Here is a 143543-nt window from a genome sequence, read left to right as displayed (position 1 = left end):
AGATCTACGTATAAATGAGATCATATAATATTTGTCTTTCTCTGCCTGATTTGTCTCATTAACATAATGCTCTCAATGTCCATCCATGTGGTCACAAATGGCAGGGTATCCTTCTTTTTGGGGGCTCTATATATATATATATATATATATATATATATATATATATATATATATATTTTTTTTTTTTTTTTTTTTTTTTTTTGGGAAAATTTGGTAGAGAACGGATATGGGTGCTAATTTTTGTCATGTAAGTAGGATTAGGCCTGATGACAGGGGGATGCCTTGTGTTACTTCTGGAACTCAGAAATGGAATGGGGCTATTCCTAGTTTTATAGTGAGAGCCATTGTTATGAATATAGATGCTACTGGGTTAAATAGTTTTATTACAGTTCATTGGCCTGAGAATATTAGGTTAATAATAACGGCTATCATTAGCAGTATTGAGGCTGTTGATTGGGTTAAGAAATATTTGGTTGCTGCCTCTGTGGCTCGTGGATTATGCTTTTTCATTAATGTGTATAATATACACACATGTATACCCCCAGATTTTCTTTATCCATTCATAAACTGACAGACACCACTTAGGCTGTTTCCATATCTTGGCTGTTGTGGAGAATGCTGCCCTCAATTGACTTTCATCTCCTAAGCTAGCATGGTTAATTTTGAAGCCAGGAGTTCAGAGAAGGAAGACAACTTGCTGGAACTGAAGTCGAGGCCTCTTGGCTCTTGGTGGTCTTTTTCTTTGGTTTGGTTGGCCATGTGCCTCTGCCATGAAAGCCCAGGCTGATGGCCTGGAAGGGGAGGCGGGACCCTGGGCGACTGGCAGGCAGACATGGCCCGAAGCAGTGAGAGGTCCACAGAGAGGTTGCAATAAGAAGCCTGGCTGAGGGAGCATCTGCTTTGTTCGCTTGGCTTGGTGTGTTTGCATTACACAGATCTGGAATCCGACCCTGCCCGGGAGGCTCTGAGGCTCCCTTTATTCTCCTGTTGGGCAGAGGAGACTGGGGTGGAGCAGCTTAGCCCAGAAGTGCTGACAGGGAGGCAAAGCCGGTCAAGTCCAGGGTCGAGACACTCCCCGTGAAAGCCCAGACAAAGGGGAGTGCTAGACAGGGACCTGGGGGAGACGGGCTAGCTGTCAGGCCCTGTCGCGCAGAGGGGCGATCATGTCACGGTGAGTCAGACCTCTCCAAGCCAACCAACACAGTGCCTTGCCTGGAGGTCACATTCTCAGACCCCGAAGAGGAGGCTTACTACGGATGGCTTCAGGCAAGGAAAAGGCAGCTGTTAATGAGCCCTGCAAGGAGCCTGCTGCCCTCTCTTCAGCTCACAAAGTTCTCACAAGGAAGTGGGGAAAGGGCAGGAGAGAGGTTCCAGTTGGGTCAAGGGAATATTCTGGCAACTTTGATAAAACCATTAGTAAGGTGCTATTTTGCTATTCATTGTGGAAGGTCTCCTATGAGGAACCACTGAATGAATGCCTTTTCAAATTAAGTGTTAAGGGACAAAAAAGTTGACTCTTCAACACAACTGGGACACTTTGTCAGATAATAGCAGCCCTGGGTCTGGATTGAAAGAAGCATGAAAGGTCCTCAACCAGCCTCATGCCTGACTTTACTGCTAGAACACCCTTTTCCAACCAGTCAGCCATGTTGCAGGCACCGTGGGAGGGGTTGTGGTATAGTAAGAGTAAGGTGTTTGAAAAATCAAATTTCTGGTGGAGAGGGAGGTGGGGGGGCGGATCGGGATGGAGAATACGTGTAACTCTATGGCTGATTCATATCAATGTATGACAAAACCCACTGAAATGTTGTGAAGTAATTAGCCTCCAACTAATTTTAAAAAAAAAAAATGAACAGAGGGAAAAAAAAAAAGAAAAATCAAATGCATTTGTACGAATAAAGATGTTAAAGAACATGGCTTAGTTGTGCAGGCAAATGGGTTTCCAGAATTAGACAGGCTTGCCCATCAAATGCACACATTGCTGGGCTGCCTCAGGCTTCCCTGTGTTGGGCCTGACTCAGAAAACTTACGATCTGAGAAGCAGAGCGGACTAGTGCTGTTTGTGGGCAGACAGCTCCCAGAGACAAAGGAGAGGAGAATGGACGGGTCTTCTCCATTTGCCCATTTCTCCTTCAGACCCTCTGCTCTGAATCTGTCACTTCTGAGGAGGAGGAGTGGGGGGTGGGGAGTGTGGAGTGCAGATGGGCCAGCAATGTCGCTCCCTCCACGTAGAAAGAAACTGCAGGAGTTTGGAAATAAGAGACTCCCCTAATAGCTTTCTTCCAACCTAAAGGTACCCTGCTGCTGAAGACAAGGACTGAGAGCCCCAGGGAGGGAGGGAAAACGTCTGTCTCCAACAAGAGCCTCAGCAAGAACACCTACCTGCAGACAGCCTCATGGCCCGCAGAGCAGGCTTAGACAGCCAGTAGCCAGTAAATGCGTCGACCCTGCAAGAAACGGAAAATTCCACCTCAAACTGGCTCAAACACTCTGAAAGCCCAAGGATTAGTGTTTCAGTGTCACTGAGGTCCTAGGCGCATTCTGTCTCTGCCGGCTGGCCCCAGTCCCAGCTTCACTCTTGGGCAGCTTCCTTGGTCTTACCCCTGCTGCTAGTGGCATTCTGGGATGTTCTCTTCCGTCTCATTGAGCTGATCTATTCAGGAGTCCAGCCCTGGGCCACTGAGAGAAGAGTGCCGTGTTCTGGTTAACTGAATATAGTCTGGATTCACCTCTTGTGTGGGGAATAACTTCACTTCCCCCTGAAGCCCATGGTCAGGTGGAGGTGGGTAGACGCCTAAACAAAACTGGAGTTCTGTTAGGATGGAGGAAGTGGGGAATAAGTTTTGAGTAGACCCTGAGATGGGGACTTGCTTCAGGAGGCACACTGGGGTCTGAGCTTGGAAGCACTGCCTTGGGAAGTGAGGGAAGCAGGATTAGGCGGGGGAGAAGTTGAACTGCAGTGCAGTTACAGTAGGGACCTCAGCTGACTCCATAAGGAGTTCCAGGGCTGAGGTGGCCCTTCAGAATCGTCCCAAATCATGGCAAGGGGCTGTGCCATTGAACTCCTGCCCCAGTCCATCATCAGGTGTGGGCTGCCCTAGGAGTGTGGTGTAGGCTTGGGCAAGGAATCTCCCCTACCTAATATGTCACACATGTATTTGTTTACTAACTCCTCACCCAACCCCATCAGTGTATTCCCTGGTGCCCACAACAGCACCTGGCTTACAGTAGGGGCTCAGTATTTATCAAATGAATGGCTGGATTTGGGAGCCAGACAGACTTTAGCTGGAATCTCAGCACTTCCATATGCGAGCTCTAGGTCCTGCAGCCAGTTAGATAACCTTGCCGGGCCAGAGTCTTTTCATGTGTGAAATGGGGAAGTCACAGTACTTACTGTGTAGGATTGTCATAAAGGCCGTGTGAATTAACACACAGCTGTCACAGTAGCGCATTAAGAGTAGCCGCCGTGGCCCATCGTTATTGTTGTTACAGTCATTATGATTGTTTATTCACCAGATGAGTCAATCAGTCCCCACCCAGTGGGCCCCTCAGCCCCCAGCCTCTTCTTTCCACCCAGAGGTAGAGGGGTGACTCAGGTGGTGGCAGCCTGCCCAGTGAGTAACTCTGAGCCTCAGCCATGCCAGGGTCCCTGGCACAGGCTACCCTGCCCAAGAGGCCCTGGGCTTGAGTCATCTGGACCACAACTCCAGCTGGGGGACACCTCGGCTGTGGAGTTTGGCTGGCAGAGTTTGTCCTCCCCGAGACCTTCCAGGAAGAGACTGGGCACCTGCCCCATTGTACTCCCAGGGGCTACCCTTTGCCAGCTCCAGTCTATCTGTCAGGACAGTTTGCAAAAGAGCCAAGTGAGGATGCGGGGTCGGGGTGGGAAGGAAAAAGATCAAAGGAAAAGAGTTGCCTCCATCCTTTGCTTTCAAAGCAGGGCAGTGTCGTGAACAGATCACGGGGTTATGATCTCAGCGGACCAGTTTCGAGTCTCCATCCCTCCACTTACTGGCTGGGGCACCTTGGACAAGTCCGTTGCTTCTCTGAGTCTCACTGGTGAACTGGGAGGTTACAGGGAGGCTTGACTGCGTGGTCATGTTGTCTGCAAGTCCCACATCATCCGTGAAGAGTTCTCAGATCTGCTCTCTGTCGTCTCTGCGCTTCAGTAACTCTTATAAAAGGGGAGGAGGAATTCTCCGTCTTCACATTTCCCCCACCTCCCACAGGGAAGAGGTAGGGCCAATCTGATACATCGTCCCTTCCTTTATTCATTCAGCAGCTCTCTATTGAGTACCTACAGCATGCCAGGTGCCATGCTAGCGTGGGGTATAGGAATCTCGGGCTAGTGGAGAGGCAGATAGGGTATAAGTGAGCAAATAAATACACTTATAAACTTTACTCAGTACAGGCAGAAGAACAACAGGTTGTTAAGAGAGAAAAACATGGTAGAACTGTTGGAGAAACTTCTGAGGTGGTGGCCCGTGAGCACAGACTTGAGGAAAGAGAATGAGCCAGCCTTGCAAGAGCAAGAGTGAAGACACTTCCAGAGAGAAGCGCATATGCAAAAGCCCAAAGGCAGGAAAGAGCTGGGGCGGTTGAAGAAGTGCCAGGGGACCAGTGTGTGGGAGCCTTGCGGACACGTGCAGAGAGCCTGAGAGGGGGCGAGGAAAGGGGCTGGGTACACAGGGGGCCCACCTCCTGCTGCCCCTCATCTCAGGGATCAGCCTTGCATGGCCTGTTCCCACTGCCCCAACACAGTGGCCTTGTTATTTTTTTCCAGTTTTATAGTTGTTTACAGAGACACGGCTCATGAGGGTACACCATGGCTGGATTCCCCAAGGGCTGTTTGTGAAGAGTAAGTGAGATGCTGTAGATAAACGGTGTAGTACAGTTCCTGGCACAGTTAGTGCTCAAGGAAAAATAGGTGTCTTGAAAGAATACGTGTAAAAATAATGAGAATATTTATAGCCCCATGCCAACACGGACTTCGAACTGTTTCTCTGAGATTTAAAAGAGAAGAGAAGCCTAGGGTTTCAAGTCATCCTCTTCTCCATAATCACAGCGAAGAAAGTCGGAGTAGAATCCATCACCTCATCTGGGAAACCCATCCTGGCTCCCACCGCAGGGTGCATCAGGGTCCCTGTGTCCAGCATCTGTCACCCGCTATTGAATTGTCTGGTTACCGGTCTTTCCCATGGACTGTGAACTCCTCAATGACAGGGACTGTTCCTTGATGCTCCATTTAATATAGTAGTTAAACAACATTTTATTTCAGATAGGTTTAAGGACTAGTCCAAATTGCTTACTCTCATTAACTAGCCCACCTTTAAGCTAAGAGACTGGTCTTGATGAATCAATCTAGAATAGAGTTAATGTCATTTAAAAAGCACAGTATCCTTGTAACTTTCCTAAGGTGGGGACTGGTTTAAAGTACAGACCGGTTTATTGGCTATCCCACCCCCAGCGGGCTTCTCAAACCCACGTTTCACAGAAGGAGCAGACAGGCTCTTCTCCAGGGACATTGCACCAGAGGCTTGCGTTATCCGCTGCTGGGGGAGGGTGCCAGAAGTAATAACATTAGGCCCACAGTTCCCAAACTCTGTGCCCAAGGCCTAGGGCAGCAGAGTGTATTTTAAGTTCTCAGGGGGAAACGCAGCAGTTCTCGGCATCAGTCAATCGCCATGCCAATTACTAGCCGAGGTGGTTCACAGTTTCAGCATTAGATCACAGCGTGTTCCTTTCAGTGACGTCACATCTTTGCAAAACTGGGATTTTGGTGGTGGTTGTGCTATATGAGAATCGGTGTGGAACAGGAAATGGGGGTGAAGTGTCGACTCTGACTCGAAGGTCCGGGAATGTGTGCGGTGCCCAGCAAGCACACGCGGCTCGTTTGTAAGTGCTTGTAGTTACTTATGAATGGAATAAAAATATTATGTACATTGTTTATTTCAGTGACTAAGCTGGTAGGACATAAATAGTTGGCACTTCTTTGGGCCTTGGAATGCCGTGAAGTCATTCTTTAGATGGGCATCATACATCCAGAAAGTGGGGACTTGTGCATTAGGTTCTTTGTAACTCCCATTTAACTCTTTTAAGCTTTTGATGCTGAGCTCAGGAATGATTTTGAGCTAAACTCTGTGAGCGTGGCTTAATGATGTACACATGGAACCTACCCTTGAGAGTCAAGGAGCTACAAGGCTGGGAAATATTTACTGGGAGGGAAAACAGATATTTAGCTCATCTCTCTCACTCCATCTAACTAGCTTCTTAATGAGCGTAGACCACTTTGGAATGAGCTGGAAGCACGCCTTCCTGTTATAAAAACAGAAAAACAAGCATGCATTTGTGTGCCAGGGTTATGGTTTTATTATCTCAAACTAGGAGTGGCCTGAATATCCAGCTGGCTCGACCAGCTAATTATTGCCGGAAAGAGAGACTACAGAGCAAGTGTTCTGAAGCTACAGTTATTATTTTTGGTAGATCCTCCTGCTTAGCTTTTAGCTTATTCATAAATAAATCAGCCAGTTCAGTAAATTGGCTCATATAGTTAGTTATCTTTGAAAAAAACAAGCTTGCCCCGGTCATCACAGCAGATGGAGCCTGCTCCAAACTGGGCCTTCGACAGAAACCTGATGGAGATGGATTTCGCTGGGGTGAGCTGCTGGTCATACTCACCTGAAACATTTTCTAGGCTATTGAAATAGGGCGATGGGCTTCAATGGCTCATGTGTTTTTCTATCAATGTTGATTCTGAACCATCTTCTAGGAAGGATCTTGGCCCCATTCCCAGCATTCACCACTGAGGGCAAGTGGGATTGCCCTTCCTCCAAGCATGAATCCCTCTTAGCCCTCAGCTTCCACGAAAAAACTTCAAGGCTCTGTTTTCTGCTGATACTTGTGAGTCTCTTTTCAACAGGCAGCATCAGCTCCAGGGCCACTGTACCACCTTTTCCCTTTGCCTGGATTCTCTTCATCCAGCTGTTCCCATGACTGGCCCCTTCATTCATTCTTTCAGCAAACATTGAGCCATCTGCTGTGTGCCAAACACTATGATGGGTTTCAAGGTATAAAAAGGAATGATAATAATAGTTAACATTTGTTGAAGGCCTGTAATGAATGAAGAGTTCTTCTAAACCATTTACATGTATGGTTTTTTTGATGCTCATTTGATGCTCAGCAGCAATCAAGTGATCCACATTGGATATTAACAAGTTACCCACATTTTGCTAATAAGGAAAGTAAGACACAGAGAAGCTAAGTACCTTCCCCAAGGTCACACAGCTAACAAGTGAGGGAGCTGGGCTTTGAGCTTGCATTCTTCAACATTTTGTTGTATTGTCTCCCTAGAAAGACACAGAAGGCTCTGGTTTTATTCAGTATTTGGCTTACATTTTAATGAAGGAGAGAGACAATAATCACATTAGCAAATAAGTCATTTCAGCTAGTCAAGGATGGTAAGAAAAAAAATAGTAATAATTCAGTAGAGACTTCTCAGAGTGGGCAGGAAGGAGTAGCTACTTGATATCAAGTAGCTGGAAAAGCCTCTGAGAAAAACAGCCATGGGAAGGTGCCCAGGAAAATGATTTCAAGCAGAGAGAATAGCAAGTGCAAAAGCAGTGAGGCAGGGACAAGTTAGGCTGAGTGCAAAAGAAAGAGATGACCAGGAACCAGATTATAGAAGCTTTTTTACCTGGGCTGCACACATTTTCCTGGGGAGCTTCCAAAAATACTGATGCCTTGGCCCGTGCCCAGAGATTCTGAGGAAATCAGTCTGAGGTTTTGGCTCAGGCAAGAGGAATTCTAAATGAGATGACTGCAGCTGTCCAGGGCAGGACGGTGGTGGCTTAGACCAGGGCAGTGGTGGTGGAAAGGCAGCATCTGTCCTTCAGCCCTGCTCCCTCCACACCGCCCACCTGTGGTCCATGGGAGGCGTACACATCCTTAGCCTGGATAAACCAAAGGCAGGATGCTCCCCTGCAGATAGCCTGGGAAGGATTCAGCACCAGAGACATATCAGTCTTGGTGGGTGTCCCACTGAAGCCCCTACTGGACGTAGCACAAGGGAGAGTGGTAGGTTGACATAACCTTTTCCTAAGAAATCACCATCTCACAATCTCTAATCTCTGACAGCCCAACCTTATTATATCAACGTGGGTGAAACTATCAGCGCTTGGCCATAGTGGTGTCTGTCACAGCTCACTCTGGGAGGTGGCTTCTTTGTCTTCTTGCTACGGCACTAGCTGAGACAGAGTGTTCATCGGGGTTGTCCAAAGAAATGGAAACCATGAGAAGGCTATACATAGATCTATTTTAAGACATTGGCTTATGTGATTAATTTGGTGGTGCTAGTGGTAAAGAATCCACCTGCCAATGCAGGAGACATAAGAGATGCAGGTTCAGTCCCTGGGTTGGGAAGATTCCCTGGAGGATGGCATGGCAACCCACTCTGGAATTCTTGCCTGGAGAATCCCCTGGATAGAGGAGCCTGGTGGGATACAGCCCATGGGGTCCAAAGAGTTAGACATAACAGAGATTTTGCTCGCATGTTGGGATGGGTTAAGAAGAGAGTGACTTGGGCATACGTGGATGGCTTGCATCCAGTGGATGAAAACCGGACTCAAGGCAAAGAGCCAAGACTTACCCTGTATGATCAGTCATTGGAACCATTCGAACACTCTTGGTCTAATATATACTAGGACAAGTTCCCTGAGATGGTATGAGCTTCCTTGCCCAGCAGTAAGCTCCCTGTTATTGCTTGAGGTGTTCAAGCAAATAGCACACAGTCTGCTGAGGCTGTAAGGATGACTTTCCCATCCCAGGCCTGGATGAAGCCCACCGAGGAGATTCGGAATTGTCTCTCAACTCCTCTCTCCCTCTGCACATGTCTGCGAACGTGCAAGCACACACACTCACACTCACATGAGGGAGGTGAAGCAGTTCAAAAAGCTGGCGAGGAGGAGAGTGTGAGAAACCACACAGGGATCCAGCGAGGAAAACAAGGAGGAGAGATGGGAAGGCAGGGGGACGGAGACCGCACTGAGATGGGTGGGGAAAGTGGGGAAGGGGAGGAGGAGGGAAAGGAAGGGATGGAGAAAGATGGGAGGAGTGGGAGGTGGGCAGGGGGCAGAGAGGAGACAGGTGATACTAGACGTAGGAGGGAAAGTATGGGAGAAGGCAGGGGCCAGGAGGAGGGGAGGTGGGAAAGGTGGAGGAAGGAGGATGCAAGAGACAGTGCGGGGCCGTAGAGTGGGTAGGGAGGTGGGTGAGGATGTGAGTCTTCAGAGTCAAGGAATTCGCTGGGCACAGGTCCCCAGCGCAGCACATGGGTAATCTTGAGTCACAGCTCATTTAGAGCTTCCTGTTTTCAGCTTGTCTCTGTGGACAGTTGGAGGGGTTTCCAGCTAGTAAATACATCGGTGTGCCAAGACTCCCTCCCCTGGCTGTGACTGTTCCATGGCTGCCCGTCCCCAACACCTTCTCACGCCACCTCCCTTTATGCCCTGAGCACCAGCCCAGCAGCTCCTCCAGCACCCCCCAAAAGGCCACCTGCTCCCCTCTGCAAGGCCCCCGACTTCACCAGGTTCTCAAGACTCATGAAGGAAGCCGTAAGCCTCTTCCAAGTACTGCACCCAGGCTCACCGATTGCGCCACAGGCGCTCCACTAGGAAGCTGTAAACCTTTTAAGTGTGGAATCCAGCCCAAGCATTTACAGAAAATTTTTCTTTATAAAACGAGTTTCCCTGAAGCACAGTTTCTTTGCCTTTTTCCAAGACCCCATATTTTTCCTTCCATCCCCTTGCACCCTTCCCAGTTACAAGCACATCTTTATCCATCCTTCTTCAACTCAGCCCAGCAGACGTGTCTGGGCCTTCCACAGCATTCCAGACAGCAGGGTTACAACTGGGAACAAGATGCCTTGTCTGCCCTCAGGAAGCTCATGTCTAATGGGGAAACAGACATGGGTAGAGCCAGGGGTAGAGTCAGGTTTTATGGGGCTCAGACAGCACCCAACTTGAGAATAAAATTACCAGCCCATGTATAAGAAACCTGGGTTACGTGTTTAGTCCTAGAGAGGACAGGATGAGTGCCCCACCCAAACACCCGACTCTAGGAGAGAAGGGTTCACAAAGGAAGGTTGAGATGACCATTAATTAAACCACTGCATCTATACTTTCTCTCTTTGCTCTCTTTTGTCTATCCTGTGAATAAATGAATGCATACATGATGCATTCTACGGATATTTACTTAAGGATGAAGTTTAGTTTCTGTAACAAAAACCTAAGATGGCTTAAACAAGCGAGGACCTTCCCTCTCACATAACCAGCTCCTTCCATCCTTCCTTCCTGGGGTGTTGCCTTTCAGATACAAAGTCTATGATGGTGCCCCTCCAGCCAGCCAGATGAGGAAAGAAAGAATTATAAAGCATTCCCCCTTCCCGCCTCACACACACACACTTACCTTTCAAGGCAGACCTGGAAGTTCAAACCCAACTTCTGCTCAAGTCCCATTGACCAAAATGTGATCACCCAGCCTTGAGTACATGAGCACACACAGGTGCCAGGGAGATGAGGAAGTGTAATGTTTATTCTGGATGGTCATGCACCCCCAGATTAAGGCGTTTCACAGCTATAGAAAAAGAGAATGTTTGCTGTGGACAACTAGAGATCTCTCAGACAGCCTGTGGTGTATGATGTGCTTACTAGGAAACAGGTGCAGAAGTAGCTCTGGCCCTTTCCAGGCCCATCCACTGACAAATCGGAATTAAACGAGCTGTCCCTGCAAGCTCCCAGCCCCATTCTTTAATTTCAGTAACTCTGACGCTCTTTACCAGATCCCAAATGTTGGTCAAGAATGAAATACTGTGACCACCCAAGGGGTAGTTGAAGGAAGAGGAAGCAATATATAGATTGTGAAGAAGTTGCCAGGGGAAAAAAAGGAAGAGAACCAGAAGAGAATAGTGAAACCAAATTTCAAAAAGTTTAGCCATTTCACATACCATGGAGTGTCAAAGCAGCAAGAGGACCAAAAGAAACTCCATTGGATTCACCAATGAGGAGGTCAGAAGTGACCTTTGCGAAATCAGTTTGGGTGGAACGGTGGGGAATGGCATCCAAAGAGAGTTGGTTTGGGAGTGAGTGGGGAGATGAAGATGCTAAGATAGAGAGAGTAGTGGTACCTGAGGTACTGAAAAGCAGGAACAACTTGAGACTAGTGGATCCATGATCATGTTGATTCAAAAGATAGAGAATCAATGAAGAGCAAGAGCTGAAAAATGCATGGCACAAATACAGTTTGGCTGCTTTAACAAAGACCAAAATCACAGTGGCTTAAAGATGATTAAGGCTTACTTCGCTCTCATCTAGGAGTCTAAGCGTACACAATCAAGGGCAGACTCGGGATACCATGGTGTGGGAAATCCAGGTTCCTTCCACCTTATTAGTCAGGCCTGCTCAACATGCAGCTTCCATCTTGTGGCCCATGAAGGCTGCACCAGCTCCCACCGTCATGAAAACATCCCAGCCAGGTAGAAGAGGGAAGAGGGAAAGGGAAGTTTTCTTTGATCTTAAAGGCACCACCCAGAGGCTGCTCACATCACATCTCCTCACATTTTCACTAGCTGGACTTGGACCCTTGGATACATCTACCGAGATAAGGGGGACTAAGACAAAGTCATCTTTAGCTGAGAGGCCAAGTCCCCAGAGAAAACTTAAGGGTCCTGTTACTGAGGAAGGAGGGAACAGCAAGGAGTCAGAGCCTTAGAGGACCTAGGACAAGGGGTGGTTTCGGCCTTCGGTGGGAGGAGGCTCGCTGTCTCAGAGGCGGGGACCCACGGAGGGCTGAGAGGAGGGGAGGCCTGCCGAGCTGTCTACAGCCTGCTGGGTGGAGAGCAGGCGTGAGCCGTAGGTGCCCCTGAGGTGGTTCGGAGAGCTGTGCTTTTGCGGTCCTGGGTTTCATGCTCAGCTCTCTGCTTAGCTGCTCTCTGGCCTTGGACAAGGAGAGAAACCTCCGTTTCCACCTCTGTTAAATGGTCATAATAACACCCACATCCTGCCTGCCCCGCAAGCCTGTTTCAAGTCCCAGAAGAGAACTGAGGAGATGTTCTGTAAGTGTGAGGCCGGGGCAGATGTGGGCGGCCGTGTTCCGGGGGGATGGAGTGGTCTAGGCACTGCTGAGTCCGAAGGACAGGTGGGGAGGGGCTAGGAGAGGCTGTGAGGACAGCACCGTCCCGCACACGAGTGCCACACGCCCATCCCCGCGGATCTGGCCTCTGCCCACTGCTGGCCAAGGAACCCCTCTGTTGTCCGAGTGAGGATGACAGGGGAGGGGGCACGCGGCCATGCACAGGGGCTGGAGCCAGCCTCTGGTGTGTCTTGAGATCGTCCTCCCAGAGCCTTGGCCTCGTCCCCTGCCCTTGGCCTCGGCAGCTCTCCTGAGACCTCTCGCCAACCCCAGGGCACACCCCATGTCCCTGGCCTCAGCCCCAGTAAACAGTATGACTGAGTTTCTCCCCCAGGCCTCTGGCCTAGCAGAGCTAGCTGTGTCCAGAGAGTGCACACTCCCAACACACTCCGTCCACACACATGCAAACACCACACACATATGCCACGAACTACACCTTCCATACACACTCTACACGTCCCCCACAAACTTCACACACATAGCCCACGTGCACACACCTGCCCGTGCACACCACACGTGGACACACACTTACACTGGTCTTTGTCTATCCCATATCACATCCCCTACCCGGCTCCCCACACTGCTGCAGGAGCACTTTTTCTGAATCACAAACATGGCTGCTTTCTTGTTTAAACTCCTCTCCTTCAAGTGGCTGTCCAGAACCTTCATGCCTGCATTCCAGCCCCTGTCAAAGCTGTTGAGGCCCACTGTGGTCTATTCCCTGAAGACCCTCTTCAGGTATCTCCACTCTCCTGCCCCCTCGGCCAGTCTGGACCACTGGCCCATCCCCCTCCCCCAGCTCCTCCTGCCGCGCGCTTGTCCATCCTCTGTCCTCTCCAGAGAACATACCTGCTTCATAGTCCATGTGAGAATCACATTCCCTCCCCTGACCCCTGTTCAGAGCCCACTCCTCCTATGAAGACTCCCTTGACTTCCCCAGGTGGAATGCTGCCTTTGGGGAGCAACTTGGCGTCCTGTGTCTGCCTCCCCTGCCAGGCAGATGACCTTCTCACAGTCACTATATATGCAGCCCTGGGTCCCAGTGCGGGGTAGGTGCTCAATGAACACCAGGTACGTGGTACTTATACCCTCATCCTCCCAACAGATCAAAGTAGAAAACCAGCATGACTACCAGGACATCACCAGCATGGTGGCTATGGCCAAAACCTATGCCACCACTGAGGCCTTCATTGACTCCAAGTATGACATCCGCATCCAGAAAATTGGATCCAACTACAAAGCTTACATGTGAGTCCCTGGGCAGGGGCAGGGGCTGGGAGGCTGGGATGAAGGGTAGGAGCAGAGTGTGAGAGGAACCGAGACTAAAGGAGGCATACATGGGAGGGACACCTGGGGACACATCAAGGACGGCCTTGAGTGCCTTGCTGAGGATTTTGGATTTTCTTCTCTTCCCTTCTGAGCAGAGAAGTGTCATGACCTGACCTGTAACCATGAAAGGAAGGCTCTGGGGCTATGGGCGGCAAAAGGGTTTCTCTGGAACTAATAAGATCAGGTAGATTATACCAGATTTCTTCACCTGCAAGCAGTAAAAACCACATCTGACTAATATGGTGGAATGTTTTTAAAGGGAATTTATAGAAACCCATGGATGATCAGAAACTTAAAAAAAATAACTAACCCCAAATTACCAATTTCAGAAATATTGGGATTCAGGGCCGCCCCAGGAATCTGGGTAGCCAGAAGTAATAGACAATCTTCGTGGCACCCCATTAGGAAGGGAATCTACCATAATCATTTTCAGGGCTTAACTCAAGATTCCGATTCCACGGAAACAGTGCTGATTGGTCCAACAGTGGTCACATGATTATCAGAAGAAGGCAGACGATCTGTATAGAGAGACCCACCAAGACAGCATGCAACACAGGCAGGGTCATTGTCCTGTGGAGATAGAGGTTATGTGACTAAAAGAAAAGGGGAGAATGCCAGAAAATTCATCACACATTCAATCCAGGGGTGGTTCAGGCAAATAATGACTCATGCTGGAGCTGTGGTTACGAGGATGAGTGGGAGCTCCTGACTGAATGGAGGGCTTGGTCTTTTCTGCTCCAAGGCCTCGCTGTCTTACTTTGGAATAGTGCTGGTTCCACTTGAAATGATGAGACTCCAGAGAGGCAATAAGTGTCTGGTCTCCAAGTCTGGATGGAGTGCTGATTGCATGGTTCCACCTTTGAGGACTGCAACAGATGGTTCTGGACAGTTGGGAAATCTCTCTATGTGCTTCTGTGTGGTGGAGCTGTGCTCTAGGTCAGGGTCAGCAAACCACAGCCCACAGGCCAAATCTAGCTTCCACCTGTCTCAGTAAGTAAGGTTGCGTTGATCACAGCCATGCAGCTCCATTTCTGTATTATCTAGGGTTACTTTTGCTCTACCTGGATTGCTTAGACTGGAGGTTGGCAATTTTTTTTTCTGGAAGTGGCCAGATGGTCATTTTAGGCTCTGCAGGCCTCACAGTTTGAGTTGCAACCACTCCACTCTGCCACTGCCTGGAAAACTGGAGAACATGCAATCCATTGACCTACAAGGAAATATGCCCAGGAAAGGGATGGAGCCAAGGAATACTTCGGCCTGTCTTGCCAACCATTCTCCCAACCAGGAGCCAGGCCAAACCTGTCACTGCTCTCAGATGCCTTCAGGGCGATAAAGTCACCTCCCCACACCCATAACCCCTCTGAGTCGGAGAACATTCTAGTGTATGGTCCAACACATTCCTGAGGCCTCCACCATCCCTCATGATATCATTTCCCTCCTCTCCTCATTGTTAGCGTTTCCACTTGACATTGACGACACCTTGCCCCAGTTTCTCTCCTTGAGGATTACCTCATTGCCGCATTCTTTACGCTGAGCCTCTCTGTCCCGACAGCTCCAATTTGTCATTAGTTACGGCGTTTCCTGGAGCCTGCGTTGGCCCACGTCCGAGGGAAGGGGTTCGTGTCAGACCTCAGTGTAGAACGCCCTCTCCACCCATGACCGTCAGCGTCCTTTCTGGCCCACTTCCTGCCCTGCTCTCAGGCCTTTGTGCTTGTTGCTACTGAAGGTCATTGTGTCTAAGTCCTCTCAGCAGACCCAGCTGGGAAATAAATGTGTGTATCTCAACCCGTGTATACACACATCTGTAATTATTTCTCTCTGTATATACCCATCTATAGCTAAAGCTAAACAGTTCATATTGATGTGTCAGACTTTCAACTAGTGCTCGGTTTTCAACATGATTCACTTTAGCCTTCCCAAGTTGCTTATCTGTAACTTTCCACTCCCAGCAGGGAGAAAACCTGGCTTCCCCTATCCTCCATCCACATACTTCTTTGTTCAATCCCAGCACATGCGTATAGTTGCAGAACTGTCAAGCTGTAGCCCCTTGAGAAACAACTTTGCCAACTATGGTACAGGACTTACATGTGGTTTCTTCTGTACTTAGGCACCCAGTCTCCACTAATTTCCAAAGTTAGTGAGGTCAGCACCTTTCCACTCACTCCTGCCCTCTTCAACAAGGGGGTCAGCATCAAACCTGTGTCATAAACATAGATGCCATTGTCACAGCCTACATTCCATCCTACTTTCAAGCAGCTGCATCATGTTTGGGCCAATCGACCTTTTTCCCCAAACCTGTGACTGGCTCTGCCATGGAGATTCATGGTAAGAGCACAGAGTTTCTCACATATGGTTTAGTGGCTTCTGTCACTCAGTGGGACTGATAATAATGTCCATTATTAGGTTTTGTGAGACTGAAGCCTGTGTTTACAAAGCTTTTAGACCCATGTCTCAGACATAGAAAGCGCTCACTAAATATCAGCTCTATCATTAGCTTCTTGGAACGAGACCAATCTAGCTTGTGCTCCTGCTGTTTCTGGCATTAGAATGCTTTTTTTCCTCATCTACACTTACTGAAAAATAATAGTAGCACCCACTGTACTAAGAGATTTATGAGAATCTTTCCTTTAATCCATATGATGCCCTATAAGCATGGTACTAAAATGGTTCCTATTTACTAATGAGAAAATACTCAGAAGTGTTGTCCTTGGTTATACTAGGAAACACTACAATCAAGATTCAAACTTGCACCTGTCAGACTCAAGTCAGTTCTTACCTTCCCTTGTCACTATACAGATCCCACTCTACCATATCCTACTCATCCTTCCAGGTACATCTCAGTCACCACCTTCTGGGGTCACATAAAGTATCTAAAAAGTTGTTTCCACAGAATGCCTCACACCTTATGTGTACTGCTAACCCTACCGTGCCTATGTTCTGGTTTTAGCTAGTCTACCCTTTAAGGTAGTGAACAGCTGGAGGAGGCAGGTCATCTCTGCACACTCAGATTAGTCCTGTAGTCAGGACATAGGGTGGCCTGATGATTGTTTGCCAAATTGAATTTAATTGCATTGAGTTGAACTGAACTGAACTGAACCAACTGAAGCTTATCAATGTCACTAAAACACTTTAACCATTATGGCTCTTGTTGGCCACCTGTTCTCAGCATCTGCTATCCTCAGATACATTGTATTTTCTCTTTTAAAGAGACATTTGATAGCACTGGTTCACCCTTGAAGCTCAATCACATGCCTTTCCTTGGTCATGAAACAGATCACTTTATCACTTCCATTTTGCTTAAAGCCATTCAGTCTTTGCTGAATCCAAATATGCCACTGGATTTTCTCTTCAGCATACACAGCCCCTTACCTAGTGAGTTGTTACCTGGCACCTACTACCTGCCAGGAACCCTTGGACACTAGAGGTACAGAAGGATGAGCCAAACATGCTCCCTGCCCTCAGGGAAGTCAGCACACTAAAGCGGTCATTGCAACTGAAACGAGCATTTCTAAACATTGGTAGAGTGTAGTACCAGTTCAGTTCAGTTCAGTTCAGTCGCTCAGTCGTGTCCGACTCTTTGCGACCCCATGAATCGCAGCACACCAGGCCTCCCTGTCCATTACCAACTCCCGGAGTTTACTCAAACCCATGTCCATCGAGTCAGTGATGCCATCCAGCCATCTCACCCTCTGTCGTCCCCTTCTCCTCCTGCCCCCAATCCCTCCCAGCATCAGGGTCTTTTCCGATGAGTCAGCTCTTTGCATGAGGTGGCCAGAGTATTGGAGTTTCAGCTTCAGCATCAGTCCTTCCAATGAACACCAGGACTGATCTCCTTTAGGATGGACTGGTTGGATCTCATTGCAGTCCAAGGGACTCTCAAGAGTCTTCTCCAACACCACACTTCAAAAGCATCAATTTTTCAGCACTCAGCTTTCTTCACAGTCCAACTCTCACGGTTCTTACTGGGGAAGTGTCAGGTCAGAAAGTCACATTTTCAGATGAAACTTGAAAGATGAGTAGGACTTAGGGAGACAAGGATGGAGATGAAGACTGTATCAGGCAAAGGGGAAAAGTGTATGGAGGCCTATATGCAGGAAAAAACCCATGGGCTTTGGAGCACCTGAAGGGAGGTCAGTTGTTGCTGGAGCAGAAAGGCAAGGGAACTGAGAGGGTGATGAGGCAGACAGAGGCAGAAGGCCTTCCTGCTGTTCACCATGAAAAGGCAGTCACTTCTCCCCATTTGTTATTTTTCCTACATTTTAGTGCTCAAAAAAGATTCCAGAGTCACCAGGGGCTATACTACCCTAGTTCTTCTAAAAAAAAAAAAACAGGAGGCCATTTGAAGGATTTAATCTGATAGTGTAGGCATTCATTAAATTCAATTTTACATTTCAAAGGTAGCTTAGGGAACGATACATAAGACCCAACAAATAAGACAATCAACATAAAGGGAAATGAAAACACAAAAAATAAATCTGAAGACAGGATGTGTATCTAAGAATGCACATCACAGTGGGCTTCCCAGGTGACGACGCTCATGGTAAGGAACCCGCCTGCCAATGCAGGAGGCATAAGAGACTTGGGTTCGATCCCTGGGTCAGGAAGATCCTCTGGAGGAGGGCATGGCAACCCACTCCAGTATTCTTGCCTGAAGAATCCCATGGACAGAGGAGCCTGGCAGGCTACAGTCCATAGAATAGCAAAGAGTCCAACATGACTGAAGAACAATGTAAGCTAGATATTTGAATCAGAGCCACCAAACAGCCAAAGCAAAAAAGGGAAGCAGATCAGTGACAAGCATCCCTACTGCCCTCACCGTGTCATCTGTTCTGGTACAGGAGAACCTCCATCTCTGGAAACTGGAAGGCCAACACAGGCTCTGCCATGCTGGAGCAGGTGGCCATGACAGAGAGGTAAGAGGTAACGGAAGTGCTTAGGGAGGCGTACCAGCCACAGGGGGAGGTAGACAGGGATACAGCAAGGATCCTGTAAGGAATGCCGTCTCGCACTTTGGCCAGCGTCTCGCCACCCACAGAGCACTTTCCCAGGCATGATCCGCTTTACTGCCCATAATAGCCTTCAGGGCATGTTTTACAATAACCCCATTTTACACATGGGGAAGATGGCTCAGAGGGGGAGCATGGCTTGTCCAAGTCACAGAACTGATCAATGGCAGAGATAAAACTAAAACCTTGACATCTTGACTCCAAGTCCAGGGGTCTTTGTGGCCCTGCCAGTTGCTGCAGGAAGTCCTCACCAATCTCTTCTGCTCTTGACAGCTGTATGGAAGCATCCCGTTAGGGTACCAGGGCTCCCACCCAGAGTGTCAACTCCTCTCTCAGATGTACTCCTGTCTCAGCATGAGGAGGGAGAAGTCAGTTTCCTGTGAATCATGAATGCAGCAGAGAGGCACACTGGCTGAAAGTCCCTCCCTTTAAACAACACCTGTGAGCCATCTTCACCTGAAGAAGGACCAGCCACCTGCTCTTGAGGCCAGCAGCACACATACATCCCTTGCTGAGTGCCCAGTGATCTCTGCTTGTAAGCCTTCAGTGACAGTGGGCAAGGCATGGGCTTTGGGTCAGAAAGGTCTGTTCAGTGGACATGTATTGAGTACCGACTTCATGCCATGTATGCTGAGCACAGACAAAAAGACCCAACCCTTCCCTTTAAGAACTCTGTATCAGTTGCAAGTTTCAGAAAATGGATTAGTTGGAGCCAAAGGGGATTTACTGGCTTGTGGCAATGAAAACTTCAGAGGTGCAGCACCAGGTAGGACTTTAGAACTTATTCTACCCACCCACTCCAGTATTCTTGCCTAGAGAATTCCATGGACAGAGGAGCCTGGTGGGCTACAGTCCATGGGGTCGCAAAGAGTCAGACACGACTGAGCGACTTTCACTTTCACTGCCAACTTCAGTTCAGCTTTCTTCTATGTTGGCTTCATTCCGGTCAGCTCACTCATATAGTGGTCCAAAGTGGCTCCAGGCTTACGTCTTAACTGTGTCAAGTCCAGCAGAAAGAAGATGTCTTTCCTAACCATTTCAATCAAAGCCTGGCATTGAGCCTTCTTCACTGATAGGCCTGACTTAAGTCACATGACTATCATGGCTCCCATCTCTATGACCCAGAAAGCAGCAGCACTGTAATTAGATACTCCTGTGTCCCGTCTCTGCCCCGAGGAGTGAAGCAGGACCAGTGCTACAGTCACACGGACTGAGGCTTAGGGGAGGGATGTAACACGGTTCCTGCCCTTGTGGAACTCCTCGTTCAGGGCTCTAAGCTGAGGAGACAGCATGAACTAAAGCGGGTGGTCCTGCCCCCTTCCAAGCTGTGTTACACAGGTTAACTACCCTTTCTGAACTTCTGCAGCTGTAGATTGGAGGCAATGCACCCAAGCCAGAGGGCTGATGAGAACGGGATCTTCAGTGGCAGGGAGTGCCCTGGAAATGTTGGTCTCCTTCCCTTCCTGCCAGTCCCAGGTGCCGCCCCCAAGGTGGGCGCCCACCTGTGCTCTCCAGCCTCCGCGGTTGGGCTCGTTCCCTGGCACAGCTGCAGCACCTGGTCTGGGGGAGTGACAGCCATCCCCCAGCGGGCATTCAGGGGACAGCCGTGGCCCTTTTCCCCACCACCTTTCCAGAAGGGAAGCCCCACCTTTCCCCCCGGCTGCGCAGGCTGCTGCCAGGTGTCTCCAGCAGGTCACCGTCTCCCTGGCTCTGCTCAGTCCCAGGCCCCATGGGCCATTCCTGGAGGAGCCTGCCATGGGAGTGGGGCGGCTCAGGCCTGGAATCCGCTTTCCCTTCTGCACATTCATGGTCAGTAGCCTCAGTGCCTCCAGGGGACTTAGCAGAGGAGATGAGAGAGCCAGCTCTGAGAGCACTTCAGCTCATTCCAGGCCTTATGGCTCAGAGACACAAATAGATCTCCGAGCAGGCGTGCCCCGTGTGACCCTGGAGAGTGGGGAGAAAAGCAAGAACATTGACACAAAGTCCCCTGTGACTCCAAATCCAGCCACCACGAGGGAAGCCAAGCGCAAGGCCGGGAAGATACAACCATCCCCTTGTTGCAGGGTCAGAGTCCAGCACTGAGATCTTCTCCTGCAAAGCAAACGGGCCCTGCAGCCATCAAGTGGCTGGAAAGGGAACAAAAGCAGCGGGTCCAGAGGGCCAGGCCCCCGGGCCAGGCTGGAAAAGCCTGCCAGGCTCCTCTGCCTGCGTGCCCCAGGCCAGGGAGAGAATACACCCTTTGTCCCCGCAGGCTGGGCCTGGGAGGGATTTCTGGGGCCCTTCAAGCAGTTTTCCCAAGGGAAAAGGACTTCAGGGGCAGCTGGGGTCCAGGACAGCTCCAACTGGGGGCAGGATAAGCTCCCCAGTACTGGGGGGCCAGCAAAGTCCTGGGGAAGGGAAGGAGGTCAGGTCTCTGAGATCCCCCGCCCGCCCCCCTCACTCCTCCCTCTCATCCTGCTTGTCGCCTCCCTTCCTGGCTCCCTCTCCAATCTCTCTCCCTCTGTGTATCTCTCTCACTGTCCATCTATGTCTCTGCCTTTCTTTTTACCCATTCTGTCTCTCCCACTGCCTCTGTTTCTCTCTGTCTCCATTTCTCTGCCTTTCTGTCTCTCTCGCTGCATCTCTGTCTCTTATGTCTTCCTGTCTCTCTCCATCTCCTAGTGGATGTGTTTGTGTGTATGTCACTGTCTGTCTCCTAGCCTGTTTTTTCTGTGGGTGTCTCTCTGTGTCTCTCCTTCCCCTGTCTCTGCATCTCTCGCCATCTGCTTCCCGCCCCTGCCTCCTGTCCCTCATACTCACTGTCTGTCCATCCCTGCAGGTACAGGCTGTGGGTGGACAGCTGCTCGGAGATGTTTGGTGGCCTGGACATCTGTGCTGTCAAGGCTGTCCACAGCAAAGATGGCAGAGATTACATCATAGAGGTGAGCGGTGGAGCGGGAGTTCCTCCTGGCCTGAACCAGGCCCCTGGGCAGGCATTCCAGAGGGAAGGAGTCCAAGTGTGACCTCCAGTGTGGTCCGCTGTGTCTTAGGTCATGGCTGGGGCATGAGCAGCCTAGGCCTCAGTGAGCGGCCCCCAGGGGCTTCTCACCCACTGCCCGCACGTACCCCCATCCACCCCCTCGGCTGCATCTAAAGCCTTCGTGCCCTTGGTCCTGCCCTGGACGTCAATGACGTTGGGCATGAGGTTTGACAACCTTCCAACACCTGTGGCCCTAACGGTAGGGGAAGGGCCCTGGGCCAAGAGTTGGCAAGATTCTGTCCCCTCCAGTCTCTCAAATTTTCTTAGTGTCCAAGCGGGTAAAGAGGACCCACTTCCACAGTCACCGTGCAGAGAGTTCATCATCTGTTCAATCAACAAACACATATTAGGGGTTCCCATGGGCCTAGTGGGGGGCAGTTCTGGAGACAGAGCCCTGAACAAGACACATACGGGGTGTGCCGGCCGGGAGGATGGTACACTAGTAACTGCAGGGCGCTGATGGTTAGGAGCGGGGTGAGAACGGAGGGAAATGTAATTGTATGAGAGGGGCTCAGAGGGGCTGGAGTCCTAGAACCGCTCCCTCAACCTTCCTGCTTCTCACAGGCCAACGACCCCCTGCTGCCCTGCAGAGCTGGCGCCTATGGGTCCCTGTGGGCCTCCCATCCCCCCGCCCACCCCCATGACTCCCTCCCCAGGCCTCCCCCGATCCCACCGTCCCCCTCCCGCGCCATGGCTCCGCCGTGTCTCTCCTGACCTCACAGCCCCGCTCTCCGCTCCTAACCCTTTCCCGGCCCCCACCAGAGCCCATGGCTCTCCATGGCTTCCCCTGAAAAGGCTGCGCTGGCTCCGAGGTCCCTCCCCACCGTCACGGCTCTACGCTCACACACCACCCCCACCCGTCCCTCCAGGACTGCGCTCCTGTGGCCTCCTGCTCACACCACAGCGGAGAGGGCGGTGCTGACACACGGCCAAGACACGTGAGGGAGCGCCCTGCGGCTGCCCCCTCCCCGGGCGTGGGCAGTTAATGGGAAGCACATGGCTGGGATGACCGCGAGAGCCGGCTGGTGCTCCAGCCCCGTGTCTGCGCCACTCCCAGGACCCGCAGCGAGCCAGGACCAGTGCCTGCAGGGGTGGGAGCCCTGCTGGTCTCCTGCTGCCCTGCCAGGAAGGCATTTCTCCCTCCCCGAGCCTCTAGACTGGCCAACTCGGAGGTGGAGGGGAGGGAGTCCAGGGCGGGCACAGCCCCTCTGCCCACTCTCACCCCCAGGAAAGCCCGGTAACTTCCAAGGATGAGTTACCATCTATATTAGCAAGTTCAGTCCTGCTCTAGAAAACAACTCTCAGGAGTTCCCGCAGTCCAGTGGTTAAGACTCCATACTTCCAATGCAGGGGATGTGGGTTTGATCCCTAGTCAGAGAACTAAGATCGAACATGCCGTGCGGCACAGTCAAGGAAAAAACTCTCCCCTTGAGTCCAGTGGCCACCATACCTGAAATCCCCGCAGCAGCCCCTTCTCGGGGGATACTGCAGGAGCCAGGAGCGGAACCACCATCCTGCACACTTGCTTCCGAGTCAGACCCAGGCTGCTCCCTGGAGGAAGGAGGTGCCCACCTTCCTGAGGACACCTGGGCACTTCAGATCCATGCCCAGGGCATTGCATCTCCTGAAGCCCTCCCTGGCCCTCCTGCCTCTGCATCTCCTCATGGGACCATCAGACATGAACTCAGCTTTGACACACACGTGGTCACTGATTCATTCACCCATTCATTCATCCACTGTTGAGCTCCTCCTCTGGGCACCAGCCCCCCAGTCAGGTGATGGGGATACGACCGTGAGCAGGGTAGCAGGGACTCTGCTCTGGAGCTTCCATTCAGAGAGGGGCCTGCAGCCAGCAGATGAAGGACTCCTGAGCTGCCTCCCTCTCCCTTCTGTGAGTTTAGTTCCTTCTCTCTCGCTTTAGCATTATCTCTGCCCCTGAGAGCTCCTGCCTCTCTGAGTTTCCTCAACTTTCACTCTTAGGAAACAAAAGTTTGTACCCGTGGGCCCAGGCTCCCTGCCTCCAGACATTCAGAGGGTCAGGGATGAAAGACCTTCCACATCTGAGAAAAAAAATCGTGGGTTTGGACTTTTAAGAAACAAGAAAACAACTTCTCAAAAATGTTTCAGGGTGGGGAGGGGGGGCAGGAAAGAATGGCTTTTCAGCCTTTCTTTTCCCTCAGAAACATTACAGAGTTGTTTCCCTTGCTTTTTGGTTTACAGTGGGGTCAAGGGAGATAGGGAGCTTTTTACCAGGCAGATAAAAGGTATTTTAAAAAACAAAGACAGGATCCAAAAATACTGATTTCTTTAGCCACCTCTGTGGTGAGAACATAAAATTTGTGGGACATGTTTTGTGAAGATCCTCACAGTGAAATACTCAGGGGAAAGACCCTTGAACTTGTCCTCCATGACTTGTCCAGGGAATGACATTGCTCACTGGAAAAATGCTTCCCTGGGGAGACCAGAGCGTCCACTTCCTTTAGCTGTGTCCACCGTGGGGACTCCAAAATGCTCTGACCTCAGGTTCTTTGTGGCGGCTGTTTTCCACTGTAGGGAATGTAGGAAAAAGAAACCAGAACAAAAAAGTGTGGGCAGGCAGGGTCAGGAAGAAAAAGGACAGAGCTGTGTACACTCAGACGCCACAGTTACAACTCAGCTCAGCCCACATTGACTGAGACTGTCCATGTGCCGGGCAATGGGATCCAGGATGCCAAGGACCCAGGCTCAACCCACAGGGAGCTCAATTTGCTCACAGAATCTGCATTCACATCCTTGAGTTTGCTTTTCAGCTTCCCGATCATAATAGGGTTTCCCTGGTGGCTCAGTGGTAAAGGATCCACCTGTAATGCAGGAGACAGGTATGATCCCTGGATCGGGAAAATCCCCTGGAGAAGGAAATGGCTTCCCACTCTAATATTCTTGCTTGGCAAATCCCAGGGACAGAGAAGCCCAGCAGGCTACAGTCCATGGGGTCGAAAAGAATTGGACACAACTTAGCGACTAAACAGCAACAACTATAGTAGGTGCTTTAGATTAATGGGCTCCTAAAAGTCCCAGATGCAGGGGTCTTCGCAGCTGGCCAACCCCCTCAGGTTATAGTTGAGGAAAACAACAGGCCCACAGACGAGAAGTGAGCTGCCAAGATCACACCGCGAGTCCCTAGGAGAACCAGAGCCTGGAAGCCAGGTCTCCTGTTCCCAGCTCTCACCTCAGAGAGCTGGTCAGTGATTGTTGAGATGTAGAAGGAGTGCTCGTCATCTGTCCTGGAACTTGCTACTTCTTTCACCCTCAGCTTTCCCATTGTGATAAGAACAATATGGTACCTATCTCAAAGAGATACTCTGAGATTTATGTGAGATCTCCACCCAGTGCTTCGAACAGCACCTGGCACCTAGCAAAGCAATGCAGCACTTACTAGTATCCTTATCGATGTGAGCAGGACTTGTCCTTCCATTCAGCAGGTACTGATCAAGGGCACACCTGTCTGGGTACAGGGCCCATCCCCAAGCCAGGGGCTCACAGTCTGTTTGGGGAGACACACAGAAACAGGAGATGGTGAGACAACCAAAGCAAGAATGGCAGGAGTGCCAAGAAGGCTTCACAGAGGAAGGACCAGCTAGATGTTCCTGACAGATGAGAAGGGCTAGCCAGATAGAGAGTGGGCAGAGTCAATGACCTGCCCAAGGGATGGGAGACAGAACCCAGTGAGTCCAGAGCTTGGGAAAGGGGGAAACCAGACAGAGAATCAGATGGCCGTGAACTGGGTGAACAGGCTGGCTTCCTATAGCTAGGGAGGAGACAGAGAGCCCACCAAGGCCCCACCCTCCACCAACCCACCCAAGACCTTCTACCTCTGTCCATGCCTAGGGAACCACCTGGATCATTGGCCTATATGACTGTGGGCAAGCCCCTTCCCATCTCTGGGCCTTGGTTTCTGCATCTGCCAAAAGAGTGGATGCACAAATATGATCGCTCAGCATGCATGCATGCCAAGTCACTTCAGTCGTGTCTGACTCTTTGCGACCCGGTGGACTGTAACCCACCAAGCTCTTCTGTCCATGGGATTCTCCAGGCAAGAATACTGGAGTGGGTTGCCATGCCCTCCTCCAGGGGATCTTCCCCACCCAGGGACTGAACTCGCATCTCTTACATCCCCTGCATTGGCAGACAGGTTCTTTACCACCAGCACCACCTGGGAAGCCCCTGATCTCTCAGGGCCCCTCCCATTAGAAGTGTGCCTGCTTTGAGAAGCAGCCTTCTCCCTGTGGAAGAAATTTCTCTGCAGTTTATTCTGCTAGAGTCCAGGAAAACAGGCCTCGCCTTTTCCCTCTTCTCTCAGAACCTTGAGTTGACTCCAACCCGTGTCAGTTTTTTATCATAATTGAGCCCCTTCCTTCACTGCTTCCGGCTTTGTGGAAAACCTTGACCTTGGGCCAAAGTTCAGAAAGCTGGCTCCAATCCTGGGTAGGGGCCGAGGTGGGAAAGGAGGGGGCGGAGACTGGCTCCCCAAAGAAAAGAGCAGAAAAGGTCAGCAAAGGCTCCCCGCCCTTGGTCGCATGTCTGAGGCCCAGCAAATACAGACTGAATTGAACAGAGTCCAGGGAGTTGATTTAGACTGAACTGCGGGAAATCGGCTGTCTCCACGGGGGTCATTTCCAGCTGAGGCGCTGGGCTGGGGATTTGCATGGAGAACACTGCCATCTAGTGTTCGCTTCTGTCCTGAGGTCTGAGCCCACCCTCCTGGGACGCGCTGCTCAGCTGCCAGGCTCCCCTGGCACGAGGCTCCTTCAGGACTCCTTTCTCTCCCGCAGGTGATGGACAGCTCAATGCCCCTGATTGGGGAGCACGTAGAAGAGGACAAACAGCTGATGGCCGACCTTGTCGTCTCCAAAATGAGCCAACTCCTGATGCCAGGGGGCACGGTACCCTCGCCCCTGAGGCCTTGGGTAAGAGAGTGTATAGTCATGTGAGATACTTGGCTGTCTGGGAGTGGGTGCCCTGATCCAGAGGAGATGCATTCAGGGAGGAACCAACTTGGGAAGAAAGGAATGGGGTGTGGGTGGGGCTGGGCTTGGGGGAGAGTGTGTACCCCTGCTCCTGACAGGGACATTTGGGAGGCTCTGAGGGGCCCTTCCTCTCTCTGCCACCCTGGAGAGAAAAACGTGGTTTCAACTGGGCTTTGAGTGTCTGCAGGCAGAGATTATTAACATAGGAAACCAGGTGTCCCCTCTGTGCCCTCCATCCCGGGCCTGAGTGGTGAGCAGGGTGTGTGTGTGTGTGTGTGTGTGCGCACACACGTGCACACTCATGCCCACATGTACACACATGCCCTTTGTGGGCTTCCAGGGCACCGGTCAATAGGGACTCTTGTGTCTTCCATTTCCTCATCTTCCAACCTCTTCACGCTAACACAGAGCTCCTGTCTTTCCTGATCCTCACCATGGGTTACCAGATGATTCTCCAAAGAACTTGCTAGATCTCCAGCTTTCTGGAAAAGCAAGTCTCCAAACCTGATCCCCCTTTTCCCCCTCAAAACAAATCTGTGATAACAGATGTCAGAAAGATGCTCGTTCTCAAGAAGGCCACTGGCTTGGAGAAGGCATGGGGCAGCCTTCTCCACTGGAAATGTTCTGTCTTGACCTGCTTGGTGATTACACAGGTGTCTCCACATGTAGAAACTATTTGTGTTGTGCACATTAGGTAAGTTTCACCTCAGTAACAATGGAGAAGGAAATGGCAACCCACTCCAATATTCTTGCCTGGAGAATCCAATAGACAGAGGAGCCTGGCGGGCTACAGTCCATTATACAACTAAGCAACTGAGCACCTCAGTAACAAACAGATGTTTACAAATCCTGCCCTCCCACCGAGGAAGTGAATGGTTGTAGTGGCCACAAGTCTTCTTTTCTCTTCTGCTTTAGGCGCCTCAGACTAAACCAGCAAAATCCCCTGGGCAAGCCCAACTGGGTCCTCCACTTGGACAACCCCAGCCACGGCCACCCACACAAGGTAGGACCCGTGACGAGCCACCCGCCAAGAGAGGCCATCCAGCAAGGATGCCGGAATGCAGTGAGGGATCCACATGTGACTTCCCAAAAGGCACTCTGGAAAGCTCCACATTAATACTTAATCACCAGACTTACTCCCTTGCTCTGTGTGCAGAATGAATGAGACCATGAGGTTGTCACTCCCTTAAAGTCAGGAAAGGAGGGAAGAAAGACAGAAAGTAAATGTATTAAGTACCTAGTATGTGCCAGGCCCTGTGCTAGGGGCTTTCCCATTTATGGTCTCATTTTCAGCTTCCTAATGTGTCAACAATGAAAACAGGGGTGTTTCCTTTTTACAGAGGTAGGTGTTAAGGCTTTGTGCAAGGAAGCACAAGAAAATGGCATGTTTACAAGTCTGGTCTTTCAGATCTTCTAGAAAGTGCCTGTTTCCTAGCCACTGGCAGTGCCTGATTATAGATTTATGAGCTAGCCAGCAAGAGTGAGAAAGAAAAACGGAACATTATATAGAACCTTGTCAATTCGAATCATTCCTCAAAAATATCCCAGTGTTACTAAATAAATGCCACCATTTATCAGAGAATGGATGAACTGTTGATGACAAGATGAAAGGAGATTGTGGCGGTAACTAACCCCTTCTCTCGGGCTGCCAGCTGCTCGTGTGTTCTCACGCTCAGGCCTGGGGCAAGAGTCACCCGTGTCCTCTCTCGATGTCAGAACCTTCCAGGCACCCTCATGGCTCTAGTGCCAGCTTGGGGCCTCGGGACAGCTTCACCCCAAGATGCCAGGCCAGGCATTTTCATGGTGGTCTTTTAATAATCTGCTTTAAGACCCATCAGAAAGAAAGTACTACCATCACACTGTGACCTTCCCAGGCGGTTTTATCAAAGTAATAGATTCATTTCTTCTTGAGAAAATCAGCCTTGGGCAGCAAACAGCTTCCTCTTCCACAGGTCTTATATAAAACATCCATTCATCTTTCTCTTCTGTGTGTCTCCTCCTGGAAACGCAGAAAGCGTTTAAGAAGAGGGAAGTTGCAGGACTGACACAACCATGTACCAGTGAACACTGAGTCCTTCTTCAGGCAGATGCACACGTTTGAATCTACTTACAATGTCTCAGTCCTCTGGCAGACTTAGGCAAGTTACCTCACTTCTCAGAGGCTCAGATTCCACAGTGAGGAAGGAGGAGATGACATGCGCCTGTTTAGTAATGGGGAGCTGCCTGTGAGATAATGCAAGAGAAGCAGTTATAAATAGCAAGGTGTCCCAGTGTGGAGGTAGTGCTCAGTAGGTGCTAGTAATTTACTGCTGATAACCATCACTCAGTCGTGTCCGACTCTTTGGGACCCCATGGACTGTAACCCACTGGGCTGCTCTGTCCGTGGAATTCTCCAGGCAAGAATACCGGAAGGGGTTACCATTCCCTCCTCGAGGGGATCTTCCCTAGCTCAAGGGTGAAACCCAGGTCTCTTGCATTGCAGGCAGATTCTTTACTGGCTGAGCCACCGGGGACTTTGACTGTTAAAAGCTCACTATTCGAGACTTCCTTGGCAATCCAGAGGTTAGGACTCTGCGCTTCCAGCTCAGGGAGTGCAGTGGGACCAAGATCCCACATGCCACACAGTATGCCAAAAAAAAGAAAATCTGGGTCCAAAGAGATGTCAAGTAGATGGAGAAACAGGATAGGGATCTCAAAAGGAGACAAAAGGGATTATCAAAACCTTTGAGGCCAGCAAGGATGCCAAGAACTTATTCTTACTGGATTTTTCTGTAAGGAAAGCAGTTATGCTGATAGAGACACTGCCAGAATAAACTCCTATATCTTTTAAAACTCACTATTAATAATTTGTGTCTTACTAAGCTTCCCTGCTGATTCAGTGGTAAAGAATCCAACTGTCAATACAGGAAACACAAGTTCAATCCCTGGATCAGGAAGATCCCCTGGAGAAGGAAATGGCAACCCACTCCAGGACTCTTGCCTGGGAAAATCCCATGGACAGAGGAGCCTGGTGGGCTGCAGTCCATGAGGGTCACAAAGAGTTGACCACAACGACTAAACAACAACAAAAAACACAGCAATGATAATACACATGTTGTTCTTAATGAGTGTCACCATTAAGAATACTTACAACTACTGCAGCCCCACTGCCCTCCTGCCAGGTGATAACTCTGATTATAGAATGTTCAAAAACAACTTATTCATCACCCTGCCAGGCTCTGGCTGTGTCTCTGCCCTACCCTCTCCTTTCCCACTCTGCCCCAAGACTTACTTTTTCAACCACATTTGCACAGAGCACTTCTAAAACAGAGAGCTACTGTATTCTTGTTTCCTTTCCGGCTCAGAGTAGAGACACACTGGATAAATAAAGAGATATTATTTTAACGGACAGGAGGCGAAACATACTTTTAGTGAGTTGAAAAACAATCAATTAAAAACCAATTAGGATAATTAAAGAAGATGCTCATTGAATTAACATTTAGAGTAAAAATAACAAGGCTAATTAAAACACAATGCTTTCATTGATTTCCCAAATTAACAAGATCACATTATTAACTTGTTTTTTGAACTCACTACTCATTTTCAACTCAGTGAAAGTGAAATTCTCTTTTAAGGAACCTCATCATCTTTTAGCACTGATCCTGTGCTAAAGCAAATACTAAGCAAATACTATCTATATATAAGTTAACTTTTTTCTATGTGCTCAAACAAAAAGTATTATTTTTTTTTTTTTTGCTTTGCCAAGAAGCTGAAAGAAAATAACTTTGAAAAATAACTATGAAAAGACATAACTGAAGTGACTTAGCATGCAAGCCTGCTCCCTTGGACAGAGCAAGGACTCCTTCCTTTGCCTCAGGCATGTATTTTTATACATGCCAAAATGAAATTAACCCACAAATACTGTTTTATAAGCTGCTTTCTGTCTAGCAGTATATATTCATATTTAGCTTATATTATCAACAACATCCCATGTCATTTAATATTGTTCTGCCACATCATACATGATGACCATAGCACATTCCATTACATGAATGTATCTTAATGTTCCAGTCAGTTCCCCTATGGTTGAGTGTTTGTATTGTTTGCAGTTTTTCACTGGTAGGGAGAACCCTGTAATGAACATCCTCGAAGTGACACTTGTGCACAGCCTTATTTATCTTAAAAGAATTTGAACGGAATCATTTTTTCTCCCTGCAGGGGGCCCTCGCCCAGTTCAGTCTCCTCAACCCCCAAGATCTGGGAGCCCCTCCCAGCAGAGGCTCTCCCCACAAGGCCAGCAGCCCCTGAGCCCTCAGTCTGGATCGCCACAGCAGAGATCGCCAGGGTCTCCCCAGCTCTCCCGTGCATCTGGAGGCAGCTCTCCAAACCAGGCCCCCAAGCCGAGCACACCCCTTACCTCGCAGCCCCGGCCCCCCGTGCAGGGCCGCAGCGCCTCCCAACAGGGCGAAGAGGCCAAGAAGCCAGCATCACCCCATCCCCATCTCAAGTAAGTGCTGTGGGACCCGGGAGGGCTGAGAGTGGACTTGGGGTGTGGGCAGAGCTGGGCTGGCTCAGGGTCAGGGACTCAGAGCAAGACCCACCAAGGCCTCACCCCAACTTTAAATGGGTAAAAGGAGGCCTAGAGGATGGAACCTGGGTGGCAGGTAGGACCTAGCAAGGCCAGAGCATAGGTTAGGCCCCACTGTGATCCTCCATGTATACCTGCATCAGTTACTTCCTGCTGCATAACAAACCACCCTGAAACTTAGTGGCTTAAGAAAGCAACCATTTTCTTTGTTCATAGTTTTTTTTTTCATTTAGTCACTTGTACTGAGTTTGGTTCAGCTGGGAGGATCTCCCAATGGTCTCTCCTGGAGAGTTACCAGATAAAATGCAGGATGCCCAATTAGATTTGAATTTCAGCAATGAATAATTTGGAGTGTATACCCTCAAATATTGCCTGTGCTTAGTCGTTCAGTCATGTCCAACTCTTTGCAACCCCATGGACCATAGCCCGCCTGGCTCCTCTGTTCATGGGATTCTCTAGGCAAGAATACTGGAGTGGGTCGCCATGCCCTCCTCCAGGGGATCTTCCCAACCCAGGGATCAAACCCAGATCTCCCGCATTGCAGGTGGATTCTGTACTGTCTGAGCCACCAGGGGAAGCCAAATATCGCACAGGTTAGACTTATGCTCAAAAAGTATTTATTTTTAATCTCAATTTCAAACTTAACTGGGTGTCGTGTATGCTTGCTTACTAAAATCTAGCAACCCTGCTCTCCTGGGATTGCTCATACGGCTGTAGTTATCCAGCAACTTATCTATGGCCGGACAGTCCAAGAGGGCTTCCTGCACACATCTGGTTGTTGGTGTCACCTGTCAGCCGAGCTTCTCTCTCTCTCTCCTGGGCCTCATCCTCCAGCAGGCTGGACCCAGCTTCCTCATGTGGTAGAATTACATTCCAAAGGGCAAAAGTAGAAGCTTTGAGGCCTCTAAAGGTCCAGGCTTAGAAGTTGCATGATGTCATTTCATCCCATCATAGGCTTTTGATAAAAACAAGTCGCATGGTCAAGCCCAGATTAAAAAGGTGGGAAAATAGACTCCTTTTTAAAACCTTATTTATTTGTCGGGCCGTGTTGGGTCTTAGTTGCAGCGTGTGGGATCTTTCTTGTGTCCCGCAGGCTCAGTAGTTGTGGCGCACAGGCTTAAGTTGCTCCTCGGCATGTGGGATCTTAGTTCCCTGACCAGGGATCGAACCCATGTCCCCTGCATTGCAGGACGGATTCTTAACCACTGGACACCAGAGAAGTCCCGGAAATAGACTCCTGATACAAGGACCTGCAGAGTCACCCTGTGAAAGGCTAGATGACCGGGGCGGAAGTGAAGGTTCCATCCCCGGGCACACATCTGTTGTCTCTCTCATTCCCTCTCAAGCCTGTCTCTTGGTTTGAGGTCAGAGAGAGAGACCCCAAATGTATTTTCTTTGGAAAGTTTTTCCTTTCCTTCAACTCCAAACAAGCTAGCCATAATTTTTCAGAAGAGTTAATATATTCACCTGGTTCAAAGATCTAAAAGATGTTGATGTTTTTATTGAAAACCCTTACCTCATTCTCATCCAATGCTTTCCTGCCCCCTGCTCCCCAGAGGTAACCACTTTTGTTAGTTCTAGTGTGTTCCTCCAGTATTTCCTTATGCATATACGGAAATATATGTTCTGGTTCCCTCCTCCCACTTATTTACATAATCAGCAGTGTTCACTATCCACACCACTCGCTGCTTGCTTTTACATTTAGCAATACATTCTGGAGCTCTTCCACACAGTTCATTGACGTTTTCTCCTTTTCACAGCTGTATAATTATTCCACTGTATAATTATACTACAATTTATCTAACTAATCCACTGTAAGTGGAAATTTGGTTTTCTCTTACAAAGAAGGCAGCAGTGAATAGCCTTGAAAACACGCCTTTTCTTATATGTGCAGGACCAACTGTATAGAAAATACCTGAAATGGTATTGTTGGATCAAAGGATAAATGCAGTTTTAGCTTAGTAATATTACCGAGTGGTCCTCTAGCAGTAGGCTTAGAGGTTGACAGCACAGACTCTAGTCAGACCCGCTTTGGGTTCAGTTTGAAGTCTGCCACTTAAAAGCTGCCTGACCTCAGAAAGAAGTTACTTAACCTCTCTGTGCCTAAACTTCTTCACATGCAAAATGGGGACAATAGTGTTTACCCCACAGGGCTATTATAAGAATTAAGATGAGTGTTTGCACAGTTGGTGCTCAGAATGCTGCTGGCTCCATATGTGTGTATCTGTGGCTGCCTCTCACATGTGGAAAGATGCAGCCCAGCTAATCATGGGACAGACAAGAGCTCTGGATCTTAAGCCAGGTTTGAGCACTAATCTTGTAGTAACCTAGCTGTGTGTGTGTGTTAGTCACTCAGTCGTGTCTGACTCTTTGGGATCCCATGAACTGTAGCCGCACCCCCTCCAGGCCCCTCTGTCCGTGGAATTCTCCAGGCAAGAATACTGGAGTGGGTTGCCTTGCCTTCCTCCAATGGATCTTCCTGACCAGGGAGCAAACTTGAGTCTCCTGCATTGCAGGCAGATTCTTTACTGTCTGAGCAATCAGGGAAGCCCAGTAATCTAGCTAACAACACTTGAATCTCCTGGTTGATGCTGTAAAGTATGATTTAGTTCAATTCAGGTCAGCAAACGCCTACTCTGAACTAGTCTTGAATAACACCCTGAGTGGAAAAAGCAAGGGGTAAAAGATAGCCCTGCTCTGAAGAAGATTTCAGTTATTTAATGTGATGACAAGAGCCTGCGTGCATCTCTTCCTATCTTTCACCCCCACTAGACTGTGAGCCCCTTGAGGGCAGGGCCTGAATCTCATTCACGTCTGGAGCCCTGTCACCTGGCATTAGGCTTGCACAAAGAGTCAAACACCGCCTTTCAGACAGTAGGCACTGTGAGAATTCCAAAGCGCACTGGAATTGGCCATGAGAGCTTCGGGCAGACTTGGAGTGGAAGCCCATGGTGTCGGAGCTGCACGAGGCCTGAGGGTGGGCTGAACCAACCCTCCATCTCACAGATGGGGAAGGAGGCCCCACTCAGTGCCTTTCCTGCCCACGGCTGGAGGAACAGATGGCAGGAAGGGCCTGGAACACAGACCCTCTGATCCCCAAGCTGGTGCTGGAAAGTCTAGGAGGAGCAAGCCTAACCTGTCGATACCACACCTTTGAGTTTGCCAAGCGGGTCTGTGCACCGAGGCCGGAGAGTGGACGAGCTGCTCTCCACTTGTGCCTGCAGTCTGAGCAGCCTGTTTTTGTGGGGAGAATTTGAGCCTTGGATGTTCCCTTGTTCCTTGCTATGAGCCCCAATTCCTGCACCTAAAAGAGGAGGCTCCCAGGAGCCACCTGGCGGGTTAACTGTGTGTGTGGTGTAAGTGTGGGGATGCCTGGCTGTGGGGCTCAGTATCCTTGGGGTGATGGGGTTCATCCAGCTGGCTCCCAGACAAGCCCCAGGACTCATTTCCTGGGGAGTCCAGCCATGTCACCCCCAACTTCCTTTGCCTTTCTCTTTCAGCAAATCCCAGTCCCTGACTAACAGCCTCAGCACATCTGACACCTCCCAGCGTGGGACCCCCAGTGAAGACGAGGCCAAGGCCGAGACCATCCGCAACCTGAGGAAGTCTTTCGCCAGCCTGTTCTCTGACTAACCCTGGTCAGGCCTCTCCTGCCCCACCCTCCATCTCAGCCTTGGTTCCTGCTGGGAACAGAATGGAGGGCCTGAGAATATCCTTTCCAAATGCCTTTGATCCAGGAACTGAGTCCATGTGTTCCCATTTCCCTTTGCCGTGGCATTCCAGCATCATCCAGCCAAGTGGTGGGCATTTGAGAGCCTCCAGATTCCTCAAAATGGGCCTTAAAGATGGGTGTCACATCCACCTTCCTGCCCAGATGCTTGCTCCCCTGCCTCAGATATCCAAGTGAGACATCAGTGTGACTGGTTTTGACATTGCTTGTTAGTGTTTCGCTTGCCTTTGGGAAGGGCCCCCTCTGAGCCTTGCCCCCATCTCCATCAAATGCAGATGCTGAAGTCAGACCTCAGCAATGTAGGAGGCAATAACCTTTTGACAGTGTTCTACAAACAAAAGGAGAAAAGCCCAGCCAAGGGAACTTAGCACCTACCCTTGTCCGTTCCATCCAAGCTCAAGAGACAGGCCTGCCGACCAGGCAGACCCAGGCCCCATCACACGCGCCACCAGTGGATCTTGAGGACCGCAGAATGAATTCAGACCATGGGACACGCTGAGCCTTTCAGAACACAACAGAAACAGAGGGGAGGCTTTGCAAGACCACTCACAGCCAGCAAGCTATCCTAAGTTGGACAGCCAAGAGCAGACCCCGGGTTCTTTTAGGAATCACGACTAGTTCCCAGAGGGAGAAGATGTCCTCAACTAGTCAAGGCCCCCCCGCCCATTCTGTGTTACACCACCGTTCAGTCTCTCTGAATTCCCACCAGGAATGCTGTTTCCCCCTCAAGGACACACAAGGAACCAGAGACAGCGAGCAGGCAGATGACACAGGATCAGAAAGTGCGACGACAGTGACTTCTAGCTCGGTGCTTCAGACTGAGCAGCAAGGCGTTGGTAGGTTACTCAGTTACACAAGGGCTCCCTGGTCAAACGTGCTTAGGAGATACTGTTTTGGGTTTGCTTTCTGAGCTCGATAGTACCTATATCACAGGCTCTTGGAAGTCCTGTAGTAAAGAAATTAGCTTTAACTTTGTTTAAGCCAAACTTATTTGACTAAAAAAGTTAACTGCAGAGCTGGAAAATGTAGCCCTGACTCTCTTCCCAATGCTTTTTCTCCTGCATCAGACTCTTCTGGGGCGGGGCAGGGGTGGTGGGGGGGTGTCCTGATCACCAAGCACCTGGTGCTAGAAACATCGTTGGTGCCAGAAGCAGCCTCTGGCTCTAGAAAGCACTGAGGGTATTAGAACATAGCCGCTGTCCCCTTACATCCCACTTAGCAACTTGAGGGGCTTCCCTGATAGCTCAATTGGTAAAGAATCCACCTGCAATGCGGGAGACCTGGGTTCAATCCCTGGGTTGGGAAGATCCCCTGGAGAAGGGAAAGGCTACCCACTCCAGTATTCTGGCCTGGAAAATTCCATGGACTGTAGTCCATGGGGTCGCAAAGAGCTGGACACAACTGAGAGACTTTCACTTTCACTTGCAACTTGAGACACGTCTTCCCCTTACTGCTCACAGGGAAGGGAGAGAGGGAGGTGGAAATGAAAGCGTCCTTGGCCTGGAGCTGCACTCTGAATAAAAGAATGCAGAGAACTTGTCGGGCAGGTGTAACACCACAGAGCCATGTGTTTTAGGAGATTAAGAAGACAGGAAATACACGAGGCAGTCATTGCTCTCCCACTCTGGAAATAAGACAGGAAGAAGAAATCAATCTCACCCAATTCTCACTTAGCAATAAAATACAGCCCAAAATACACAACGAAGTGGTGACAGGCTAGACAAGGTTCCTCAAAGCATAGGACATGGCCATGGGCATAAGTCACTTCATTTAAGGCTAGAGGAGTCAGAACTTCTGCTCATCAGGCCTTGAACCTGTGTCTCTGTCAACCTCGCTAAGTGTTTGGAATGCCCCTTGAAGTCAGACCTGCCCTGAGCTGTGTGGGAACTCTGTTGAGCGAATGGTGCTGGGGTGGAAGCACCACACCCAGGGTGGCCCCATAAACAATGGTGACATGGCTTACATTGTCCCACTTTCCTGTATTCTGTCCCCCTCCCTGAGAACATCGGAACAAACACCAGATATTCCAGTACAGTTGCACACACTCACTTCTCAGGCTAGGCATCCTTGTTTTTATAGCCATGCCGGGACAGCTCCAGAACATGAGACAAGGTTATAACCAACACATTGAAACAAATTCTCCCATTGGTCTGTGTGTGGATGCAAAGACCAGGTATGGTCCTTTGTGACAATTAGTCCCCAAAATGGACTGGTTTCTCATGTAAACTAGCACATGTTCCCTCCAAACATTTAACCTTTAACAATTGTGATATTTTTAAATGAGAAGGAACAAAACAAAAGGGGCAGAAGAGTCACTCTGGAGAGATTCTGAAAGGTCGTGTTTGTTCGTTTTTGCTTGGTTTCACAACTCTGATCCAAAGAAAAGCCAGCATTTCCTATCCACACTGACTTAGGCCGAACCAGGACAAAGATCCATTTGGTTTGTGCTGACCTGTAGCACAGTGAATAGAGAGTTTAAAATGCAGCCCCACTGGACACCTCCACCAGCTGCAGGAAATACCTTCTTCCAGATTTTCCTCCTAACAGCCTGACTAAAGGGCACTGTCACTTAACTGTCACATCAGCTTTCGAGGGATACTGGAATCTACATGTCCTTTCTCTTCCATTCATCCTCTGTCCTCTTTGTCACGCCCCCTCTGTCCCCTGGTTCAGTCCCTGCTGATGGGGCAGTTAGTTCTACCTTTCCAGAATTTCAGGGTGATAGGCCTTCACGCCCATGGTAACAAACACAGTAGTAAATCCCATGAGCCTGGACATCAGTGACCTTCTGGAAGTTCTCATCTGAATTTGCAATGAAAGGAGCTTGAGGGGAAAGCAAGCTGGTGCCGGCAACTCGTGAACAAGCTGTGTGGGCGCGGCACACAGCACCGGCCGTCAGCACACGGTCGGTGTGCAGGACGTGTGTTAGACTGGCCCTTCTAGAAAACTGTGCAATCAACAAAATGCAAACCAAGTGTTAAAAGTAAAGAAAAAGTTTGTCTTTCCTGAGAGTATCAATGTGAGGAAGTCACTTGCCCAGGAAAAGAATTAAACCAATAGAGAGATTAATGAGATAAGAAGCTGAAGAACACCTGTGGTCCACGGGAACAAGCCACGGGTGAACTGACTGCAGGGCCTCCACAGCTGGGAGCAGAAGGGACGCGGTGCCACTGTCAGCGTCAGTCAGGAGGCGTGGTGAGCAGACCAGGGCAGTACCAAAGCTTGTCCAACTTCAGACCCAGGACCCAGGGGTCCCTCCAGAGCACCCAATACACAGCAGAGCCCAACTCTGGCCATCCCGCCCCCCACCCTGGCTCCGTGCTTCATGTTCAACTGCGTAGAACAGGTCGGTGGCTCATTCGCTTTTGTGTGTTCAGAATGGGTGAAAGGATGCAGGTTAGGGTACAGTGTAAGCATGTGAAGTCAGCCTTGCAGATACAAGCTGTAATTCAATTATGCTGGAGGATTAAATAGCTCTGAGAGCACTTGCATATGCGTGGTTTTCTTTATCCAAGCAAGCATGGGGACTGGTTACTAATTATCCCCACCAAGTGTCAAAAGTTGTCCTGGACTCCAGGGCAGTCACGGATTAAATCCTGTTTGAGTCCACCATGCAGACTTTGATAGAAGGTGGCACTTTGGGTTTGCTTGCAGACAAACTGGAAGGTTGCACGATAAGCAAGTCAAACCAGCCCATTAACCAAACACAATGCAGAAAGGGCACAGAGGCTCCTTTGTGTTTCCACAAATGAAACATGCAGCCACAAGAGAGGAGACTCGTAGATTCTGTTCAGAACCCTCTCAACTGGCAGGCCAGGAGGAAAAGAAGAAAAAATTTTTTGAAATTTTAGTGTGTCATAAAAACCAATCTAAACATTCCTTCTACAGTTGTATGAGAAAAGAGAGAGAGAAAATTCTTTAAAATCCTAAGTATCTTTCATTATTTCTATTCTGATTGGTCCTGCTGCTGCTAAGTCGCTTCAGTGGTGTCCGACTCTGTGCGACCCCATAGACGGCAGCCCACCAGGCTCCCCCGTCCCTGGGATTCTCCAGGCAAGAATACTGGAGTGGGTTGCCATTTCCTTCTCCAAGGCATGAAAGTGAAAAGTGAAAGTGAAGTCGCTCAGTCGTGTCCGACTCTTCGAGACCCCATGGCCTGTAGCCCACCAGGCTCCTCTGTCCAGGGGATTTTCCAGACAAGAGTACTGGATGGGGTGCCATTGCCTTCTCCACTGATTGGTCCTACTACTTGTAATTTCAATTTCCAACCTATCATATTTAAGTATCTGTTCTCTCTGGTCTTTTGTTGAGTCTGGAGCAGAAGCAAATTAACATCTCCTTCCCTCTTAATTAACATTTCACCTGCTTTGCTCTGGGATAGCAGAAACTTCCAGTGCTATAACCTGTTAGGGAATCCCGAAGAGGGCCATTTAATTAAGATGAAACCTTGTCATGTGACCTAACTAATGCTTCCATGTTTTATCCACTCCACATTTTCTGCAGTTAACTGGAGGCTGTCCAAAGGAGTGTTAACCCTGCCTGGCTCCTCCCGAGGCTCTGTAATTTGGCAGGGTAGGAGAAAGACAAACCTTGGTTCAGGCTCCCAAGTATAGAGAGCAAAGGGGAGTGTCAGAATCACAGAGATATTAAGCTAGGCAGTGATCTCAGGAATTGGAGAGGCAAGCTACAGTGAGAGAAGACAGATATCAGTTTTTTGTACCTAGGGAATCACAAAATCTACATTGTTGAGAGGCTACCTGCCATGATTGATTCCAACCATGCCAAACCAGAGCTTTCATTAATAAATGGGGGGTGAGGGGGGTTGGGGGTGTGGCAAACTTCTGTTAATAAAAATAAAGGGAAAAATGAGGGCCAGAGAAAGTCCTTAAGGCTACAAGTCAGCAATATGGAGCTGCATCTACCACGGCGCTCATCCATCACAACACATCACAGTGACATCAGAAAGTCATGCAGCAAACAGGCTACAACCACACCATGACTTCATTCTCATCATTCACCAGCAACACATACAGCTTAACAGTCTCAGTTTAATGAGAAGAAAGTGGATTTTATAAGCTTCTAACTATGAGCTAGTTAAGAGGAAAAGCTTTGATGGTGGTTTTAAGAACTCAAAACAAACTATTATGGGAGAGGACTAAATTTTCGAGAGGACTGCAAATTTAGGTGTGTGACACCCCGCTGGTATCCTAAACTGAGAGGGATCTGTCCCATGGGCTAGTAAGTCTGAGATAAGGTTGGGAAGTAGCATCTGTTTCCTCGGGACACCAGCACCTCTCACGAACCTCTCCAGGACCACTCCACTTCAAAAGGACCGCATTTTGACAACTCCTGTTTTATAGTACACGGTGCTTCTGGTTATCACTACATCCTTCCATCCCCACTACACACACACACACACACACACACACACAGCGCATCCAAACAATGCACACACATACCACACACAGCGCATCCTAACATTATAAGACCATGAAGAGGTGTGCTGGAGAACCAGTTTTGGACCCATCAAAATTTCAGGGTGACTCTTCCAACCTAGACCCAATTAAAGCCATATGGCCTCTGGTGGACACTTTGTTAAAAGTTAAGCTATAGCTCAGATACTACAAAATACCACAGGAAAAAGAAACTGTCAACAGCCCTAATCCTTTACCTGTATATTAAGCTACTAAAGGTAACATGGCCTCTGGAAAATCATATTATTGGCTGAACTTTCTTCACTGTGATGGGAAAAAAACACAGTACACACGTGTAGCGAAAAAAAAGAAAAAATTCACGTGTACATAGGACTCTGACATTCTTGCAGCACACAGCATTCCAAGCCATTTCCTTATATGCAAAACCGATTTTTAAAAAAGCAGGAAGACGGTGGCAATATTCCTATTTTCTATAGATACTAACAGTGTTTTATTCCTGTTTTGTGATTCAGACTTTAATCTGTCACTGTAGCATGTTTCTATAGTTGTTTGTATGCTATTTGTGTTTGACCTTTTTCTTGTTGTAGGCAAAATAAAACTTGAATTTTGTGTATTTTAAGTCTTAAAAGCAAAATATTCTACAAATGATGAGGCTTTCTTTGCAGAACAAGTACCTGAGCAGCACTCAAAGCACTGTACTTTGTTGTTAGAAACGTTGTCTACTTACAGCTTAGGCGCCAAGTATTCAAAACACAAGGAAAAAGAACCCAAACTCCGCTCCAGAAGAAGCCAGAAACAGGAGTCCCTAACAACCCAATGGTGGCCAAAAAGCAGAGTTTTGGAGCCCAGAGCCTGAGGAGCAGCTGCAGAGACGGGGGAGGGGACTGAGCTGGCGGGGGTCCATTCACCTCACATCCAGTCCAACCAAACTGGCTCTGCTTGTGTTCATTCCATAAATCAGGCTTTTGCAAATGATTTCATGTGAAGAAAGGGTGCCACTACAAAACAAAAATAATCCCCTGCAACAATCTGATGACAGTGAATAGCTTCTCTGATCATTTTCAAATGTCCAAGTAATATTGTAATATTACATATCTTTCTGTAATAAAAGTCAAGACTGCCATGTAATTTACACTTAATATTTTATTCTGGTGTGGAACATTATCAATGTGTAACCTTCATTCTAGATGGTAACTGAGAGAGGGGATGTCAGGAACCATATTCCCAAGGCCAACCCTGTCGAGAAAGTAACCTGTGAGCCATACCACCCCTGGAGCTTTAACAATTAGGTTGGTGCAAAAGTAATTACAGTTTTGCATTGTTTAACATTGCTGTTTGATATTGCAATATTCTTAAATAAATGTGGTTATGTAGTATACCATTTTAATGTGCATTTCTCGCTTTATGTTTTTTTGCTAATGACTTGCTTATTTTATATTTTAAGACTAGGGAAATGATGTTAGATGAAAAGCTAATTTGAGTGATTTTCTTATTCAAGATGGGTCGAAAATGGGTCATCAAGCAGCAAGAACAACTTGCAACATCGACAACACATTTGGCCTAGTAACTGCTAACACAGAGCGCTGGGGGCTCAAGAAGTTCTGCAAAGGAGACGAAAGCCCTGAAGGTGAGCAGCACAGTGGCCAGTCATGGGACGCTGACAACCACCAACTGAGACGATCATCGAAGCTCATCCTCCTACAACTACAGGAGAAGTTGCTGAAGAACTCAACATCAACCATTCTATGGTCATTCAGCATTTGAAACAAACTAGAAAGGTGAAAAAGCTCGATAAGTGGGTGCCTCATGAGCTGACCAAAAATCAAAAACATCGCCATTTTGAAGTGTCATCTTCTCTCATTGTAGCAACAACAAACTATTTCTTGATCAGACTGTGATGTGATGAGCAGTGTGTTTTACACAGCAACTGGCAACAACTAGCTCAGTGGCTGGACCGAGAAGAAGCTCCAAAGCACTTCTCAAAGCCAAACTTGAACCAAAAAGATGATCATGGTCGCTGTTAGGTGGTCTGCTGCCCATTTGATCCACTACCAAATTTCTGAATCCTGACGAAACCATTACATCTGAGATGTATGCTCAGCAAGTCGATGAGATGTACTGAAAACTGCAACACCTGCAGCTGGTACTGGTCAACAGCAAGGGCCCAAGTCTCTATGACAACATCTGACCACATGTAGCACAACCAACACTTCAAAAGTTGAAGGAATTGGGCTATGAAGTGAAGTTTTGCCTCATCTGCCACGTTCACCTGACTTCTTGCCAACTACCACTTCCTTCAAGCATCTGAACAACTATCAGCAGGGCAAACGCTTCTACAACCAGCAAGTGGCAGAAAATGGTTTCCATGAGTTCACTGAATCCCGAAGCATGGGTTTTTATGCTACAAGACTTCTCATCTGCAAAAATTTGTTGATTGTAATGGTCCTATTTTGATTAATAAAGATGTGTTTGAGCCTAGTTATGATTTAGAATTCATGGTCCAAAACCGCAATTATGTTTGCACCAACCTAATATGTCTATAAAAGGTTTCTGTAAGTCCATGTCCCACCATCGCAATCAGAAAACAGCAGAGGTAGCACCCCAGCAAGATGACATCTGTAGTTTTAAAGAAACAAAACCAAAACAAGCTCCAGAGTGAGGTAACAAATCAGTCACATGAATGGTAGCCGGCTGTCAGTTGGCCAACCCCTGCTGGGTCTTAGGGGAAATCTGTCATTGGGGCCACCTCGCCCTGGCAAGATGGGGTTAGGACCTGGAAGTGGGCCCATTGGGTCAAAACGTGGTCTGAGTGGAGGGAACTGGCTGGGTGTCTCCCCAGGCCCAGGGATGAGTGAATTGATTGGGTCCCCAACATAGGGAAGGGTTAGTCTTTGATCATATTCACCACCAATAATTCCTGGAGGGAGGAGAGAACTGGGAGGGAAAGGCCTGGGGTGCAAGGGGCTGGGGTAGAATGGAATGGGGTGGGGTGATGATGGCAAGAACATCACATGCCGCCCTCTCTGGGCTTCTTTTCTCTGTTTGTACCTCTTCTTGTACAGCTGCAGACAGATAAGAACAAACATAATGAGTGAGTTGGACACTTCCCCAAAGTTCCAGTTGGCTTTCATTGAACAGATGCATATACTTTTCTTTTCCCACAGTACGGAGGCAGACAAAGAACTTCTACCAGTTTCTATCTGCATGAATAAGGTAGTAGCTGTGAACACAATGCCAAAGGAACTCTAGTCTTTAACCACACTGCAGCTCAGCAATTGTGCCAATCTGGAGTAACAACACATCCAGAGAAGGGATAAATGAGTGACATGTACTCTCAAGACTGCAATCTAGCACTCTCAAGCTGATATGAATTGCACGTCAGCCTTTCCTGAAAATGGAAAATTTAAATATTTGTTGAAAATATCATGCCATAGAATATAAAAAGTTACGGTATTGGCGGGGAAGGAGGGGAGCAGTCAGTACTTAAGTTCACTTTCTCACCTAAATTATGTCCCTAGTAGACCTTAATTTAAATAACAAAATAGATGACTATTTCAGAGGGTGGAACATAGTCCTATCTGCAAATAAAACAATATAACTTATTTTTTTCATAACTTACTATTCTAACTAGCCGAACAGCTGAAGACTACTCCAGCACAAAAACAACTCAGTTTTGTTTTGTTTTGTTTTTACTACAAACAGGGAGACTATATTACGTAAAGGTGAAAACAGTCATCATGCTAAGATTTTTTTCCTGTGTAATTACAAGACACTAAGGACAAAGTCTAAGGTAAAAGTTGAAAACATTTTCATTTACTAAAAATTAGCAATAGACTCAAAACAGATTGTATTATAATAAAAGTGGAAAATATGCCCTTAACATGTTAAATTCACTAGTTATTTCCATGCAACAGACATCAGCCTTGGTATTTACAAATACCTACTTCTTTCCAATCTGTGTCTCGACCTCTGACGCTACCATCTACAAAGAAAACAGAAAACGTAAGGATTTTAAAATGTTTCATTCATCCAGCATTAAACCTGTCTTACCTCAATTTTCTATACTAAAAGAATCTACTTGGTCTAAAAGACTGTACTTGCAGAGAACACAAACATGAATGAGGAGAGCTTTGGCGGCACAGGCAGTGGTACATGAGGCTTAGAATCTCTTTATAATAAGGCTATGCTATGACTATTTCCTACTCTTAAAAAAAAGCCCACAACTTAAAACTTCTGGCCAGCTGAGTAATTAAGACCTCGGTAACAAAGAACACTTTTCTTGTTAACATGCCATCACGGAAATCACCTCGAAAATCCCGCAGATACAAACACCTCCACAGAAGTTGATCATTTGAAGTAATATAGAGGTCACGACAAACTGCAGACAGAGACAGAACAGAACGAACATCCAAAAGTCGGAAGATCCGCAGTTTCAGCTCCAATGGGAGGACTACCAACCCAAATACATCTGGTAGGTTCAGTGCTAAAAGGAAAAAGAGAATAGATCTCACTGAGTAAAGAAGATCCAGTTTTCCTCACATCAACCAAAGTGGCCAGCTTTGTAGAGATGATAAATTAGATGGTATTTTCCAGTTATCCAGGCATAAGTCATCTATAACAAACTTTTATCCCCTGGTTGACTATATTACTACTACTAACTCTAAGCCCCTTATTCTCTTTATGTTTTACTAGAGAGACAAAGTACTTTGTAATACAGATCAAATGAATAACTATGACAATTTTTAAATACTAGTCAATGGCCTCCTTTGTTTCAAGATAGATTCAATACAACAAAAAATTCTCTACTCAACTACAGAAAATGGATAATTCATTGGCTTTTACAATTGGTTCCCAATGCTGCCACTTACTGTATGCCTTTGGACAAGTTATTTAAGCTCCAACTCAATTTCTCATCTGTAAAATGGGTTAATACTACCTCCCTGAGTTGAGAATTAAATGTGTAAATACATACAGAGTGCTCAGAACAATATCTGGCAAGCAATAAGCACTTGAGTGTTAGATTACTATTATTTGATATCTAGCAGGCTGAAAAAGAAGGGAGGAAGACAAATTCAGAAGCAAAACCAAGAAAGGAAAAGAATAATATATTCCAAAGTCAAGTGACAATTATTTTATTATTATTAGTTACTTTGAATATAGGGATACTATTCTCCATTAGCAAAGATAACCAAAATCCAATACAAGGTTTTAAAATTCACATTATTCTTTTCCCTCACCATCAACTGAAGAAAACTATGGTTGTAACAGCCTTGGCACCATGCCACTTGAGACCTAAAATACTATTTTTCTACATACAGAGAGCAGATAAAAGTCACATATCTGGGGGGGAGGGAAAGAAAAAAAAAAAAAAAAAGTCACATATCTATCTCTAAAAACCTGAAATTATTTATCAGCCAAAGACTGTGGTAGATTATGACTCCACCATATTATTTTCCACCCTGTATTTCCCCATCCCACTATCACGAGGTTTGGCCATTTTCACTTGTTTTGTCCACTGAAATGAGAGTACAAGTGGCATACTATTTCTGAATTAAAGCTTTAAGAACCAACACAAGGTCACTGGTCCTCTTTCCCCTGTGCTACAGAAGAGCAAGTCCTACATAAGGAACTCTCACCACTTTTTCAGCTAAACCTAACCCACACACACATGTACCTGAGTGAGAAATAAATGTTCAATTTAAGTCACTAAGATTTTAAAATATTTTTTACTACTGATAAAACACAAAAAGAAAGCTTATTAATACAAGTATTTTGAGTGTATTATAAACCTTGCTGAATTACAGTTTCATCACCTATAAAATGAGAATAAAATCCACTTCAAAGTTGTTAGCATTAAGAATGCACGTCAAATATCCAAAGTACCTAGGCACAGAGCCCCAATAAACAGCTTTTTAAAAAGCAGACCTAATTTACAGGCTATAGATTATTTATATATGTATTTATTGAACACCAATTATGGGCCAGACCCTGCGCTAGGCCATGAGAATACATAAGTGAGTAAGACATATTTCCCTGCTTTCCGGGTAATTCATAACCTTAGGTGAAAAGAAATCATGTGAAAAATTATGATACAGTGGAAGAAGGGCTATAATAAAGATATGTATAAAATGCAGTGAAGAAACAAAGAGGACGTGAATAGCAATTAAGGAATTAGCATTTAAGCTTAAAAGAGCAGAATTTCACTAGGAGCAGAAAAGAGGGAAGAGTCACATGTCATCCTTAAACATATGTGAACTTCAGATTCTTTCCAGCCCTTCAGCCTGTGATGATTTATCATTTCTCACCTTGCCGGGTAAAAGCCAGAAGAGGATACACCAGCTGGTCTTTGAAGAGGCGAGAGAGTTTCTGAAGATCTTTGTATATCATGGCTACATTTTCCCCTAGAATATTTTTTAAATGAAAAGTCAAAACACAATAGCAAATGGAAAACTTGAAATGGTGTCCTCTGCTTCTGCCAAACCAAATCAAAGTGCTAAGTAAGTTTTCACAAATAATTCCTACATAAAGAGAAATGAACTAAAGTCTTCAGTAGAAGAGGAAGTATACACTGTAACTCTGAAGGCTGAATCCTCTTTAAACAAAATCTTTAATGGACCTACTAAAGATGTGATTAGCAATTTATAAATAAAAGAATAAGTAATAGTGCAGAGCATATACTAGGTACTATACTATAAACCATAGTAAAAATGATTTAAATTACTTATCAAATGAGCAGCATACTCCTACCCAACATACAAAGTACATACTGAAAATACTAAATTAACATAATCCACAAACTGGTGGCTTCCCTGATGCCTCAGGCAATAAAGAACCCGCCTACAATGCAGGAGACGCAGGAGCCGTGGGTTCAATACCTGGGTCAGGAAGATCCCCTGGAGGAGGGAAATGGCAACCCACTCCAGTATTCTTGCCTGAAAAATGCCATGGACAGAGGAGCCTGGTGGGCTACAGTCCAAAGGGTCACAAAGAGTCGGACGCAACTGAAGTGACTTAACACACGTTCACATAAACTTGTAATCTAACGGTATTAACTTTCTTCCTCCTTTTTTACTTCCTTATTCCTTACTTAACATAAATCAAATAATTTGAGTGACATTCCTATAAACACTATTCTTAAAAAATAGGCTCAGGAGCCAAATCTACTCCAATCCTAAATTCTACTATTTATTAACTCTGTGTCCTTGAAGTAATTTAACCTCCTCTAGACCTGTTTCCTGATCTAGAAAATGGGCATAAAAACCTCTACTGCTCTAATGTAGAGTATTTATACTCCCCACAGTAAGGACCTCCATAGTACAGAGATGAACATATACTGTTGTAGCCAAGGACTCTCAAGTTTTTCTGGTCTTAATGGTAAGACCATCTATACAGATTCATCAGTCTAGTTCATGCATTCTCAAAAGAAACAATACTGCCTCCAACCAAGCAAAAATCCTAGCTATTATAGTGGTTTGTGACCCTCCAAAGGGCCACAGTATACAAACAAATATATAGTGTATCTATGAAATTAAAATTTCATGAAGGAGAATGATTTGGGAGTTGGGGTGGGGGATTGTGTACAAAGCCTCCTTAGGGGATTGATAATGAAAAAATGGTTGAGAAACACTGACTTGGTATGACATGAATTGTTCACAGACCGTTAAAAATACATATTCTGAGGTCTCCCTTTCCTATCAACTTCAGTTCATATAAGTTAGTCTCTCAGAGTCTGATCTCCCCTGGGAACTGACAAAAATAAGTCTCAAGGCCTTCAAAGCGAAAATCTAGATCTAGGTAGCCAACCCTAAAAGACAGTGCTGTAAATGCCATCTCCCTGCTATAATGTATCACACCAGTCCCCACCCCCCACCCCCCACCCCCGATTTTAAAACCCGCCTGAATTCACTATGAAGACAAAATGAAAAATACATCCATAAAGGCACATGTCCAACAAAAAACAAGTACTCCAAAAGATTTTAATTCCCTTCCCACCTCATCTCTTCTCCTTCAACTGCCTACCTGTCTGTTACACTTTGGGTTTAACTGACAAAAGAAAAACTATCTTCTTTGCATCTATTAGTATTATAGAATACAAGCAAAATCACGCCTAGAATAAAAACTTTTGAAGTTACACTCTGTATAAAACAGTAACCAAATTTATGTTAAGTTTAAGCAAACATTTTGAGTACAGTTTTTCTTTTAATGATCTTCCATAATGAAGTTGTATTGTATGGTTTCCACAAAACACAGTTCCTCTCCATACTGGTTAAATACAATGCTAGAAAAATCCAAAGATTTAATTCAGAAATTATGAAGTATCAATCCTGTGTAATGATTATATAATAGCATCATTCCATAATGATGCTAAATATAGTTTGGCAGTATACTTATATTTTATACAGCGTAATGGCAGTATAACTATAATTTAGCATCCAAGACCCTAAGAGAAACAGGAAAGAAACTGAAACTCTGTAACATTGTCGTCAATTTGCTTTAGGCTCATCCAGAAATTTTAAGTCTTTGAACATTATCTTTCCCTTGTTTTGTTTTTTTTCTTTTCTTTTTGCATGAACCTCTTAAACCTTTATCCCAAAAGCTAAATCATGGTTACAATACCTGATTCTTCTTTGCAAATAAAAGATTCTGGCAGCAGCTGCAGTCTTTTCACACTTCTAACCTCACTGTTGATTTTTAGGGTAGCTGAAATAGCAAAAGAAAGATGATGAAAAAGTTTTGTCATTTCACCAACTGCTTCACTTTTTCATATGGACTTGCATTCATTCCCTTGCCCCCAATTACAGACACATTGTACAAACAAACTGCTCTCTGCGTGTTTCCTTGCCTCACAGCGAAGCCCAAAGTGCAAACCTGCAGTCACGTTAAGTAAAACACCATTTTAAAAACTACAGTAGACACCTTTATATGAAACCCACTAAGTACTACCAACAGCAGCTTATTAATAATTGAAAGATATGCAACAAGGTTAATAGTTAAACACAATACAATCATTATTTGTAACGAGGTCACTAAAAACTCCATTTATTTTTTATTTAACCCTTGGCAAGGAGTCTTCCCTTGTTTATTAAAAGCATCCTGCTAGCTTTCACAGTGTCATCTCTCTCTAGACCCAGAGGACCAATACTCTTGACGTCATCAGAAGGTTCACTTTTTAATCCTGTACACAAAGGTGCACTTCATTTCATTCTGTGAAGGAGCCAATGATGTGCTTCGGCACATGTGCACTAAGCAGGATGTCTCGGGCAAAGGAAAGATTTAAGGACACACTGCTCCTTTCAAAGACCCAGGCCTGGAATGCTCCTGGAATGGCTGTCAGCCGTGAAGTCCACAAGCAGCTCATTTGTCAAGAATCAGTAAAGGAACAAACATCAGAAACTAACACATTTAGCAGCTACTCTCTATATTAAGTACCTTAAGACCAGTAAATAAAGGTTAATATATTGTTGAAGTGTTGCTGAGCTGTTTTTATAAGAAACTGAAGCAAAACTGACCACCTCACATTCACTCTTTGATAGCTGTGACCTTGCAAGTTAGGCTGTGACGTAGTAGTATGATTAGCCCTGTATTCTGTAACCTTTTGGCCCCCGTGTGATTAGTGGCCTGGGGATCAAACAAATTTGAGAAAGATTCCTAGCCATACTGTGACAGCCAATCACTGAAGTGGCTGTAAAGTGTTCGGAGCGAAACCTGTAAAGATCCATAAGCTAACGAGCATGACTCCTCCAGCTAGTTACCATTTATGACGACGAGGTTTCCCAAAGGCACACAGGTGAGCGCAGCAGAGCCGCCCTCGCAGAGAGGGTGCATGTACTGCAGCTTATACACGCCCCCCAACCTCCAGTTCTCCGGCATGGACACAGCTTTGGCTTCAGTCCCCTGGGCAATGACATGAAATAGAGGGAAACAGGTAATGAAGGACAGTGCGCTACTCTCAAAAAAATGAAAAACCCAAGAGGTCCCTAACCTGTCTGCAAATAAGCATTCCATACAGTCCCTTTAATAAAGTTTGTCAAATCATTAATAAAACTGTGAAAGAAAGAAAATGTTACATTATCCACCATCAAAAGTTTGGTCCAAATAGATAAAATATCAGAGATAGAGACTGAATTCTCACTTGAAAATTTCACTTCCATGCCTAGCAGAGCCATATCATTATTCAAGAGCCCAGCTCAAATGCCATTTCTTTTGTGAAGCCTTTTTCAAAACAAATCCTTGCTGTCATTCCCACCCTCTCACCCCCTAACATTCTGTTCATATTTCTATTGCAATGCTTCTATTATCATAATACATTGTAATTTGCTTTTTACTTGTTTCTTTCCCCCACTTACAGACTCCTTGAGGATAAAGACTGTCCCAGTATCTGTACATTCTAAACCCTGACTCAGTGCATGGCATGGTCCCCATGTTCGCCGATCACTGAATTACTCTACATTCTGGTTACTCATAACATGGCCCAGAATGCTCACTACTATCTCAGGCTCCACCCTAGACTTATTCAATCAGAATCAGCATTTAATAAGATCCCTTAGGTATTCTTATGCACATTAAAGTTTGAAAAACTTCTGAACGCTCTCCTTCGTGAATCTCTGGCATGGCATCCTCCGTACATACACGTTTCTCCTACCATTTGTCCAATACAGTGAGGCAGTCTGCCACCTGTCTTTCTGCTCCATGGGACGGTAAGCACTGCGCCCGACACTGGCAGGTACTTGTCTAGCAGATGAGGGTGAATGAATGTAAGCAACAACAGCTTAAGGTCAGTGTCCCTCTTCCTAACTGAATCGTGTTAAGGTTAGTGGCAATTCACAGAACCACTAACATAAAAAATAACGCGGTGAGCCATCTATCTAGTCATACACAATCCACACGCACTGACCACATTTTATACATATCATCATATAAAATCTTTTGGGTTTTTTCAAACCATAGATGTCATCAATTCTGTAACACTAACTAAAAGCTGACAAGGAAATAAAGGAGGAAAAAAGGAAGGAGGGAAGGGAACATTTACTGACTGCCTACTGGTATGCTCAGCATTGTCTTCAACAGTTTACATTAATACCCAGACACATTTAAGAAAGAAACCTAGAACACGACCCCTTTTCTAGCAGGAAACTTCTGTTCTCGGCCGTAATCTCACCTGAGGTATGTAACCCGACTCCAACATGAGAAGATGTATGGATACTATCAGGGCATCGCAGGGGTTCCAACAGTCAGCTGACTGATACAGGATCTCCAGTGAATGTGGCACTTGCCCTTCCACTGATTCGCTGCAGAGCATTGGCTCTGTGGGATAGAAACCTGCGCCCTCCTCCACATCCACAACATCTGGAACTGGCTCAGCTTCCAAATGCTGACCAGGCCCCAACTGAAAAGGATAACAAAAACAATGAATTCATTAAACAGACTTTCATTTATTCACAGTATATTTTGTATCCTAAGTGAACTGAGATTAGAGCTCAGAGCTCAAGCACATTACTGAGCTCAGAAATGGTGCACATTTTCTGTGAGGGCTCCTAAACCATGAATAAGCCTGCAATCTGCTCCTCCCTCCTGAGTATCTTGTGTGCAGGCTCAGACAGTCGTGTCCAGCTCTTTGTGACCTCAGAGACTGTAGCCCACCTGGTTCCTCCGTCCATGGGATTTTCTTTGATCTCCATTAATTTTGGAAGGCAAGTTATGACCAACCTAGACAGCATATTAAAAAGCAGAGACATTACTTTGCCAACAAAGGTCCGTCTAGTCAAGGCTATGGTTTTTCCAGTAGTCATATATGGATGTGACAGTTGGACTATAAAGAAAGCTGAGCAACAAAGAATTGATGCTTTTGAAGTGTGGTGTTGGAGAAGACTCTTGAGAGTCCCTTGGACTGCAAGGAGATCCAACCAGTCCATCCTAAACGAAGTCAATCCTGGGTGTTCATTGGAAGGACTGATGCTGAAGCTGAAACTCCAATACTTTGGCCACCTGATGCAAAGAGCGGACTCATTTGAAAAGACCCTGATGCTGGGAAAGATTGAGGGCAGGAGGAGAAGGTGATGATAAGAGGATGAGATGGTTGGATGGCATCACCAACTCAATGGACGTGAGTTTGGGTAGGTTCTGGGAGTTGGTGATGGACAGGGAGGCCTGACGTGCTGCAGTCCATGGGGTAAAAAGAGTTGGACACGACTGAGCAACTGAACTGAACTGAACTGAATTTTGGCTGATATGCCAAAAACCTGAAAATCATCCTAGACTTCCCCCTCAACCTTATAAGCCCCACTTCAACATGAGTAGTCGTCCAAGTTCCACTGAATCTATCTCCTAAGTCTCGCTAAAATCTGCCCCTTTCTACCCTAGTGGTACTTCAGACTCATTTATCTCCTAACCTCCAGGAACAGCCTCCCCAGGTATCCCTGGACTCCACTTTCTTGTCTCCCAAGACACTCCACCCACTACTGCCAGAGTTTTCTGACAACCGAGAATCCAATTATGTCCTACGTCCCAGCTTAAATTCTTGCCAGTACTTCCCCTATGCAGACAGCACCACCAGGCGTATATTGTGCCTTGGAACGTGACCCTAAATACTCTTAGGAAAAGAGGTCTACAGTCAAATGAGTATGGAAAATGCTACATGTCACAGCCACCTAACCTCACCCTCCATATCCACAAAATACATTCTGGCATTATAAAGCTCTGAGAAGTCCAGGGAATAATAGAAAGCATGCCTAACATTTAACCAAGAAACACTATCCTCCTTCCTCCACACTCAACATCCCCGTAACACTTTTAAACTCACGAGACAAGTTTTCCACAGAAGACATGCTGAGAAATGCAAGTCTACAAAATAAAGTCCAAACTCCTAAACCCCTTAGCGTACAAGGCCCTTCATCACCTAACCCTTGACTCTGTATCAAGTTCACATTCTGCAGTCCCTCCCTCTCCAGTCTGGTATTCCTCCACCTCTTCAAGTATTACAGTAGACTATCTTTCTGCCTTGCAAAGGCCTTAATTACTGCACTTCACCACACTGTACTGCTATTTTCTGATTTCATGTCTATATCCTACCATGACAACAAGCTTAGAAAGGAAAAGACATGTCACCCACTTTTGTAACACAAGAACAGTACCTGGCACACAGTAGGTACCCAATAAATGCTTGCTGAATAAATGATGAAGGACAATATCCTACAATTTCATGTTTTTCAGTGTTTTCTAATTTACCCCAAACACAAAATAGGCAAGACAGATGAGGTCGCCTTTTTATACATGCTGTAATTTTGATTCAGATTAAATAATATAACCAAGGTTACCAGCTAACAAAAATTTGAAACAATCCAAGATCTCCAGACTCATAGTTCGGGGCTTTTTGATATAATACACTGCTTCAGTAAGACTGAGTTACCTACATTAATTTTACTCAGAAAGACTACTTCCTAGGTATGTGCTCAACTCTTAATGCAAAGCACATGTTTCTTCTTTTTAAGTTTATTTCCATTAGAAAAGGAGCAGAAGAAAGTAAAGTTACATTTTATGAGTAAAATAGTGGAAGAATGTAAGGGAGGGAGCCTGCCGGCAAACGAACTGGTCAAGAACGCAATTACCAGAGTACCTAGGAAAAAGAAGACTCAGAAAGAAGAGCAACAGGCTGTTCTTTCAAAATCCTTGAGGATCTGAGCCCTGATGGCTTGTAGAGTTCTACATTCACCTGTTAAAACCCAGGGGCCAATGACAATCCACACTACTTAAAAATGAGGCTCCTCAAAGGCTCCTTCCTTTGAGGAAGGAGAAAATGCTCATTAAAACCACTTACCTGACGAAATTATGAATTACAGGCATACCTGGAAATGTTGCAGGCTGGGTTCCAGACCATTGCAAGAAAGCAAATATTGCAATAAAGTAGGTCACAAAACTTTTTTGGTTCCCCAGTGCATATAAGAGCTATGTTTACACTATATGGCACTTATTATGTGTGCAACAGCATTATGTCTAAACAATGTAGACACCCTTAATTAAAAAACACTTTATTGCTAAAAAATGCTAACCATCATGTGAGTCTTCACTGAGTCATAACCTTTTTGCAATAGTAACATCAAAGATCACAGATCACAAATAATAAAAAAATATAAATGTCAAAATATTTTTAAAAATGACAAAAATATAACTAAAAAGGTATAAAAATATAATGACAAAAATGTTTAAACTATTGTGAGAATTACCAAACATGACACAGAGACAGAAGCGAGCAAATGCTGTTGGAAAAATGACACCAACAGACTTGCTTGATAGTTTCCACAGACCTTCAGTTTGTAAAAATCACAGTGTCTGCAAAGCACAATAACACAGGTATGTCTGTATATACGCTCTTTGCTTCTTATGCCTAACTTCTGGCCATTTATTATTTACTGACAGACGTGTGGGAGAGAATATATGTGAGAAGAATGTTTTTAAAGGTTACCCCAGGCTAATATGCAGATGACACCACCCTTATAGCAGAAAGTGAAGAGGAACTAAAAAGCCTCTTGATGAAAGTGAAAGAAAAGAGTGAAAAAGCTGGCTTAAAGCTCAATATTCAGAAAACTAAGATCATGGCATCTGGTCCCATCACTTCTTGGGATAGATGGGGAAACAGTGGAAGCAGTGTCAGATTTTATTTTTGGCTGCAGATGGTGATTGCAGCCATGAAATTAAAAGACGCTTATTCCTCGGAAGGAAAGTTATGACAAACCTAGATAGCACATTAAAAGGCAGAGACATTGCTTTGCCAACAAAGGTCTAGTCAAGGCTATGGTTTTTCCAGTGGTCATGTATGGATGTGAGAGTTGGACTGTGAAGAAAGCTGAGCACCGAAGAATTGATGCTTTTGAACTGTGGTGTTGGAGAAGACTCTTGAGAGTCCCTTGGACTGCAAGGAGATCCAACCAGTCCATCCTAAAGGAGATCAGTCCTGGGTGTTCATTGGAAGGACTGATGCTGAAGCTGAAACACCAATACTTTGGCCACCTCATGTGAAGAGTTGACTCATTTGAAAAGACCCTGATGCTGGGAGGGATTGAGGGCAGGAAGAGAAGGGGATGACAGAGGATGAGATGGCTGGATGGCATCACCGACTCGATGGGCATGAGTTTGAATAAACTCTGGGAGTTGGTGATGGACAGGTGGCCTGGCGTGCTGCAATTCATGGGGTCGCAAAGAGTAGGACACAACTGAGCAACTGAACTGAACTGAACTGCAGCTAATAATGACATGGGAGGAAGATATCAAAACCCTCTGGTGAGCTTATCAAACTTTACACCCACTCCATGAGAACCACAGGCACTCTCTGAGCCATCCTGATATAAATACTTATCGTATTCTTCATGCATGTGGAAACGGGAAAAAATGTTTAGCACCACCTCTCTAAACAGATCATTTGTCACGTCATTGACAAGTGAGTGGACAAGTGACTGTAATGCAATTTAGAGCTAATATTAGCATCTGAAACCATACTCTCCCTGTTTCTCTTTAAAAAATTCAATCAGTACTAGATGAATTCCCAAATACAATGAAATAAGGAATGTATAAATCAACTATACTTAATAAATAAAATAAAGTAATTAAAATTTTAAAAAATTTCTATAAGAATATAATCTTCAGCCTACTGATGGTAATCACCCTGACTGGTACAGAATTCAGCTGAGCTATTCCGTATGGTTTATCAACCACTCTATTTCTTGTTTTGATATTAATACCCACCATACTGTCCTCATTCCAGACTTCAGATTGGGCTGCCTGTCCTTGGAGTGAGTCACGCAGTCGTGCATCCTGCATGCTGGACTGACTGCAGCTGGCGGCCAAAGAGGGTTGGTCATTATTCTGGAGTGAGGAATGCTCTGAAACTGTGGATGAAGGTAAGTTAGCTGCTGCAATGTCATCTTCAAGAATCAAACATATCAAGTCCCCAGAAACAATCCCATATGAAGCCAAGGTCTCTTCATCTCCAGTGAGGGCATCCTTGTTGTTCAGTGTAATTGCAAACCGGGTATCGGAACTGCCAAGAAAGATGAATAAGGACAGTAAGAGCTACCTATTGCCATCAGCCCCGGTATAATACATTTGAAACATACACAGAGTACACGGTATGACCCCAGCAATACTAAGAAAAACAAAACAAAACAGAGATAAAGAGAAAGCCAAAGTCTAGGAAAACTATCAAAATTATTTGTTCTTCTCACTAAATGCCTATGTTACAGATTCCGGCCTGAGGGATAGGATCAGTAATTCTCTATCATTAATCCATGTTTTCATCAATTCTAAGATATATGCTTTTTTTATACTTTGTCATCTTTGAAAAAAGGATGCATCTTAAAATTGATGACATATCACAGCTTAATGGACAGCATTTTTTCATTTAGTGTGACTTAAGAATGTGCATCTCAGGGCTGATGCAACTGAGAGTCAATGAAATATATTCTTCTCAAAATACAAATTATATCACATCATTCCTCTGCTGAGAACCCTTCAATGGCTTCTATTTGACCTTGGAATTGGCCTTAACATGGCCTCTAAAGCCCAGCATCTGACCTACCCCACTCATCCTCTCACCCACTATTCTCCATCTACATGAGCTTTCCACTCCTTCCTCTAAGACAGATCAATCTCACTGCAGCCTCTAGGCCTATGCATCTGCTCTTCCAGTTCTTCAAATGACTGATTCTTTCTCACCACCCAGGTCTCAACCCAAATGTCACCTCTTGAGAGATGCCTTCTACCCAACCTCCATCACTCTATTCCATTCTTGTGCTTTACTTTTATTGTAACATCACTAATTGAAACTATCATTTATTTGCTTATCATCTCTCTTCTACACCCATACCACTAGAATTTAAGTTTCATGAGATTGAGGACCTTGTCTATCTAGTTCAAAATTTCATCTCCAGCACTTGGCAAATAAAAAGTATTTATGGAACAGATGTAACCAACAAACATTAGGTGAAAAGATCAAGATGAGGCTGAAATCAGAGCTAACTATCCAATATCCTTCCATGATAGTTAGCTTATGAAGGTTCCAAAATACTAGACCCATGTCCTAATGAATATGCATAATCACAAACAGTTAGATGAGTGCACACAGATGACTGAGTATAAATTCATCCCTCTTGACTCAGTAAGAGGTCCACCCTTCTCTCTGAGGTCTTATTTAAAGTCCTTTATGTGGAAAAAGTGAACTCTCTCAGTCATGTCCGACTCTTTGTGACCACATGGACTGTAGCCTACCAGGGTCCTCCGTCCATGGGGTTTTCCAGGTAAGAATACTAGGGTGGGTTGCCATTTTCTTCTCCATGGGATCTTCCCAACCCAGGGATCAAACCCAGGTCTCCCGTATTGTAGGCAGACGCTTTACCGGCTGAGCCACCAGGGAAGTCCCTATTATGTGGAAGACTACACAAATCCAAAAACCCAGTGCTAAGCAAGCTAAGAGTTCAAATTAGGCTGAAGTAATGAACTCCCATCCTTTCTGCATCACAGATTATCTGATCTTCAGAGAATAATCATTTCATTACACACTGGTGAGGAATAATTAACAAACCATTGTAGAACATTTTATGAGACATTTATACTCAGCAATGCTAACTTCATTAAGTTTTTGAGAGGTTAACAAAGGATGAAGTCCTTTGAAAACTGTTCTGTTTATTTTTAAAAGTGCTCCCAGTAATTCATTTATGTTTTTCTTTCACATGTAAATACACATTTTCTTACCAATTAAAGTGTCTTTGGTACAGAAATTACTGAAGCTTTAGAAACAACTGCTGCTTATGAGAAAATAAGTAGCTATGCCTCTGCTTTCAAATGTTTTGATAAATGTTGAAAATCAGCCAAGTGCCCAGAAAAACAACATCCCATTTTTAGCAGGAAAAAAAGAAACACCTCAAATGAATTGTGTTTATGGATGATTTGTCACAGCATAAGGTTGGTTTTTTAAAATGATAATCTAGCACAATGTTCGTTCAAATATCGATTCATTAAAAAAAGTAAAGAATTGTCTGCTTAATAAAATGTCGGCCTCCCCTCCCCTTTAGTAAAGGACCTACTTCTAAAGTAACATATGGTTTTCGAGGAGAATGGTTAACAAACAATCCTGTTTTCTGACACTGTGGGGGGGTAAAATGAACTTCATCAGGAAATGCCATCCTAGAAACTCCAGGCCTTTGAGAATTATTTTATGGCAATCTCAGATCCACTTGCTCAGCAAGGACACTTTAAAAGTAATAAGGTCTTATGGACACATTTTTAAACTGCCCATTTATTATAAAATGAACATACTGTCAGAAGAATGAATTCACTTTCACAAGCTGAAGCTTACATTCCTTCCGGTTAACCAGCCTCAACTGTAAAAACAAACTTGAAAGAGAAACTAACTTGGGCTCTTAAGTAAACAAAGCTAGTCATATTGGGTTTCACATCCTTTCCAGATTGTCCCACCTAATTAAAAAGTAATATGTATACATGTATACAAGCTATTTTTAAAAGAGAAGTTAATTTTGATAATTTGTGGTGCGGTAATGATACCAGCATGCAAAACACTTAGGCTTAACATCAAGAAAAAACAATAGACGTGTCGGACAATTACTATAACACTTAAAAGGAATTTTGTCAGTATCCCGTTTTCTGTATTTATGTTTTTAATTTGGAGGGAAAAAAGGCTTACTTTGGATGTAATGTCCTAAACTGAAAAATGAAAGGGTGAGTTCATAATAAAACCTCATTTTACTGAATTTCCTAAAAATAAAATGGAAGTTTATGAAAGTCTTACGAAAGGAATCAGTTAGCAGGTTTTCTTTTGAAGAATTCACCTAAAAAGCCCCAATGAACACCTTTGTATTTTTTCTCAGCACACTGAAATTCCAAATTCACTAGCTCAGTATTTGAAGAGGACCACCCTCACTTTTGTCCCTCTACTTCCATGTTATGGTCTCCAGGATACCCAGGATAGCCTCATCTGCAACCCCATAAATAAGAGAATTCGATCCGTTATTTCTCAAAGTCACTGTCCCCAAACTGCAAGCTCTCCGGGGTCATCATAAAGCCAACGTTTACCATAGTTTGCCTTTAAAAAAAAAAAAAAGGCAACATCTTGCCCAGGAAAATAATATTATTTGAAACAGACCGACACGCTGCACTTTGCAAAACTTTCCAGCGGGGAAGTCAAAGTGCCCACAGCGGCGTCTGGCAGGTAAACACTTAAAACAGAGTTTTAAGCGGACTGCAGGCTGGTAGTCTGAAAGCAGCGGTACAGGTTACAGGTGGCCTCGTATCTCCAGACGAGATACGAAGCAGGTTTTTAACTTCCAGCACTTTACAAACTTTTTCACTGAAATATTCCGACAGCTGGAGATGGTGAACTTAAATCCCTGGGAGCCTGAAGAGGTTTAACCTAAGCCAAACCAGTAATTTCCCAGCTCACATCTCAAAAGACTCGGGAATTTTGCACCTTAGCCTCTCCCTGGGTTCGTTTACTGCAAACACGGAAGCGAAGGCTCACCCTCGGGACGCCGGGCCATGACCTCCGGGAGCCGGGACCCCGCGAGCTGCAGCCCTCGTTCCCGCTCCCCGCCTGGCCCACGCGCGTCACAGTCCTGGGGTGCGGGCCCCGCCAGGCCCGCTAGCCGCCCCGCCTCACGTGACCGCCCGGGGCGGGCCCGCGCCACTGGGCGCGCCTCCCCGCCCCGCCGCGTCCCCACCCCCCACCCCGCCTCTCCGCGGCGCCTACCTGTACCCCCAGGTGGGCAGCAGGGCCTGGCTCAGGTGCGCGCGCAGCTGCCCCAGAGTCGGCTCGGCTTCTGGCATCTCCAGCGGCCAGGTCCGCTTCTGAAGCCGGACCCGCAGCTTCATGGCGGCCGCGAGAGGACTCAGCGGCCCGGACCCCCCGGGCGGCGACGGTAACTACGGAGCGGCCGGGGAGCTCCCGCCTACTGCGGCCACTACCGTAGCTATGGAGGTGTAACCAACCGACCGCGGACCCCGCCGAGCTGGTCTCTGGAACAGGAGCGCTCCGCCCCTTCTCTTGAGGGCGCCCCCTGGAGCCCACCGGCGAGCAGACCTCTGGCGGCCCACACGGGTCCAGGCCGCTCGGGAACTCACGATCGATGACTCGGCGCGCAACGGCGCCACCTGAGAGCGCGCGATGAATTCTGCGCAGGCGTGGAGGCCGCCGCGGAGAGCCGCGCTCTCGGCACTGATTCAGCGGTGTCACTTGTCTCCGCCTTTCCTAGAGAACGTTAATGCGGAAAGGGCTGCTGCAGATCAAACTACTCGCCGCTCCGCAAGGCCAGGTGTCCTGGTTCTTACTCCATTTCCTCCGTGGCTCCAGCACCATTCACACCCATCAGCACCTTAGGTTGTTTCCCACGTTACAGCAAACTTAAACCAGTTTGTAGGGACTTCCTGGTGGCCAGTGGCTAAGATTCCGCGCTCCCAAAACGGGGCGCCCGGTTCAGTCCATGGTAAGGGAACTAGATTCCACACGCGGCCCAGACCCAGCGCGGCCAAATAAATAGTTATTAAAAAACAAACAAACAAACAAACAACAACAACAAAAAAAAGACCATTGTAGCCGGTGATCTATGTCGGAGAGTATATTGGCAACCTGTCGCTGCCTAATAATCGCCCCAAAGCTTAACCGCTTAGGACAACAAACATTTTTCACACAGGTTCTGTAGATCGAAAATTTGACTGTTTGGTTCTGTCTTGGTCTCTCGTGAGATTACAGTCAGGATGTATAGGTCAAGCAGCCTTGACCTGCAGTTATCTGAAATTTTGACTCGGGCTGGAGGATCTCGATCGCATGACTGTTGACCTTGGTTTTTTTCTGTTGAGACCTTAGTTTTTCACGCCATGGTCCTCCCCATTGGGCCGCTTGAGTGTCCCAAGGGCATGGTGACTTCCCTCAGAGCCAGTGATCCCAGAGAGACCAAGGCAGAAGCCACAGTGTCTTTTATGATCTCATCTCAGAAGTCACATACCATCACTTCACTCGTTCAACCAAGACTTCATTGTGGGAGAATCAACCCGAAGGCGTGAATACCAATAGACACGGATAACTGGGGTCCATTTGGGAGTCTGGGTACCACAGAGGGTCTGGCAATAATGACGATGAGGAAAAGAGTATTGTCACGTTCATCCTTGTATAGATAGCCATTTTCCAAATCATAAAAAAGTTGAATAACGTTTCTTCCAATAGGTGGCAGCACTTGTCCACATTCTGACCTTCATTCACTCGATAAATACCTACTGATCACCTCCGTTGTGCCAGAGTATCCTAGGGGCTGAGAAGACAAGTTCCTACCCATGCAGAGCTTACAGAGAAGTGAATCAACTTTTGTGGTAGAGCGTAAAAAGTGTCTTGTTTATGATAGAGATAAGAACAATCCTGGGGACTGGGGTACATAGGGAAGGGTGGTTGGCCCAGAAGATTCTTGAGTGGCAAGCGATGGAATTGAGAAAGGAAGGATGACAGAACCAGGCTTGATGTGGCCAGAATGGACACAGTAGCTCAGTGTGGACAGAGTGGGTATATCCCAGATAAAGAAGAGCCTAAAGCTAAGCAAAGGATTTGGGACACATCCTAGAATGCATAGGAAGCCATTGAAGAGTTTTAAGCAAGGGAGGCTTCATCTATCAGAGTTCTTAGCTCTGAGCAATAGAGACTGACTCTGACCAAACAGAAAAGCAGCAAATGAAAAGGATAATGGATAGTTTTGGGATTCTGGGATGGCCTGAAGAAGTGACTCCAGGTTAAGCTTCTAGGAGGATGCTCAGAACCACACTGAAGAACTGGCCTGATGAGGAAACTATTTTGACTGGCAGTCGCCCCACCCCATCCTGGATGGAAGCTGCCATCACCGCTGCCAGAAACCGCTGGGGAATGGCTGCCACCTCCAAATGCCGCATGATTTTACACCAACGAAATGCCAAGCTTCCAGAAGAACCTATATCCTCACCTCACTCACTTTGAAATTGAAACTTCAATGCATCTGGGATGCATCTGCTTGAGGGAGACTGAGGCATGGAAACAGGGAAACTCCTGGCCTGAGGAGACTGGAATTTAGAGTCTGATCTCTTTCCTTGGGGAAGCAGACTTACAATATTTTAATTTCCCAAACGGAGGAAGGCAGTTCCAAAGATGACAGGAGGCTGTGAGTCTGACAGGTGGGTCAGATCTAGATATGAATCTGTCCCTGGTAGAATACGGGCGAGATCAGGGTTTCTCAAATTCTGCACTGCTGATACTTGGGCCTCACAAGTCTTTGTTGTGCAGAACTGTATATCTTGTACCTTGTAGATACTGCTATTTAGCAGTATCCCTGATCCCTATCCGCAAAACACCAAGAGAACCCCCCTCCCTCAGCTGTGAGAACCAAAGATGTCTCCAAATGCTGCCAAATATCCACTAGGAGGAAACCACTGGATTAGAGACCAGCCCAGTTAGACCAGCCCATTCCAATGGGCTGGAGTGACAGTGGGAATGGAAACTGGGATGGTCTGGGAAGATGTGTCAGAGGTAGAAATTATAGAACCTGAGAAATGGCTATGTTTAGAGACTGTGGATATGATTTGAGCAAACTCCAGGAGGTAGTGAAGGACAGGAAAGCCTGAAGTGCTGCAGTCCATGGGGTTGCAAAGAGTCAGACACAACTTAGCGACTGAACAACAACAAATCAGGGTATAGCTTCAGCTACTCGAACAGAGGTCTGAAATTGTAGTGACCTAAGCAGGATATGGACTTCCGTGGTGGCTCAGACAGTAAAGTGTCTGCCTATGATGTGGGAGACCTGGGTTTGATCCCTGGGTTAGGAAGATCTCCTGGAGAAGGAAATGGCAACCCACTCCAGTACTTTATGATTTGCCTGGAAAATCCCATGGACAGAGGATCCTGGTAGGCTACAGTCCATGGGGTCGCAGAGTCGGACACAACTGAGTGACTTCACTTTCTAAGCAGGATATAAGTTTATTTCTCTCTGAAATAATGTTCTTGAAGAAAGAAGTGTGAGGCTAATATGGTGTCCATCTTTGGAGATTACATACCACAGTCTGCCTCTTACTATTGCATAAACCTAGGTAAGTTACTGTCTGTAAAAATGAAAATAGTAACAAAAATATATCAAATGAGTATGCTGTAAAGATTCAGTGAGATGATACCTTTTGGTTTTTGTTCTCATCTATGAAGCTCATGGTAATTTCTTAAGACAACAACAGAAAACTAATCCATGTGAGATCTTTGCCTCAATCCTTTGCACAATAGAGTGTAACCACTGGAGTGGAGGAAGTAATCCAACCACAGGAGTGTAGGAGGGGCCTGGAACAGAACCAGAGCATCTCCAAGGGACAACCAAGGTGTAAGGTACTCTAGAGGACAATCCTCCAAAACCTCAAAGGTCCATGAGAATATTATATACCCCTTCTCTCAACTATCTTCCTCATTGAGAATTTGTTTTTCTCTTTTGCAGGACATCACCTTAATGTCTGGAAGCAACAGTCACTGCAGTTTTCAAAGAGTTCTGAAATTTACATTTTTTAAAATAGGCCATTTTATAGAATATTACAAAAGGACGATGTCACTAGTCCATGGAAATTCATTCATTGGCTCCCCCTGTAAGCTTTTTTTTTTTTTTTTGGAGTATAGTTGATTTATAATACTGTGTCATCTCTGCTGTACAGAAAAGTGATTTAGTTATGCACATATAAACATTCTTTTTCTTACACTCTAGGCTTTTTTAAAATAAATTTTTTATTTCCGAACAGTTTTAGATTTATAGAATTATTGTGAAGACTTATCCAATTTTCCTTTTATTAACATCTTCAATTAGCATAATAGATTTGTCACAATTAATGGACCAATATAGATATTTCTATTAACTAAAATTCATACTTTATTCAGATTTCTCATTTTTTTCCTGTTCTATTTTTTTCTCATTCTTTCTGTTCCAAGATCCTGTCCAGGGTGTCACCTTACATTTAGTGGTCATGCCTCCTAAGCTCCTTTCATTTGTGATGGTTTCATAGACTCTCCTTGTTTTTTATGACCTTGACAGTTTTGAGGATTACTAATCAGGTATCTGGCAGAGGGTCCATCAATGACAATTTGTCTGGTATCTTCTTATGAAAATATCATGACTGAGGTAATGTGTTTCTAGGAAGAAGGCCATTGAGGTAAAGCACTATCATCATCACATCATATCAAGATGACATTTGGTGTTAAATTCTGACCACAGGACTTCTCCACCATAGAGTCATTTCTTTTTTCTCCTAGGTTAAGTTTTGTAAGTGCCAAACTTTTCCAAAGTGGAAAACATTTTTCATTCCCATCGGCAATGAATGAGACTTCCTTTTGCTTTGTATTCTCACCATCAGTTTGTATTGTCAGTTGTTTGTTTTTTTCATCTTAGCCACCCTAAAAGGTGCATAGTTGTATCTCACTGTTTTAATATGCAGTTTTCAATGACAATGCTGAGCATCTTTTTATATGCTTATATGCCTTCTATATATCTTCTCTAGTGAGGGTATCTGTTCAGATCTTCTGCCCACTTCTAATTGGGCTGTTTGTTTTCTTGAGTTTCCTTTAGTTTTCTGGACATAACTCAAATTTCTGTGCATGACAAAAACCCTTTATAATCTAGGTAGAAACCCCTTTCTTCAATCTGCCCAGTGACCCCTAAAGAATGCCCACACTGCCCTGTTCCAGAAAGTCTCCCCCTGTTCCCTTGACCCCGTCTCCCACGAAGTCGGTTTGCCTCTGAGCTTTTACACATGCTGATCCTGGTACCTACAATACCTTTCCTATCCTCCTTTTAAGCAGAGTGTGTTGCCCCTTTCTTTTGCTCCAAAAACACTTGGAACGTCCTTTTTAATGTTTTCCATCCCATTGTAGTGCAATTATTTGTGTACCAGGCTTTCTCTAGTCTGAGGCTGTGAGTTTCTCAGGGGGAAAAGGCAGGTCTTATCCATCTTTGACAACACTCAAACCCCACCTCCAATGTGAGGGCTGGTTAAGCAAGATTCAAAATATGACATAAGGATATCCCTGCTTATCTCAGATGTCTTGATATATTTATTTGGAAAAGTAAGATCTGCATTCTGTCTCTACAAGAAAAAGTCAGGTTGGCTTTAGTTTCGATATTTCCCTACAAATCTAATCCATTTTCCTGAATCTTGAGCTTTAATCTACATATTGATAATTCTCACCCTTTAGAGTATCTCATAAAATGTACATGAATTACAGGACTTTCCTGGCAGACCAGTTGTCAAGACCTTGCATAATGCAGGGTGCGCAGGTCCAATCCCTGGTCAGGGAGCTAAAATCTCACATGCTGTGCAGTGTGACTGAAAAAGAATAAATATTTTAAAGAGTTATATGAATGTACACTTAAATTTTAGCATGAAGTTAAATTCATTTTGAACTGCAAAAATAAAATGTAACTCCCTTTCAAATAAACAGTAAGTAAGGGTTATTGGGTGAGTGGGTTTGTTTATTTTTCAAAACCAGCAGGAAGTCACTGCCATAAACCAATCCAAAGTGTGATTGGTGGGAGAGACTGTGTTCTGAGTCAATCATCGGTGTCCACCCAGAAATGTTATCACATGGACAATGGGGGAGTGTGGCCTGGGACTGAGCTGCGAAGGGAGGGAGAAGTGCTGTCAGACAATTGGGTGACTCTGCTAGATGTCTCCCTCGCCCTTCCAGAGCCACACTAATTCCAGGCAGCTTCCTCTGGTTAGAGGTAAAGTAGCAATTTCAAACAAACACATATATCTATGTTACTCACACAGATTCAATTAGCAGCTCGAAGAACCAGATGTGCTGCCTAGCAACAGCATCCTTCTCTCCTCACCTTCCACATCCACTAGACTATGGCTTGTCCTCTTGTGACCTTCCTAAAAAAGGCAGCTTAGCACAGGGGTTAAGAGCCTCCCAGATGCAACTTAACCACAGAAGTAAACTTAACCATAGTGGTTCAGAGACTCCCAAAAGCAGAACACCTGGGTCCTGAATCCTGGCTCCAGAAACTAGCTGTGATGCCTAAGACTAGGCAAAATTACTTAACCTCTCAGTCTCCTCGTCTATAAAATGGAGATAGTATTATGCCCTCAAATAGCTTTGGTGGGGATTTAGTGAGTTCATATATAAATGGTGCCTGTATGTGCATGCTTATTTGCTTCAGTCGTATCCAACTCTGTGTGACCCTATGGGCTGTAGCCCGCCAGGCTCCTCTGTCCATGGGGTTCTCCAGGCAAGAACACGGGAGTGGGTTGCCATTCCCTCCTCCAAGGGATTGTCCCAACCCAGGAATAGAACTCATGTCTCTTATGTCTCTTGCATTAGCAGGCAGGTTCTTTACCACTGTCACCACCTGGGAAGCCCCATAGAGTACCAAGCATTCAATAAATGTTAACTCTCATTTTTCTCTACCTCTTATGTCACTCTTCAGGGTTTCCTTTAAACCAGATTTTACCAACACGAAATGCTGGGGAATGGGGAAGTCAAAGTGTCCTTTGTCCTGCCGCTGCTGCTGCTGCTAAGTCACTTCAGTCGTGTCCGACTCTGCGCGACCCCATAGACGGCAGCCCACCAGGCTCCCCCGTCCCTGGGATTCTCCAGGCAAGAACACTGGAGTGGGTTGCCATTTCCTTCTCCAATGCATAAAAGTGAAAAGTGAAAGTGAAGTCGCTCAGTCATGTCCAACTCCCAGCGACCCCATGGACTGCAGCCCACCAGGCTGCTCCGTCCATGGGAGTTTCCAGGCCCGAGGACTGGAGTGGGGTGCCATGGCCTTTGCCCTAAAACTGCTTTATCTGGTTCATCACACACACACATACGCACACACACACACACACACACACACACACACAAAGAATCCCTGTTTCCTCCCACTTTTGTCTCCTAAAAAAAAAAATTTGTTTCTAAGCTTTATAACAGTCTCACATTCAAATAACTTCTTTTTATATGGGAATAGCCCAGACATTCTAGAAACCAAGAACTAGCATGGTCCGTTCTTGTATCTTGACACCTTTCTCTTTTTTTGACATCTTTCTTTAGTAAAGATGCTAGCTAGTTGATTTTTACTTTTCTTTTGGAGTGTTAATTAAAGGTGTCTCTTGATCTGCAGAGACTAATATACTGTCAGCCATTAATAAGTGAAATAACAATAGGCAGTGACCAAAACCATCCCAAAGAAAAAGAAATAGAAGAAGGCAAAGTGGTTGTCTGAGGAGGCTTTACAAATAGCTGAGGAAAGAGAGAAACAAAAGGCCAGGGAGAAAGGAAAACATACACCCAACTGAATGCAGAGTTCCAGCAAAGAGCAAAGGAGAGATAAGAAGGTCTCCTTAAATGAATAATGCAGAGAAATAGAAGAATGGAAAAGACTAGAAATCTCTTCAAGAAAATTGGACATGTCAGGGGAAGATTTCATGCAAGGATGGGCACAATAGACAACAGAAACAGTAAAGACCTAACAGAAACAGAAGAGATTAAGAAGATGTGGCAAGAATACACAGAAGAGCTATGCAAGAAAGGTCCCAGATAACATGAGACCTTACATGACCCAGATAACCACAATGGTGTGCTCATTCACCTAGAGCCACACATCCTAGAGTGTGAAGTCAAGTGGGCCTCAGGAAGCATTACTATGAACAAAGCTAGTGGAGGTGACAGAATTCCAGAATTCTTGCACTATTAAAAATCCTAAAAGATGTTGTTAAAGTGCTGAACTCAATATGCCAGCAAGTTAAAAAACTCATCAGTAGTCACAGGACTGGAAAAGTTCAGTTTTCAGTCCAATCCCAAAGAAAAGTGAAAAGTGAAAGTGAAGTTGCTCAGTCGTGTCTCTTTTCGACCCCATGGACTATAGCCCACCAGGCTCCTCCATCCATGGAATTTTCCAGGCAAGAGTACTGGAGTGGGTTGCCATTTCCTTCTCCAAATCCTAAAGAAGGGCAATGCCAAAGAATGTCAAACTACCACACAATTGCACTCATTTCACACGCTAACAAGGTTATGCTCAAAATCCTTCAAGCTAGGCTTCAGTAGTATGTGACCTGAGGACTTTCAGATGTGTAAACAGGGTTTAGAAAAGACACAGGAACCAGAGATCAAATTCCCAACATTTGCTGGATCATAGAAAGAGCAAGGGAATTCCAGAAAAGCATCTGCTTCTGTTTCATTGACTACATTAAAGCTTTTAACTGTGTGGATCAAAACAACTGTGGAACATTCTTATAGAGATGGGAATACCAGACCACCTTACCTGTCTCCTGAGAAACCTGTATGCAGGTCAAGAAGCAACAATTAGAACTGGACATAGAACAATGGACTGGTTCAAAATTGGGAAAAGAGTACGCCAAGGCTGTATATTGTCACCTTTCTTATTTAACTTCCATGCAGAGTACATCATGCCAAATGCCAAGCCAGATGAATCACAAGCTGGAATGAAGATTGCCAGAAGAAATATCAACAACCTCAGATATGCAGATGATACCACTCTAATGGAAGAAGGTGAAGAGGAACTAAAGAGCCTGTTGATGAAAGTGAAAGAGGAGAGTGAAAAAGCTGGCTCGAAACTCAGTATTCAAAAAACTAAGATATGGCATCTGGTCCCATCACTTCATGACAAATAGAAGGATAAAAAGTGGAAGAAGTGACAGTTTTTATTTTCTTGGGCTGTAAAATCACTGTGGATGGTAACTGCAGCCATGAAATTAAAGGACTCTTGCTCCTTGGAAGGAAAGCTATGACAAATCTAGACAGCATATTTAAAAGCAAAGACATCACTTTGCCAACAAAAGTCCATATTGTAAAAGCTATGGTTTTTCCAGTAGTCATGTACAAATGTGAGAGCTGGACCATAAAGAGAGCTGAGCACCGAAGAACTGATGCTTTTGAACTGTGGGGTTGGAGAAAACTCTTGAGAGTCCCTTGAACTGCAAGAAGATCAAACCAGTCAATCCTAAAGGAAATCAATCCTGCATATTCATTGGAAGGACTGATATTGAAGCTGAAGCGCCAATACTTTGGCCACCTGATGCAAAGAGCCTGAGTATCTGCAGGTGGCAGGAGACGTCTATAAGGCCACCCCTTTTGCCCCCCCTTTCCCGCCTCCTCCTCCTTCTTCTTTCAACCTGGCTTCCTTTCCTCCCTTTGGAATCTTTGAAGACCTGAGCTCTGTTAGTACTTGGATCTGAAGTTCTGTGTCTCTATAGGAAGTTTTCTGAGAGACGGTATTCTTGTACTTAAGGGAGTGTCTGATGAGGACTGCCAGGTTTATATGTGTGTGTTTTAACTCTGTGTTCTGTGTTGTGATTTTTGATGGCCATTTTGCTTTGGCCACCATTTGGTTTAGACCTGCCGCCATTTTGTTAGAACTTGATATTCTTTCCCTGTGCCTTGAGACCTGGGCCCTCAGGAACACTTATCTAGACCATCTCTAACTCCTGAGACTGAGGGAAAAGGGGGAAAAGCTTTTAAAATTATTATTTATTTCAACTTTTTTATAAACTGGTAAATTTTATATTGTAAAATTGAATTCATGACTAAACTTAGAAAACAAAGCTAGATCTTGCACTGTGTCTGTCTAAATATGTCTTGGTATGTCTTTGTCTCTGGGTAATATTTTTGAGGTTAATTTGTAAATGAGCTCTATTTAATTGGCTTAAAGAAAGGTTCAGTTCAGTTCAGTTCAGTTCAGTCACTCAGTCACGTCCGACTCTTTGCGACTCCATGAATGGCAGCATGCCAGGCCTCCCTGTCTATCACTAACTCCCAGAGTCTACCCAAACCCATGCCCATCGAGTTGGTGATGCCATCCAACCATCTCATCCTCTGTCATCCCCTTCTCTTCCTGCCCCCAATCCCTCCCAGTATCGGGGTCTTTTCCAGTGAGTCAACTCTTCGCATGAGGTGGCCAAAGTATTGGAGTTTCACCTTCAGCATCAGTCCTTCCAATAAACACCCAGGACTGATCTCCTTTAGGATGGACTGGTTGGATCTCCTTGCAGTCCAAGGGACTCTCAAGAGTCTTCTCCAACACCACATTTCAAAAGCATCAGTTCTTCGGTGCTCAGCTTTCTTCACAGTCCAACTCTCACATCCACACATGACCACTGGAAAGACCATAGCCTTGACCAGACAGACCTTTGTTGGCAGAGTAATGTCTCTGCTTTTTAATATGCTGTCTAGGTTGGTCATAACTTTCCTTCCAAGGAATAAGCATCTTTTAATTTCATGGCTGCAGTCACCATCTGCAGTAATTTTGGAGCCCCAAAAAATAAAGTCTGACACTGTTTCCACTGTCTCCCCATCTGTTTCCCATGAGGTGATGGGACCAGATGCCATGATCTTAGTTTTCTGAATGTTAAGCTTTAAGCCAACTTTTACACTCTCATCTTTCACTTTCATCAAGAGGCAGGTAAGCACTTACAAATCAAATATTTCTAAATTAAACAATAAATTCCAGGTTCAGGTGAACTGGAAAATATTTGGTATTAAATACCTGATATTAATGTTTGTTGACCTATCTAATATAGACATGTCTTAGAGTAATTAACATTAAGTAGAATATTTTCATTGTACCTAGGTTTAATATAAGTTAAATATTATATCTGTTACAAGTTTGTCAACAAGGAAATTACCTCGAGTGAAGAAACTTCTAAAAAATGTAAATGAGATATGAGCTTTTATATAAACTCTATTAAGAATAATTATTCTTTAGGAATATCTGTCTAAAATATTCTCTCCAGATTGGCAGAACTTGAATTTCTAAAGGTTGTGCTAAGTGTTGGAAGTCTATTGAATAGTTAGATCATTTCCAAATAAAATAAGATTTTGAAACTTTTACTACAAACACTGATTTCCTTTTACAGAAAAACTAAAGAGATTTGGGACTATAAAGAATAATGTTTGATGCCATCCTAAAATGTTTTGAGAAAGCAAGGGTTTTAGAAATTATCACTGGTATTTATGCTCACCAATCTATAAAATGCTAATATAAAAGTTAGCTCTTGGTTGCTAAAAGAAAGCAGGAAGTGTACTTTCAGTTAAAAAAAAAAAGTATAAAAAAATACTAAAAAGAGTTATGCATGATCAGGATTTTCTAAAATTGGATTACAATTAGTTAGATAAATGGATTTTGTTAGGAATGACACAGCCATAGGAAAACTGGTTAGAGCCAACTAGGTCCGAGATGGTGGAGTTGACTTTCACTAGACCTTGAGCCTTGGTATTTACGCCCATTGTGACATATCACAAGCTAAATGATACACCCATCAACACTGACTAAATCTGACCAAATGTTCTAAACGCTTTTAATTGATCTTTTCAATAAAACTTCCTAAATCGAACTCTTTTGAAGTTCCCTTGACCTCTAGCTAACTTTGGGGTGCTTCAGAGGGCCCCTGAAACATCCCAAAGAGAGATATTAAACTGTATTTATTCGGTTGGTTAAATTACATGAAAAAGATTATCAAATGAGTAACAAATTTGCTCATGTTATAATGTATGGTAAAATTACTAATACAGATATCCTATAAATTATCTTGAGTTCTTAACATTTTGATATGTCCTGGTATTCTAATGAAAAACCTGATGACTTCACAAAAGTTAACAAAGGACTGAATAAACCAGCAAATATGCTTATAACTTTTATGGTTTCTATCTGAAAAATTACAGATTTGAATCTTGTGTTTTCCGGGAGTGGGGAAAACCTTCCTCTCAAGCTAATTATGAAAATAATTTGGCAAAATTATATGTTATAAGCAAAACAATTATACTTTCTCTCTATCTGACTCCTCCAGAAATTTGAAACTCTTAGGTTTCCAGTAAGTTTATCAAATGAGCTAGGAAGGTTATCTCACTAACAGGTATAAAAATCTCAAGGAATTTTTGAGACCTTAAAAAGGGAAGAGTTCACCTAGATTTGTTAGGCAAAATCTGTGATAAGCCTTTGGTCTGAGTTTCCCAGCCCTGTTTTATCTTGGAAAGTTCAGTCTGAGATTCTATAAATGTTTCAGAAAAATAAAAATTCTATGATCAATTATGGTTATATAAATCATCAGACCGAAATTAGTGAGAACAGACCTATTTTGCAAACAAATGAGTCTTAATTTGGTGATATTTGATAAAAATGAGGGTAATTTTAGGGGGGGAAAAAGATATTTCAAAAAATGTTAAATCCCAGTTTGTTAATGGAGGTCTGCATGTAGTAAGACTCATTTCTTGGATAGTTCTTTGCTGTTATGTGATATTAATGTAAAATTTAATTGAATTCTTAAAGAACACCCTAAGTTTGTTTCTGAAGCTTATCTCAGTAATCTATCTTTAGATGAAGATCAGATGCCTCATGACCTGCAACCAGGACTGGAAAAAGACATAATTTAAGGGACTGTCTCCAATCTGGATGGAAGGACTTTTTTATCAGAAGAAACTACACTACACCAGGATGAGAAGACGATGACATCAGAGGTAGACAGCTTGCCCAAGATGCTGGACCTGATTCGTATGATCATTTATAATGTTTTCTTGACTTCTTAGACCTTGGCATATAAATCGAATGCTTTTCTATCATAGGCCTGATCCTATGTTAGTTTTAGAAATCAATCCAGTTGTTGGGTTTGTGGCCAATGACCTGTGTCTAGTTCTGGGTTACCTTGGTAAATTTCTCTACTACAAGACTTAACTGGTTGGCCCTGAGGAAATTTACTTTAAAAAAATTTATAGTCATATTCAGGTCACTGTGACATTACTAGATGGGATCCCCTCACCGGGCCAATTAATAATGCCTGCTCTGACTCTGGCCATAAATTTGAGCCTTTTTCTATTGCTCCAGCTCAATCAGAGCAACAAGAAAAGTTTCAACAAAGGAGGAAAAATCTCCCACAATTATGGGATAGATTTATATAGATAACAGCAGGCTATGGTAATTTAGGTTTAAAGTCTCCTCTGTGTTGGAAACAATTAAATCATACTAAGGATAATCAGTCTAGTAACACTAGAAAACTGAGCTACGTGCCTTATAGATGGTGACAATATATAATTTCCCTGAAAGATAAAGATTCTACAGAGTAGACTAAGTCAGATGACCTGAGAATACTGGGCTACATCTAATGGAAGCTCTTAAGTCTTACTTGTGACTTTACTAATAGTGCTGGCTATGTTATTTGTATTTCACCTGTTTTACAAAATTGCTGTTTCTTACACTGCCAAATGTGTGTCTGAGGCCTCTGATAGGATAATATATAGTTCCACAAGAGATCAATGATGGTAACAGTGTAACTCTAGATATGGGAAGGAGCAACAAGAGGGAATATTTTCCTGGACAAAGAGGCTAGTAAGACAGGTGGTCCAGAGAATTTTGGATACTGTTTTATGGCATAGTCCAGTAACAGCACATTGAGTGGCCCGTCAACAAAATCTTTGCCAAACCTGAGAATGGACATTCTCAGCACCATGGCATAAAGTGGTCATGAAATGCCCCCCTCAAAATCATGGTCAAGTTTATGAGCAAAAGTGGGCTCTGCCAACTGAAAACTGACACTTGCCATCTACGTCTACAGAGATTAAATCATGGCCACTGCAACTGCTGACTTTCAATGGCCCTGAAAGGAGTTCAGGGTGAAAATCAGGAATGAGGCGCTCCGTGCTCTGAGAAAAACTGGCAGAACAGGCCTTCAGATAGTTAGATCTTTTCAGGAGAAGATTTTATGAGTCCCAATTCTTGCATCTTCTCATACCTAGAGAAACACTGACATCATTAATGGTGACATCTGCTCTGGCTATTAAGGAAAATTTTACAGTTAAAAGTCAAAATAGAGTACTCAGCTATGGTTCAGACATCCTGGGAAATAACCAGGTGTTACTATGGGTGTGATTTCAGATTAGACATTGTACTGCTAAACACTTGAGTTTTCTGAGTCGTGTCAGGCTTAGATGCCACCATTCTCAAAACAATGTCTGCTGGAAGCTAGTAACTTCTACCTTACTTTTTATAAAACTAGGCAACTGGCCAGCTGGCTAAAAGTCTCCTGGAAGTGCCAGGTCCAGACTGGGTTTCAGGCCTATTCTTCTAAAAAGAAATGAGATTTATTTTGTCTATTAACATTCCAGTTATCCCTCCTCCAGCTACTTCTAATTGGGTCTGTTACAACAAAATGGCAGACCAAGGGATTGAGATTTTAGTCATACAAGGTTCAGATCTAGGACTTGGAACTCAGGAATACTTCCAATTCAGTGTCTATTCTCCAAGCTGAGGCAGTCCTATACCCCATTTTGACAGGAAGTTATCACAGTCATAGTTGCCCAGATCCCTAAATTAAAACTGAGCAAGACGCTGTGGGGCTCTGGAGTACAGATCTGCTGTGTGTTCTCCATTTCTTATCTGTAGGATATAGACTTCATTCAGCCTCCTTGACTTTCCCTGAGTTCCAAAGGGTGGATTCAAGCAATTGGTAATCAGGGAAGGGAGAGGATACAGAAACAGAGGAGAAACAATCAAATGGTGGTACAGCCTTGAGACAGGGTCCTTGTTCCTACCTCAAAGAAATATGCATAACAATGTCTTTGAGTTCTTGTACAGAACTGGAGCCCCCACCCAGGTGGAGGATGGTAACTCAGACTAAACACAAGATTCCTGGAGCACAGCTCTGTTGCTTCACCACCAACCAATCAAAAAAAAAAAAAAAAAGTCACAAACCCTGCAGCCCTCACCCCAAATGTTGCCTCCCGTTTCTGGGGACCGGTGATGACCATCCTGTTAGGTTTCCTGTTTGGCCCCTGTCTATTTCATCTCTGAGAGGAGCCAACAGTTTCCAACTAAATTGCTGTTATTACAAGGGTGAATGCTGGTTTCAGACAAAAAATACATTGACTTAGATCAGGTAGAGAGAGACTTCTGCTCTGCTAGGCAGGCCTATGCCCATGCACAGTAGGAAGAAGTTACAGAACAGTGCTTGCTTCGGCAGCACATATACTAAAATTAGAAGTTACAGAAGAAAGAGACCTCCACCCCAATTCCCAAGAAATATCTTGAGTATGAAGTCTCTCAGGGGGGAGTTGTTAGGGGAAGCACACTGACTGAAACCACCCACCCTGGCCAGGCACCACAGTAACCATTTTCATGAGTTGTTTTATGACAGGAGATCCTGATAAGGAATACAGAACTAGTAAGCTACCACCAACCAGAAGATTTCAGGAAAGGTCAAAAGGAGACATTGCGTGTCCGTCCACTTCCCAGAATCCCTCTCACTAGCATCCATCTTGGCTGAGTGATGCTGCGCCACCAGGAAACACTCTGAATTAGAATGATTGGCCAAAGACCACCCGGAAACTAATCCCGTCACCATAAAACCCAAGACTGCGGGAGAGCAGTTCTCCTGGGTTCCCTCACCCTCCTACTTTCCACCCGGGTGCCCTTCCCCAATAAAATCTTTTGCTTTGTCAGCACATGTGTCTCCTCGGACAATTCATTTCCGAGTGGTAGACAAGAGTCCAGTTTCCGGCCCTGGAAGGGGTCCCCCTTCCTACAACAGTTGGAAAAGACCCTGATGCTAGGAGATTTAGAAGGCAGGAGGAGAAAGGCACAACAGAATGAGATGGGTAGATAGCATCACTGACTCAGTGGACTATCTGGGAGATAGTGGAGGATGGAGGAACCTGACATGATGCAGTCCATGTGATCGCAAAGAGTTGGACATTACTTATTGACTGAAAACAAACCAAATTAATCTTGCATTCTCAATTGTCATCATAGGTAGGCTGGATAAGTAGGAATTCCCAGCAAATCCTTAGTTAAATCTGGAAGACTAAAATAAATAATGAAACTGGATATCTGGATATCATGTTGCTGGCTTTGTTGTTTTTAACGATGAATTTTGCTAATTACCAGAAAATGATTCTTCCAACAGCAAGGAAGGCTTGAGGTAATGTCTAAGGCCCCTTACAAATAAAATAAACACAGACCAGCTGTACTCTCTTTTATCTTCGTGTCTTAAACTCCAAGTATCTGAGACTGTTTTTCCAAAATTATTCCACATCACACATGAGCTGTACTATTATTAACTTTGTAAATCAACCCAATTCTTAAAGTGTATATAAATTTGTTTAAAAGGGAAAACTATCTAAAGGGGAAATTTTATTAATTTCCTAATAGAGGATAAATGTAAAAAATAAATATAAATATGAACATTAACCTCTGTACACTACTTCAAAGTAAAAGTTGTTTAAAACATCTTTTAAATTATTAATTGAAAATAATAGAGAAAATACAAGTAATAGGGCATCTAAATTATCGACAGTGAAGGAAAAACTTAACATATGTTATCTCACTTAGTTTAATTCTCATAATGACTTTTCAAAGTAAATGTGATAACCACTTTTATAGAAGATTCTCTGAGACCCAAAGGAAATAGGTAAATTGCTCAAGTTCCCAGAGTGGGCAATTGGGGTGGGCAGGGCAGGTCTGTGTGAGTCCAGAACCACAAGGACTACAGGATAGGCTTCCCCCTCGCCCCATTTCACATCCTGTCTCCTCTCCTTCATCCAGGCCATGCTTCCCAAGACTTCTGTCCAAATCCTATGCCAAAAATCCCAGGATTCACAACACTGACTTGAGTTAGATTTTCAGTACTTTGTGCCAAAAATAAAAATTAATATTTACATCAGAAAAAATACAATTATTAGTATTTTACAATCTTCAGCATGCTTTTAAGTGGAGCAGATTCTTATGCAGCTGGTTAATGGGTCTGACATGCAAACAGGAGGCTAATCAAGGTCTAAGTCTTCCTGACAGAAACAAGGAATGAGGATGGGAAAGACGGGGTTGGGGGAAGCAGGAGATGAAGGTAGAAGCAAGAAGTTGCTGGGGAGGTGGGGGAATGAGGGACAGAAAGAGAAGGGGGACAGGAGAGAAGAGACAGCAATGCTGCCTCCGAGGGAAGATTCAGAGGGAAGGAAAGGAATGTTCACAGATACTTGATAAGTTTTTTTCCCATATAATGTATTATGTCATTCATCTTCTTCCATGTCTGATTCTTGGTTTTTTTACAGTACACTAAAATAAATAAAATACAGTACAATTCCACGTGTTTATCTGTGTAGCACCTGAAATGACCCCATAGTCCTCCTGTAGAACATGTACCATGGGAAACTGCCTCGGATGACCTCACCACTTCTACAGATTTAATTCCATCTCGTGGATGATGACTCGGAAATTCTTATTTCTCATCGACCTCTCCTGGGAACTCCAACTACCCACCTGATGCAGCCATTTACATGTCTAATATCATCGTTTCTGCCCTTACTGCATTCCAGACACACCGGCCCACCTTGGCTACTCCCTCCACCCAATCCCTTCAGGGCTTTTTCCGTCTGGCTTCTTATGCTCAGATCTGAACTCAGATACACCTCCTCGGAGAAGCCTTCCTGAGCCGTCCTAACAGAGGAAGCACTTCTCCGCTCAGCTGCATCACCCTACCAATTATAAGACCACCTCCTCCACCACTACATTCCTTTATTTCCTCCCTAGCACATCACAGTCTACACGTTTGGTTTGTCTTGTTGTTTGCCTGTTTATTTTACATCTCCATCCGCTGGAATATAAACTCCATGTGGACATGAATTCTGTCTGTTTTACTGAAAGGAACTTGTACATAGTAGGTGCCCAATATTTGTGGATTTAATGAGTGAACTAGTCTATGATGACTGGCAACAACTGATTCTATGAGGAGAGTATCTTCAGGCTCCTATCACCGTATATGACCACATACCTATGAATAAAGATTTTATAGCGCTTTACAATTCAAAAGCACGTTCTCCTAGGTTACTGCTATGGTCTGAATGTTTGTGTCCCTCCAAAATTCATATGTTGAAATCTTAACCCCATAGGTGATGTTATTAGTAGGTAGCACTTGGGGAATTCATTTCTTCTAAAAGAGGCTCCAAAACTATTCTTAAGTCCTTCCACCCTGTGAGAACACAGCCAAAAGAATCTAGCTGTGAACCAGATCTTAAACCACAACAGTGACCTGGATCCTGCTGAGCAACAGAGTCCTAACCAAGACACATGCTGGCCCCTTGATTGTGAACTTCCCATTTCCAGAACAGTGAGCAACAAATTTCTTGTTTATAAGCTATGTCTTAGCTTATACATTTAGCTGAGCTTAGACTGGCTTGTGAAACTTTTTATAGCAGCCTGAACAGACTAAGACAGTTATCAACGTCTTTTTTTCACAAGCACCTATTAAGGTAGATGCTATTTTTGTTTCCACTTTATCCCTAGGAAAACTGAAGTTAAACAGGTACCTTTAACTGGAGCTGTGCTAGATGAGAAACTTAAAAGCTGTCAGAAGTACAGACAATGCCAAGCAAACACACGCGTTGTTCTTCCTAGTTTTCCTGGACTGTCCTGGTTTTAGTACTGAAAATCCTGTGTCCTGGGTAAACCAGAACAGTGGATCACCCCATCTTAAATTGTAAATTTAAGACCTTGGATGCTTCATGTAATCAGATATCTGGCCATCTAAAGTGCAATGACTAAAACGTGGGGGGTGGGAGTGGGGAATGGGGTTTAGAGACTATAGATACCAAGTTCCAAAATAGTTGGTAAGCCCACCTAAACTGACTTTGAAGGAATGCTGGGAGTGAAAGTCATTAATAATCTGAAAAAGGAGCCGATAATTAGAGATACTTTCTGTGATCCTACCCTGAAAGATAAAGACGGTAACTAGGTTGGCCTGGTTATCAAGCCTCATGCTTTCAGAGTGAATCTGATCCACTGAAAGTCCAGAAGGTATCCCTGGCAGTAGTGGCACCATTCAGGGCAGGCAGCCTGAGCAAGGGAAACCGGCTTACTCTCCCAGAAAGAAGTCTTCCTCTTCCAATTCAATACAACTTAGCACCTTTTTGTAATATACTGGAATTCTGAAGCTTTCTGGTAAAGTAGCCATAATAATTTCTCAAGATGGGTGTGTGTGTGTGCACGTGCATGTATGTGTGTGTGTGTGTGTGTGTTAGGGAGATAATTGTTGCATAGGTGGCATTGTCTGCTCATCTAGGTAGAGACTGAAGTGTTCATTCATGTCTTCGTGTCATTGGGTAACTGAAGTGAAGCAATTATGTATCACATTTTGAAAGAGGCTTTTTAAAAAGATTCACCACTAGATGATTCAGACTTAATTATCATCTTTGCAGCAGATGAGTTCAAGGCTCCAGTGGAGAACACATCGACTTCAAAGGCAGAAGGAACTGAAGCTGCTCCCTGGCTTTGGATACTTCCTCTTCTTGAGGTAAGAATCTTGAACCAAGATTTAACCAACTTGAATCTTGAACCACCTTAAAGTCTCTGCCAGTACACAGTGTCCCAGCGGGAGCTACTCTCTTGCTGGAGATGACCCAGATCTGGTAGGACCCCTTGAGTAGCCAGCCGTCACATATCCTGAATTAGTTTGGTCTGCCTCGCTTTTCTTATGCTTTATTTCTTTACGTCACTCAGCCCACCCAGAAAACTGTGAACAGCTCTGAGATAGAAATGAGAGTTGGTTTAGACTACATGCTTAGTTCTGCATCCTTCAAAAGTGGGGCTCAATAGTTTGGACTTTTATTTTTGCCTCCATTCCAGTGGGGAACCCAGCACAGTGGCAGGAAATTCTAACTTGTCTCTCTACTGGTGTGGTTAAGACGGGAACTTCAGTGATCTCTGTGCTTTGGGATCAGGTCTTAAACCACAACAGTGACCTGGATCCTGCTGAGCAAAACAGCCTTCCCATCTACCTGAATTTTGTAACTCCTCTGTGTAAAGTATGGAGTTTGGGGGGACAGGGGTGGGGAGACTTGGGGTAAATTTTCAAGGCCCTTGTCATTAGAGATCTTGGTATAAAATCAAATGTGTGGGCTGAATCCCTTGAAATATTCTTCAAGTCTGCCTATATTCCATACCTGTTGATTTAAACTTCTTACCAATTTTATTATCTGTCTTAACCATTAAGTTGGAATATTCTTATAGACTAGGCTTCTTTAAACCAATTGAACTTAATTCTCAAACTTTGCCTTTATTTTAAAGGCTACACATTTCATTCACTCAACACACCTTTTAATTTTTCCAGAGTCTGCCAAAGCTCTCCTTCAAGAGCAGTAATGGTAAATTGATATTTCTCAGGACTTTCCTAAATCGTATGTGAGTTTTCTTATTTCTAGTCATCAGAATGGCTCAGGCAAAAGTCATTTAATTTAGAAATGTTATTCTGTGTGGACACTGGTATGGAAATGTAATGCCTTCTGAGGTTTTGAGTATTGGAAAGAAGAATTCCTCAGAAGCAACAAAACAGGGAACTTGCTGGCAGGTTTTTAAATCATCCTGGATCCCTTCTTTTAACAGGCAACTCACCCTGTCCTTACTTGTCAGCCAAATTACCTAACCTTTTAGGAGTCATCTCCTTGTTTGACAAGGTTCCGTTCCTCCCCTGCCCATAAATCATCATCCTAACCAAACAATTCAACTGAAAGTTACATACAATCTATTCCCTTATAGCCCAGTAATTTTACTCACTCATAAAATTTCGAGAGGAAAAACATGTGTTTTCTCTATGCAGCTTTGAGTTCCTGAATCTCCGTCAAAGTAGACCACTTCAGAAACTTCCTTGAACCGAGAAGTGAAAACAAGTTTTTTGGCTGCTGGGAGGAAATTTAAAACTCCATTTGTGCCCAAGAAATTACAAATGGATTTGCACTTTGATACTTGAAAATTTCCAGACACTTAATGAATCTTTCCACATAAAAGATGGCATCAAGCAACCCCTATTTAAAATTCCCAGATGAAAATGAAAAGTGTATTACTATCAAGTCATTAAATGAAGAGACAAATCATAAACACTAGGATTAGGAGCCAGAAGAACAGGTTTGATTCCCAAGAGTCTGACTTGCTCTGGGATCTTGGACAGGTCATTTGAACTCTCTAAGCCTCTGTGTCCACATGTCTAAAATGGCAGAAGTATACTAGTGTTGTGAGTTTTGTGAATAGTGAAGAAATATAAATTTATCATTTTAATTGCTCTTCCATTCACAAGTAATATCTCTGCTTTGGTTTATTGTGGTTTTTCACTGTAGAAATAGAGAACTATTTATTTGATGGTTTGGTTTTCTCATTGTTTTCAACCTTTTCTAGAACTTTCCTTAGCTAACAAGAGTCTTGTAACCAGTTGAATAGTAAGTTAGCAAATATTTATTGAGGTCCTACTATATACCAGGCAGAGATAATTTCTGCCTTACTTTGCATACATCTAATGCGTATAGACTTTTTGGTCTAACATTCATTTCTCTCCACTATTATGAAATCTTTTCCTCCTTTTAAAAAATCCCTCTCTGGGAGGGGACATACGTATACCTAAGGCTGCTTCATGTTGATGTTTGGCAGAAAACAACAAAATTTTGTGAAGCAATTATCATCCTTCAATTAAAAAATAAATTAACTTTAAAAATCCCTCTCTTATGATAACCTATAATGGAAAATAACCATATACATATACGCTCATGCTCAGGCGCTAAGTCGTGTCTGACTTTTCGTGACCCCATGAACTGTAGTCTGCCAGGCTCCTCTGTCCATGGGATTTTCCTGGCAAGAATACTGGAGGGGGTAGTCATGCCCTCCTCCAGAGGATCTTCCTGACCCAGAGATCGAACCTGCGTCTCCTGCATTGGCACAGCACATATATATGTGTGTGCATCTGTGTGTGTGTGCGTGTCTGTGTGTGATATATATATATATCATAAATATATACACACATATATACAGCCCATGGGGTTGCAAAGCGTCGGACACAACTGAAGCGACTGAGCAGACATATATATATATATATACATACACACACACATATATATGCACATATATATATATAACTGAATTGCTTTGCACACATATTGTAAATCAACTATACTTCAATTAAAAAAACTCTCTTATGCCTGCCTAGGCATGACTCATCCATTTACAATTCTTTGCCTACAGTGATATTAACATAACTACACATCAGTTTGGCCTCATCCTTTGTTAAAATGTAGAAATACTTCTATACCAGTTGGTAAATAGCCACTAATCTAAGCCCCAGGGGTGTTCCTCTTACTCCCATTGTCCCATCCATCTCTACCTATCCCTCTCTCAAGGACCCCTGGACCGCTCCCAGGATAGCTAAAGGATCAAGGAAGGCCTAGGATAGATGGCGTGCTATGCGTGTTCAGTCGCTCAGTAGTGTCCAGCTGGACCTAACTCCTGCATCCTCCCTGAGTATAAGATGCTGTTGATGTCATCCTGTCTCCCAGAACATGGAGAGCCTCACACTCATTTATCCCACCCCTCATTTCCCCCAACCCTCGGATCACTCATTGCTTGAGCAGAGAGACCCTCTTCGAGCAGAATTCCTTCTCCTCGGCTCTCACTCTCGTTCCTCTGTGCTTTCCTGAGTGTTGTCTTCACCCTCATCTTCCTCACGCTGCACCCCTGGCCCTGCCCCCCACACTGTCCAGTTTCTTTCTGTAGCTTGTCCTTTACTACTAAGGCCAATTCCATACGGCTGAGACACCATACTGAATGCATGAGGTCATAGCAGTTTTAAAATATTGCAATACCTCAGTATCTAATAGCACATAGTCACTACTCTGGGTCCCCCACCCCACCCCCCAGTATACCCACACTGGCCACTCCTCCAAGACTTCCTCTGTCCCACCCATGATCCAGGACCTAACCTCCCCAGCCCCACTCTAGAACTGTGGCCAGCATCTGTTCTAATGAATGAATATGCTCTGCTAGTGTATAAATGCTTTAATCACCTCTGCAAAGAGCTATAATAAAATGTAGAGTGAAATAAATCCTATTCCTTTTATTTGGTTGTGGCTAGACGTATCTATCTTCACTGCTATATAATATTCCACTGTGTGAATAAACTTCAATGTATGTGCATTCTTCTGGGAACATCTATGTTGTGTTCAACTCTCTGCTGGGATCACTTTGCTCCTTTGGACATTTTGGCACCTGGCTCAGGTGGGCAGGGGGTTCTCTTGAGTGTGTTCCTAGAAAAATAAGGTATGTCATATTCAAGGAAAAAATAAAGGCTATTTCTTTGCTTATGATTCACTGATTCCCTCTATCAGTACTTATCAGTCACTCACTATGTCCAAGACACTGAGGGAGCCAGGCTCTGAAACCTCCAAACCAGACAAGGCCTTTGCCCTCACAGCACTTATATTCTGGTAGAGGAGACAGACAATAAGTAAAAAACAGGAAATATAGGCACATGAATAAACATGTATTTTCACTGAGGGTTCAGAAGGAAATGAGATTTGCTTACTGCTGCTGCTGCTAAGTTGTTTCAGTCGTGTCCGACTCTGTGCGACCCCATAGACGGCAGCCCACCAGGCTCCCCTGTCCCTGGGATTCTCCAGGCAAGAACACTGGAGTGGTTTGCCATTTCATTCTCCAGAGATTAGCTTAGGGAAGTCATAAATGGCTTCAAAAGGAAGGTTGTGTTTACAATGAACCTTAAGGATGCACAGACTTTTTGTAGGCTAAGTAAAGGGCAACAGCCTAAGTGTGGGTATTAATCAGGAAACATGGGGTGAGTTTGGGGCTTCCTAAGTGGCTCAATGGTAAAGAATCCACCTGCAATGAGGGAGACGCAGGTTTGATCCCTGGGTTGGGAAGATCCCCTGGAGAAGGAAACGGCAACCCAGTCCAGTGTTCTTGCCCAGAGAATCCCATTCACAGAGGAGCCTGGCAGGCTACAATCCACGGGGTTACAAAGAGTCGGACATGACTTGGTGACTAAACAACAACAACAGTGGGGTGAGTTTGGGGACTTCTCTGGACAAGGGATATACAGATCAGCTGACAAATGTAAGCAGGTTGACTGAACCAGCCTCTTCTCATCCCTGAAGGTGGATCTATGCACTACAGAACAGACAAATCAAGGCTCTAATTCTCGATCTCATGGCCCTCTAGCAAAATGCCCCCTATTGGTATTCACCAATCTGAGCATAAGCCCATTGCATGAGTGGGGCAGCTTGCGCACTGGACGGAATGCCAGCCCCAGGGGTGAGAGGAGCACTGGGGTGAGAAGTGTGTCCAGCTTCTCTGCCGCCAAGCTGGATACACTAGTGTGGGGATTACCTGGATCATTCTCTGCTGATCCCACAGAGGCGGGTGTATCTCCGGAGGGCACCCTTTCTCGTTTCACACAAAAGCCCAACATAAGCCAGCAGTAGCCCTACTCGGACACTCCCTCCCCTGGTCAGACCGCTGTGCTCCTTTCAGATAAATTCTCTGCAACGCGCCTTTGTCTGCTTCATCGCATTCCCACTTCTATGGCCAAACCCAAGGGCACACACAAATGTTTGTTTTCTTTGTTGTTGTTCAGTCACCAGGTCATATCCGGCTCTTTGCAACCCCATAAACTGTAGCCCGCCAGGCTTCTCTGTCCGTGGAATTCTCCAGGCAAGAATACTGGACTGGATTGCCATTCCCTTCTCCAGAGGATCTTCCCGACCCAAGTCTTGAACCCCGGTCTCCTGCATCAGAGGCAGATTCTTTACCACTTGAGCTATAGGGAAGTCCTTTGTTTATCTCGGCCAAGCACAGATACTCTCTCTCTCTCTAATGCACACACACACACACACACACACACACACACCTCTTACAGTGACCTTCCCTTTCATCTGGACTGCTCCTGAATCCCAGCCCCTCTGGGGTCCTTCCCTGCCCCAACTGGCCTGATTCCTCCCTCTGTCTAAATACACAGCTCCTATAACTTCCTCTTCCCTGACCACCCCCTCAAGTGCTTCCCTGACTAGTTTCATGTTTGTGTGTTAACTCCGTGGGTATCTGTGTGAATACAGGAATGACAGGTCCCCCAGCTTGTAAACTCCCAGAACTAGAAATGCCTGTAAATGCATTACTCACTCTACTGTCATTAGGAGAAACCTGTATCCCTGATGTTGTTGCTACCTCTGTTTCATTCATCAAGAAAATGGAGTGACCTTATTCATTGAATCCATTAACTCAGTAAGTGTACATTGAACATTAGGTCTCTGTCAACCACTAGCAAGGTAATAGTGAATAAGATGTGGTCTTTCTCTCTGGAGAAGATGTTTAGTAAGTTTTTTCATGTCTTCCATGTGCCAGGTATTGTACTAGACTCTGGAATTATAGAAGTAAGACAGACAAGACAATCACAATGCAGGACTGTACATGTGAAAATCAAGGCCTGTACCGAGTACTGTGGGGCCTCCAAAGGCACGCCTGGCCCACTGCATGGTCTCAAGGAAGAGACAAGCCATTCATTCATTCAATCAATATTTGCCTATAGATGCCAGTCACTGTTCAAGGTGCTGAAGTGATGAAGCCCTTCTGGGTGAAGCCTTAAAATTCTAGTAGGAGAGACAGAAAATAAACAAGTAACTGGAAACTATGCTAGGTGATAACTAGTGCTTTGGAGAAAAATGCAACAAGGGAGGCATGGGGAATATGGAGATCGTGGGGGAGTGTGTTTCATTTAGACAGATTAGGAAAGGCTTCACTGAGATAACACTCGAAATACCTGAAGAAAGTGAAAGGCCCAGCCACGTGGGCTCTGGAAGGTGACTCTGCTGGGCAGAGGGAACAACAAGTGTAAAGACCTGAGATCCAGGCTACTTAGAGTGATCAAGATAGATGAAGTCAGCCGGTGGGGCTGGGTCCAGATGAGCCAGGTGTGTCTGCAAAGGAAAGTAAAGGAGGAGGTAGAGGTGTGGGCCGGGCAGGGCCTTGCAGTCGGTAGAAGGGCTTTGGATTTTATGCTGAGTAAGATGAGGAACCCCTGGAGGGCTTTAACAGGATGGGGACAGAGGTGACAAGACCCGACTTTATTTTATTTATTTACTTTTTCATTTATTTTTATTAGTTGAAGGCTAATTACTTTACAATATTGTAGTGGTTTTTGCCATACATTGACATGAATCAGCCATGGATTTACATGTGTTCCCCATCCCGATCTGACTTTATTTTAAAAGGCCCACTCTGGTGTGAAGAATAGCCAGAAGGGGACAAGGGAAGCAGAGAGACCAGTGAGGAGACAGTTGTAATTGTCTGTGTGAAGTGAGTGTGAAGTGATAATGGCTGGTGCAGTAGTTGGAGGTATAGTGGTGGAAGACATGAGCCTGCCTGCAAGTTCATCTTGTGTCAAATGCCTAGATGGACGCTTGTGTGTTGTACAAAGTGGGGTGGAAGCACAGAGGAGAGAGCAAAGAGCCCAAAATGGCCTGGTGAGGGAAGTTTTCCCAGAGGGAACCGTGGAGCTGGCCCTGGAGGATGCATTCACCACACAGATGTGGGTATGTGACCCAAAGGTAGAGAGACAGAAAGAGATGCATGTGCATGTATTTTTATATTGAGAGGGTTAAAGACAAAGCCCTCAATTGTGAAAGAACTGGCAAACTGAAGAATAGCAAATAGCTCGGTGTGGACAGCTCAGAGCACTACCCTCACTTAGACAGGAGAGGAGGGTCGGGAGCACGGAAGAAGTCCAGAGCCAGTTATGAAAAGCCTTGATTGCCATGCTAAGAGCTTAAACCTGTTTGTCCTGTGGGCAAAGGAGAGTCAACAAGGATCTTAAAGCAGATAAGTGTTGGTCTCACATCCACTGAGGCCACCTTTCCAAACTCCTGACTCATTTTTTCTAGAACTCAAGAATTCCTCCATCCCACTGCCATATCCAAAGCATATCCTTCCCAAGACATCTCCAAGTTGTTACATTTATTGTAAGACTCTTGTATTGCATTGCATTATATCTTACTGTGTTACAATCATCTGTATGTTTATCTGATTCATCCACTATTTTGTGGGAAGCAGAGGTCAGACTCACACATGGGTCATCTCTACATCTTTAGCACCTGGAACATATTCTGGTGTGTTCAATAAGTGATCACTGGATGGATGGTTAGATGGATGGATGGATGGAGTGAGCGAGTGAGTTCTGGAAGTAAGCAATGAAATAAGAAAACCTAGAAATGCTAAGTTGGATTGGCCAGTAAGAAAGCATAATAAAGGAACTCTAAATGTTGGCTAATTGCAGATGTGCACAAAGATGGCCCAAGTCCAAGTCCAAGTCCTCTGGGGATGTTTCATCCTATGGAATCTCTACATCTCATCTGCTCAGGCCATTTACCCTGGAATCAAGGCGAGGGCTACTCAGCGGGCCCTGGACTACGGTGAGTTGAATGCTTTCATAAGCCAGGCTGCACTCACCACCCAAGTGGAGTCTTTGACCCAAATCCAGAAGCTCATATTGGGGTATCTCATGACTGAGACAAGCTCGACAGTGGGCTGATCCAGAGATGTTAAGAAGGCTGAGGGGAAAGTGTTGCTTGAAAAATAATCATCTTGACAATAGGCATGTGTAAATACAGCCACAGACTCGTATTCCACCCCCCACCTCTCTTTCCCTTGCACATGCATACACAGTGAACATCTTAGGGCGTATAAAGCACTTGGAACAGAATCTTACAATAGCAAATTCCCAATGAAGATTACCAACTTTATTTTCACATATGTGAACAGATGGCTCCACAGTTGCTAACACCCCCATGTAATAGATGAGGAAAGTGAAGGACAGGGAGATTTTGTAACGTGCAGAGCCACACAAGCTATTGAGCCAAAGTGCTGAGATTCAAACCTAAGCTGTCTGCGAGTGCTTTTGTTTCCATCTTTCTATCCTTTACCTCTGTCTTTATATCTCCATATTATAATGCTATTCACAGTGTTACAGAGGATAAATCTGCTCTTCTTAATTTCCAACAAGAATGGAAAAGCTAAAATGAAAGGAGTAAAAACAAAGCTTCCTCCTTGAGAAGGTTAAAATGAAAAGATCATTCTTTGTCATTGTGTGGCTTACTTTTCTCAAGCATTCTGATGGGCAGGAAGGCTCTATTTCTCCACAAGCTCAGAGAAGCGTGTTCTGTGGTGCTATTATATAAAGATGGGCTTATTCCAGAATTAAACGAAAGCAGTCGTTACTCAATTTTGGGGGGTGCTGGTATCCTTTGAGAATAAGATGAAAATGTGAACCCTCTCCCCTGAAAAATTACATGGACACACACACACACACTTCACAATATTTTATTAGAATTTTAGGAGGTTGAAGAGTTGCTAATCGTCCAAGGATCTCAGATCCAAAATTCCTGAATTTAAAGAATCTGGGCGAGAAAGAGGACAGTGTAATATCATTTTCTGGAACTGGCCATCAGGCACAAACTCTGGAGTCAAATTGCCCAGATTTGACCATGGTTTCCCCTGGTTCTCAGCTGTGTGACTCAGGCAAGAATTAACCTTTCTGAGGCTCAGTCTCTTCATCTGCAAAACAAGATAATAATGATACTTTACATTTTTCCTAACACTGTCCTGTGTTAACATATTCTCATGCTGTTAGCTCTGCGGTCTCGGACAATTTCATTAGCCTCTCTGAGGACTAGTGTTTTCTTCTACAAAGTGGGAACAATAATATCCACCTTGTAAGAATCTTGTTTTCTAAGTATCTAGAGGCATGATTTTACTTAATAAATTTCACTTATGTGTTTAATGATATTATGCCATCAGCATCTTTTTTATCAATAAACATTTTCTGGGGCTTCCCTGGCAATCCAGTGGTTAAGGCTCTGTACTTCCAATGCAGAGGACTTAGGTTTGATCCCTAGTTGGGGAACTAAGATCCCACATGCCACATGGCATGACCAAAAAAACCAAATAAACAGTTTAAAAAGTCCAATTAAAATTTTTAATTAAAAAATAATCATTTTCTTTGGTTGCTTCACAGCTGTTCAAGCTGGAATGGAGATGATCGAACAAATGGCCAAGGAAAGAAAGCTGCCAGATTTAAAAGGTTCTGAGTCTCTTGAATTTCTGAAAATCGATTATGTGAACTACAATTTTACCAAGTAAGTAAAAGAGAAGAGCATTTTTAGCAGTGAAATTAATCTTTAAAATCTCAGGTTGTGGTTATGCCACCATGAGTCCTGGTGTAACACCAAGACAGAGGAGAAGTTAACCAACCTTTGGTGACAGGCTTATCAGATGACTCACCCAAGCGAGAGGAGTCATAGAGTTGACTGAGCATGTGGTATTTGGGTCAGAACACGTGGGGCCAAGTCACATCTCTGCGGCATGCTCATTGTGTGCCCCTGACACATCTGCTCAGAGTCTCAATGTCCTCTCCTCATCCCTAAAATGAGAATTGTAACTGAATGTAGATGCCAGCTGTGGCCACCTTGTCCCCAGGATTCTAAATGAAATTCTTGTTCGTTCCATTGCTTACCCCCATAAACCTGGATGCAGGCTTCAATCTCAGTTTCCTAATCTACTCTCATCAAGTCTTATCTTACTTTAGTAAAGTTTAGTCAAGACATCAGAGGTCATAGGAATGGGTTACAAGGCACGTGGCCTTCTGCCCTCTTGCTCTCTATACCTCCCCTCCTTCTCTGCTTCTCTGGAGCAATGTACGTTTCTTCCCCTGCTTTCATGCGTAGCAGTTCCACCCACTCCTGAGTACCAAAGAATCTTCCTAAATGCTTTTCCAAGTAACTTTCTCTCCAATAAACTGCTTTTCCTAAGAAGAATTCTGGAGGCAGTTACAATCTTTTCTACCATATTAAAGCAATTAAATCAAATGTCAAAATCAGTAAACAGTAAAAGTCAGATGTTGTAACAAATGTGAAGATACTTCATAGAATCTGAAGCTGCTGAACATGGATTAGTTTAATAGACTTAATGATAGTGTAAAACCATCAATGTAAGAACAACAGAATTGCCACATTGATCCAGATCCTTGTTTCACCCAGCATAGTTTTGAGGTTATACTGTTATCCTCCCTCTTCCATTGAGGGGACCCCAACTGGGTCCTTCTCTTGCCCAATGCTGCTTATGTCAGCTGAGACCAGGTTCAGCAAAGCAGAGCAGAAATTTTATTCATCAAGCAAGGAATGGCGGAGGAGAGCCCACGCTCTAAGACACATGCTCCCCATGGGAGGAAAGTGGGGGACTCTTCAGGGGTAGGTAGAAGGCAGGTGCAACATCAGAAACTGGGGCAAAGGGCAGAGATTTTCAGGAATAGTGCTGCACGCACAGTGCCTATTTGTGCACCCAGTACACCCAGCACTATTTGTGCCCAGCGAGGTGCCAGTCCACCTGCTGTGGGCAGAGATCTCAACGTGGCAATGAGGTAGAGGCAACTTCCGGACACGTCTAGATTTCCTTGACACAGACACTGCTCTTGCACTTAGGCCACAACCAGTTCAAGGCATTAACTGGCGCATTTCCTGTGAGGTATAACTGATAATCTACAACAATCATCAGGTGTTTTGGAACGAGAAGAGAAATAGTTTAAAGCAGAGGTCTTTCAGTTCCCTGGGGTATCTATGTGTGATAGCACGAATCAGAAGTAAGGTTTGGCTGTATATAACAGAAAATGAGAATGACTTAGATGAACTAGGGGTTCAGTTTTGTCTCACAAATAATAAGCTCTAATGAAGCTGTGGAAGAATCCTGTTGAAGCCCCACAGTTTCATCAGAATACAACTGTCTTATATTTTTCTCCTCCCCCATCCTTAACTCTGCCTCTGGCCTCAGTTGCCTCACGGTCTAATATGGCAGATGCTCTACAGTTGGACATTCAACGGCAACTCACTCCAGTATTCTTGCCTGGAGAATCCCATGGACAAAGAAGCTTGGCCAGCTACAGTCCATGGGGTCGCAAGAGTCAGACACTACTTAGTGACTAAACCACCACCACAGCATCCCAGCCATCCAACCAGGGTTTGTTGGGCACCTACAGTGTACTAAGTCTTTGTTCTAGTCATAGGCTATACCGTAGAGAATGACACAGACATGCTCTTTGTGTCCAGTGAGAGAGATGAGCAGTAAATATATATTTACAAAATTAGTGATTTAATTACACTGATGATAATGCCACAGCAGAAAAATCCAGGGCGAATCCCATAATATAAAGTGAAGTTAAAGATGAGGAGAAACAGGTATTCTCATGCATTGCTAATGGGAGCAGATAAATTGGGACAATAATTTCAGATCTGGCTATCAAGCAGGAGCTGCTGGCCTCATTTGACTATTGAGCCCTTGAGATATGACTGGTACAACTGAGAACTGTATTTTTTAATTTTTTCAGCTGAAAAGTTTATCAACCCTAAATACAGTCAAGTAGTTTTGATGAAGGGCTTCCCTGGTGGCTCAAACAATAAAGAATCCACTTGCAATGCATGAGACCCAGGTCCAATTCCTGGGTCAGGAAGATCCCCTGGAGAAGGGAATGGCAACCCACTCCAGTATTGTCGCCTGGAGAATTCCATGGACAGAGGAGCCTGATGGGCTACAGTCCATGGGGTTGCAAAGAGTTGACATGACTTAGCGACTAAACAACAACAAAAAAAAACTTATGATGAAAATTCAATATCTAGATTGAAGTATATCATGAGTATAAAGCATGTCATATTTTGAAGGCTTATTTTCAAAAAAGGAAAATAAGGTATCTCATATATTGGTTACATGTTGAAATGATAGTATTTCCCTTTTAATACTACTGCTGCTGCTGCTGCTGCTAAGTTGCTAGATAATGTTAAACTATATATATGGCTCACATTGTATTTCTTTCAGGCAGTGCTATTTTAGGAGATGATTTGCAAGGATATTTTTAGGTGTTCTCTTTGACCCAACAATTCCAACTCTCCTCCCTAAAGAAGCATATACACAAACAGCATGAATGAGGATGTTCACTGTGGCATTGTCTATAATACAGAGATACACAAACATCCTAGATGTCCAAACACAAAGCAAAGATTTTTTTTTAATCCACAACTTGGATTACTCTGTAGCAATTACAAAGAATGAGTTAGACCTATATGTATCAAAATGAAAATATTTCCAAGATACAATAATCTCTACCATTGTCTTCCCACAGTGATACTCAGGACATTTGACAGAGAATAGATAGGAAAAGATGCCCAAAAGAGGAAATAGTAATAATCATGTCTTTTCGACTGTCACATTTTAAAATTTTCCCTAATCTTAGTTCATAACAATGCTTTCTCCTGTGCAACAGTTATATACAGATGATCTCATTTGTCTTCCCAACCTTCCCATGAGGCACTCTTCTTTTAAGTGATGGACTGGAAGAGTTTAAGTGTCTTTGCTAAAGCCTACAGCTAGCAGAAAACTTGGCTCCAAGCTGAGTGTCCTTTGCATGATATCTGTAGTGCGATAGCTTAGTGGTTAAGAGGCCTCACGACAGATGGAGGCTTCCATGTCTGGTTCTACCACTTATATATGACTTCAGCCAAGTTTCTCGTCTTTTCATCACTAAATGGCAGATTACAAAATCAGCAGTGGCCTCCTAGGATTATGGGGAGGGTTAAGATGAGCTAATGCATGTAAAGTGCTTACTCCAGTACCTAAGCAGGTAGCAATTGCTCAATCAATGGTCATAATCATAACTTATCATAAGGCACATGGCCATCGAACTATGTCTGTTGCTTGCCACCTACTGCTTCTAATTACCTGTGTGGCCAGTGACCACTCGGAGAATCCTTAGAGGGAGTTCATACTCTAAAGTAAGTTTCTCAACTAGGGAAGACACGTCCACATAAGAGGGCATTTGGAGGGAAGGCAGGCTGTTTACTGTCCTGATGATTGTGAGGGAGGGGGAACTATTGGCATTTAGTTGGAATATATGCCAAATATCCTGCCAACAGTCCTCTACAAAAAATAGTTGTCCCATCCAAAATATGAATGTTCCCTCCATTGAGAAACACTGGGACAGCTGAGGGGAAAGATCCTGATGCCAGTGTTCTGTCTTTAGAGAAACTGAAGAAGGAGACTGATTACTTGCAAATTTGCTTCTAAACAGGCTCATTTCTCCCCTCCACTAGATACAAGGGGCTTCCTGCCAAGGGTCCAAAGGGAATTAGGAAGCAGTACCCTGAGGCTGCAGTGCAAACCTGAGGGTCCTTCCTATACCTACAAGCAAGCGTTAGTCACTCAGTCATGTCCAACTCTTTGTGATCCCATAGACTGTAGCCCACCAGGCTCCTCAGTCCATGGGATTGTCCAGGCAAGAGTACTGGAGTGTGTTGCCAGTCACTTCTCCAGGGGACTCTTCCAGACCCAGGGATTGAACTGGGGTCTCCTGCATTATAAGTGGATTCTTTCCATCTGAGCCACCAAGGAAGCCCCCTTCCTCTATGCTGCTGCTGCTGCTAAGTCACTTCAGTTGTGTCTGACTCTGTGAGACCCCATAGACGGCAGCCCTGGAGTGGGTTGCCAGTCACTTCTCCAGGGGCTCTTCCAGACCCAGGGATTGAACAGGGGTCTCCTGCATTGCAAGTGGATTCTTTACCATCTGAGCCACCAAGAAAGCCCCCTTCCTCTATAGGAATTCATAATTACCTGTTCCTCTCAGGAGTTCTACAACTACATTTTGAGTTTGCCTTACTGAAATATGTGCTACAAGAGTTGCACTAATTCTTCTGTTTCTTGTTTTACAGCATAAAAATCAATGCCTTTTCATTTCCAAATACTTCACTCGCCTTTGTTCCTGGCGTCGGAATCAGGGCCCTGACCAACCATGGAACTACCAACATCAGCACAGACTGGGAAGTCAAGTCCCCGCTTTTGTGAGTATTCCACTGAAAAGTCTGCTGCTATTTTGGGGGGAAATGGAGCAAAAAATCAAAACTGTGCATGTTTGCCAATGTATTTGACATTAGGCTTCTTTCCCTCAATTGCTAACTGTTGAGGGAGTGTGCAATTTCCTTGGTTCTGTCTCGTCATAGCAAAAATTTGAAGCGACGGATGGACCAGTGTCACAGGTCGGTTACAGCTCAGTTTTATTTGGCAAGCAAAGGAAAATACATCCTTGAGTGTAGGGCGGGCCAACCCAAAAGAAGCGAAGAGAAAAGAAGAGAGAGGCTCAACTTTGGCTCCTCTTTTTATGTTTTTTCTCCTCCCCCTGAGCCTGCCCTATGTAAACTGAGCTAACCAGGAGGGCTGTTTGTTTCACTTGATGTTTTCACTCCAGTCCTCAGACCTTACTCTGTTCTATTTTTGCTGGCTTTTCCCTTTCTTTGTCTTTTAACCACCGCTATCTTGGACTCCTTTTTCCTATTCTAACTACCTAACATTAGCCATCTTTCTCAAGCACATTCTTCAAGGAGAGATTTAAAACAGAATATCTTTTCTGGGGACAAGGGAGAGGGGCCTGAAAAGCATGAGTGGCAGAGTCACTGATCAATGTGCCATTTAAGATTTCCTAAGAGCTAGAAGTCCCTGATTGTTAGAGGCATGGACATGAGCTTAACATTTCAGAGTCCCAGTGAATCACCATCTGACCTTGAGCTAGTCTTTGAACATGCTTCCTTAACTGTAAGGGCAACTGCTGAGAAACAAGTCTTCCTACCTCACAAGGAGGTTGGAGGAGGGTAGTCAGCGTCAGCCCAATTCTGCCTCTACCAAAAGGCCTTTGCACTCTTCTATACAAAGAAAGGATCAAATTCAAGGTGCACTTACAAACTGCCTACTATGTGCAAGTCACTATCCTGGGTGTAATGTTTAGGTCTGCCTAGGTTGATGCCCCAGGATAACACATTCATTCACCCATTTGGTTGTTCAACATCCATTGATTGAGTGCCTACTGCATCCATTTACAAATGGTACTGAATACCACTCATCTCCCTCTCAAGAACTCCAGTCTTGCAGAGAGTAGAAAAATGACATTTTTCCTGATAAGAAGCAGAGATTCATGTGTTATTCTTTTCTTTGCTGACTTATCAACCATAGATTGAGTGCTTATTCTGTGTCAGGCCACAAGGTAAATCCTGGGGCCTGGAGATGAACTCCATCAAGGAGTTCACAGACGACATCTAAGTGTCGCCTGCCCATCTAGATGCCCCTCCTAAATAAGCTGTGGCCACTTTACCCTTGTGTTCTCCCTCTAAACAAGCTTCGTATATGAATTGTGGTTAATATTAAAACATCCCAACCACGATGGGGGCCAGAGCACTCAGGATGAAATACCTACAAGGTCCCTAGAACTGTCACTATTCACATATTTGTTACTTCATTTGTTCAATAAGTAGCCATTCAGCTCCACTCCTATGTGTTGTAAGTGCCAGGAATCCAGAGGTGATGATGTTCTTGCCCTCGTGGGACTTAGAGCCTATGGGTAAGCCCTCCTCTGGCATAGATTCAGAGGAACAAGATCCACCTCCACCCCTGCCCAGGCATGGGTAACCTTGCACTTTTTCTCTCAATAGCCAAGACACAGGAGCAGCTGACCTGTTTCTCTCTGGGGTCTATTTCACCGGTATAGTTGTCTTGTCCCGAAATGACTTTGGTCACCCGATCCTGAAGCTCCAAGACTGCTATGCTCAAGTGAGCCATGCCGACGTCTCGTTTTCTGGAGAGCTCAGGTGAGCGAGGGCTTCTGGTGGGCAGTGGCTGAGCTGTGGCTGGATTCTCAGGCAGCTCCAAGGGGTGGTTATTAACTAGATATGACTCTGTATAAGCCTTTAAAAAAAGTTTTTTTTTCCTAGTGTCCTGTATAACTCCTTTGTTGAGCCCATGGAGAAACCCATTTTAAAGAAATTAAATGAAATGGTAAGTCCTTAAAGATTATCCAGCCACAGTGACATGCTGTCAGCAGCAGTTCTACCATGCTTTGATGAACTCTAAGTCAATAAACCTTGCCTGAGCACCAACTGTGTGCTAAGCACTCCCCAAGGCACTTTCACAAACATTACCCTTTGCAGCTTAATAGTTTCTCAAATGCCTGCTTTGTGCCAAATACTATGATTGGTGCTAGAGATATAGAGATAAATAAAACAGCACTCCCTCCCTCAAATCCTCACCTCAGGGTGGGCAAACAATCAAAAAGATTTGGTTTATTGTGTGCCTACTGCATGCCCAGCACTAGGCTAGAGTCTGTTGAGGATATGAAAAAGGAATAAGCTCATCTGTTTAGGAAAACCCAGTTCAGACTTGTGAAACTAACTGAATAAGTACTTGAATCTTGTACACACCTATGTGGTCTTTAGATTGAACTGAAGGGGTTCAGAGAAATGGAAAAATTAAATAAATATATCCTGGAAGTATCCTGGGAGATATATTTGGAGGGTGCAGGACTTGAACTTGGCCTTGAATTACAGGTAGGATTTGAATAGGTAAGGAATAGGAGAAAAGAATGGATATTTCCAGCCAAGTGAAACAGTATAAGTTAGGTGACTTCCTGATTCCAGAAGTCAGTGTTTGAAGAAGGAAAAGATGGAGTTGGTGGTGAGCCCTCTTTCCAATTCTGACAGTATCTTCCCTGAACACTTCACATGTTCCTGAAGAGACAAGGAGAGGGGTGAGGAGGACAGGGAAAAGAAAGGAGATTCATCTCTGGAAAAGAGGGGCAAGGATGGTCTCTGGTTGTCTCCATCCTCCTTGTGTTGAATTCAGTGCTCAGAAGGCAGGAGGTGCATAATGAACGTTGATGAGGAAGTCAACACACAGAAACATTAAGCAGCTTGTCCAACAAGGTTGCCCGGCTGGTCCAAGGATGCTGAAGCTTTCCTATCTTTCTCCATCCTGACCTGAAAGGTGCTGACTGCCAGCAAACCTGCATGTTAGAGTGGCTGGGAAAGAGTGCTGTCACCTTCAGAGACCCCACCCTTGCTCATCCATCTTTCAAAACAAGCCATGGTCCTTTGGCCTCCAACAAGAAGTCAATAGTTAAGCTTGCCTGGAATTTGTATATGACATAGAGCTCATAGATGCTTTGCTTCTAGGGTTCCCTCTGTGTCACTGGAAAAGGACACAGTGGTCTAGCCATGTCAGACCTGATTTCAAATCCTGCTGATCTACTTGCTCACCTTCTCTAAGCTTCAATTTTCCCATCTGTAAATAAGGGACAGTAGTGCCTGCCTCTCAGGACTGTAGTGAAGACAAAATGAGGTTAACAATTGCTAACATTCATTGAATGCTTATAACATAGCAGATGCAGTTATCATCCACACGTTGCAGATGAGGGGACTGAGGCCAAAGAGTCCAAGGAACTTGCCAAGGCATCCAACCCCAGGCAGCCAGTCTCCTGAGCTATGCGCGTAACCCCCACACTGAGTGTTCAACACACGCCTAGCACACGGCACCCGCCTTGGTCCTTTTCCTCCTTCCTACAGATGTGCTTGGGAGAGATTCAAGATTGCTTTTCTGATTCCAAAAGGGGCTCTGATCTAAGATGTCTGATCAAATGAGCTCTCAAAGCAGGCCAGCGAGGAAGTCAAGTCCCTGCTCTAACTCTCCCGGGGCAGGGCCTAGCATGCTGACGGTGGAGGGGAGAGGCAGGGGCGTCCCTGCCATCAGGAGAGGCTCAGCAGGTTCCCCAGGTGTCATAGCACATGGACTGGGCACACATCCTGTCATGCCACAGGAAGGAAGGCCAAGAGCTCATTCTTTGATGGGGCAAGCTGGGTGTAGTCCCAGTTGCTCTGAAGATGAGCCAGCATTCAATGGCACACCACCCACTCATTAGGAACTTGAGGCCCATGGACATCAACTCATTTAAGGGAAAGTCCAAAGGGAGAAGGTCTTCTCACTGAAAGGCCTTTGTGGGCAGGGTCTAGGCCCTGAAACAGAGATGTCCAGTACAATGTGATAACCTGCATTTTTTTTTTCCTCTTATGGCCAGCTCTGTCCCATCATCACAGGTGAGGTGGAGGCACTGAATGCCAATCTCAGCAAGCTGGAGGGTGAGTCCTAGAGCCGTCTCTTCCGGGTGCTTCTTCGCCCACCCCACACTCAGGTGCTCTCCAGGCGGGCTTTGCTCCGGCTCTCCTGTCTGCTTTCCCCTCTGCAAACTAGTGCCACTGCAGAAAGGGGCATGCGGGGACTGACCTGTGTGTGTAGGGCCTGCTCTTTTCTGCTGGTTAGCTAGCTTCACTGCAGGAGGAGATGGCTTCAGGAGACAAGATGCAAGGCAGAGGATTAAATGCTCGTGAGCTTGAATCCCAGCTCTGGTACTAAATCCATCCTCTTCAGAATGATGGATGCTCATCCTGACCAGTTACCCCTGGTCTAATCCCTTTGGTGGCTCCTATAGCTGCCTTCAGGATCAAGTCCAAATCCCTTAACAAGGACTATAAGACCCGCCTGTCATGGTCCAGCTCCTTCTCACCTCTCTGGACTTCATCTTCCACCTCTAGCTGCTCCAGCCATCAAACTGCTTCTCCTGCCTCACACCCTTGCCTCCCATCCTGCTGTCCTCTCTGCCTAGAAAAGCCTTCTCTCCTCTTCATCCATTTATTCACTTAAGAGATGTTTGCTGAGTACCTGTCTCTCTGCCAGCACTGTGCTAAGCACAGCTCTGCTTCCTGTCCCTCAGCCACTCCTTGCCCTGTTCCCTCCTCTTTATCTTTTAAGGCTCAGCTCAGGCATAGTTCCAGCTCCTCAATGCTCACATGATACTTTGGGTGTTTCTATCTCTTTGCACTCCATCCACTCATCCCCCAATGATATGCTGAGCCCCTGGAATAGGCTGGGTGCTATTCTTGGTGCTGGAGATACAGCAGTAAGCCTAGGAGAGAGAAATACCTGCCCTCATGGGGCTAGTGAGAGGAGACAGCCAGCCAGCAAGATAATTAGTAACATCTACAGTATCATTGCAATAAATGGTAAGAAGAAAACTAAAGTAGGGAAGGAACTGGCTGGTGGCAGGGCAAGGAGGGAGGGTTGTTTAAAATACCCTGGCCGGGAAAGTCACCCCTGAACAAGTGGTGTTAGAGTAAGGACCTGAATGAAGTAGGGAGCAACTGCTCCTAAATCTGGATGAAGGACTTTCCAGTCAGAGGAAAACTCAAGCTCAAAGGCCCCTGTGGGAGCATGCTGAGTGCCTTGGAGGAACTGTGAGGAGACCATACTGGAAACAGAGCAACAAGGGGGAAGTATCAGGAGACAAGGTCAAAGAGGGGAAAGCAGATGGTTAGAGCTTCAGAGCTCCATTGGTCACCACGAAGGCTGGCTCTTAGTCTGAGATGAGAAGTTGTTGGAGAGTCCTGGTCGCACCTTGCATGTCCTGACTTATATTTTAAGGAGATCACTCTGGCTTCTATTAATTATAGGACAGAGTCAAAGGTGGAAGCAGGGAGACCACTTAAGAGATTACTGCAGTGACCCATATGAGCAAGGAAGGGAGGGACCTGGATGGAGTGAGGAAGATGGTGAGAGGTGTTCAGATTAAGGATGTACCTGGAGGGTAGAGACTGTGGTACTTACTGACACATTGAATGTGGATCATGAAAAGAATCAGGGATGGATGACCCCAGGGTTTATGTTGAGCACCTGGAAAACTGGAAGAAATGGATTTATTGATACCAAGGTGAGGAAGACTGCAAGACTCAGTTTGTAGTCAGACCATCCAGAGCTCAGCTATAGATCTGCTCTTATTACATCGTGTTAATTTCCTGTTCCGCCTTGAGTTCTTTGAGGGGAGGAACTTTGACTCTTCTCTGTGTCCCTAACACCCAGCACAGTGCCTAACTCATAGTAGCTTAATACATAAGGGATGAAAGGAGGTGGTGTCTGGACAGATGGATTGATGAGTGAATGCAGATAGATGAATAAAAAATAATAGATTGGCGAGGTAGGGAAAGAGTAAGGAGATGCAGAAAAGATGAGGAAAGAACCTGTGGAAGAGTCCCATGTCCTAGCTTGCTGTGGGCAAATTTCTTCACCTCTGGGAGCATGTATAAAAGGTTATGGATGAAAATTTGGTGTACCAATGGACGTGAATTTGAGCAAACTCCAGGAGATGGTGAAGGACAGGGAAGCCTGGGGTGCTACAATCCACAGGTTCGCAAAGAGTCAAGACACAACTTAGTGACTGAACAACAACAACCGAAATTTTATTGATGTTTCTCTCAGGGCAATGTGACAAATGAAAGTTTTTACTTTCTTCTTTTGATTTATCTACTTTTCCTGAGTTTTGAAAAGTGAGCAAGTGTTACTTAAGAAGTAGGGTAATAGTTAATTTTTGTTTTAAATAACAGAGGATTCAGAATTATATTATCCTGGATAAACATTAATCATGCATTATACTATACCTTTATGAATGTAAATTTTCTTTTTTTTTTTTTTTTTTTTTAGTTTTAAGAAAGATTGACAACTATACTCTGCTGGATTATTCCCTAGTCAGTTCCCCAGAAATTACTGAGAATTACTTTGACCTGAATTTGAAGGTAATTTTGTCATCATCAGAGTTCTGATTTTGGCCATTAGCAGCCAATATTCAAGGAACAAACATTATGTGCAGAAGGAAATATAACTATGTTCTCTTCCAATAATTTAATTTTCTTTTAAGAAATTCTCTCATGTTTACGTTCCTTTAAAAGTTTCTTGAACACTTTCTTGATTGGTAAATGATTGTTTGGATTACATAACATATGTCTGCCTTCTTCAAGAAGAGTATCATATTGTCTACCTCTGGGAGTAAGGTTTGAGGCTAAGAGGCAGCAAGTAAGATAGTCTGCATTTATTAGAACTCAACAGATCCATATATTGTAAATATTGATACTTCTATTTATTCCTAACTCTCAGGTTAGTAAATTTAACTGAGGGCTGCTGATCTTGATCAGGGCCATTAGCTCATGATAATGGTGTTTGTTGATTGTAGAAAAGTAATTAACTGTGGTTACATTTAATTTGCCCCAAAGTTAATATCATTGTTTTTTTTAATGCATACAGACTTATGTTTCAAGGACTCAGAGTCCTTCAAATCAGTTAAATGTTACACGAGACACCATTTTGTAATAACAGCCTATAGCTAATGAGGTCAGCATTTAAAATGTCACAAAAACGCTTTAAGCCACGTAGCACCCTGGGTCCTTTTGTGTCTATGATGCCCCAGATGCTCAGAAGTCACAGTCAGAGGTTTGACAGCTCTAATTCTCTATGTGACACTTGGGGACCTATCCAGAGCTGTTCCCTCCAGATACAGGCACTTGCCTTCCTTTCTCTGAGAAGAGGACCAACAAGGACACTCTCACCAGATTACGCCCCAGGGTGGACCAGACATGCTCAGATATGCTCAAGAAGTCCTCAAAGCACAGTCCGTAGGCAAGGAGTCAGAGGACTCGTGGTCTTCTCATCCCCACTGAGTTTCCGCAGTTTCCCACATTCCGACTTGAGTGGATCCACCTCCTGCACGGCTGACTCTTCCCCTAATCCGCTGGTCTTTCTCTCTATTTCCCCACAGGGCGTTTTCTACCCGTTGAAAAGTCTCCAATATCCCCCCTTCCCATCAGTTCCTTTTGTGCTCCCGGAACGCAGTGACTCTATGCTCTACATTGGAATCTCCAAGTATTTCTTTAAATCTGCATCCTATGCTTATTTTACAGCTGGGGCTTTCAGCTTCACTCTCACCACGAAAGAGGTGAGGAATGTTAATGGATGATAACAAGCAACACCAACGTTGAATCTTATTTTAAGTATCCCATTATGGGGGTTGTAATGTTCTTATTCCTGGGCCATTGCAGACACTATCACTTCTAGCAGGATGATGAATAAAGGGATTGCAGAATGAATGTTGATATTAGTTGGAGAGTTGCTGGGTTTCCAGTTCTGCCAATTTCAGGTTTTATGTTCTTCTAGATTGATCTTAAATAATACTAAGAACCCCCTTCACTACTTATTACCTGTGATGAATACCTGTGAAATTTTGGCAGTTTCAATGTACCTAACATCTCTATGCCAGATTTTCATCATTTGGAAAATGGGAATAATAATAAACCCATACTCGTAGGGTTGTTTTGGGTATTAAAGAGGTTTAAATATATGTAAAGTACATGCTCCATACATCTTTATTATTATTGTTTGTGCTATGCTAACATAAAGATTTCTCCTATTGGTAATTACAATTGACATCGACAATGATCAGTAAATAGCACAGATATTCACTGATCCTCTTTGTCATGCCCCTCCCTTTTATAATGAGAACACTCTCTCCAGCCAGTCAACTAACAACTTTCATTGAGCATCCCTCATGACTCTTTCCATTCTCTAGGTCCTAATTATACATGTAGTTATAAATCTTATGTTCAAAATGCTGGTGGCAATACAAGCTCCCAGACACTGCTGAGAATGAGATATTTCTAGTTTCAGACTTGAAAACCATTCATCTGTGAAGATAAATTGTTTATGTATTGTTTATCTCAGTAATCTCTGAAAATGAGGAAGATAAAACAAGACTTCTTGTTAACCACTGTAAAACATTTACATATGGATCATACCTATATGATGTACACTGTGTTCCCAAGGTTAAAAGTTACTTCTCAAAGCAATGTAACTTCCTGTGTGACCTAAGGGCAAGTCACTTTACTTCTATGGGCCTCTGAGTTCCTGTGGTTGGGCTATGAAATGATAGATCACCTTCAAACACTAGGCATTTCTGGTGCAACAACTTCATGATTCATAAAAATTATAGAGAATGCTGCATTTTCCTTGAAAATACAACCCAGGTATAAACCTTCCAGTGACATGATATTCTTGATTTTCCAGATTTCCAACCATTTGCTTCACAACTCTCAAGCCCTTGGCAACATGCTCTCCCGGGTGAGTGCTCAGGGTTTGACTCCTTAATGGTATATTTGCTTTCATTGCAGTTACTTCTGGAAGACTTTGTATTCCTTTTTGGTTCAAGCTTGCATCCATATTTCCCTTCTTAAGGGTTTTGTCTTTTAAAAAGTACTTAGTTATTTATAGTGCCACATGCGGGGTGTTTAGCTATGGCATGTGAGATCTATATCATTCCCTGACCAGGGACTGAACCCAGGCTCCCTATATCGGGAGCATGGAGTCTTAACCACTGGACCACCAGGGAAGCCCCAAGAGTTTTGTCTTTTAATCAGATATCTACAAATACTAACTGAACAATTCAATACAAGTTACTAGTGAAGACATTGTAAGTTCACAGAATAAATCCTCTGTTCCTTCTATAAATTCCACCACACTTGAAATAATTAGTTTAAATGAGAAAGTAAGGAACAGGGCTTATATTTGTGACCTTAGTAATAGTGGCGTTAGCTGCTCAGTTGTATCCAACTCTTTGTGACCCCATGGGCTATAGCTTGCCAGGCTCCTCTGTCCATGGAATTCTCCAGGCAAGAATACTGGAGTGGGCTGCCTTTCCCTTCTCCAGGGGATCTTCCCGACCCAGGGATCGAATCTGGATCTCGCATTCCAGGCAGATTCTCTACCATCTGAGCAACCAGGAACCCATTTGATACCTTAGTAAAGCAACTACTAAGATCATGGTGGCGTGGCACCTAAATATTGGGCATAGTGTACTGAAAGGCTCAGGTTTGCCCTGGAGGACCCAGAGGTGCTTGTGTAGCATCCTGGTTTTAGAGCAAAGATCTCAAGTCGGATAGACCTAGACTTGAACCCTAGTTCTACAGCTTACCTGCCTGAAACCTTGAGAAAATTGCTTAATCTCTCTAAGGCTCGCTCTCTTTAGTTGTGAAATGGGAATCCTGATAGAATCTGCCTCACAAAGATTTTGTGGAGATTGAATGAAATAATACTGAAAGTCCTAACATGTGCCTGACACACAGCATGTGTTCAGTAAATGCCAGCTGTTCTTATTGCTCTGACGTTATTGGTATTATTATTAAAGAGCTTTTTTCTAACTGTGATGATGTAAGATTGATCACCACAGGCCACCCCAGATTTGTGATATCTCCTCTTCATCTCATGACTCCCGATCTCTGTCTCTTTCCCTGAATGTGGATTGCAGATTGCAGAACTCTACATCTTGTCCCAGGCCTTCATGGTACAGGTCATGGCAACAGAGCCTCCTGTGGTCCGTTTACTTCCAGGTAACTTCACCCTGGACATCCCCGCCTCCATCATGATACTCACCCAGCCCAAGAACTCGACTGCAGAAACCATCGTTTCCATGGACTTTGTAAGTCTGCGGGGACAGGAGGGCAGCCTATGGATACCAATCCTGTCTGTGCAGTAGACCACTGACCTGCAGGTTCTACTAGAGATTTGGAGGGATGGGATGAGCTCCATCAATTACAGGAGAGGGCAGGGTTGAGACTGAGGCAGAGGGAGGTATGGAGGCCAGTTCTCATTCAATAGCTCTCAACCCTTCGCCACATGCTGTGTGCCTTTTCCTTTTCTTCAGTTACATTAATAACCAAATTTCTTTTTTTTTTTTAATAAGTCCATCAAGGTGGAGATCAAGTTTATTTGAGTAGATGAAGGCCAAATGCAATCTGAGAGGAAATGACTGAACAATGAACCTAAGTGAGATGCTACACACACACATACATACACACACACAAACCCACACATAAACACACACACACACACATACACATACATGGACAAGAGAGATTAGAAGAAAATGAAAAATAATTTAAAGGAGATTTTCAAACAGAAAGTCTTTATAGTTAGTCTCCCTACCTGCAAGACAGTATTTTCAGGAGCTGTTTCTTTTTTTTTTTTTTTTAATTTTTATTTTTTTTAGGAGCTGTTTCTTTTCAATGTTTTTTGAGATGAAAGTGAAGTTTATGTTTCTGCTATGGGTAGTGATATTTGTGACCAAAATGGACAAATTCACTCATCTTACTAATGAATGTCTTTGTTCGCTGCAGGTTGCTAGTACCAATGTTGCCCTGGCTATTTTGGGACAAAGACTGATCTGCTCTTTATCTCTGAACAGGTAAGTTCAGTTGATATGACTGTTGGATGGTAGTAACAAGTGAATCAACAGGCCAAGAGACAGGTGAACATTCACAACACAGGTGAAGTTATCATCCAATAGACATGAATCATTAAGCATTTCTCCTGTAACAGTCCAGATAATTTCAAAGTATCGATCTAACTGAAAATTGTATTATGAATTTTTTCTTCCTAGTAAACAATATTCAGATAAATCTGGCAACAAAATTAGCATAAGTTTAATTCTACAATGTAAATTCTCATTCTAATGGTACAGCAATAAAAAATGAATTTCCTTTTCAACAAATTTAAAATGGATGCTATTGAAGAAAGAGAATGAAACTTTGAGGTCAAGGAATGAAGTTTCAAACCCCTGCTCCCTGGTTCCAGAACCATGATCAAGTCTTTTAACTGCTTTGAACCTCAGCTGCCTTATCTGTAAAATAACGAAGTCATAAAGAATCATCTCTGAGTTACCTTCAGTCTCTGAACATTCAGATCCCATTACTAGAGTGTAGCGTTTAACTAGACCATGCCCTGTGGCCTGGCTGGCTCTCAAATGCAAGCCATGCAGTGTGAAAGAGTTTGAGCAGGTCATGTATATAGATCACTGAACACTAATTGCCACTGGGAAGGATCATCTTCAAAGCTCATTCTCTTCAGCCCTTATAAAGCCCATAGTGGAAGTCATGAATCAGACAACCTAGGAGTGAGGATATACAGAATAAACAGATGGCACAGATTAAATCCACGAAAGGAGGAAGAGGAAGTGATAAAACAGACAAATCAGAGTCTGAAAAGACTGGGAAACCAACAGAGGAGAAAAGTTAAGCCAATCACCATAAGTCAACTTGATGGCTAGGAAGACTATTGTAGGAACATGGAAAATATGTTCAGTAAAATAAGATGAAATGAAATAAGCAGAATATAGAACTGCATAAACACAACCATCAACCATGTAAAGTAGCTTTCCATCTGGACGAGAAGGTGAATTACAAATGAAGGATTGTGTTAGGATATGAGATTATGAGTTGGCTGTTATCTTAAAACTTTTTTTATAACTATGTTGCTTTTCCAATAAAAGGAATGATAAAAGCAAAAAGTAGTGTGGTTTCCCAGAGATAAAAGATTTCATGAAGGCTTTCTCCTCAATTTTACCAGGTTTTCAAAGGACTGATTTCTCCATTAAATTCAATAGGCATGGTGCCCAGAGCCTATGAAACTTCAGAGACTCATGAAAATGTTTTCATATATTTTAAAATAAGAAATTTAAAATGAATTCAACCCAGACTGGACTATACCATGACTTTATAACACCTTAGTCTTCGAAGATCAGTTTTAATATTGGGGTTTTTTTTTTTTTGGTTTTTTATGGAGGAAGAACTCCCAAAGGTTTCAGGTCACCAGATGTCATGATACAGCCCTGTTTCTAGAAGATCAAGGCTGATGAATTTCTTAACCTTGATGGGTGATCTTTGAGATGGCAGTTTTAATGGTTGAAAGGGTGGAAACCAGAGAGCAGGAAGAGAGAGGGGAAAGGATGGAAGGTGAGGAGCTGGCAGTATCTGAGCTAGGCCATGAGAAAGGCCAGAATTTGGAAGTTGGTTTGCCTGAGTCACAGTCCTGTGAGTACAGGTGAGACCTCCATCCAACGGCTGAGAGGAAAGGGGAGCTGGAAGTCTGAAGTGATGGGGGATCCCTGCGGCAAGGCTGCTGACTGAGGCAGCAAGCTCTGAGAAGGTAGAAATAATATTTGCCCTTGAGCCAGGGTCTGGTTTCCTGTCAGGATGAGAAGGAAGGATTTAATAAGAACAGGACTTCAGGCTGCGGCAAGCAGGTAACAAAGATCTTGAGTTGCAGAGAGACCCAGGTGCTTTTCTGCTGACCCTCAACTCCAACATTCCTACCAGTAAGAAACTGCAGGTACAGTGGGCATTATGTTTATTTACAGAAAAGTGAAAGTGTTTGTCGCTCAGTCATGTCCAACTCTTTGCCACCCCATGGACTGTAGCCCACCAGGCGCCTCTGTCTAAATTCTCCAGGCAAGAATACTGGAGTGTTCAGCCGTTCCCTTCAGGGCATCTTCCTGACCCAGGGATGGAGCCCTGGTCTTCTGCATTGCATGCAGATTCTTTACTATCTGAGCCACCAGGAATAATTAGGAAAACTGATGGTAACCTGTTAATTTCACATCATCCAAAGAAATGTTTGAATTCATTCTCCAGCTTCCTGAGGTCCACAAGTCTGCTTTGACCTTGCAAACGCAAATCTAAAAGTAGAACTCCTGCCTCCCCAAAGTCTCCTCCAAGTCCCCTGTGACCTCCTTTAGATTCAGGTCACTGGGCAGGCTTCCTGTACCCTGAGGCCTTGGTGGTCTCTGAATAGGACTACCTATATAATTTGTGAGGCTTGGTGCAAAATGAAAGTGCAGACCCCCCTGTTAAAAAATCATGAAGAACTGCAAGATGGAGACAGCAGGGCATTAAACTAAGCACGGAGTCCTCCTGAGCACTGCACAGGTCACATGCGCTGAGTCTGAGGGTGGTTCCTTCTGAGGTACAACAGCAAACCTCAGGCAGTGAGCAGACTGGGGGCAAGGCTGGCGGGCCTGGCATCACTCGGGTCCAGCCAAACCCAGAAGCAAGGCTGCAAAGGAGCAGAGGCTGTGCTGACAGAATGCTTTAATCTTTGGCAGCAAGAGTGGTAACCCTGTCTCCCACACGCCCATGCCTCTGCTCCTGGGCTCTGGGAGAGAGGCTTTTCAGGGGGAGCTGGTTTGCTGATAGGTGACATCATAGAGGGGCTTCCCAGGTGGCACTAGTAGTAAAGAACCTGCCTGCCCCAATGCAGGAGATATGAGATGCGGGTTTGAGCCCTGGATGGGGAAGACCGCCTGGAGGAGGACATGGCAACCCACTCCAGTATTCTTGCCTGGAGAATCCCATGGACAGAGGAGTCTGGCGGGCTCAATCCATAGGCTTGCAAAGAGTCAGACACAACTGAAGCCACTTAGCATTCAGGCACACACACACAACGTCATAGAGACACAGCAGGAAGACATGTGAAGAGCACGGGGATCAGTGAAACACCCCTGGGAAGAACCAGGGAACACAGGGTCTCCGAATACATCCCCCCAGAACACCATAGCCTTCCTAACCATCTTCTGCCTGAGGGTGGCTCTCTGGAGCTGCTCAGGTCTGGCTCCCTAGATATAAGATGTAGAAATCAGAGGTGAATCCAAGGTGGAGAGTTTAGAGAGGAGGTGAAATCACAGGCTCAGAATAGCTGGTTCAGGTCCCAGCCCAGATATCATTAGCTGTGGGATCTCAGGCAAGTTTCCTAATGTCTCTGGGCCTACATTTTCTCCTCTATAAAATGATATAGTAAAACCTACTTTAAGGAATATGTGAGTTAATACATGTAAAGTGCATGTTAAGTGTCTTTAAAAAAAAAAAAGATGGCAATTTAAAACTTGGATGCTGGCTTCAGTCAGGGGAAGGCAATATTCAATTATTCAAGAGTATTTCAAGAGTTTCATTCAGAAAATACCTCATTCTTCTGCCTCCTGCCCAGTGATGGCTACTAGAGAAATAGCCTTTTGCTCTATTATTTATAACTACTCTTCATTATTGAGCCTTTACTATCTGCTGGTCCTGTGCCAAGCACCACACGTATATTATTTAAATCTCACAGCCTGTATCTCCAGAACCCAGCACCATGTCTGTAGATTGAATGATTAATCCTAGAGGAAGCTTATTATCTCCATTTTATGGTTTATATGGGTCAATTAACTAAGTGTTGACCAACATAAATGGACTGCCAGATATTTCTCCAGCAAAGATGGTTTAATGTGGGACAAGCAGAGAATTGCATTTTGGGGTCTATAACCATGGGGAGACTTGTACAAGCCCCCACATGTCAAGGGAAGGAGAACCCTTTTACAGAGGGGACAAGGAAGTCAAGAGGGCTGTAATAGAGTTCATGACTTTTCTTTAACTGAGTCCTTGCTAGAAAAGGTTTCCTTCTTCCTATTGGGCTCTGCTGTTGTCCCAGGGTGTGAAAGCTCCCCCTTCTGGTTTCCTGGCTCAATTTAATCAAGCTTTCTATTTATTAATAATTTTTTACATGAGTCACAGGGCTATTGAATGGCAGAGCTAAAACTTGAATCTGAGTGAGTCTTCAAAGCAATGGGTGTTTGTTTACTTGCTACATTATACTGTATTTGATGTGGTGAATAGCTAAGACTTAGAAAATGACACTTAGACCTTCAACATATAAAATAAATATCCTTGCCTGGAGGAGGAGACCAAGAGCATGGAGTCAGGTTAAACTGAAATAGGCAGCATGTCCTTTCTCAATTTTAAGTACTGATAGAAAAAAGAGAAGACACTGGCATTGTGTGTCCTAAAATGGTAAAGGCACACAGCCCTTTTCTCATCACATTAAATGAAACTCGGTGAAGAAAAGATAAAGAAAGTGAAAGTTGGGAGTATTAGTAACAAACTTGACTTCTTTGGTATGTCCAATTAGAAGCACAGGCTCTGGAGTCAAGCATGTCTCATTTTGAATAATACCTCAGTCATTTGCTGACTGTGGCCTTGTGCATGTCCACTGAGCCCTCTAAGAAGCAGTTTCTTCCTCAGCATAACAGAGCCCCTGTTTAGAGTGTTGTATCCGTAGAGATGAGAATGTATGAAAAGCACAGCTCCCAGCACATAATCAGTGCTCAAGAAACTTTGTTGCAACTAGTAGTAGGGCTTTTTATTCTTTCCCCATTCTGGGATCAAAGTTTGGCCAAATAAGACAGGAGAAATTGGTCCCAAAAGACATGACAAGTCAGGAGGGTCTTAAAAGCTGTGGAGTTGGCCTTCGGAGTCCTTACAGTTCTTTTTACATTTGAGTATTTTTTTTTTTTTTCAAACACAGTTCTATTTGGAGGTAACTCCGATCCAGATTGGTCCTGTAGTAGGCGTTTTTGAGACTAATTCAGAGACTAAATTAAACAACAGTTTCCCTTCTATGGCCTTCATACAGATTACTTAATTCTAACCCTTTTTCTTAATCACGTGTAAAGCTCAAGGCAATCCAGTGCACATGACCGCTCAACCATTTAGAGTTTGGAACATTTTTGTGACATTCCCATCATCGAGAATTTGGATGCTCCCAAACTGCACCCCACCCAACTACCATACACACAGGCGCGCTTGCACACACACACACACACACACACACACACACACACACACACACACACAGAGTTGTTCTACTACCTCTCCCACGCAACACTGTCAGAGAATGCAAATAGAGCTGCCTACAAGCAGATAGCATCACACCCAGCTCTACTTCTCACAGTTGGGCAGATAAACATTTCCCAGCGTGAGCCATCTGGTGAGAAACAGAAAGGAAAACAGGTCTGGGAAGAATGGGTCCAGTTTCTGTTGGAACGGTGCTCGGACAGGCCAGCAGAGCTCAGGCTTGGCACCCGGGCTGATTTCCATCTCTACCCTCCCACTGAGCTTCGGTTGAGGCCAGGGGAAAGGAAGGCCACAGAGGGGGCCCCTATTGGAGAAGGAGCCCCCAGTGACTTCTTCCCTTTCTCCCAGACTCATTGGTGGGAGGGCGGATTTCTAGACTGCAGAAGGCAATGGGGTTGAAATACTGGGAAACTCTTCCTCAGCGAGAGAATCCTTTACTTCTGGAGGAGGCTCAACATCTGCCTCCCCTCAAAAGTGTTCATCATTGGATGAAATCCACGGCCTAGGGTTTTCAAGATCTTCAGCATCTGGTCCTGCCTTTCAAACCAGCCAGTCTTCCCTCCCTGAAGTGAACATACCACTCCAGCTGCCTCACCCTCGAGGTGACCTCAGTCCAGCAGTCCAGTAGTCCCCAACCTTTTTAGCACCACGGACTGATTTTGTGTGAGACAGTTTTTCCATGGACTGGGGTGGGGATGTGGGGATGGGGAGAGATGGTTCAGGCAGTATTGCCAGCAATGGGGAGCTATGGGGAACAAACAGCATTGATCACCCACCCACGGCTCACCTCCTGCTATGCGGCCCAGTTCCTAACAAGTACCAGTCCGTGGCCCAGGGGTTGGGGACCCTGCAATATACACTTTCCCATCCATCTTTTATCTGCTCATTTATCCATACATCCACTCAGTGAGAATTTATAGAGCACCAAGTATATGTTCTGCCCTGTTCTTGATACAGAGAGTTGAGAGAAAAACAATAGTTTCTACCTTCCAGATTCTCAGCTTAGTGAGGGTAACAGTCAGATTAACAAGCAATTACAGTACTGGGTGCTAAGTGATAGGGTAGGGGTGCTTGTACGTGGTAGTATACAGAGTGTTTCTCTCAAAAGACAATTTATTTTTCCCCATATTATACACACACACACACACATAATCCACTCTGGTCTTATCACCTTTTCACACCTTCCCAGAATTCCTGCAACAAGTAGTGTGTAAACCCATAAAACAGCCCCTGAGTACAAGCTGCTTTGTGATGTTCTATAATTGCTTCCTGCACATACAGTTTCTCCCCATCCCTCATAAATACAGATATCAATAAAACTTCATATTGCCTAGCACACTACTGAGCATGGAAGAAGCACCTGGGAACCTCACCCTGCCAATCTTATCTCCATACTGAAACTAGAGTGATCTTTACAGAGCCCTGACATCCCCCGCCCCTCCTTAGAAACATTCCATAGATTCCTTTCCAGATAAACATGACATTTCTAACATGGCCTGAGAAGCCCAGCCTTGTCCGACAGACAGCCACTGTCTGTCTGTCACATCATACTGCTGCTCTCTCCCTAGCTTTCTGTTCTCTCTACGCAGACTTTTGCAACCTCGGCCCAGACCCCTTCCCCCTTCCTTCCGCATTTTGCCTTTTTAATCCTGCTCATCCTTCTTATGTCAACTCTAAGACACAGCCCTTTCTTGGAAAGTTTACTGCATCCATCAAGTTAGATCAGGTTCCTTTGTCATTTACCTCAATTAACGTATTTCTTTCCTTCAGAGTTTTTATCTAACCTTTAATTAAGCCTTCATCAGTGCGATTATTTGGTTAATGTCTGCCTTCCCACTGGACTGTAAACTACATGGGATAGTGACTGTGTTTGGTTTTTACTCACACTTCTATCTCTGGTACCAGTTCCAGGGCTGACATATACTAGGTATTCAATAGATATCTGCTAGAAGAATCAATGAGTGAATGAGTGAACACTAGTTGTGATATATGTCATGCTCTGTACTCAGTCCTAGGAATACAAAGGGAATTAAGACTGGATCTCAACCCACAGGGAGCTTATAGTCAGAGGGCAAAGACATAAGCAATTATTATAGGGACTGCATGCAGGAATTCATTATCAATGGCCACGGGGTTGCAGGAATGGCATTGTGAGTGTCTGCGTTTTGGTCCACTTGGCCATCATGTCACACTTGCTACATTAACTCAGAATATGAAGAACCTTTGTCTTTTGCTGTGTTTTAAATTTTGCACTTTAGCTCTGGTTTTCGATTAGAGCAGTAAACTTTCTCCAAAACTTTCTTTCTCTTCTCTTCCTTCTTTCTTTCTTTCTGCCATGTGGCATGCAGGATCTTAGTTCCCTGACCAGGGTTCAAACCCACACCCCCTACAGTGGAAAAGTGGAGTCTTAACTACCAGACAGCCATGGAAGCCCCCAAACCCTTAAAAATAGGCTTTACTTGGACTACCAAGTCCAGTGGTTAAGACTCCACGTTTCCAATACAGGGGATGAAAGTCCAATCCCTGGTCGGGGGGACTAAGATCCTACATGCCATGTGGCATAGCCAAAATTAAATAAAATAGGTTGTACTTTTATATGTCTGCAACATAGAACCATTTGAGCTCTCTTTCTCCCCAGCTACTCTCTGTTTCTCTAATAAAAATTGCTGCTAGTAGCAGGACCTTAGGGCTTCCCTGGTGCCTCAGACTGTAAAGAATCCATTAGCAATGCCAGAGACCTGGGCTCAATTCCTGGGTTGGGAAGATCCCCTGGAGGAGGGCATGGCAACTCACTCCAGTATTCTTGCCTGGAGAATCCTCATGGACAGAGGAGCCTGGCAGGTTACAGTCCATGGGGTCGGAAAGAGTCAGACACAACTAAGCGACTAAACACAGCCCAGCACAGCAGGGCTTGAAGTAACAGGTTAGGGGCCAAGTGGAGAATACAAGGTCAAAGGAGTGAAGTTGGTTGCCACCTAGTGGTCTGAGTTGAGCTTTTGTGTTTTTCAGAGCCAGGACAAGAGTTTAGTTGGGGAACTAATGGGGTAAATTGAGAACTAGGAAACAGAAGTAAGCCCAGGTGGCTCAGTGGTGAAGAATCCGCCTGGCAACTCAGGAGACACAGTAGACACACCAGTTCCATCCCTGGGTCGGCAAGATCCCCTGGAGTAGGAAATGGCAACTGGCTCCAGTATTCTTGACGGGATAATCCCACGGACAGAAGAGCCTGGTGGGCTACAGTCCACAGGGTCTCAAAAGAGTCAGACATGGCTTAGCGACTGAGCACACATGCGCAAGAAAAGGATAGTTGGTTTGTAGAAACCTCAGACGGTAACCAATCATGGCTTGGGGTTGTAATGAAAGAACAGGAGATTCACAAGTATATTCCTCTTTTGTGCAGGCCGAATTTCTAGGCTGCCCTAGATTGTCCCTCGTAAGAAGCAGGTTGACCAGGGGGAGGCATCCTCCTCACATTTCCCCAGCAGTATCTTCAAGTGATGTTCAACTGCTCAGCTTACTTCCTTCAAGTAACAACTGCCCTAACAATTCTGGTCTTCACTTTCTAGTAAGACCAACCTGTGCCACAGGGCCTCTGATATCACCTCTTTTCTTTTTTCTTAATTTATTTTTTTTGGCCGCACTTCAGGGTATGTGGGATCTTAGTTCTTCAACCAGGGACTGAACCTGCATCCCCCTGAGATGGAAACAATATATTTGGGAAGTTCCCTCTGGTACCATTTCTGATCTTTGTCAGAATTAACAGTCTTTCTAGTTTTTGCTCTTAGCTGTTACCTTAAAAAAAAAAAAAGAAACCTCAAAGCCTAATTCATACTAACACGATATTAGCTGATAATAAGCAAACTTACCTCTTCCATGCACATTTATTTCTTAAATGTTATAGCAGAAACATTCTTGGGAGAGGCACAGCTGAGTAAAGTGGCCACACCTTATTGAAGCGGGGCATAGATGGGGAGACACTTAGATATTGTATGTGAACTCCTTGATCATCAGTTTTCTTGTCTGCCAAAGGGGCAGTAATAGTAGCATCACTCGCAGAGTCATTGGGAAGATTACATTTTAAATGTTCATATAGCTTCTAGAAGAGTCCGTGCCACCACCACCGTCATCATCACTGTCATTGTCATATTTATTAATAAGGGACCAGTCTAACTTGGGGAAGTTACAAGGTTGAGTTTAGGGCAAGAAGACATAAAAACTGCTTCTTAAGAATGTTCTGGGAAATTCCCTGGTGGTCCCGTGGTTAGGACTGGGCACTGTCACTGCCAAGGCCTGGGTTTGATTCCTGGTAGGAGGACTAAGATCTCAAATGCCACATATCTCAGCCAAAACAAAAATGTTCTGTGTTTCAAGTTGCCAACAGTAAGTCCCTTACAGCAAATGCACTTGGGCAACCCATCCTGTTTCCGTTTTTCCTGCCCTGCTCCTTCAGCAGCAGATACAGGGGAAAAGATGTACTAGAACTCGATGTTCTCACAAGTTTGTGTGGCTTTTAAATAATTACTTACTGAACTGAAAAAATTGTTTCTTTTTATTTTTGTTTCTTTCTGCTGATGTGCTTGTTTTTAAGCCTTCCATTCTTGAACTTGTTCCTTTTTGTTTTGTTTTGTTTCATTTTCAGATTCCGCCTTTCTTTGCCAGAGTCCAATCGCAGCAATATTGAGGTAAGAATCAGTGCTGTCCAAGTTCCCACCTAGGGAAAAATGAGAAATCTATATAGTAGCTGGAAAATTGTTTTCTTTGCCTGTGAGTGTAGGCTTTAAAATCCTTTATGTAGCAACACATCCACCAACCCCATTAACCATTAAGCAAGAGAGGAATTCCCTTGTATATATTCAAAAAGACTTTAAAAAGAATTCGAAAGATTGTTAAGACTGTAATGCTAGGGGAGGGAACATGTCATTTTTTGGATAAAATAATCCTCTAGAGTTTATGATTCAGACTACCAAAGGATGATGCTGTATATGAATTGTTAGGTATGGTTCAGTTTTCTCTTCAAAGGTTTTCTACCCATCTCCTAAAATTAAGTTAAGGCTGGTTGTGTAGATGCCTCTTTGGAGGGGTCTAGCCTGGTGACCTCCTAATGGGAAGAGGTCATCCCAACATACAACTTGGAAACCCTCTGTCCCAAGCTTCACGAAGATCAACCGAATCACCAATTTATGTCTCTACACTGTCTCTACATGTCACTTATGTTATAGCGAAATGGTTCTCAGTTAGGGTCAATTTTCCCCTTCAGGAGCATTTAGCAATGTTTGTAGACATCTCTGAAAAAATGACAATGGTGTATATATGGAATTTTACATAATATTAACTTGTTTAATCCTGATAAAACCCCAAGGGATTAGTATTATTATCTTCACTTTATGGTTGAGGAAATTGAGGCACAGACAGGTTAAGGAACTTTCCCAACATCACACAGTAAAGTGGTCAAAACAAGAGATACACCTAGGAAGTCTGCTTCAGAGCCATCCTTGCAAAGCTGCAAAGAGGTTCTTATTATTGCTAAGCATATAGGATGCTTAAAATATTCATTGGATGAAAAAAACATTCATTGAATGAACTGAAGTTCATCATAGTCCATTTGTTTTTAATACCTGAGTCTTCCCAGGAACGAGCAGTTTGCTAAAGTGAAAGTCGTTCAGTCGTGTCCAACTGTTTGTGACCCCATGAACTATACAGTCCATGGAATTCTCCAGGCCAGAATACTGGAGTGGGTAGTCTTTCCCTTCTCCACGGAATCTTCCCAACCCAGGGATTGAACCCAGGTCTCCCGGATTGCGGGTGGATTCTTTATGAGCTGAGCCACAATGGAAGCCCAAGAACACTGGAGTGGGTAGCCTATCCCTTCTCCAGTGGATCTTCCCAACCCAGGAATGGAACCCAGGTCTCCTGCATTGCAGGTGGATTCTTTACCAACTGAGCTATGGGGGAAGCATTTAGGTAAGATTATGCAACTACTCAGCTTATTAAAGATAAATTGCATGTTCTGGTGGTGCCATTAACTATAGAGCACAACATGGGGAAACCCCTGTGACTGGAGTCCCCAATGAATTAATTAAAAACCACTAACTAGGACATCTATTGGCTGCTCTGGATTGTCTTACTTGATACCTAAGCTGCCACGTTTGCTGCCACTCTGTGGTCCCTCTGCATTTGTTGTCACCGTGATCCAGTGTAGAGAGGGCAGAAATGCCAATCCTCAATGAGGAAAAAAGGTTAGAAACCCTGTGAAAATGGTTTTCCACAAAATAGCTTTCAGTGTCTGGAAACCTAGAATATGTCTATAGGGAGATGCTGATTATTGCTGCCCATTCTGATAGGGTCTGGGAGAGTACATGTCCAAACCAGGCATCGTACTTTCAAGATACCCTCATTTAACAACTGATTCAGTTTCCCCTTTCATTTTAGGTCTTGAGGTTTGAGAATATTCTGTCCTCCATTCTCCACTTTGGAGTCCTCCCACTAGCCAATGGTAAGAGAGTCTGGGGAAACAATGTAAACTTGGACACTGGTTATGTGTTGGGGATTGTCCCGGACTTTCCATCCTGAAGCTTGTACTTCTAATGTGTTATTATGAATGCAGGCCAGGGCCAGAGTTGACAGAGTTGATACCATCAACTATATGGCTTCGAAATTAGATATTCCAGCTTCAAGCCTTGTTAGCAACCTTACTTGCAAGCAAGAACCGCTAACTCTGGTTGAGCTAAGGAAATTAAAACCATTCTCCTTAAGCAGTCAAGAGTCTCCTTTGGGTCAGCCAGAAATGAGATGAAGCTCCTTTGAGGGTGTCTCTGTGGTTCTTATGCAAAGATCACCATTGGAATAGACAGAGTTTTAACGAATGACAATCCCAGACCTACGCTGCAATTGTTCACAAACAGTGGCATTTTGAGTGAGGCTTGGTTAAAATACATTTTGTATTGGAGATCAAAATATTCTCAGGACCCACTGATTAAGGTATTTTCAAAATACAAATTGGATGAGTTGCTATCTTTTTTTCTGCCATCCAGATACACATAGTTGCGAGTACATTTTTATTAAGCACAGATTAATTAACCATTCTTTCAGCAAAATGTTAGGGATATATCAGAGAAAATTAAAGACACAGAATCAGGAAGAGTGGAAGGATAAATTATCAGAAAGTTTTTTGTTAGTCTGTTACTAAAAAGTTTACCAAATCTTCCATGCCGGTGCCCAGTTATTTCACATCTTATTCTGTATTTTAGCAAAATTGCAGCAAGGATTTCCGCTACCAAACCCACACAAAATCTCACTCGTCAATTCAGACATTGAAGTTCTTGAGGTAAGAATTATCAATATTAATTGCCCCATTTCTTTTCATCATAGAATGTGCCTCTTCCTATTTTGCTTACTTTTTGTTTTATTTTCTTCTGCTTTGTTTTTTCCCAGCCCAAGGAATTTTATAATCAAGATATTTAGCTCTTAAAGCTCATAATTAATCATGAAAAGCCCTTAAACTTGAGTTTAAAAATCACATCAGAAAAAAAAAAAACTGTCAGACCAAATCTGATTTGCCTCTGAAACCAAGTTTATTCACACCACAGTACAAGAAGATGCACTAGGGCACTTTATTTTATTTGTTCCACAAGATACACTGCAAGGCTGGGATTATGAATCCCATTTTATAGATGAGGAAAGGAAGACTCAGAGAGGTGAAGAGGTTTATGCAGCTGGAAAGGGCATATTCGAGACCAGATTGGCTCTCCTGATTCCCTTAGTGAGTAAACTTTGGCCTGAACCAAAGACACTCCTCTGGGTTCAGGGACCTGCTGTAAAGTGGTTTTCTGGTTAATCATTATTCACAAACTTCAGAACACCTTATTTCCTCCCTTCTGGGGCTTCTTGGTTTGGGGAGGTCGATGTAAGATTATGCCAGAATTCTCCCATCCTATATACCACTCTGCACCCCCTGCTCCCTCCCCATGTCCCCTTCTATAATCGCTTAAGTCGCACAAGGTGACAAGAATCCAAAATAGCCTGTTCCTCGGTCTGAGGCATTCACAAGGGGGCGGGGTTAGAGGAGGGGATGATACAGTAGGACCCGGTAAAGAAGCCCCGCCCCCTCACCCCTCAGGCAGACTTAGACATGCTTTGGCTCCCCGAAGTTTGACATCGTCTTTGTTGTTGCATCCTTTTCAGGGTTTCCTTTTGATCTCCACCGACCTGAAGTATAAAACATCAAAGCAGCGGCCAGGTTTCCATGGTTGGGAAGGTCTGCACCTGATAAGTGGACAGTGGAGTGGGAAGCCAACCCCATGATTGCCTGTTTAGAGTCCACTCCAGGAAGCAAATGGCCCTTAATCCCACAGCTCCTATAAACCCAGAGCTGGAAGACAGTACACACTGGAATTGTAAAGCCCTTGTGGAACCCCGGGTTTTCTTTTTCAAGGCCTCAGGAATATAGAGGGAAGCAAACTGGATGAAAGGGTTATATCAGGATGTATGTGTGTCCCCACATGTGTGGAGGGGTAGATGTTAAAATGTGCATTCATGTTTGAGTGCATGTTGTGTGCTCCTGTGTCTATGAGATTCTGTGGCCAAGGACAAGGCATGTATTACTTCTAAGAAGGTCTGGGAGAAGGTCTCAAATACAGATTTGCATCAGTTGTCAGCGGAGATCCCTTCATCCTTTTCAGCTCTCTAGGGTTCCCTCCTCCCTGCATACTGGATTTTATGTTTTATATTTACTGCTACTGTCCCCTGTATTTAATTAAAATTGTTTTCTATCAAAGTCAATTTTGCCTTTTCATTTGCAAAGTTTCTTGTCCCTGATTTTTTTTTTTTTTTGTAATAAAATAAGACAGGTAAGAAGAGAATGTAGTGTCCTTAAGGGTTTGTTTGTTTGTTTGTTTTTTCTCTCCCACGCTGCAAGGCCTTCTGGCTTGTGGGATCTTAGTTCCCTGATGAGGGATGGACCTCTTGAAATGCAGAATTCCAACCACTGGACCATCAGGAAATTCCCTAGTGTTTTTAATACTACCACAAACTGAGCTTGTACAGATTTCAAAACTTGATTTAAAAAGGGAATATGTTGTCTCTTAGATGTGTCTGGAGAGAAACAGTGATTGCAGGAAACTCTAAAAATTGTATCACTTTAAGTTTTAGGCTGTTTTCTCTCCCAAATTAAATGAAACGGCAATGCAGAGTACTGGATAAATCATAGATAGATCAATGTTGTTGGAGCAACAAATCAATGGGGTGAAATTGGGGCAGAAGAGGAGGAAAGGGGAACTAAATAGAATCCACACTTGTAGGAAATAGAATCAACACTTTGCTTTTGTGATGCTGACAATCCAGTGGGGGAATGGAAGACAGCTGTTTACTGGAGGGCTTACCCAGTGTTTAATCTTCACGGCCACTTGTGAAGAATTATGATCCCATTTTATAGAAAAGGAAACAAAAATTACTAAAAAGAGATTTTTTCATACAAAGCTAGTAAACAGCAACGGTAAATATTCAATCCAAGCCTTTCTGATTCCAACGTCGCTGTTCTTTACATGAGGTAGGATTGGAAATAGAAAACACTTAAGGCTCACTTATTACTGTGAAGAAGAGGAAGTGTGTATAAAAGCACGTTCATAGAGTACTTAGTCATCAGAGAAGACTAGGCTGGGAAGCCCTAGACATCCGTAACGACTGCCATTTATTCATCTTTGTACTGCTTATCTGACCTCAATAGATGTCCTCGTCAGTGTTGTTGGAATAAATGATAAACTGTCATGTTTTGTTCTTTGGAACGCTCTTTTCTGACAAAAGTATTTAATGTGTTCACAAATTCGTTTTGAAACATTACAAAATTTCCATTGTGGTATCTGTTTAAATGTTTCTCTTTCTCAGCTGCAGATATCTATTTCTCCCTTACTCAGTTCAGTTCAGTCTCTCAGTCATGTCCGACTCTTTGCAACTCCATGGACAGCAGCACGCCAGACTTCCCTGTCCATCACCAACTCCTGCAGCTTACTCAAACTTATGTCCATCCAGTCAGTGATGCCACCCAACCATCTCATCCTCTGTCGTCCCCTTCTCCTTCCACCTTCAATCATTCCAGCATCAGGATCTTTTCAAATGAGTCAGTTGGCATCAGGTGGCCAAAGTATTGGAGTTTCAGCTTCAGCATCAGTCCTTCCAATGAATATTCAGGACTGATATCCTTTAGGATGGACTGGTTGGATCTCCTTGCAGCCCAAGGGATTCTCAAGAGTCTTCTCCAACACCACAGTTCAAAAGCATCAATTCTTTGGGGCTCAGCTTTCTTTGTAGTCCAACTCTCACATCCATACATGGCTACTGGAAAAACCATAGCTTTGACTAGACAGATCTTTGCTGGCAAAGTAATGTCTCTGCTTTTGTGGGGTGTAAACTCCAAACTCAAAAGAATTGATGCTTTTGAACTGTGGTGTTGGGGAAGACTCTTGAGAGTCCCTTGGGCTGCTAGATGATCCAACCAGTCCATCCTAAAGGAAATCAGTCCTGAATATTCATTGGAAGGACTGATGCTGAAGCTCAAACTTCAATACTTTGGTCACCTGATGCGAAGAACTGACTCATTGGAAAAGACCTTTATGCTGGGAATGATAGAAGGCGGGAGGAGAAGGGGACGACAGAGGACGAGATGGTTGGATGGCATCACCGACAGGATGGACAGAAGTTTGAGTAAGCTGCGGGAGTTCGTGATGGACAGGGAAGCCTGGCGTACTGCTGTCCATGGGGTCGCCAGGAGTCGGACACGACTGAGCGACTGAACTGAAGTGAAACTCCAAGCAGATGGATTCCTTAGAACAACTGGACCTGATCCAGATTCAGTGCGTTTTTCAGTGCTGAAAAGCACTTCCAAAAAGAAAGATAACTAGATCATACTAAAAACTACTGGATTTAGCTTAGCTTTAGCTGGAAGAGAGTGACTAGTTAACATCCACAAAGATAAACGCTAGAGGATGGTCTATCTTAACTAGTGGGAAAAAAAAAGAGAGCGAGAGAGCGAGAGAGCGAGAGAGCGAGAGCGAGAGAGCGCGCGCGCGCGAGTGATACAAGTTTTGAGCCTCGGCGCTTGCCGTCGCCCACCCTGCTGCGGAACCCGCCGGCCGCGCCTGCGCGCTGAGTGCCGGAAGGCGGTGTTTCAGCCAGCGGAACAACGCGGCCAGTGGCTCCTCAAAGCCAAGCCGGGAGTTTTAGCCACCATGAGTCGCAGTTATAATGATGAGCTGCAGTTCTTGGACAAGATCAATAAGAACTGCTGGAGAATCAAGAAGGGCTTCGTGCCCAACATGCAGGTGAGGCGGGGGTGCAGGGCCCGTGGCTGGGGTCCGCAGCGCCTCCCTGCCCACCGGGCGGGGCCTCCTCCAACCCCTCCAGACCCCTAGCGCGCGGGGGCCGCCCTCGCCCCCTCCGCCAACGGATTTCCGCCAGGTCCCCGGCGTCCACCCCAAGTTCCCCTCCGGCCTGTGAGTTCTTTATCCTTGCGGACCCAAGGTCTCCGGTGGAGACGTCCCGGCTCGGTGAGGGTGAAGAAAGCGGAATGTGTCCAGGGCATCCACATAAATACGAAACTGGCCTTTGCAGAGCGTTTTCACACGGAAGTCTCATAAACAGACCGTTCTGAGTCTTGGAGACAGCAGTGGTCTTCCACTAGGCGGTCAGCCAGTCCGGAGTGGAGTTGCTTGGGCCGAACGCCACTCCTCTGAGTCATGCTGGTCATTTATGTAACGTTTACGGACCTGTGTTCACTCTACCAAGTTTTTTAGTTCACCGTACTGTTCTTTGTGGGGTGGGCGGTTTTTTTTTTTTTTTAATTGACAGGCGGAGTTTTAATAGAACAGTCTTGCTTTTCGAAACAGACGAGAAAGGTGACAGGGCGGGGTGTTTTCTTTTTCACAGGCGCTGTCAGTAGGGCCTGGAGGGTCAGTCGGTTGCACAGCTTCCTTCACTCACCTAGCAGAAGCTCAGCTCAGACATGGTGTACAGTTCGTGTCTTCTTCGTCTAACAGGATGATGTATTCCCAACGGAGACTCGGGACCCTGATACTAGAGGGTTTGAAAACCTGGTCTCTGTTATTTTGGGGCTTCCTTGCCATTTGTGATTACTATCTTTAATTAAAGTGAAGAAAGAAAGCATTTGTGAGGTTTTGGTGCATATGTTCTTAAATGGCTTTTGAAATCCGTTTAGATACCCTGCATGTGTACTGAAGGTTTGTGATTCTGCGTCTTGGTTAAAGTTCTTGAGAGCCACTCCACTCTTTAACTCAATATTATTGAGTGTCGCCTATGAGCAAAGCACTTAGCTAGACGCTGAGGGGAGGAAAAGCCCATAGCGGTAAACCTCCTTTTTGCTCTGTTTTTTTTCCCTTGGTACTTTCTTTTTATGAAATCCGGTTCTCTGAATGGAGTAGAAAATAAAAAAAAACATATGACCATCCTAAGAGGATTGTGACACACATTGTCATGTTTTGACAGCAGTTCTCGCTTAACTTTTAATTCACACTCTCCTGCTAATTCTGCATGGGAGCAAGTCTGATTTTGCTCAGCACATTCCATTAACTATTTAAACGGCACTTTGCTACCACCTCTCTCGGGAATGGAAAGTTGAAACGTTGATAATATTGCTCTTAAAAAGTTACTGACCTTTATGCTAGGCTTGTGTGGAATTCCCATTCTCTTTAAGAGTAGCGAATTTCACACTTAGAATTCTCATCTCTCTCTTAATCTCCATTCCTCTCACAAGAACGATGTGCTGCGCTAAAAATTCCTCTTTGTTGCTTAAAAACAGTTCTCTCCTGTCTTTATGTCATCTTTCCATTCAGCTCCTGAGTATGTTGCCGTACCAGTAATGTCTTTTGTTTTTAAAGAGCCAGCTCCGTGTTCACAAAGGGAACAAACTATGAAGCCCCCCCACGCCATCATCCTAGACTGTTGAGCCCCTCCTACATCATATTTTTCTGTATAACTCTGTGCTTCTATTACAGCACTTGCCTCCTTGCACACTCTGCGTGTTCTAGTCTGGGCCACAAACTAGACTGGAAGCTGCACAAAGGGACAACGTTGCATGGTTTCTATATCTCCCCTACTGTCCAGTACAGTGCCTGCACATAATGAGTCCTCAGTAAATGGTGAATAATAAATGCGACCCTTTAGAAAATTGTGCTGGAGACATTTTCCATCAACTGGTATTGTTAGTCTCCCAGTGGTAAGATGCAGAAGTTGTCCTGATAAATCAATTTCCTTGTTCAGATGGTTATTAAGTCTTTGGTTCTTCACTCCTTGGCAGATCCTTCATAATATTTGATCTCTGATTAACATGTTCTCGCCTTTGGTGTTACATAATTATTTCTTCCATTGTCTTGTGTGTGCCTCTATCATCAAGCTTTTTTATTCTCTTAAAATTACATAGATTGTAAAACTAAGCTTTTTTTTATTCACTGTTTATATAAGTACAGATTTGTAAATCAGAACAGAAGACAGTAAAGTGTAGTGTGCTGTTGTCTTAGACATGGAAAAAGTATGCTTAGGTCAGATGATTGCATTTGTATATTTAGATCTGAGTTTTTGATTCTTTTTTTTCAAAACCTACTGATGTTTTAGAAGCACAAGAATACTGAGACCTTTGGCTTTAGTGAGAGCGTTGTTGGAAGACTTTTCTTAATCACACATGCACACAAAATATTTTACCTGTTGAACTTTTAAATGTGGCTTATGAGAGTAGGAGAATAAACAAAATGATTTGTGGAACATTGTAAAATACATTTTAAAGATATATTTAAAGATGGGAACATCTTGTAGGAAGTTTTCTGCTACTAAAGGTAGTGTGAAAGTGTTTTATGAAGAGTAAAGCAAAATAAATATTGTCTGCAGTGTTTATATTCTATCCAGTACTTATATATCAGGTCCGTGTGCTCTGACATAATTTTTCCTTTTCTTTAATACCAGGTTGAAGGAGTTTTCTATGTAAATGATTCTCTGGAAAAATTAATGTTTGAAGAATTAAGGAATGCCTGTCGAGGTGGTGGTACGTAAATTATAGAATTTTACATGTGGCAGTACAACTAGTGTGTATCATGTGGCCTGAAAATGGTAACTCAGATAATTAAAAATACAAAAGTATTGTCGAGGAATGATCAAGACTTGAAGTGAGACAAAAGCCTGTTACTTATTTGTGATCACATTTTTGGCCACCTGGCATTATAAAAAGCACTTTAGCTGGATAGACCTGGTTGGTTTTGCACCTAACCTCTGACGGTTACCATAAGAGCAGCCATTTACTGTGCACTTACTATGTAAATGTACAGGCATTTACATAGCTTATGGCATGTAATTCTTGGAGTAACTCTGAGAGGAAGATATCTCCATTTTACAGATGTTTAAGTCAAGGTTCGGTGAGGTTAAGTCATTTTAGTTCATCCAAGGCTATAGTTTCTCAGTAACAGAACCAGAATTCAGATCCAGTTGTGTCTAATTACAAAGTCAGTATACCTTTAGTCTCACTAAACTTCAGTTATTTCATCTGTTAAAAAGAGTTTATCACACCTATCTTGCAAGACTACTGGGAGATATAGAGATATATGTATAACATTCTGATGATGGTGGTGAAATAGAAGTCTAGTTTTAACCCTTTTATTTTAGGTCAACCAACCTAAAATAAATTTCACCTCTGTCTCACCAGGGCATGCTGACTTGTCTAAAATGATGGGCTGTTATTACAACCCCAGATCCCCTGACTTTCCATGCGGTGTTTTCACAACACTTCCTAATTGCCCTTCTTTGTCATTTAGAGTAAAACTAATTTTTTTTTTTTAATAAATATTATGAACAGTTAAAAGGATGCTTATTTTATATTGACAACATAAGATGTAGTGATTATGTTTTACAACTCCAAGTACAGTATTTGCAGGCAACCTTCATGGTCTGCACAGAAGACTGACGACATGCTTGTAATTAGTCTGGTTGCCCTCACTGCTGTCCTGTGTGTGTGCTGCCTTCCTTGCCCACTTCATCTCAAACACACTCATGAAGACTTTGTTGTTGTAGTCCTAAGCACTACCCCTTCATTTAATCCAGTCTAGAAAAGTTTGACTATATTTCTGCCAAAAATCAAATGTGTTCACTTTTCTCACATTGAAATTTTGTTTTCAGGTGTTGGTGGCTTCCTGCCAGCCATGAAACAAATTGGCAACGTGGCTGCCCTGCCTGGGATTGTTCATGTGAGTCTGTATTCAGAGCTTTATTCACTTATATTTTCTTTTAGTCTGAAAGTTTATTGAATAGGTGAATGGCCATGCCTAGCTGATAGTGGTATCATCTAGACAGTGACCCTCAAACATCTAGAAATAACTGTGGAATTTAAAGAAATAATTGAGTTTGGGTAATATCTCAGTTTCTGGTTGCCTTTGGCCAGAATCTCTTAAGTGTTTGAGAATCTTTGGAGTAGAGTTCGTTCTCTTGTTTCTTGTTGTTGTACACATTATTCTTGTATTAGTGTACCACACTTTCACAAAGTTTCAGTGTGGCCCCATTCAAGAGGAAGATTGGAAAGAAGTATAAGGGTTAGGACTGAGGGAAGGAAGAGAGGTGCACAATATAGCTATTGAGGATATGATTGGAAAAGGAGGCTGGTGGGGATGCTGGGGATAGAAATGGGGCCCCAACCCGAGTCTACATTTCAGATTCCACCATTAGGGGTAGATGTTAAATCCAGCAGACATGTTTTAAGGTCTTGATGCAGGTTACTATGTTCAGCACTTGTGGGAAGAAATGAAGAGACATGGCTTGTACATTTAAGGAAGTGTTCAGGTGTCTGCATATATCCCTACCACATTGTGATCTCCATTCTCTGAGTCAGGGTACTTCCCTAGGCCCCAGATGTAGACAGTGTACAGTTTTCATTCCATCAGATGTGTTACATTTGTCTGATTTCTTAAACACGGAGGACCTTTGTAAATCTGGCATTTCTCTCCTGTCAGGCTGACATGACCACAATTTGTCAATGTCTAAGCATCATCTTTAAAATGTAATAGTATTAAAATTAGTGTGTGGTTCTCCTATATCATGTTGTACTGAGGCGTTTCTCCTTTCAGCTTTCTTAGTTAATGGTCAGGATTTGAGGGGCGAGGAAGGTTGTGGATTTTTTTGCCTTTTGGCTGAACTGCAAGTGGATCTTAGTTCCCTGACCAGGGGTCAAATCCATGCCCCCTGCAGTGGAAGCAGTGTTAACTACTGTACCACTGGGAAAATCCCAGTGGTCAGACTTTGTAAAAAGTCTTTCCTGCCATATCTAGCTTTATGATTAGGAATTTTTATACCCAATTTCCACCAATAGAGAAGATTTCATGAAAATAGAATCTTGATTTGGGGAAGGTTTTAATTCCCAGTATGTTTTAGAGTGAGATCTGTCAGGCAGCCAGAGTCCCAGGTGGAGAAAGCTGTATTTCTTTTTCTGATTTTCTTTCAGCGATCCATTGGTCTTCCTGATGTCCATTCAGGTTATGGGTTTGCTATTGGAAATATGGCAGCCTTTGATATGAATGACCCTGAAGCAGTGGTATCCCCAGGTAAGGCCACTGTGCACGTCTGCTGTCAGGCATGTAGCTTCTCAGAATCATAGCCTTTCTAGAATAGATTGTGGTTGCTTTGTGTGTGCATGTCAGCCTCATCATGTTCTATCATTTCTTTTCTTCATTTACTGAGAGGATTAATTGTGGACACTTGGAGGCTATTAAAATATCAAATAAAACATTTATTTATTTAAAACTATTTGAGCTCCTACTTTGTGCCAGGCATTATTCAGACATTGGCTACAAAACAAACCAAAACACTTCCCTGGGTAATGTGTCATCTTTGTGTCACAGTTACCTCTTGGGCAAATTGGAGCTAATGATATTACTTATGACATAATATTTTTGTGAAGATTAAATGCATTAAGCTATGCTAAAATACTTAGTACAATGCTAGACACTTAGGAAGTACTTGATGAGCATCTGCTCTCATTATCATCGTTATTATCCACTTCTAGTACACTTCTTTTCTGCTGTGGTGTGCTTTCACTGAAAATACTTCACACCAGAAGTAGTATCTTTGCTCTCAAGAGTCTGGAAAAAAAGATGAAAGTATAAATTACATGTTGAGAGTTTTGGTGGACAGGATCACTTTAGAGCAATCCTCTGCCAAGAATAATGAGAAAAGCTGTGTAAAATTTTCAAAACAAAACCAAAACACATCTGTTGAAACCATAAGAAAACTGTTGAGACAGTAAGGATTTGTGAGGCTAAGATCCAGAGAAAAAGTGCAGGTACATGCGCCCAGTGTTTAGCACTTGTAGTTTTTCTTTTGAGGTCATGGGAGATTTGTCTTTAAGGACACGAATGGTGTGGACAATCCTGTTACAGACTTGACACCGTAACCTCAGAGATATGTGTGTGGTTGTATATGCACCCACATTATAGTGCATCCAAGAATTGTAGAATACACATTCTTCTCAAGTGCACATAGAATGCTCACCAAAACTAAACCACGCACTGAGCCACAAAGATGGTCTCAAATTTCAAAGCATTGAAATCAGAGTAGGAGTTCTCGAACTTTAGACTTGAGACCTTTTTACATTCTTAAAATTATTGAAGGTTGGTCTCAAAGGCTTTTATCGATGTTTACCTTACTGGAAATTAAAACTGAAAAAGTTTAAAGCAGTAACACGTAAGGACACTTTTCATGTTTCATTATGCCTCACAGCAAACATGTTATCACATGTCATGTAGCCTTTGGAAAACTTCACTGTACAGTAGAGAGGATGCATTTAAAAGGCTAATAAATGTCTTAGCATTGTTACATAGTTAATCCTAAAGACTTGAAATGATCTCTGGGCCATACCTAAGAACCACTGATACAAAGAGTAGTATCCTGCCGCAGTGGAGTTAAGTTAGAAATCAGGAACATTAACAACTAAGGGGAAGAAACCCCATATGTTCATAAATTGAGCAGCATGCATTTAAATAACCTGTGGGTCAAGAAAATCATAATGGAAACTACAAAATAATTTTAACTAATGATAATTTTTAAAATAACCTGTCTAAAAATTGTTAGTATTAATACCATCCTTGGATAGAAATACACAGCCTTCAGTGCACAGATTACAAAAGAAGAAAGGCTGCAGTATCAATGATATAAGCATCCATCTCAAAAAGTTAACAGAAAGCATAACCAATTAAATCCAAAAAGATAGAAAGATGGAAATAAGAGCAAGATTAATGAAACAGTATACAATGGAAAGGATCAACAAAGTCAAAAGTTGGTTCTTTGAAAGGACTATAGAAGTCATGAACCCTTGATAAGAGTGACAGAGAAAAAAAGAGCAGCACGTAATTCACATTTTAATCTCTGGTCTAAATGTTACTTATGGTTATCTTTGCCTCCTTGGCCCACAGAGTACCTTTAGTATGTGTTTAAATTATGTTGTGAGCTACTTTGTCAGCTACTTTAAAACATAGTTATCTTTAAGAGTGGCTATCTTCTAAACCCTTTATTCATAATGGGTAACCACTGGTAACAATGCCTAAGCACCTGGTTTTGCTATTATTTAACTTAATTTTTCTCTATTTTGTAGGTGGTGTCGGATTTGACATTAACTGTGGTGTCCGCTTGCTGAGAACCAATTTAGATGAAAGTGATGTTCAGCCTGTGAAAGAGCAACTTGCCCAAGCTATGTTTGACCACATTCCTGTGGGAGTGGGATCAAAAGGTGTCATCCCAATGAATGCCAAGTAAGAACAAAAGTTTCCAATATATGGAATGAGAGAGAATAACCACATGATCCTCACGTTCATTTTCAGTGTAGGACGTTTAGGAGACAGGGATTGTTCAGTCACTTTTCAGTAAGTGTAATGAGTTGTTTTTTTAAGCATGAGATCCATAACGTTTGTTAGAAACATTAGTCAATTCATGTTCATTGTGACAGCCTTTGACATACAGTTCTAAACAGAATAATATCCACTGATGTTTACTGAGCATTTCCTGTGTGCAAAGCATTGTGTGGTGGTGGATGTGTATATCATTTTTTGTAGGTAATAATGCTAATATTTTCCCTGGTTTACAAGAAAGGAAACTGAGGTTTAAAGAGACAATAGTAAGTAAGCTAATAAGTAAAGTCAGGGTTCGCATCGAGGATCCTTTGGCTTCAGAGGTTATATTCTGAACACCACTGTCCTTTGTCAGTGAAGATGTATTTATTGACGACCTTCCTTTTTGGGTAATAGCCCTGAGTTTGTTCTTCACCTACAATATGTATTTCCAAAGTAGAGAGTTCCATGTAAGACTACACTGCAGTGGCCTTTCAGTGGCCATTGATACACTGTGTCATGTCTCGTGTAAAACTGTCCACCTTACACTTTACAGGGTATGCTTAATAAGTGTTCCTCTTTCATATCTTCTGTTTTATCTTTAAAGTTTGTGTGAATTTTGTGTTCTATTCAGATACATGTACAGACATCAATATTAAAATATTTTAGCTATTTCCTGTTATATACAACTCCTATTTACCAAAAAGCAAAATACAACTCCCCAAAAAAACACTTAGAGTAAAACTGATACATTTGGAAGATGCTTATTCTGTGATTTTATGTGGTCCCTGACATGTAGTTCCACTTTGAAAAGCGTGCTTGAAACATCTAGTAAATTCCAAGCATCTTTACAAATATTTTTGATACGAATTTTGTCCTAATAGGTAATGTTTGAAATGAGCTGTTTGGGGAGGGCACATTGATCACTGTAATTGCTCCTGATAGTATTTTGAAAGAGGGCTGGACCTTAGGTGAAGATGAGAGCTTTTTCCTTCTAGGAGTTTAATGTGTATACACCTCAACTTCAAAATGCAGATACAGTATAGCTTGGTAGTACTTCTGTGAAGGTAGGAATAAACCTTAAAATTTAACCTATGTTGCCTGAGGACATTGAGATAGCTTTATTTATTACTTGTAATTTTTCATAAGTTACTATGAAAAGTTAGTGTTAACTGTGGTAAAGTTGGTGGTAGATAATGGTTGTTGGTTATAGTTATAAATTTTCTGTGGCTGCTTAATCACTGCATCATAGAATTCAGAATCAGAGAGGTAAATAAAATTTGAAAAGTATGAGGGGCTGTAAAAGTGTGAAGAACTATAATCATCTCCAATGTGGCATTTAGTACTTTAATATTCAATTATTTATGAAACTGCTTTCCTCAAAAAACTAGAATTGCTAATAGCACGAACTATGTCTCACACGATGCCTGAGGCACAGGCAATAAAGGTAGTGCTTTCCTCTGCCGTTTGAGATGTGGTCATTCTTAGGTTTTGATCTGACTTGGCTGTGAAGTGACCTTCACCTTGTTACTCACTCAGAGACTTGGAGGAGGCCTTGGAGATGGGTGTGGACTGGTCCCTGAGAGAAGGCTATGCCTGGGCAGAGGACAAGGAGCACTGTGAGGAGTATGGAAGGATGCTGCAAGCTGATCCCAATAAAGTCTCAGCGAGGGCTAAAAAAAGAGGCCTTCCCCAGGTAACACTCACTTTGGAGGGGAAATGTTCATTTTTTTCATGTTTTTGGGGGGGGTGGGGGTGGAGAAAAAGTCTGTCTTCCATGTGTGGAGAGTATATCCCCAGCTTTTTTCAGAGTACATTGAAAGGAACACAAATTTATTTATACTTCATTCTTATTCTTTTAAAAAGCTGTCAGGAGCTTGTAGATATTCATAAAATAAAATAAGGTGTCATGAATTAGAAATGAATGGGAAGAAAATGGAATATGATTATAAGGCTTAAAATGTATACCAAAATTAGTTAATGTAGAAACTTTGACAATCTACAGATTTGGCTGAAAGTTTTCTAGCATCTAAGTTGAAAACAGATATCTTGTCGGTTCGTGGTGTCCATGAGATAAAAATATACCAGATGTTTGAAATTTATGCAAATTGTGATAGCTTTGCCACTAATTCACTATGACCTTAGGCAAGTCTCTTGCCTTCTGGGTCTTGTTTTCTTAGCTGAAAATTGAGATAAAAGTTAAAACTAGGCAACCTCTGAAGACTCTTGTTGCGTTGCCATTTTCTGGGTCCCTAAATCATCTAGTAGCTCCAATTATGGGATATATCCTTCCAGCGATGTGTTGTGTAAGAGTCAGCATTCATCAGAGTTCATCCCAAAATTTGACCATTCTCTCCATGATGTTTAAATTGTCCTGTGAGCCATCTGATGGTCTGAGTTTAGGTTGATGAAGCTTTAAATGTGTTGTACCTCAAGCAAATAATGATATAGCAAACTGCAGGAACTGCTGTATACTATTTTAATTGTGTGGAATACTACTTGAAATAAATGAAACCTTTCTAAGCTTAGAAGTTTCTTTATTACATAAAACACTACTTGTGTGGTTATCTTTTTGTTGACTGTTCCTACCTATTTGCTTTTTAAATGGATTTTTTCAAACCAGAGTAGCTGCTGTTTTATCAAACATTCTCACTTTTGTAGTTGGGGACTCTGGGAGCAGGCAACCACTATGCAGAAATCCAGGTTGTGGATGAGATTTTCAACGAGTATGCTGCTAAGAAAATGGGCATTGACCATAAGGGACAGGTGTGTGTGATGATCCACAGTGGAAGCAGAGGCTTGGGCCACCAAGTCGCCACAGGTATATTCTGGACCTAAGTTTTGGCTTGGTGCTAAAAAGTACATTTTATGGGGAACGATATAGAAGTTTAAGGGATAAAGTGCTGAAAGTGTACTTGTAGTTTTTTACCCTTGTTCTCCTCTCTGGCAAATTAACAAATTAACTTCACTAGACCTTAACTTGCTTGTTGGAAAAAAATAAGAATAATAATTATTTTGTATGGTGTTGTAAAAGCTCCACTTTTTATGTTTACTTTACAGATTACTATTACTGTCTGACCAAGAAAGAGCAATAAAAATCTTAAATTATAGAATTTATGATAGATGCAGATTTATCAAGATTGGGTGTTATGATGGATTCAGTGATGAAATAGCAAGGACTCTGCCGTCAGATTATCTCACGAGAGAGATGTCATGTTTATTAAAAAGAAAAACTAAAGACAAAAGATAGTAATTGATAAAATACTATGGAAGAGACAAAATGTTTGGGTAAAAGATTTTAGAGGTGACTTCATAGACAACATTTGAACAATCATATGTGCAGGACATTCATGACCAGAAGACAGCATAAACAAAAGCAGGAGGCAGGGAAATAAAGGTCATTTTGGATGGTTCATAGGATGTGTGAAAGGGTTTATGGATATAGGATAAGTTATATGGGCACATGGAAATTATAAACTCTGAGTTACAATTATGGTTCATCCTTGTATGTATGTTTCATTCTGTGGGAATTTAATGATTTGTCACAACATGGCCTGTTAGGGTATTTTGTCTAGCAGGTGTATGGAGCACTGACTAACATTTCTGAACTGTCTACTGAGTATTTCTCTACAGTTTATCACAAATTCGATTTGCGTGCAGAAGATCTAGCAATTTGTCTCCAGTTCTTTTAGGTTAAGTCACTGAAAATTATTTCCAAAAGCCGTGATAGTAATACATGTTTTACTACTTCTCATTCACATGCCAGGAAAAGAGTAACTCAGACCATGATGTTGCTAGTTCTGTACACCTCCGTTCCCCTTACAAGTCCTAGAGAGCAAGTGTTCTCTTTGGAGTCCACATGCATTGTGTCAGACAGCTCTGACAGAAGATTCTCCATAAATACATCTTAACCAACAAGTAGATGAGCTCAGAAACAATTTAAAGGGAAAATTGTATTTTACTTGTTTGTTTTTAGAATGGTTTTGAATATAGCCTACCTTTCTGCAGTAAATCTGAGTTATAAAGGGAAAGCCGGCTGACCTGGACTTGCTGCTCTCTCCTTTCAGACGCACTTGTAGCTATGGAAAAAGCCATGAAAAGAGACAAGATCATAGTCAACGACCGTCAGCTGGCTTGTGCTCGGATCGCTTCCCCAGAGGGTCAGGACTACCTGAAGGGAATGGCAGCGGCTGGGAACTATGCCTGGGTCAACCGCTCTTCCATGACCTTCTTAACCCGTCAGGTACAGTTGCAGCTGCTCGTCTGTTCCTGGTTACACATGAGGAACTTAAATGATTTAAAACAGTGTAATCAACTCAAAGCCTATATAATTTGGTTTTGGTGTAATAGATATTCAAAATATTGGCGAAGAGTCCAAGCTTTTGTCATGTCCTTAAGCTCACTCCATAGGGTATCAGGAGTGGGGAGAAGAGAAACTAAAATTATTCCTAGAATTTGCCTTGAGCAGTGGAGAGGGTGGAAGTCCTGTTCTCTAAAATTCAGAAGGCTGAGGAGGACGTGCTCTGAAGAGTGAAATCAAGAGTAGTTGTAATATTTTTTTCCTCCCTGAAGGGTTTCTTTAAAAAAAATTTGGCTTTGCTGGGTCTTTGTTGCTGCTTTCAGGCTTTCTCTGGTTGCAGAGAGCAGTGGCTGCTCTCCAGTTACGGAGAAGTTACGGGCTTCTCCTTGGAGGGGCTTCTCTAGTTGCAGAGCATGGGCTTTAGTCCTGTGGGCTCAATAGTTATGGCCTGTGGGTTTAGTTGCCCTGTGGCTTGTGGGATCTTCCCGGACCAGGGATTGAACCCGTGTCCCCTGCACTGGCCAGTAGATTCTCAGCCATTGGACCACCAGGGAAGTCCCAAGAGTGGTTGCAGTTTATTCGGTGAAATTTGCTCTGTGGTCTAAAGTCAGTTCTTGTCCTTTGTGTGAAGATTAATAATTTTGTTAATTTTGAACTCTTAGATCCCTCACTCCCTTCAGGAACAGAGCTTTCAGAATCAGTAAGTTCTGAAGAGCTAGTTCTGGCCACTATTAACATTAAGCTTTCTCTCTCAGGCTTTTGCCAAGGTCTTCAACACAACCCCTGATGACTTGGACCTGCACGTGATCTATGATGTTTCTCACAATATTGCCAAAGTAGAACAGCATGTGGTGGACGGGAAGGAGCGGACTCTGTTAGTACACAGGAAGGGGTCCACCCGAGCCTTCCCTCCTCACCATCCGCTCATTGCGGTTGATTACCAAGTACGTACTGAGCCATTTGTGGTTTTAAGCAGTGGGGGCATGATTTGGACAGTTCTAAATATGGACGAATTTAAACAGGAAAGCAGCAATTGTGAAAAGAAAACAGTCTGTCATCCATGAGAACAGTGATTTCCAGTCTTCTCTGAAGCACAACTTTACCCTTCATCTGTGCTTGCAGTGTGCTGTCTAAACAATGCTGCATGGAGAATATTCTGCTCCATTAAGATAACATTAAGATTATCTCTTTAAGGCCTTTGAATGATTAGAAGACAGGGTTAAGACTAAACTCAGTCTGTTTCATTCCTCTTCTCCTTTTGATATCTGGCTGTGATCAAGTTAGAAGGACCCTTAACCAGCCATTTCACAGATCAGGAAACAAGCCTGAGAGGGCAGCTGCCACGCTTGCTCAGAATGGTTCTTCCTAAAAACACTTCCCTACACATCTGAGTTTTGTTTTGCTCTTACCTTTGGTCTGTCTTCTATCTTCCTGGTCCTCACATTTTCCCTCCCATCCTCTACCCTTACCTCTCAGTTATCAAAGAATCAAAATACTGTCTTAATGTAGTTCTAAGAGCAATGCATTTAGAGGCCCAGGCTTCTCCACAGTCCTTTAGTGCAAGAGGAAATCTAAATCTCAGGCATGGAAAGTTCATGCATTTCTGAATGTTAACATGTTTGATTTGTGTACTTCCTCAGCTTACTGGACAACCAGTGCTCATTGGTGGCACCATGGGGACCTGTAGCTATGTTCTTACTGGTACTGAGCAGGGCATGACTGAAACCTTTGGAACAACTTGCCATGGAGCGGTGAGTTATGAAAACAGAAGCTCACTCAGAAAGGCTCTCTTCAGTGTAGTCGTTGCTGTGCATTTTGATGGGAAAACATACTTGAAAGTGAAAGTGAGGTCGCTCAGTCATGTCCAACTCTTTGTGATCCCATGGGCCATAGCCTGCAAGGCTCCTCTGTCTATGGAATTTTCCAGGCAGGAACACTGGAGTGGGTTGCCATTTCCTTCTCCAGGGGATCTTCAAGAGCCAGGGATCGAACCCAGGTCTCCCACACTGCAGGCAGACTCTTTACCGTCTGAGCCACCAGGGAAGCCCTTGGTTGAACATTAACAAAGTTGAGGTTTGGATTTGTCTTGTCTTCTACATGAGTTTATCCCCATAATATATACTGTCTAGTGAATATATACTGTCTAGTAATATATACTGAGGTCACCAAGTATCTCAACCTTAGTGAGCTCATCGTATGGCTAGGGACTGTTCCTCAACTCTGAATCCACAAAATGCAGATTGAGAAATTGTCACACTAGCATAACTGATAAAACAATCTGATGCAAGTTTACCTCACAGTGTTTCTCAGTGATTTACAGATCTAGCTGTCAGCACAATTTGTTCCTTACTGGGTAGATCCACTCAAGATTTGGAGGAAATGCCCGATTTTGCAAATCAGGACCCATGTGCAGACTGCTCACCTATTTCAGTATATTGCCTCTTCTAAGCCAGGCGTTGGTAAACTTTCCATAAAGCACCAGACAGTGAACACTTTAGGCTTTTTGAGCCAGAAGATCTCTGTAGGAGCCATTTCATTGTGCCATCTTAGTAGAAAGCAGCTGTACATAAACAAGTGGGTTTGCTGTGTCTAATAAAACTTTATTTACAAAAACAGGTAGTAGGCCAGATTTGGCCCCCAGACCAGTTTTCTAACTGCTTTTCTGAGCCATCAACGTTCTTAGCTGGTGATGGAGTGGAAAATAGAAACTGTCTAGGATATCTTTTCAGTCGGACAGGCCCTCACACACATACATATAAACCGTACTATTTTTTCCTCTGACCCTTTCTTGTTTCCAGTTGCCTCTCAACTCCTAATTTTTAACCCAGTGATCAAAATCATCTTCCCTCACACACATCAACAATGTTTCAGGACATTTTTTATTGTCACAGTCAGGGAGGGGAATTTTGCTGTTGGCATGTAGTGAGTAGAGGCCAAAGATTCTGCTAAATGTCTTACAGTGTGTATGACAGTTACCTAATCCAGGATGTCAGTAAGTGCTAAGGCTGAGAAACTGTTTTAAATCACAAACAGACAATGTGATGATAGACTTACCATTTACAATTTTAAATTAACATATTTGTATTTACTTGATCATTAATAGTGATCAAAATCACAAAACTGAATCTTAAAATGCTTTGTAAATGCAAATTTGTTTTCCACAAAGATATGATGAATCTTACAACAAAAGGCACATTATAAGGTTGATGAAATAGGAAAAGATTGTTTTTTAATTCTTTTTGTAGTTTAAAAAGAAGTCAAGGAAAAAGCATATAATCCTGAGGGTTTAAATAATTGCTGGGATTGAACATAATTTATAAATGAAGTTCATTCCTTTCCCAACCTAGGGCCGTGCACTGTCCCGAGCAAAGTCAAGACGTAATTTAGATTTCCAGGACGTCCTCGACAAATTGGCAGACATGGGAATTGCAATCCGTGTCGCCTCACCCAAGCTGGTAATGGAAGAGGTAAGTGAAATTTTGATAAGTATGCGCCATAAAGCTGTTGATAATGTATGCCAGTATACAGAGCCAGCAGTTGTTACTATTGCTAATAGAAGTATCCTTGAGATGAAAGGAGGTGAGATCTCATGGGGTTTGTCTTTGCTGGGAGCTCAGATATGATGAAATCATCATTTGAGAGAGAGTGATTGGCTTAGTGAAATTTAGGTGATTGGCAGGACAGTATCAAGGATCCACTTGAACTTAAATTCAGTGATTGGGTGTTTTTCAGCTACGTTCAACTCTATAGGTGGAGGCGTGAAATAGATGTTGAGTTTCCTTTAGCCGGGGTTGCACGTACAGCACAATGAAAGATAATCAAGGTTGTTGATGGGTTGCAGAAAGATTGTGGGTCTCGTGAGGTTTCCAGGATTGTTGGAGGTGAAAACCTAGGCTGTGTTCACCAGCCTGGGATGTTGGGAGCTGAGACTGGGGGAGTTGTAAGCATTGATGATTAGACCTGGGATATGACTCTGGGACTGAATGGCTGAGGTAAGCATTGAAGGAGCAGCAATCAAGGAACTTGGAAACCAGGTACTGAAAGGATCCTCTTCCTGGATATTGAAATTGTTCAGAATTATAGCCGGAGAGACTGAGGGTGACCCAGGAGCTAGAAATCTTCAAGTAACAGTGGAAACAGATTCTAGCAGATGATTGCAGCAGGAAGAGTAGTAGGTGGTATAAAGGATGAGTGCACAATTCAGAACTGGGAGAAAGGAGGGAAGATGGTCTGAAAGGAACCAGGAAGAGCAGGGACACCTGTCCCACCTCTCAACCTAACGGCATGACCCAGCTTGGGAGAGAAAACAGCTGCCACTTCAGAAAGTTGGAGGCAGAAGTAACATCCTCTGGGTAGATCCATGTTTCAGCAAGAATAAGAAGGCAAAGAGAATGTTTAAACAGGAAGGGAAGAAGTTCTTTGCCTTTGACTCAGTGAAAAGGAGTTCAGGGGGTCACAGTGGAAACATTTCAGAAACTGGAAGGGAATGAGAGATGGGCTTTCAGAAAGGGATGTGCACACAGCCCCATGGGATTCAGTGAGAGTTCTAAGCTTGCTGTGCTGACAGGCATGGAGATGAAAGGTGTGTGTGAAGAGGTTTGTTCTGATGGTGGCGAGACTGAAGGAGGTGGGGAGGTCTTAGTGGAAACCACAGAGACAAACTGTGTGTAGGTGTATGTATATATACACATGTACACATGCATGAATACAGTGTTAGTTATATATGGGAGTGTAATAACCTTTCCTTATTGTGAAGGTATTATGTGTTCATTCCAGGAATTTTGAAAACTATAGAAACATAATAAGAGAAAATCAAAATTGTTAATAACTCCACCATCCAAAGACAGTTACCACTAGAGAATGATTTGGTACATTTCCTTTCAGTTGGATATTGGTGTATGTGCCTTATTCAATTACATTTACTACTTTTCCTACTATGTAAATGATATATGTTCTTTGGGGAAATTTAGAGAAATACAGAAAAAATATAAAACAAGATGAGAATGTTTATCATACTGCCCCCTTACCAACACTGAACTTAATCATCTTTTAAATCTTTGCTTATTTTATAGGCAAAAAAAAAAAACCCAACTCAGTGCTGTTTGAATATGCATTTCTATAATTACACATGGAGCTTACTACTTTGAAAGAGTCCATTTTAAGTAGACTTTTGCACTGTTTAACTCCACCCCTACAGGCCCCTGAGTCCTACAAGAACGTGACGGATGTGGTGAACACCTGCCATGATGCCGGAATCAGCAAGAAGGCCATTAAACTGAGGCCAATTGCTGTTATCAAAGGATAGAACCCTGACCACGGCCACCGGACACCACTGACCCTCCCTGAAGTGGAAGTGGACAAAAACGCTTTTCAGACATCAGACTCGAGCCCTGAAAGGTTCCAGCGTATGCAGCTCTAGCTGCCTGTTCCAAGGTGGCTGGTGGGGCGGCTTCCAGTTCTGGAGTCAGTGTTGTAAACTTTCCTTCTGGAAGGAGTCATGTTGCCCCCACTTGGAAAGAAATGTATATGCTTCCTCCCTGATTATCCCACAGACTTTTAGAAGAATCTGTTAGGGGGTGAGGCTAAGTCAAGAAACTGCCTTACTCAGTCACACGAGTCTTTTGTCATCAGAATGAAGTTCTTTACGCCAGCCTCTGTTTCCAGCCTGTGAGGTATTGTGAAGAACGTTCCATTAAATAGGAAGGTTTTGGAATGTCTTTTTCCCTCTGTCACTTTGTCCACTTATCCACTCTTAAACTGCCTTGTCCTGCCCTGAGCAAAACCCTAAATACTATTCTTTTGTTTTTTTTTTCTAAATACTATTCTTACTTGGCATATACAAATGGGTCAAAGCAGGATGTTGAACAGATGGATAATGGGACAAGTTAGAGAGGAGGGATGTGTGTGGAGGTGTAGGGATGGGTACCCAAAAGAAAATAACTCTTCATAGACTTGTTACCTTTGTCGTTCTAAATATAAGGCAGAGTTTTGACTTACCTGTAAAAATGGCATCAGCTGGTGTCTGTCATTAATTAGGCCTGGTCAGGTAGACTTTTCTTGAATAATAACTTACAAAGCAGCATCAGAGAAGCCCCACAAAATACTGAGTATCTTTACATTTGCGATTGAATTACTATAAAACATCAAATGGCCACAGCTGTGATGCTAATGGTTACTCTGTGTTGACAGGTTGACTAGTCTTGTGCCACCTAATCAGATGAGGTGCTATGTACTATGATACCCGAAGATGTTAAAGTTATAGGTTACTAAGGCCACAGTTGAGTCCAGACACTAAAATGGAAAAATCTAATAAAGTTGTAGTATGTTGTTTATATTTCATGCTTAATGTTTCATAGCTTAGGACAGTATTTCCACTTGATTCACTTTGGTCAGTGTTTCTGTTTTCTGATTTTCTCCCCAGTTGCTTTCAGAGATGTGCCTTAAAGATATTCTTTTCTAACACTTATCCCTCAACTTACAATAAAATCCCCCATTGGAGTATCTTCTAAATGCCAGCTAGAGAAAAGCAGACTTCCTCTGAAAAAATGTGACATGAAATAGCATGTCTTTACTTTGAGCACTCAGTAACTTTAATGGGTTTAGAGTTTGAAAGTTACCAATAAGTTAGTAATCTTAATACAGTAATTGTATATTACTTGTGCCTCTGGGTTGGACCAGTGATCATTGTGCACAGATGAGTTACGGATGCAGGTTACCTGTGGACACTGGAGGGCATTTGAGGATGAGAAACAGGCTTCTGGCAGGTGCTCAGTTCTCATCTCTAGAGATGAGGCAACAGTGAGTATCAGGGTGGACTCCCTCTAACTGGGCTTTCCCAGTGATGTCATTTAGCAAAGTCTACTTGCAGAACTGTGATGTCAGTGCAGGAAATGCTGCCGGTCACCCAAGATACATATGTTACATCCTATTGGACACTGAAAGTCACTCTGGGGGGCGGAGAGGGGAGCAAATGAGGTAGAGAAATAGAAATGGTTTGTGCCATGGCATTTCTGTATTATAAGCTTTTCTTACATGTAGCTTTTCTCCTAAACTTGGCCCTATTAATGACCTTGGGAGGTAATGGTTAATATTTTGAGTTCAAAAAGAAAACTACAAACATTGTTTTCCTTGTTCTAAAGATGTCATTTTCTCATTTGAGGCAAAAGCCATTTAAAAATGAATGTTCAAACAAAGTTGAAGTAACCAGCTGTTTCTATTGCTCTAAATGTTCCCCATGCCTGGGCACATGGACACAGCTGGGAATGCACTTTGATAAGGGACTGTCTGATTTCACCAGGCATGAAATGAGTCTTATTACTGTGCACGTCTTTTTCAGGCCTCTAAAGTCAGTAGGTTTATCAGTAATATCTTTTTGAAAAGCACTGACATTCACACATTGATGATGGACTGTGTCATTCCTGCCATCAACATGTGGCTGCGAAAACCAGTTTATGAGACATAAAATATGAACCCTCACTAATTTTCTAATTTTGTGAAATGTTTTGTCGAGCAACAAGGAACTGAAGGTTCAAATATTGAAGTAAAATCTTGCAGATCTTAAGATGCTCCCATTTTGATCTTCATATAACCTTTAAAAGCTTACATACAAGATAACTTTTTTTTTTAGGTTTTCCTATTTTGTTCTTAAGACTGCTTTTTTAAAGTTACTTTCTCCAATTTCTGAAAATTGCTTTTAGCATCATCTGTATTGCTGAAGTGTTTACAACTCGCTGTGCCTGATACTCCAATACAAAACTCACATTACCCCTTCTGTCCTTACTTCTTATTTATGTCCTTATTTTTGCTTCTGTTCCATTGCTTGACTACATAGGATTTTCACGTTGTCCAGAGAGCATGATTTGAGTCCATCTGGATCAGCTGAGTATGAAGATGCTATTAATTATTAATCAAGCACCTTGGAGTGTGCCAAGTTATTAATAGTTTCTGATCTTTAAAGGCCCTTGCTTTGAAACTAATATCTGAAATACCAGTGATCTGAAGATAGTGTTGTAAGGAGGACATATCATAGAGAGGTGAGTGGTGATTGCAGTTGCACCTTACAGATAGAAGTGTAGTAAATGAAAAAAGTACCAAGCATATAGTAGGTGCTTTACACGTTAAAAGTCACCATTCCTGCTTTGCAGTGTACCCAACATTTTTACATATGGTTTTATTCCTTAATAAATGAGGGAGGGCTAGGCAGGATTGATGCCCTTACTCAGCCTTGAAGCAATCTCAGAAGACTGACCCCTCTGCTTCCCATTAGAATATGGGAGTAAAATCTCTGAGGAGGGAATGAAACTGGAGGGAAGGGGGCATTCCCCTTTAAACAGCCATTAAAAGAATGACAGCCATAGGATGTGACAAAAACTGGTTAGAACCAACTACCAACTAGATCCAAGATGGCAAAAGCTTCAACTTCCAGTGGGCCTTGAGCCTCCATATATGCTTATTGTAATATATTAGCATATGCAAAATGACACCCACCAGTGCCATGACAGTTCCAGGGCCAACCACTGAAAGGCCAAAAAGGGGGCAGTGGCCCAATTCCTGGACATTGCCGCCTCTTCCCCGTAATAGTTGGGATAATCCTCCCACTCATTAGCCTGTGAAATTACCCAGCCCGCAAAAACTAACCATTCCATATTTCAGGGCCTCTCAGCTTTTCAAATGGACTGTATTCTGTCTATGGAATGTGCATCTCTCTAAATTCATTTGTTACCTATAAATAAACAAGCAAGCCAACAAACAAATGAGGGAGGGTGGGAGAAAGGATTATGTGAGCCATTCACTTAAATTTAATTAGGTTTGCATGGTAGGTATTATCCCTTCATTACAAATTGGAATGTAGCCTGAAAGATCAAGTAGCTTGCCGAAGGGCACCAACTAATGACAGAGCCAGGCATGGAGAACTAGGTATTTTGACTCCCAAGTTTAATTTTCTTTCTTTGACTCCTCGGAGCGGCTGTTCTGTTTGAGATTTGTCTAAGTCATTTGAATCCGCACAGGGCTGCTTTAGAATAGTAAGAAGAGATGTTGATTGAAAATCAGAGTGAAAAGTCATTGAATTAGAAAAATCCTTGCTTTATTTTTCTTGGCCATTATTGCCACCTGAAAACATATTTATGCTTGTTTATTGACTCTTCCGTATAGGCAACTAGTAAATATTTTCTGATTGATGAATGGATGGATGAAGGCCATCCATAGATGGTTTACTACCACTGATCTGTATGATACATTAATGCCCTAAATTTTAGTTCTTCATCTTTAAAATGAAAGTGACATGTAATACATACCTCGTTGGACAGTTGTAAAGATCAAATGAGAATAACACATAGAAGGGCCAACCTGCTGTCAGGTAGGCCCCCAGGAAATGTCAGCTGATGGAGAATTTCTGTTACTAGAGGTCTTTCAAGAGAGAATAGATGTGCTTTTGCCCTGCATGGGTAAATCCTTCATCTCACTAAAACTCCTGGGGTTGAATCAGGTCATTTCCCAAGGCCCTTTCTAGTCCTGTGATTCTGAGACCTGATTCCTTCTTCAGAGGTGTTTCTACTGTCAGGGATATAAGCAATGGCTTCAGTGCCCCCTTAAAGGCTTGCTTTGCAGGCAAAAAGCAGTTTGATTGTCCAGACACACTTCTGCTGCTTTTTTAAGTTTCATTTTGACCATGGTTAATGACAGTGACTAACCCAACAAGAAAAGGCTGCTGACAGGTTTTTGGCAAAGGACGCAGCTAAATAGCTCCGAACAGATTAAAAATCATTCTCACCACCCAGAGAGCCTGTGCGTAAAAATAAACACAACTCAGCAATGATAATCAGAGACCTGGGAATGGTTCTACGGTTTCATGGACCAATAAAGCAACGTCAGGCCCTCTGCCCTCTCCTAGAAGCCTGTCTGCATGATGGACATGAGAGGGCTGGCAATGGCCAAAAGTGAAGGGTCACGAAGTGATCATTCTGCGAAGGATTCCACTGATCCACATTTCCATTGAAAGTCTCATTCCCAAGGTGACAAGTGGGAGTGTTACCCATTTTGGGAGAAGACAATGATAACTCTG

The 143543-nt window shown here is 43.9% G+C and overlaps 4 protein-coding genes and 1 long non-coding RNA gene across 10 annotated transcripts in view; 3 read left to right on the top strand and 2 right to left on the bottom strand.

Annotated features, from left to right (window-relative positions):
• The window catches only part of SYN3 (synapsin III), a 465440-nt gene extending 430220 nt beyond the window's left edge, over window positions 1-35220 (top strand). Inside the window, exons 8-14 of the mRNA XM_043441347.1 lie at window positions 13289-13431; window positions 18351-18425; window positions 21337-21439; window positions 26349-26483; window positions 27459-27546; window positions 30741-31029; window positions 34611-35220. Of these exons, the coding sequence (XP_043297282.1) occupies window positions 13289-13431; window positions 18351-18425; window positions 21337-21439; window positions 26349-26483; window positions 27459-27546; window positions 30741-31029; window positions 34611-34743 (966 nt within the window). The 3' untranslated portion in view covers window positions 34744-35220. The remainder of the gene's footprint in view (window positions 1-13288; window positions 13432-18350; window positions 18426-21336; window positions 21440-26348; window positions 26484-27458; window positions 27547-30740; window positions 31030-34610) is intronic.
• LOC122423889 lies at window positions 28410-35340 on the bottom strand. The gene is made up of 3 exons (XR_006264236.1): window positions 35216-35340; window positions 29815-29899; window positions 28410-28766 (listed from the first exon to the last, which is right to left on the bottom strand). It is a non-coding gene; the product is annotated as an uncharacterized LOC122423889 (long non-coding RNA).
• A 6060-nt stretch (window positions 35341-41400) lies between these two features.
• On the bottom strand, window positions 41401-60441 carry FBXO7 (F-box protein 7). Of its 4 annotated transcripts, none has more exons than XM_043441348.1 (9): window positions 60026-60441; window positions 56011-56305; window positions 51434-51661; window positions 50028-50169; window positions 48892-48975; window positions 46581-46676; window positions 44582-44758; window positions 44220-44257; window positions 41401-43337 (listed from the first exon to the last, which is right to left on the bottom strand). In XM_043441348.1, exons 1-9 carry the CDS (start codon window positions 60145-60147, stop codon window positions 42948-42950), a joined length of 1572 nt encoding a protein of 523 aa, XP_043297283.1. In that variant the 5' UTR covers window positions 60148-60441; the 3' UTR covers window positions 41401-42947. The 4 variants fall into 4 exon arrangements, with proteins under 4 accessions (XP_043297283.1, XP_043297286.1, XP_043297285.1 ...); XM_043441351.1 differs by having other exon boundaries at window positions 56011-56153; XM_043441350.1 differs by lacking the exon at window positions 60026-60441 and adding an exon at window positions 59798-59928.
• Window positions 60442-67068: 6627 nt separating this feature from the next.
• On the top strand, window positions 67069-119098 carry BPIFC (BPI fold containing family C). 3 transcript variants are annotated; one of them, XM_043440772.1, is made up of 17 exons: window positions 67069-67072; window positions 79508-79581; window positions 87385-87520; window positions 89122-89242; window positions 93854-93982; window positions 95621-95776; window positions 95900-95963; window positions 98035-98095; window positions 100488-100579; window positions 101596-101772; window positions 102897-102950; window positions 104134-104304; window positions 105002-105069; window positions 114963-115005; window positions 116753-116816; window positions 117571-117647; window positions 118505-119090. In XM_043440772.1, the coding sequence occupies exons 3-17, from the start codon at window positions 87385-87387 to the stop codon at window positions 118622-118624; spliced, it is 1533 nt and encodes a 510-aa protein (XP_043296707.1). In that variant the 5' UTR covers window positions 67069-67072; window positions 79508-79581; the 3' UTR covers window positions 118625-119090. The 3 variants fall into 3 exon arrangements, with proteins under 3 accessions (XP_043296707.1, XP_043296705.1, XP_043296704.1); XM_043440770.1 differs by lacking the exon at window positions 67069-67072 and adding an exon at window positions 79195-79229 and having other exon boundaries at window positions 79490-79581; window positions 118505-119098; XM_043440769.1 differs by lacking the exon at window positions 67069-67072 and adding an exon at window positions 80398-80431 and having other exon boundaries at window positions 79491-79581; window positions 118505-119098.
• Window positions 119099-121467: 2369 nt separating this feature from the next.
• On the top strand, window positions 121468-139814 carry RTCB (RNA 2',3'-cyclic phosphate and 5'-OH ligase). Its single transcript, XM_043440595.1, has 12 exons — window positions 121468-121635; window positions 124286-124364; window positions 125489-125556; window positions 126804-126903; window positions 128949-129105; window positions 130720-130876; window positions 131842-132001; window positions 133248-133423; window positions 134236-134424; window positions 135121-135231; window positions 136828-136947; window positions 138678-139814. Exons 1-12 carry the CDS (start codon window positions 121543-121545, stop codon window positions 138783-138785), a joined length of 1518 nt encoding a protein of 505 aa, XP_043296530.1. The 5' UTR covers window positions 121468-121542; the 3' UTR covers window positions 138786-139814.
• Window positions 139815-143543: the final 3729 nt, after the last annotated feature.

This window comes from Cervus canadensis, chromosome 21 (assembly GCF_019320065.1).
Source record: "Cervus canadensis isolate Bull #8, Minnesota chromosome 21, ASM1932006v1, whole genome shotgun sequence".
NCBI lineage: Eukaryota > Metazoa > Chordata > Mammalia > Artiodactyla > Cervidae > Cervus > Cervus canadensis.
Note: the sequence above shows the minus strand (reverse complement) of the source record. Positions and strands in the feature narration are given on the sequence as shown.

Excerpts from the sequence above, each read along its gene's own strand:
- FBXO7 (XM_043441348.1), bottom strand. The coding sequence starts at position 60,147 with ATGAAGCTGCGGGTCCGGCTTCAGAAGCGGACCTGGCCGCTGGAGATG. Across the intron at positions 51,662-56,010 it reads TCTGGAATGAGGACAGTATG|TTGGGGCCTGGTCAGCATTT; the intron begins GTGGGTATTAAT and ends TATCCTTTTCAG. Across the intron at positions 44,759-46,580 it reads TCTGGCTTTTACCCGGCAAG|CACTGAACCTACCAGATGTA; the intron begins GTGAGAAATGAT and ends TTTTCCTTTTAG.
- BPIFC (XM_043440769.1), top strand. Across the intron at positions 102,951-104,133 it reads TTGGCAACATGCTCTCCCGG|ATTGCAGAACTCTACATCTT; the intron begins GTGAGTGCTCAG and ends TGTGGATTGCAG. Across the intron at positions 117,648-118,504 it reads CAGACATTGAAGTTCTTGAG|GGTTTCCTTTTGATCTCCAC; the intron begins GTAAGAATTATC and ends CATCCTTTTCAG.
- RTCB (XM_043440595.1), top strand. The coding sequence starts at position 121,543 with ATGAGTCGCAGTTATAATGATGAGCTGCAGTTCTTGGACAAGATCAAT. Across the intron at positions 124,365-125,488 it reads GAATGCCTGTCGAGGTGGTG|GTGTTGGTGGCTTCCTGCCA; the intron begins GTACGTAAATTA and ends TTTTGTTTTCAG. Across the intron at positions 126,904-128,948 it reads TGAAGCAGTGGTATCCCCAG|GTGGTGTCGGATTTGACATT; the intron begins GTAAGGCCACTG and ends TCTATTTTGTAG.